At 49.0% G+C, this 121,896-nt stretch overlaps 1 protein-coding gene across 2 annotated transcripts; it reads right to left on the bottom strand.

Annotated features, from left to right (window-relative positions):
* Positions 1 to 420: 420 nt before the first annotated feature.
* FAT2 (FAT atypical cadherin 2) lies at positions 421 to 84,581 on the bottom strand. Of its 2 annotated transcripts, none has more exons than XM_047850082.1 (24): positions 84,453 to 84,581; positions 59,746 to 63,028; positions 57,144 to 57,458; positions 52,077 to 52,135; positions 50,392 to 50,703; positions 49,172 to 49,382; positions 47,203 to 47,342; positions 46,323 to 46,604; positions 44,787 to 44,997; positions 36,713 to 40,771; positions 35,067 to 35,263; positions 32,551 to 32,704; positions 30,282 to 30,515; positions 27,432 to 27,815; positions 25,384 to 25,598; positions 24,252 to 24,389; positions 23,504 to 23,647; positions 20,701 to 20,898; positions 16,381 to 17,191; positions 11,893 to 12,038; positions 7,495 to 7,936; positions 5,459 to 5,612; positions 3,345 to 3,802; positions 421 to 2,263 (listed from the first exon to the last, which is right to left on the bottom strand). In XM_047850082.1, the coding sequence occupies exons 2-24, from the start codon at positions 63,005 to 63,007 to the stop codon at positions 1,731 to 1,733; spliced, it is 13,059 nt and encodes a 4,352-aa protein (XP_047706038.1). In that variant the 5' UTR covers positions 63,008 to 63,028; positions 84,453 to 84,581; the 3' UTR covers positions 421 to 1,730. The 2 variants fall into 2 exon arrangements, with proteins under 2 accessions (XP_047706038.1, XP_047706031.1); XM_047850075.1 differs by lacking the exon at positions 84,453 to 84,581 and adding an exon at positions 65,045 to 65,110.
* Between the last annotated feature and the right edge of the window lie 37,315 nt (positions 84,582 to 121,896).

Here is a 121,896-nt window from a genome sequence, read left to right as displayed (position 1 = left end):
CTCTCGCCAACCAGTGCTGTGAGGTGCAGAGAGTGTTGGCCGGGGGTCAGCAGCCCTCCAGTCTCGTCCTGGGCCTTTCCCCGACCTGCTGACTGGTGGACTTGTTCCCTCACTGCAGGCAGTGTTGGAATTGGAGGCGTTTTTCCCAAGTGTTCGGGGCCCCGCCGCCAGAGGTTTTGATTTTGTTTGGGTTGGGGGCTCACAAATCTACATTTTAGCCATTTCGCTAGGTTTGGGAATCACGGTGCTCGATGACCTCTGGGGTCCCTCCTAGCCCCCAAATTCCATGAACCTCAGCTCAGAAGGGCCCGTAGACCCTTGGCCCTTCCCCTGACCCAGCCCCAAACAGGATAAGTGACACAGAAAAATAACAGTAAAAAAGATACTTTATTGTTAAAAAACAACAAATGACCAATGTAAACCAGTCATCCCGTCACACACACCATCACGCACAGCTATGAACCAGTCACGCAAATACACCCTTACCCACACAGTTCCCTCTCACTATCAGCAGCAACCCGGTGGGTGAGAGTCTCTATTGCTCTTCCTTTTGACTTTTGTCTCCAGAAACAACATGCATGAAAAGGCAGTGGACCGGAGAAAGGGATTGGCAGGGGAGAGAGTGGCACGGCCACCCCGGTCACTGCCGCTCCTGGCTACATACACTCTACACGTGCCCACACTGACCCTCCATGCATAGGGTTGAGTCACTGCAGGTAACACTTCAATTGGCAGGCATCTGAGCTGGCAGGGAGAGGCAGGGAAAGGCAGAGCATCCGGCTCCGTGCCTCCCCCCTGCCCTGATGCCCTGAGTGGGAGTTCTGAGTTCCTTGTGTCTAGGGAAGGAAAATCCCTTTGGCAACTCATCCAGACAGCAAGGTTGAAAAGTGCCTAAGAATTTTAAAAATGAAGAATTATGCCCTTCTTGCCTTTGGCCCAAAGTGCTTGAGAAACTTGGGGTGAAGAACCCAGAGTTCCATGAGGTCTGAATTCCTTAACAAAGAAGGCGCAGGGCTGCACGAATCCTGACCGGCCCTGGCTGGAGGAAGGTCATGGGACTTGACAGAGGCAGAGCAAGTTCCTTGCAATCTGGATTCGAGTGGAACCCCAGGAGACTGAGCCAAGCGACGCTCCTCGGGAACCCTTGTCGCCCTCATTCACATCGTGCCCCAGGCCTAGCACAGTACCCGACATGGAGCAGATGCTGGAGTAATGTACGAATGAGGCAGGGTGCACGGCCGGCTTGGTCCCTGCTTGCGTACTGCTTACCTCTCAGCCCCTAGAGAGGGGCCTGGGCCCCGTCTTTGTGGCGTGTCAGGCACGGACCTGCCTCTGCCTCCAGAATGGGGCTGTGAGTAGGTGTAAGGGTGCACCCTGGCAGAGCGGACTCAGTAGTTCAGGCCCTGCCTCCCTGGGGACTGAGAGGTGGCAGGCAGCCAGACAGACTGCCTCTTGTCCATCCCAGGAATCAGTGTGTCCTGTTTCTCCAGGGTCAACTGCTCTGCGCAGCCCCTTGCTGCGGGGGGGCCCTGGTGCTATTTCTGGAGCTCTTCCCTCAGCTTCCCTCCATCCTCAGGGGCTAGCCGGGGGTCTGGGAGAGCACGTTTCAAGGCATGGCGGCCTGGACTGGGGGCTTCCCTCCCCTTTTCCAGCCACGCTCATCTCACTCGTACAAGACGGAAGGAAGATGCCAAGTCCATGGCCTCTCACCTGCCTCCCTCTGAGGACAGCTAGAACATGACCTCCTCACAGCTCCCATAATCACTCTCCACCATGTCAGAGCCCTCATAGTTGGGGGGAGCCTGGGGCTGGCCCCGCCCTGTGGGATGCCCACCCCCAACCTCACAGTCGGCATAAGAGGGCCCAGCCCGGCTGAGGCGCATACTTACCCCTTTGTAGCCCCCCTCTGCCAGGCAGGGCCCTCCCCCTCCCTGCCGGAACTGTGAGTGGTAGTAGCTGATGGCCGTGTACTCATTGAGACAGGGGGCCAGCAGGTGTTCCCGGGGACTGGGGGGCCGTGGGGGCATCAGATCTTCCAGGTTCTGGTTGCTGTAACGGGGTGGGAGAGGTGCCCGCTTGTTTTCCAGCTCCAGTGGGAAGGGGAAGCCCCCATAGAGGCCAGTGGGGTCTGGCATCACGGGTGGGGTCTGGTGGCGGTGAGGCGATGGTGGCAGAGGGCCAGGGGTCACTTCAGAGTGGGGGTATTCCCAGCGTTCCTTCCTGGAGTAAGTAGGGGGCCAGACCGTAGCTCCAGCTGGGCACACTGAAAGAAAATGGAAAGTTAGGGTGAGCTCTGAGTTTCCCTGGTAAAGGTTTCCGCAGGCCTTAAAGGTACTATACATGATTCAGCATGTGGTAGAAATGGGCAAAAGAGTGGGGGGGGGGGGGGCGCGGAGCGGGTAATGTGGCTTTCTACGTCGTGTTGTCTCTGGCAGCTTAGGTTGATATCTAGAATTCAATACGGCCGACTTCACGGCCAAAGGTTTAACCCAAAGCCAGCTCCTCTTGCAAATATGTGCCGATGATCCAAGAGTCAGTGAATAAGGGAAGAATATGGACAACTCCACACGGCCCACACCCCGCTGCTGGGGCCAGCGACTCCATCCCAGCTCCTACCGGTAACTTACATCTCCTTGACTGAAGGAAACAGACACACGGTTTGGGGGGTGTGATGGCATCTATCACAGAGCATGATTAAATAAGATATGGCTTGGAAGATTGGAGACCAGGCATCCTTGGTCCTTGCTCTGTCCTTGCTACTAAATAGTTGGGTGAGTTAGAACAAGTTACTGTGTTTTTCTGAGCCCCAAATTACCCTATCAGCAAAAAGTTTATGAAAATACCTGTTTCGACTATTGGTGAATAAACCAGAAAATATACAGCACTTTACGAATTCACCTCCTAGTGAGCCAAAAGTGAGAGGTCCCTCCTGTAAGTCAGCCAGGTCTGGCCCAAGGCTGCTGTACCTCCAGACTGGATGGCCAGAAGTTGGGACTACTGCTCTTTCCTTTTTCAAAAAAAGCCTAAAGGTACAGAAGCCCCGCCCCCCCTTCACCCCCAGGATCCCATTCACCCCTATCCAGGGTCTACAGGCTTCTGCCATAGATATCAGTCCTCTGGAATGAGTTGAAATGTGGATGAGGGGATCATGGTGCAATGGAATGAGCCACAGAGTCTGAGGCCAGAGACCTGGCATCTGGTCCAGCCCACTGTGACCTTGAACACATCCCTTCATATCCCATCCCAAAGGGATAGACTGGATGGTGGCGTCACGTAATGGAGTGTTCAAGTCTACGACTGTATTCCATCAATACCAGAGGCTAAGGGCCTCTGGCTATACTGACCCATCTCCTCGCCTGACCATGTCCTCTTTATGATGGACTCATTGTCAGAGTGGGAAGAGACTGCAGCTGGTGGGAGTCTGGGAGGCACACTGCAGACCACTGGCCGTTGCTTAGAGCTGGGTCCAAAAGTGACAAGTTCATTTGGACCTGAGGTCTTGCTGGGCTCCAGTTGGTTCAGGTTGTTGCAGGAGCTGGCGCTCAGGGGGTTGAGCTCGATGGCAGGCATAGTTTGGGTGTCTACACCAACACTCCTGGCCAGGAGGTCTGGGTCCTCCATGGCCACGGGCTTGTGGGACTTGCAACGGCGGCAGTAGAAGAGGAGCCCAACTGTGCTTAAAACGATAAACAGTAGGGCCGCTATGATGATTAGAATCTCCTGCTGTCCCCAGTCCCCCCTTGTGATCTCAGGGGTGACTAGGCAGTGACCTTCGGAGCAGCCCCTTGCTTCCATTTCACACCTGCAGAGACAGAGAAGTAGTTGGGGGGTTGAGTCACTACACTTCCCTTTCCGTGTCCCCTCTCACAAAGATTTATGGACTCCTACACTCAAGCCCACCTTCTCCGATTTTCAACCAAAAAAAAAAAAAAAAAAAAGAAAGGGGTTGGTAATGGTCACACGTATCAAGTTTAGAACTTTCCACCCTCCACCAGTAGGGTGTGGGAGTCAGTTACATGTTCATTCATGACCTAGATTTGGAATCTAGGCTCTAGGCCCATCCATTATTTCCCACTCATGAGATCTAGGTTTTGGATATACTCTCCATCATTAAGGTGAGACTTCCAATCGTATACTGTGGTCGAGGCAACCAACATACCCAGCTGTCCTCAGCAATAATGTCAGAGTCCCAGCTACAAGTCAGCAGTCACCCAGCCATGGCAACAGGGTGCCAGTGTTACCCACTGTTCTTCAGGAGGTCACAGAAACCCAACGTGACCCTGCACAGACCTTACATTGGACAACTTGTTCAGAGAGAGTACTTGGAATTGTATGACATCTCTGATCACCGTCAGCTTGGCATTTCATGGAGCAAGGCTCATAGGAGGGAGGCTTCTGTGGCCAGTTTTGTCCACTTTTGAGGGATATTGGGAAAGGCTTCTTCCAACCTGCTTGAGTCCCAGTGTCTAAAACTTCACCACCAACAGTTTGTCCTTTGGGGTTAGACATTGTCCTCCCCAGTTCCTCTTGTAAAATGCAGACCCCACTTTCAGGCAGGAAGTACCCTGTGGCACATGTGCTGAAGAGAGGTGCGCTGTGAGGCCAGAAATGCCAGGTGCTGAGAGAAAGGACTTGGGTCATAAACACATGGAGGGATTTGGACCAGCCCTTTCCTTCTCTGGGCCTCAGTTTCCTATCTGTAAAGTGAGTGGGTGAACTACATCAGTGGCTATCTTAGGCACACACTGACAGCAAGGGGATCCCTTGGAAGCTTGTTCTAATTAGAATCCCAGGCCTCACTCCTTGGATATTCTGATATAGTAGGCCCAGAAATCTGTATTTTCCACAAGTATCCCTGATGATTTTTTAAAGGCTCCCAAGCTGGGGAGCCATAAACCTAGATAATTGCCAGGCCTCTTTACCTCTAGGATTCTAGGGATCTGAGGATTCTTGGACTCCCCCAGGCCAACATAATACAAGGCACAGGTAGCTTACAGTGGGGTTCGAGACCCACAACAGTGCGTCATTGTCCTAGTGGACAATGTGGAGTCATTTGTCTAGAGGAGTCATTGTCCCCGGGCCACTTTCTGAGAAGTCGCAGTCCAGAGCAAGAGAGTAAGAACTTTAGCCATGTTCAGACTTCGGCAAAGATTAGAAAAGCCTGAGGAGCTGATTAGAAGTGCAGATTCGTGAACCCCCACCTAGTGAGTCTGATGCAGTGGGTTCAGAATAAGGCTTGAGAAATCTTAATAAGAACTCTCCTCTGAGTGCTCTGATGCAGGTGGTTGGAGGGAGAAGCCTCACCCATGGAAAAGACCAAGAAGCCAGGTCGCTGGAGCACTCCACTCCTGGTCTCCCATTGGCTTCTCCGGAGGTCAGAGTGCAGACGTCATTCATTCCCTCATGGGGCCAAACCCAGGGTGAGGAGCCAATGGCAGGTGGCCTCCCCTATGCTTACCTGTCTCCCATGTAAGGGTGAGGGCAGTTACAGGAGGCTCCTTCAGGGGAGGGGATGCAAGTGCCACCTTCCAGGCACGGTGTCACAGTGCAGTTTTCCCTTCTTTGTTCACAGTGCCTCCCAGAGAACTGTGGGGGACACCTGCAGACATACCCTGGGAGGGAGGGAGGAGAGGGGGGACAGTCAGGCAGCTGCAGGCTGAGAGGCCCTCCGGGACAGAGGGGAGGCCTCGGCATGTTTGCAGACCCACGTGTTCACGTTTAGTTATTGAATGCCTCCTTCTGTGACGAGCACCGTGTGCTGCCCTGCTGGGCAAGAAGACATGATTCCCTGCCCTCACACAACTTATAGTCTTCGGAGGACCGGCATCTGAAGAATAGGGGTGGATATCCTTCTCATCGTCCCCGACAACGCTTATTCAGTGCTGGTCACCGTTCTAAGAATCTTCAAGTGTTAGCCCATTTGAGCCTCATAACAACTCTGAAGCTGGTTATGTCATCCTCAACAGGTACAGGTTGATGGCGGGTGAGGAAATGAGGCACAGAGAACATATGACGCTTGTTCGCGCTCACACAGGAGGTAAATGGCAAATTTGGGACTCCGACCTATTGAACCAGTTGTGTAGAATATCGGTATATTAGTCATCACCATTGAACAACAGAGCTTAGGGAGCCAAGGGACAGTGGGAGCTGCAGGGCCAGGGAGGTGGGAGGGGCCAGAGCACCGCCAAGAGCCTGATGCAGGAATTAGGAGTTAGGACTCCATCTTAACAGCAAGGGGAAGCCACTGCAAGGTTCCAAGCAGGAAACGGATGCACTCAGACCTGCTTTGTATAAAGATCCCTCTGGAGCCCTGCTGGAAAACGAAGGTGGGGGCAGAGAAATGAGAGAGCAGGAGGCAGCTGGCACAAGGGTGAAAGATAACGGCTGCCTGGTAGTGCGGCTAGACAGGAGGGCTGGCCTCCTTCGATATTTCGCAGATGGAAACGACAGTCCTATCACCCGAGCAAACATGAGAAAACGGGAGGATGTCGAGTGTTGACAGAGATATAGGAGCCTCATGCCCTGCTGGCGAAAGTGTGGGCTGTGTGGCCATGCTGAAGAGCGATTTGGCCCTATTGAGTCAAAATGATGATCTGCATTCTCTGGGCATGCGAATCCCATCCCTGGGCGTGATGTGTGTGCGCGTGTTGGAGGAAGTTCTCCTGCAGGTTCCCAAGAAGATACGTGTGAGGATATTCATGCAGCATTGTTGATGGAGATGGGATGTTGAAGGCACCAGGGTGCTCGCCGCTAGCTGAGTGGAGAGAGAATGAGGGCGCGTGGGCATGCTGGGGTACTGTGGCAATGGACACGAACTGTGGCAGCGTGGATGGACCAGTGTAAAAGGTTACGTATCACTTACATAATCAGAAATTCAAGCATGTGCAAAACCAATAATGTACAGTTTGCAAGAACTCATTTAAAAACTTTAAATCCTTGCCTATGGGCTTGGGGAAGGGGAAAGGCAGCTGAGTGTAGATTAAAAGGCAATAAAAAAGAGAAACTTGGTACCGACCAATGTTAACCCTTCGGTGTATGATGAACTCAACCTGTGGCACCAGAGGTCCCTGTTCGTGCCTGTCTTATCCAAACAAGTCAGTCCTTGTTGAGGAAGAACAAAGACTCCTGCCTCCCCGTGGTGTAAACCTAGCAGATCCCAACCCGTTACTCAAGAGATAGTAAGGGGAGGAGAGAGACGTTTGGAATCAGAGGGCAGGAGTGCTCTACTGGGATCTACACCCCAAACATGCCTCTCTCCCCTGACAGCCATGTGCCTTTCACCAATCTGGGTATCCCTTACACAACCCAGCAGTTTCCTGTGCTGTAAAGTGGAGCCATTGGTGACTTTGTTCCAACGCCCTCTCTCCCTCATGGCGCTGTGCTGAAGGAACATACTTTGTAAACTCTTCAGTGATATATGATTGCTAGGTCAACAGGCTAGGGTCTTCTGAAGAGCCTCCTGGGATAAGCCTTGGAGTCATTTCCAGCCCTTACCTGCCCCACGGGTCTGTGAGCACCTTCCGCCATTGAGACATGGGTTTTGGCTGCAGTCATCACTGTGCACGCAGCACTGGGTGAGGGCCTGCCTTTCCAGCAAGCCTGATGCCTTCTTGCCATGGACCAGCAGCTCCAGTGCCTCTCCGTTGACCACAACTGCATCCAGGCAGCCTTCGAAGCCCTGGGACACATTTGGGGAAGAACTCAAGAGAACAAGGCCACCCAGAAAGAGGTCCCCTTCAGGCCTGAGACCCCGGCAGTTCTTTGGGAGCATGAGGGAGGTGTCGCTGGATCTGTCAACCAAGAGGCGAAGGGAAGTGTCTGTCTCCTCCACCACAACGGAGTGCCACTCTTGGTCATTCACATGGAGCCAGGAGGAAAGATTGCCATAGAAACCACCTGGGCAACGGTATTCCAGCTGGAGCACTCCATCCACCAGCTGCAAAGAAAGCCCAGATGCCATCAGCAAAGCCAAGAAGTCCTTGGAAGAGCACTGCTAACAAGCTGCCCGGGCAAAGAATGTCGGTTGTGTCTTCATGGGTCAGGGAGGTAGTGTTTGGTGACTTTTAAGGCTGTTTTAGACATTGTCTTTGTGGAGTATAAAAGCCCTCAAAGTACTCTTCTGTCTATGGTCTCATTTGGCCCTTACCACACTCCATGGATGATCTGGGTAGGGATGGCATCTCCTTTCACAGATGAGGAAACTGAGGCCCAGAGATACCTTGCTGGCTGAGACCGTGTCTTTTGGATTCTTCTTTGCAGGCCTTTGTAGTACATTCCTCAACATTGGCCTTCAGGGACACCAAAAACCTCCCTCACCCCCCCCCCCCCTTCTTCAACAGTTCCACTGTAATCAACGTAGGTCTCTAAGACCTTTCAAGAGGATCCACAGAGGGAGACCATTTTTATAATAATCCTAAGACATTATTTGCCTTTTCTCCTCTCATTCTCTCACGAATATACGGTGGAGACTTCCAGACATGTGCTACCACAACTGATGAACACAGAGGTACATCTAAAAATCCAGCTGCCTACTGTTGAGCCATACATGTGTAAGAGAGATATGCAAAATGTAAAACAATGCCACTCTCTTCTTTTTTCTTAATTTTGGAAATGTAATTATTATTCACAAAAATATGGTATTTGTGTTAACATGTAATAAGTTTCTTGTTATTTTTATTTTTTTTAAGTTTATTTATTTTTCAGAGAGAGGGCAGGGGAGGGGCAGAGAGAGGGAGACAGAGAATCCCAAGCAGGCTCCACAGTGTTAGCACAGAGCCTGATGTGAGGCTTGAACTCACGAACAGTGAGATCATGACCTGAGCTGAAACTGAGAGTCAGACGCTTAACTGACTAAGCCACCCAGGCGCCCCTCTTTTTAAATGAATTAATAAATAAAGATTTTAACATTTCTCAGTTTTAATTTCTAATACTGAAAATAGTGATAGCTGTAACCCACATAAACAAAACTTCCCTAGGATCTTCAATTATTTTTAAGAGTGTGAAAAGTCCTGAAATCAAGAAATCTGAGAAAACACTAGGTTAAATCATTTTAGTTTACCTCAGCCCAAGAAATAGGACTACTGTGGCCAAGAGATAGAACTTCTGCTTACTCGGCTGTGTAGAGCTTTTTCTGGGTGAAATTTGAAAATCCAATCCAGTGTTTTATAGAAAGTAGCTGCTTGTTTGTACCCCACTTTCCCAATTTTTGCCCTGCTTGAATACTACCTATACCGTTATATACTTAAAAAGGAAACTTACTACAGAATGTAGACTCAAAACATTGTCCTTAAATCACTCCTTTCACTTGGTTAGGACCACAAATCTACTGGTCCCATCATCTTTCCATTGTCTCTCAACCTCTGTAAGGGCCTCACTTGGCTCCTTATCCAGTTTAAATTCCATAGCCAAGTTCCTGTCCTCTCTTTCTTGGTAGAAGTCACTTGTCAAACCCACAAATCTGGTAAAGTCCAACCGTCCCCCAACTGTATGTGAGCATCATGGAGGTAAACATGGCTGGAGAAAAACATTCAGGCTTGCTTATTGACCTCTAATTTCATGACCGTGAGTCTCAAATGAGCCCTTTATGGTGCGTAATTATGGTGCTATCTTCCATAGTCGGTTTACTCTCCCAGATGACTATTCTCACGACTTCTCCCTCCTGAGACTTCTGATTCTCCCCTCCCCATCCTTGCTCTTAGCAACCAGGTTGGGACTTATCGGCACTCTTACCATCACATCTCCCCACCTTGGTGGAGGCCAGTCTCTCCATTCATGCACTAGATCACAACCCCCTTACCTTCTCAAGGGTGAGTTTCCATCAACTTTCTTTTTTTCTACATCACAAATTGTTCATTCCCTACTGTACCATTCCAGTCATCACAAAAATGCTGTTATTGCTCTAATCTTAAAAAAAAAATGTCTTGAACCCACTTCTCCCATGAGATATCACTTTCTTTGCTCCCTCTTTGTAGCAAAATTCCACCCACCATCCACCATGATACAGAAACCACTGGTTTCAGGGTATTCAGTGACCTCTGTGTTGTCAAATCCAATGATTAATATCACTTCCCATCTCATTTAACCTCTCAGAGCAGCACATTACCAGCTGGTCCCTCCTTCCTTCATGATACGTGTTCTTCATTCAGCTTCCTGGATACGATACTCTTGGTTTCCCCCCCACATCACTGGCTGCACCTTTTCAGTCTCCTTTGTTGGATCCTCCTCTTCCCCCAGGCCTCTCGATGTTGAAGTGTCACAAGGATGAATCCTTGGTCTAATCTTTTTTCCAATCTACACTCCTTGGTGATCTCACTCAGTTTCATGGCTTTCGATACTAAGTATATGCCGAATGCTCCCAGATCTTCATCTCTACCCCAGACCTTTCTCACAGACACTATACTTGTTTATCCAGCTCCACTTAGAAGTTCAATAGGCATCTCAGACTTACACCTCCAAATCTGAGCTATCAATCTTCCCCAAACCTGTTCTACCCATAGCCTTCCCAGGGTCTGTTGGCAGCCACTCCATTCCTTCTAGTTACTCAGGCTGAAACTTACTCCTTGCTTTCTCTCCCAGCCCTCATTCAATTCGTCAGGAAATCCTGTTGGCTTTACCTTCAAAAATCTACCCGATTCTGAACCCTTCCTCCCACTGCACTGTCATTACCCTGATCTAGACCACCACCATCTCTCACCTGAATTATTGCAATAGGCTCTTGGCTGGTTCCCTCTGCTTTTATCCTTGTTTCTCTAAAGTTGCTTATCAACCGGAGCCATGGCGGCCCTTTTGAATATGTCACATCATGTCAATTTTCTGCTCAAACCTTCTTATGCCCTCCATTTTGCTTGGAATAAAAGCTGAAGCCCCTAAGTGGCCTATGAGAACTTTATAGGGATTCCCTCATCCCATTATATATCTGACTTCGACTCCTACTACTAATGTCTGGGATGTTCCTTAAACATGCTAAGCATTCTCCTACCAAAAGGTTTTTGCATTGCTATTCCCTCTCCCTAGAACGCTGTTCCTCCAGATGTCTACCCTCACCCCCTTCACATTATGGTTCACTTATCAACTCAGTGAAGCCTTCCCTGATCACCTTACTTAAAACTGCAACCCCCCCCCCCACCCTCCTGATCCCCCTTATCCTTTTTTTTTTTTAAGTCAATGCACTTATCACATTTGGACAAACTATACTTTTCTGAGCCATTATATTTATATTTATTGTCCGTCTTCCCCTTGTAGGGTGAAAACTCTGAGAGAGATTTTTGTCTTATTCACCAATGAGACCCAAGCATCTAGAACAGTGCCTGTCACTAGGTAGATGGTCACTAAATATTTATGGCATAATAATTTCTAACTAGCTGCCAACGTCTTTTTCTTTGTCAACCTGGGAGATTGGCTTGAGTGTTGGAGGCAGGCAAACTGAGATGTCCTATGAGATGTAATCAGAGGGACTGAAAGAATTCACTTTTCTTCCTTGTGAGTCCATGTAACTTAATGTTGGGTTTGTAGCCTTGAGCACCTGGGTGTAGCCAGCCTCCCACCCATCTTGGGAAACACTTGTCTGTTACGCAGCAAAAGTGACAAAAACAAACAGACAAAAAACCACCCTGGCTAGGTGGCCTCATCCATTTCTCCCTCTATCTTCAGAGGCTCCCTCTCCTCCCACAGAGCAGTCTGACCTCTGGTTGTCCTTGGATGTAGATCTCCAGGTTGGGGGCTTTGGCCTTCACAAGTGGAAGGCCTTGCATCTTAACTCAGTAGTCACACTATCATCCCTGAAAACCATGCAGGATTTTCTTTGCCAGAAATTGGGCTTCTTGGCTCTTCCCCCTGCTGCCCCCCAACAGCCTGGCACACCCACGTGAAATCCCTCAGGCTGTAGTGCCTTACCTTCAGGGAGATACACACTGTCTCATTGCTGAACAGGAGAACAGCCTGTGATTGGAGTGTTTTCAGACGGAACCGGATGTGCCAGTTCTGAGCCTCTGGAAGACGGTACCGTCCAAAGCTTTGACCGCTGAACCTTGTGGCGGTACCTGGAGAAGCAACCAGAGGTGTCAACTCCTTATGAAGAGGTCCCCTTGGAGTCCCCGAGCTGACTTTTGTCTCATTCAACGCTTGGGTGACATTGCTCACATTTTATAGATGAAAGAATGAGGCTTCTTGGGGGTGGGGGGTTACTTGTCCAGGGCCATGCAGCTAGACACGGGCCATCACCTTGCACGCTTTCTTTTGGCCCCAGAAACTCTTGCCTTGGGTCCCAGCTTGAGGGAGGAACTGTGAGCCCAAACCAGTAAGAAAGCAAGAATCAAGCTGGAAATGTAACCAATGAAATGTGTGGACATGAAAATTTCTACCCTACGTAGTTTCTGTGTTATTTTTGACATCACTGGGGGAAGAAGGAGGTAGAATTGGAGACGATTCTGCATATATATGTGATTTCAGGAATACCACAAAGGTCATTTGCCTCAGGATGTCTCCTTCACCATTAGGAAGGTAACCATTTGAGTAAGCTCTTAACCATTTGAAGCACTGTGAGAGGTGGAGAAGACCCTTCGATAAGGGAAGGGGCCCAAACTTCTGTAAAGTCCTGCACGCACGTTGCCCTGTAGCAATTGGTAACACACAGTTGCAGAGTAAGGAGTCTTCACTTAAACTTGAGTTTCTCCTGCTTGTTTGACCAGGGGACCCTCTTATGTGGACCACTTATTCAAAGCCCTTGGAAATAGCGTTGTGTGGGCCTGCCTTGGGAAATGCTACATTATACAGATTACTACCTTCCCCAGAAGTGAGTTCAGTTGTTGAATCCCTAAAACCTCAGTGTGGATAAGCTTATCAGTTGTCCAGCAAGGGGAGAAGCTGTATAGGCCCCAGATCTCCCAGATTGTTGAAGAGAGAGAATAAAAGCCAAGAGGAGAAGGAAGAACCAGAAAGCCTGAGGCACATGGCATTTCAAGATCCTAAGAGTCTGTTGTACTCTAAGTCTAAGACTCTCTGATGCTGGCAATTCCGTTGTAGTAGGTCATTACTCGATGGGATATTGAAGATGATGGAGATCAGGAATTCTCAGACCTGGCTGAATATCAGGACCAGCTGGAGAGAGTTTTAAAATACAGAATGCCATGCTCTACCCTCAGAGAGTATGACTCAGTAGTTCTGGAGGAACAAGAGAATCTGCATTTTGTTTATTTATTTATAAAGTGTATTTTTTAATTTTGATTGAGACAGAGGCAGAGTGAGGGGGGAGAGGGGCAGAAAGAGAGGGAAAGAGAGAATAACAAGCAGGCTCCGCGCTGTCAGCACAGAAAGGGGCGAAGCAGGGCTCGATCTCACAAAACCGCAAGATCGTGACCTGAGCCGAAACCAACAGTTGGACGTTTAACGGACTGAGCCACCCAGGCACCCCGAGAGTCTGCATTTAAAAAAACCTCCCCACGATGGGTGTAGCGACTGGCAGGGAGACAAGGGAGGTTCCCGAGAAGTGATCCTTGATACACGTGCTAGTTACCCGGATGTGTTTGGTTTGTGAAAATTACTTGGGCTGTACAAGGGGTCCATGGATCCTTCTGTGTGCCGCATTTCACCAAAATGTTTTAAGAAGTAACAACACAACCCTAATTGATTCTGGTGATGGGTGAGCCAGCCTCTCTAATATTTCTCCAAGTGTAGACCTTGGACCACCTGCTTCAGAACTACCTGAGATGCTGTTTAAAAATGCCAATTCCAAGGAAAAAGAGAGAGAGGATGAGAGAGACCGACAGACAAACCAAGAAACAGACTTTAAACTGTAGTGAACAAACTGAAGTTTACCAGGGGGGAAGTGGGGGGAGGGATGGGAGAAATAGGGGGATGGCATTAAGAATACATTTATCATGACGAGCACTGAGTAATGTATAGAATTACTGAATCACTCTATTGTACACCTGAAACTAATGTAACACATAAAGTATGTCAACTGTACTGGAATTAAAATAAAAACTTTATTTATTTATTTATTTTTAACATTTATTTATTTATTTATTTATTTATTTTTCAATATATGAAATTTGTTGTCCAATTGGTTTCCATACAACACCCAGTGCTCATCCCAAAAGGTGCCCTCCTCAATACCCATCACCCACCCTCCCCTCCCTCCCACCCCCCATCAACCCTCAGCTTAACATTTATTTATTTTTGAGACAGAGAGAGACAGAGCATGAATGGGGGAGGGTCAGAGAAAGAGGGAGACACAGAATCTGAAACAGGCTCCAGGCTCTGAGCTGTCAGCACAGAGCCCGACGCGGGGCTCGAACCCACGGACCGCGAGATTGTGACCTGAGCCGAAGTCGGCCGCTCAACCGACTGAGCCACCCAGGCGCCCCTAAAAACTTTATTTAAAAAATGCCAATTCTAGGCCTCACCCAAGATTTTCTGAATAACAGACTCTGGAGGTGATACGCAGGAGCAGTTCTCTTTAAAAACACACTCCTCAGATGATTCTGAATAAGCATGAATTTTAGAACCTCCTCTGTCTGGTGCCAGGTGACCGCATGAGAACCTTCGGCCAGCACAGCGTTCCCTGCAGGCAACCCTGGGGCAAGAGACACAGAAGGGAAACCCTTCCCTCCCCCACCCACCCAGAGTAGCTCACCCAGCCTGAACACAGTGGGACCTAGAAAAAGCCCACAAATCTTTGGAGAAAGAATTTCCCTAATGCAAACTGGGGAGACCCATAAAGGTAGGCCAGGCCAGGCAGGGGGCGATGGTGAAGGGGAGGCGATGCCGTTTTCCCTTTGCCAACATCCCTAAGCGGGTCCAGAACACTGATTCTTGACGCCAGGGGTGCTGGAGTTGAGTCTAATCAGAAAACTAACTTCCTGTGGGTTGCGGTAAAGAGCTCAAGCTTTAGATTAGGACACATGGCTATTTAATTAACCAGCCCTTCGTTGGAGGCTGTGCAGTGTCCAGCAAACCAACACAATCCCCATCCCTCAGTTTCCACTGTAGTTGGATCTGGTGACCCTGCTTCTCAGGGTGTTGGTGACAGTCAGTTCAGGTAACGTAGACACAGTGCCTGGCGCACAGCAGAGTCCTTCTAGCAACCACCGCCACCGTGTGAATGGCAACCATCACTGACGGGGTGCTTATGATGGGCCCGGCAAAGGCTAAGTGCTTTTATATCCATTAAATAATTTACTCCCCAAACCTACTCCAGAAGGCAGATGGCAATATTTTCATTACCTTATAGTTGAGAAACTACAGTTCAGAGGATTTGGCAACCCACCTAAGGTCACACAGCTAGCAAGAGGTGGAGCTGGGGTTTGAACCTGAGCTGTCTAGTCTAAATCTTGAGATTATAAGCACCACGCTGTAGTAGTAATAACAGTAGAAGAAGTAGCAGTAACTTGTGTTTACTGACCACTGTCTGTATGTCAGGCACTTTTTTTTTAATGTTTATTTTTGAGAGAGAGAGAGAGAGAGAGAGACAGAGCATGAGCATGAGCAGGGGAGGGGCAGAGAGAGAGGGAGACACAGAATCTGAAACAGGCTCCAGGCTCTGGGCTGTCAGCACAGAGCCCGACGCGGGGCTCGAACCCACAAACCGTGAGGTCACGACCTGAGCCAAAGTCGGAGGCTTAACCAACTGAGCCACCCAGGCGCCCCTATCAGGCACTTTTCTAAGCAAGCCCTTGATACTTATTTGTTATTTTTATTTTATTTTATTTTTTAATATTATTTATTTTTGAGACAGAGAGAGACAGAGCATGAACAGGGGAGGGGCAGAGAGAGAGGGAGACACAGAATCTGAAACAGGCTCCAGGCTCTGAGCTGTCAGCACAGAGCCCGATGCGGGGCTCGAACTCACGGACCATGAGATCATGACCCGAGCCGAAGTCGGGCGCTTAACCGACCAAGCCACCCAGGTGCCCCTTATTTGTTATTTTTATTTTATTTTATTTTTTCATTTCTATTTGGTTCTTTTTTTTTTTTTTTTAGCAAGCCCTTGACATTTAACACTCATTTAATTCCTCTAACCGCCCAAAGGCAAGGAGAGGCTAGATCATTTTCCTAAGGTTAGGTGGCGAGCAAGGGGCAGAGCTGGGATTCAAACCCAGGCAGTCTGATGTCAGAGTCTGCTCTTAGCCATCATGCTACTTACTTGCCTCTTGATTCCTGTTATTTTCAAAACTCCAAAAAGTGGCCGGGAATGGGGTGCTGTTCCATGACTAGATTTGGGGAGGCTGCCACCTGTCTCGCGGTGGCCTGTGGACTGTGGACTTTAGCCCTGTTAAAACCCCCCTCTCACTACCCCCCGGGGCCTCCCTGGGATCTCCACCCCCAGAGCCAGTCTGGCTGAGCCCTGCAGTGCTGGGTGTCTTGGAGAAGCCCGTCACTCACCATTGCAAGAGCAGCTCCTTTCCAGGCGGTGCCGCGGGGTCAGGATGCTGAGCCTGGCTGTGCTGTAGGTGGGTCCCACCCTGGGGTCCAGGTGCACCGTCTCTTGGCACCTTTGACCCTGGCAGCGCGGGCCCTGGCAGGGCACCACGGGCATGGCTGACCTCATCTGAATTCCCACCGACTGCTCCATCTCCTCGGCCGAGCGAGTGATGATGGATGCCAGCTCCTGGAGCTTGTAGAATGTTCCGGAATGCCCCTCAAAGACCAAGAGCACGTCCACCCCAGCCGTGGTGTCTGCAGGCTGAAGGCTGGCCAGGTGGATGTTAGCTCGTCTGATGTCCAGTTTGTTGCTGAGGAACCTCTGCAGGTTCCTCCAGTGGTCACTTACCAGCTCCTCCGGGGTGAGCTGGTGGAAGCCCATCCACAGGGCCTGCTGCAGAGCTTCCCGCCCTACGTGCCACACGTGGACGTGGACCCCCGCAGTGGTGGCGAAGGTCCCGTCATCGACGGTGACGTTGAAAGCATAGCGGCCGCGAGACAGGCCCTGGGTGGCGATAATCTTGCCATCAGTTGCGCCCACTGAGAAGTGCCTGCCCAGGGTCTCCTCTCCTGCCAGGCTGTAGGTCAGCGTGTCCTGAGGGTCTCGGTCCGTGGCGTGGATTTTGCCCACCATGCCCCCCTGGAACTCCTCCTCCCCGACGGTGATGAAGATCTCCAGTGGCAGGGCCGAGGGTGGGTAGTGGCTCTGCTCCGTGATGTGGACTCTGACGGACGTCGAGGACGAGAGGGGAGGGATGCCGCTGTCTGACACCTGTGGACAGAACGGGCACTGCCGTCACCATGGGCTGCAGCTGTCGGTGGCCCAGACCAGGCCGGGCCTCCTTGGGCAGCCTGGTCTCTCCGCTCAGGGGGCAGGCTCAACGCGCTGTCAGAGGTGAAAAAGAAAACAAGGGCTCCAAACGCACCGGAGGTTTTGTGGAGGGAGTTCCATCCCCTACCACATGGTAAAGCTGAGCTCCCTTTCCTCATTTGACATCTCTCCGAGCCTCTTCCTAAATCTCTCTGGCCACTCGAACGCGAGCCTCCTTCCTCTCCAACGTCCCTCGTTCTGTCTCCTTCCTTTTTTAAAAATTTTTAACGTTTATTTATTATTGAGAGACAGAGCGCCAGCAGGGAAGGGCAGAGGAAGAGGGAGACAGAATCGGAAGCAGGCTCCAGGCTCCAAGCTGTCAGCACAGAGCCCAATGCGGGGCTCGAACTCACGAACCGCGAGATCATGACCTGAGCCGAAGTCGGATGCTTAACCGACTGAGCCACCCAGGTGCCCCCTGTCTCCTTCCTTAAGCGACGCATCACATGTCTCTTCGTGATTCCTATGTGCATCCTTCGTGGTCCCTATCAGCCTAAGGAGGTTCTCCTTGGACACCCCTTTACTATGTGATTGGGGTTGGAGTGGGCCTTTGTCCCTCAGCTAACAGATACTCGCTGAGTCCTTTCCACAGGCCAGAGACAATAGATACATCACTAAATACACAAGGGAATGTCAGACTCGGAGGAAGTACCGTGAAGGAAATCACCGGAGCATGGGGCAGAGATGTGAAGAGTGAAAGGGACCTAACCCAGATCAGGTGGGAGGGGAGGCATCTCTGAGGAGCTGAGTCCTGAGGGGTGAGGAGAGGTGAGAAGAGCAGGTGACACAGGGAACAGCAAGCGTCAAGCCCTCGGGTGGAAAGAGCGTGATGAGCTCGACCAAGCAGAAAGGGGCCCCGGCTGCTGGGGCGAGTGGGCAGGGCTGAGGGCAGAGGAGGGCTCGAGGGAGGCCGCCCGGTCACTTACGGGCTGAGGAGCACAAGGTCAGGTTTTATGTCAGAGTCATGAAAAGCCACGAAGGTTTTAACAAGGCCATGCCGTGACCTCAGTCAAGCAAGGAAGAGAATGTAAATAAAAAATGCCTTTTTCCTTTCACGTTTTGCCAAGCATCCCTGCAACTTTGTGTCCAGATTAGCAAGAACGAAGTATCCTTCCTCTCCTCAGGGACGTTATCATTTTCACAGCTGTCAGCCCAGGGCCTCCACAACTTTCTCTAGAGTCGTATCTTATTCCCGTGCTTTGAATGGGGGGAGAAGGTTGTGAAATGACACCTACTACTGGGATTTGTGCATAACACAGATGAGGTCATCAATAGCAACGAGAGTAGTTAAGACCACTGCTAAGTATAACATACACCTGGCATCACTGTGAGCAAAACTGTGTGCCGCTTTTAAATGCTTCCGATGCATATATGAGATAGCATATCAGCACTAACCCAAACCCTCGCCTTTCTTACGAGATAGATGCCACGAAATCTCCCATTTTACAGCAGGTATAACTGAGGCTCAGAGAGGTCAAGTAACTCGCCCAAAGTCACACAGCAGGTTAAGTCCCGAGCAGAATCTGAACTCCTACCTGGGTCCATAGCCCGTTTTTTTGCTGGCCTCTAGTACCTCCCAGTGAAGGAAAGTGGAAATACAGGACAAATGCAGGAGATGGTGATGTTGATAGTTACCAAGCGATTGTCTGGGTCAAGAAACAGAGTTCAGGAAGCTGATTGTCTGGGTCAAGAAACAGAGTTCAGGAAGCTGTTCTCTTTCATCTCTCCCTAGGCAGTCATGTCCATGCCCTGAGCTTTGAGAACCCTCTACATTAGCCCACACCTGTGTGCTGAGCTGCAGCTTCTCATTCCCAACGACCTGCTGGACACTTAGATGTCTCGTGGGCACCTGAAAGGTGACCGGTGCAAAACAGGATCCTCACTTTACCCCATAAACCTGTTCTTCCCCCACCCCACCATCTTTCCAGCCTCATAAGTGGCCCCACCACCCAGTCTTCACTGGAGCCAGGAACCTGGGAGTCACCCCTGATTCTTCTCTCCCCCCCCCCCCCCCCCGTTTCCAATCTATCACCAACTGCTGTTTATTTCCATGCAGAGCTTGTCCCTAATCTATCCACTCCCTGCGTCTTCATTATCAGCTCAAGGTTTCAGCACCATTGGCTCCAGCTGGGATTGGAAGTAGTAATAAAAGTAATACCAAGGCTTATAGTTAGGATTGGCTGTACTTTCTGGTTTGCCCCGGTCAGTCTTGATTTTCACTAATTGATCCTGTTGTGGCTCAATGATCGCCAATGAATGTTTTTAGTGCCTCTCTCCCTCTCAAGAGCGTCGCAGTTTGGACCTCACGTATATGGTCACCCAAGCTATGAGACCTCCATGACCCAGCCACCCCATGTCTTCAGCTTATTCCCATTATAGATCACCACGCCGACCACATTAGCTCCATCTGAGGCCACTTCAAGCGCTTGTTCCAGAGCTTGAACTCTTGGCTTGAGACATTGGCTCATCTTGTTCCTGCCTGTGACACTTTCCGGCCCATTTTCACACAGCTCACTTCTCAGGTCCCAGCTGAAAGGTCCCCTCCTCATGAGGGCAGCCATCCTCTGAATATGTCTCCCCTGTGCCCTATGAGCCTCTCATCACTTTCTTTCTTCATCTGTTTATTGTTTATCCCCATGATTGGAATCAAAAGCCCATGAGGACCATCCCCTTCTTTCCCCCTGCTACATTATTAGCAGCAAGCATAGGGGCTGACACGTGATGGGTGCTCAATAGTTGTTCAAAGACTCAGTGAATGGCTGACCGGCTGGCTGGATGAATGGATGGATCCATCATCCTGATCCCAGGGAAGAAGTTCACAGCACAGTAGGATCCACTGTGACTTGAGATTTAAGAAAGGGATTTTGAGGGAATTAAATGAAGAAGAAACGTTTAGCCACCATCTTGACAACTTTACTTTGGCTGTTCTCGGGCTGCCCTTTGCAACATCACCGTAATCCCCTTCACACGTATATATGTTCTCCAGTTTGGACCCCACACCAATTTCTGTGAGGTTCAGAGAGCTGTTCTGGCTCAGGGAGTTAGAGCCAGAGTGAGGGTATGGTTCTGCCTGGAGGCAGTGTAGGAATTAAGAGCTTAGGCTCTAGGGTCAGAGTGTTTGGTCTGGAGCAACCCACCTCTGCCGCTTATTAGCAGTATTGCTTTAAGCCAGGCGCTCAAGCTCCCTGTGCCTCAGTTGCTACATCTGTAAAGCGGGGGTGGTAATTGTACCTGCCCTAAAGCCCATTGAGAGGATTTAATGCAATGAGACCCGTGGAGCACTTAACCCAGGGCCCAGCACCTAGTGAGAGCTCTGTACACTTCCCCCTAATAATAGGAGCACTGACAGTGCTTTTGCCAGCACATTACTGTCCCCATGGTCACCACCAGTGGCCCAACACAGCTCTCACCTTGATCTGAAGCTGATACCACTCCTGGACTCTCTTTCTCAGGCCCATGGTGGTCACCAGCCATCCATCAGGGGTCACTCGGAAGGCAGAGCCATCATTCCCCTTGGTGATTCGGAATGAGTAGGGGGGGCCGTTCTCGGGGGAGTCTGGGTCACTCAGGATCAACTGCAGGACTTTGCTGCCAATGGGTGAGTTCTCCTGAGACAGAGAGTGACAGGAAATCAAAGAGCAAAATGAATTCCAGTCCTTCCTTTTGCATCTTTCTGGGTCCCCTCCTCTGGGCTGAGTCCTCAGCACTCTGGCTGCTCTCAGGCCATGCCTGGACCTCGAGCTGTCATTCATTCATTCATTCATTCATTCATTCATTCATTCTGCCAGCCTCTGAATTAGTTGTTGGCTCCGCCAATCTTGACCAAGAGCTTCCTGAGGGCGGTGCTGGGTCTTAGAAACAAAGCCCTTTGAGGCCAGAAGGGTCCCTAGAGTCCCCTTATCCTACAGGAGGTGACTTGTGCAAGTTCACACAGCTGGCGATTCATGTATATAAATTCGTAAGCGCCTGGGATCCACGTGGAAATTTTGGGATTCGTAGGGTCAATTGAACACTTATAAATGGTTTCCTGTTTAGAAGACCAATGGAACAGCCACTCAATGAGAACAGTTAAAAACGAGTAGGAATTCAGAATTCAGCTAAAAAATAGATTTCCTGGGTACTGTTCCAGTCTTTGCTCCATAACATGGGAATTCAGTATCTATAACACAGTGGTGGTTCACTGTCTTTTTGCAACAAAATCCTATCTATGAACAGAAATCCGATGGACAGAAACTAATGGTTGCCTATCCAATAGACATTCCTTCTTCCTTTCTTACAAAACCTGACTTTTGTTCAGGTGTGGGGTGGCCGTATCTCAGAAAAGTTGTGTCCTTATTAAGAAGAGATGGACCAACTGATGAATGGATAAAGAAATTGTGGTTTATATACACAATGGAATACTACGTGGCAATGAGAAAAAATGAAATATGGCCTTTTGTAGCAACGTGGATGGAACTGGAGAGTGTGATGCTAAGTGAAATAAGCCATACAGAGAAAGACAGATACCATTTGCTTTCACTCTTATGTGGATCCTGACAAACTTAACAGGAACCCATGGGGGAGGGGAAGGAAAAAAAAAAAAAAAAGAGGTTAGAGTGGGAGAGAGCCAAAGCATAAGAGACTGTTAAAAACTGAGAACAAACTGAGGGTTGATGGGGGGTGGGAGGGAGGAGAGGGTGGGTGATGGGTATTGAGGAGGGCACCTTTTGGGATGAGCACTGGGTGTTGTATGGAAACCAATTTGTCAATAAATTTCATATATTAAAAAAAAAAAAAGAAGAGATGGACTATGATTGGTCTAAGTCAGTTATAAAATCTGATTTCAAGTGCCAGTTTTTGGTTTAATGTTGATCATGTAATCTGATTCTGATCATTGGAGAAGTCAACCAGATGAGGGTTTTAAGAAGTTTTCTTCTTTGCCAAAAACAGAGTGGGGGGAAGTCCCCTTCTGTTTGCCTTTGAAGATGGTTAGACAAGGATGTGATGCTGGAGCTGCAGCAGCCATTTTGTAACCATGAGAAAGAAGGTGAGGGAATTTCAAAGAAGCTAGCTCAAAGCTGTGATACTGTTTTTCTGGTGAAATAACCAATTCTGGAATAGAACTTCCCACCATCATACCTTTTGTTACATGAAATAAATCTTTATTATTTAACAAGGTTTTAGTCAGATAATCTGTTATTGGCAGTCAAAGCATCCTACCTAATACTCATAATACACAAACAAGTGAATGACTCTGGCTGATACATAGCAGGACCCATGATTCTGCCGTCTTATCCTCGTCCTCACCTCCCTCACTTCTTATGGTCACAATTCCCCGGTGAATCCCTAGGCCCTCTTCAAATCCCATTTGTAAACCATCAGTATGATGAAAATAGCATGAGATCTGGAAAATCTCCTGCGTTTAAATCCCAGATTTGCCACATTCTAACAATGGCACATTTCTGCACCTCCATTTTAAAAACCTGTAAAGTGGACAGAGTAGGCCTCCTTATCCTTGGTGATATGTTCTAACATCCCCAGTGGATGCCAAAAACCATGGATAGTAACCACACCTTGTATATACTGGGATTTTTTTCTATACATACATACCTATGATAAAGTTTCATTTATAAATGAGGCACAGTAAGAGATTAACAACAATAACTAATGATAAAATAGAAAATTATAACAATATACTCTAATAAAAGTTATGTGAGTGTGGTCTCTCTCTCTCTAAGTATCGGTATTCACCCTTCTTCTTGTGACCGTGTGAGGATAGTAAGGTGCCTATATGATGAAGTGACGTAAGATGAACGACATAAGCACACAGCCTGTGTGATGTACATTAAGCTACTACTGACCTTCTGATGATATGTCAGAAGGGGATCACCAGCTTCTGGACCGTGACTGACTAGGGGTCAGCCTGGCTGAAACCACAGAGAGCAAAACCACGAATAAGGGGGCGGGGGGCAGTGGTTACCGTATTACCTGTTTCATGCAGCTATGCAGGTCCCAAATGAGGTAATGGATGTGCAAGTGCCTAGCACATTGCCCGATTATTTGTCAATGCTGTAATTCATAGTCCCCTTTTGCAGGCTGTGTTGCCATTAGGGATATCAGTTGGCAAGGTCACAGCCCATGTTTGGGTGAACTGATATCAGTGGTGAGCACCCTCCACTAGGAGGGAGATGAAGGCAGGAAGGCTTCAAGATGTCTTTGGAAGCTCAAGCGTACCTGGATGGAGGTGCTGTAGTTGAGCTGGAAGAACCTCGGCGGGTTATCATTGACATCAACCACTTGGATAGCGATATCTGTGTCCCCATGCAGTGGGGGCCGCCCGCTGTCTGTGGCTCGGAGCCTCAGGGAATAGCTAGAAGTCTGTATAGCAAGATGCCAGTAGAGAGTTAGCAACAAGACCCCTCAGTTCTGCCCCATGACTCATCACTAATGTTTTCCCCAAAATGAGATGGAGACGCTCCGCTATGCCTGCCTCCATTGCCCTTACATACTATTTTAGGGTCCAGGTTTTGGAGTCAGGAAGAAATAGGTTTGATCTCCAGTTGAACCATTTCCTAGCTGAGAGACATGGAGAAGGTGACTAAACATCTGTGAGATTATTGGGACCCACGCCCTAGGATTATTTTAAGGACCAAATGTATGTAAAGCACTTAGCAAAGTTCCTGGCACAGAGCAGGTGCTCAGTAAACAAGAATTTATTATTGATTTATTACTATTGATTTATTATCTAATGGCTCCTTGTCAATAGTAAGAAGCTAGCCTGAGCTCCTCTAAAGGAGGTTAAGGGTCACTTAGTCCCTCTCCTGCCTCTGGCCTCATAGGCCACAGAGACCACACAGAGAAAACAAGTGAGGGCAGGTCTGGAGAAGTCAGCATGGGGTGCTGAGCACAGTTCTCTGGACCTGCACTGGGACCATACCTCTGCTCTGATGAGCTCGGGTCGGGCCCCTCCCACATGACTCACCTGTTCCCAATCCAGGGCCTTGGCCACCTGCAGCTCCCCCTTCTTGGGGTGGATGGTGAAGTGCCCGAGCTGGTTCCCTCCTACCAGGCTGTACGTGATGGCACTATTTACAGGTCCGTCTTCATCAGTTGCTGACACCTGCAGCAGTGGGAGGGTAGTTGTGAATGGAGGTCAAGAGGGACCTGAGGGAATATTGGCCCCTGAGAGTGTAAAGGGAACAGATGAGTGTCCCCTCCAATGATTGCCATCGGAGTGGCAGTCCCATGGGCCACAGTCATACCTACCAAAGGAATCTCTTCATTTTATATCGTAGTATAGATTTCAGCATGCCATGGTTCATTCATGTACTCATTCACTCATACCGACAGGATGCTAGGTCCGGAACTAGGAGGTGAGGGGCATGCCAAAATGAATATGCCCACCGGGAAGTTTAATGTCTAATGTTATGGGTCATTCTGATTTGAGGAAAAGTGTGATCAGCTTTATGAGAGCACAGAGAACACAGTGGTAAATTCTACCTGGGGAGATTAGCAAAGCATTCATGAGTCCCAGAAGGATAAGAAGGGCTTCTGGGAGTGGAGCCAGCATTCCAGACATGAGCCCAGAATGTATGAAAGTGCAGAGGCTGTTTGGGGAAAGGCACATCTTCTTTGGTGGTTGGAGCATAGGATACATGTCAGAGAGTAGACGGAGATAAGACCAGAAGGCAGAATAAGGAGAGGTCATGGTCAACTTTGAATATGGGCATACAGTTTGTTTTCACTCTATATAGTAGGGAGCAATTACATGTTTAAATGCAAAGAAGTGTTATTTGGTGCCCCTCCCCCCACACTGAGTCTCCACATCACACACTGTGACCAGGTCCTTCCCAGACCTGGGCGCCTCTGGACAGAGACCCCCTCTAAGGCCTCTCCCATGCCCCGCTCTATCAATACATGATCTAGACCTTATCAAACATGGCCCTGAGACCCTCTGTCACGAGAAACAGTTTGGCCAAGTGGCTGCAAGTCAGAATCAAGTCTATAGTATACAAACTGATTAACTAAGCCATGCTCATAGACATCTGGGGGAGGAGGAGATAAGAACCCACCCAAGTCCATGCCTCCCAAAGGGCAAAGTTGCAGATCCTTACTGTGAGCACGACATCACCCACGGCAGCGTTCTCCAAGACCCTTGTGGTGTACAGATCCTGGGGGAATCTGGGCCGGTGTTCGTTGACATCAGTGATGTTGACCACGATTGTAGTCATGTCACTGAGGGAGGAAGAGCCTTTCCGGCTGCACTCTACGGATAGGAAGAACTTGGGGCTTGTCTCAAAGTCCAGATTCCTGTTGACATACAGGATCCCTGAAGAAACAAGAGATAATGGGAGCAATGAAGCATTTGGGACCACAAAGGCAGAGGGCTGAGGGGTCTTGAGCTGAACCCCACGAGAGGCAGCTCAACAGGGTTGGGAGAAACAGATCTCCTCCTTCCTGTCCTCCATCATCTCTTCCTTCCTCTCTTACATCACCATCTTTGTTTTCTATTTCCCCATTACCCTGCTTTCCTCTTCCCTTTCATCTCCTCTCACTTCCCTTACTGTCATTTTCAACAGCACTGTTTCCCTCACTTATCTTTGTAATACTTCACTGAAATTTCACTTAAATCTGTAATACTGAATCTCTCTCATGTAGATCTGTAATCACTCTGTAGAGCAGGAAGAACTTGTCGTTCCCATTTTCTAGGTGAGCCAACTGATGCCCTCGAGGTAAATGAGCTGCCCAAGTTCGCCCGGCTAATAAATGACAGAACTTAGTTTTCAAAGACTTTTATAATACTCCAAGGTGCTCAACGAACTGCTAGGATGTAGATTTATTTCTCTGACAGTTGGAAAAGAAGAAGGATGTATCCGGCTGTTCCTGGATAACCAAATATTTAATGGTAGAAAAATCTTCTTTATAAAGAATTCTAGTTAGTAAATGAATGAGGAATGATAAGATTAGAAGGCTGCCCCTTTTCTGCCCCTAATGAAATCATGTATCTAGGAAATAATCACCAACGTTTGCTAAAACCATTAGAAGGATCCATCTATAATGGATGGGTCAGGTTCACAACATGCAAGCTCATTGTCAGTCTTAACCTCAGAAAAAACCCATCAGTTATCATATGCCTCCCACCATAGTGCAAAGGACAGCACAGCCTCATCTCTGAAGCACTGTTGCCACAAAATTGAGCTTGAACCTGATCAAGGTCTTTCATTCAAATGTGATTTATAAAGAATATGAGGGCTAGAGAGATATATGACATCATAAAGATACAGCTACTAGTCAACCCAAATTGAAAAGTTCTGCCTGACACTGACCCATGTTTCATTAGTTAGACCACACGGCAAATAAAGAAGGAGAGGAAAATGTTAGAGATTAAAATAACTAACCAAATGCAATATGTGTGCATGGGGGTGGTGGTGAAGGGTAAAGATGAAATCAGACTGGCCTATGTTGACAATTACTGAAGCTAGGTGATGGGAACATGGGGTTCATTACGCTGTTCTATTTTTTATATAGTACAGCCATTAAAAAATACTGCTCAACAACAGATGCTCAAGGCAGCTGATTTTGGAGGTAGAGAGTATCATTGCAGGGGTGCTGTGGAAAGGGATCTGACCTGGGCAGCCTCTGAGGCCCCTCCACGAGGTTCTGTGCGTCTGACTTAGACTTTTCTGTGGCCAGGAGGAAAGAAGAGACTATTCCCCAGTTCTCTCCTCATAAGAATAAGGGGAGAGGGGGTAGTGCTGGGATATTTGGGGAGGGCTAGAGGTGGGAAGCAGGTGGCCCTGCCCTGGGCTGCTTATGCCCCAGATTCCAGCAAGTGCTTCATGCCTCTGCAGCCGAGGACAGAGAGTGGCCTCAGCCTCCAGAAGGTGGCCCGGAGCTGGGAGCATGAAGCTACAAACTGTGAGAGAAGACTGGGTCGCCAAGGGTCCTGGGTGGGGATGCGGAAGAATAAAGGGGGTCCCCAGATAGGCTGGCCCCAGGTTAAAGGAAGGAACATGGGACCTGGAGAGATGCACAGAGCCAAAGGAGTTCTGCCCTGGGAGGGTCTGCAGGGGGCACCCCCCATATGTGAAGCTAGTGCTCCCCAAGACCCTGTGTGTGTAAGTGCAGGTAGGGGATGAGGCTGCCTCAGGTGCTGGCTCACCTGTGCCGGCATCCAGGCGGAACCTCCCCTGCTCGTTCCCACTGACCACACGGTAGCCGGTCTTCTCGGCGCCGGGGCGAGTGAGGGTGGCCAGCTGCAGCACCTCCGTGCCAAGCTGAGCATCCTCGGGCACCTGCACGCTGTGCTCAGTGCTCAGGAACACAGGCAGGTAATCATCGAGGCCTACCACTGACACGGTGACCGTGCCCAGTGTGGACAGCGGTATCGGGGAGCCCAGGTCAGAGGCACGGACGGTGAGCTCCAGTGCTTCCTGTGGCTTGACCCGTAGCGGCTTCTCCAGCCGAATCACACCCGTGGTGGCCTCGATGGAAAAATGGCCTTCGGCAGAGTCCGTCAGAGAGTAAACCACTTGGGCGTTGGCACCTGTTGGGGAGACCAAGGGCATGGTTCCTTCTGGCCCTGCTTGCAGTGAAATTTCTAGCCACAGGAGGGCCTGGGGAGGAGGGTCCCCATAAGGGCTAACATGCTCAGGCTGTGTTAACAGTGAGAACCTCTCTATTGGGGCACCTGGGTGGCTCAGTTGGTTAAGCAGACGTCTGACTTCAGCTCGGGTCATGATCTCGTGGTTCACGAATTCGAGCCCTGCATCGGGGCTGTGTGCTGACAGCTCAGAGCCTGGGGCCTGCTTTCGATTCTGTGTCTCCCTCATTCTCTCTGTCCCTCCCCCACTCATGCTCTGTCTCTCTGTCTCTGTCTCTGTCTCTCTCTCAGAAATGAATAGAAACATTTAAAAAAAAAAAAAAGAGTGAGACCCTCTCTGTAGGGGATTCTTCACCAGGGGCTTCAAGTCCTCATAGAAAGGTTCTGGAGGGTAGGACATCTGCAAACCCGTGAAATTATCTGAAAATGTTTATGTGGGGTTAGAGTCTAACATCAGCTCATAAAGTGAAAATTGTACAAGGTCAAAACCATCTATGTTGAGTTGCTCGGTTGTGATAGAACAATTCAGTATCCTGGTTATGGTGGTGGTTACATGAAACTATATGTGGAATAATATGGAATAGAACCATACACACAAAAACTTGTGCTCACATGCACACATTCAAATGAGTGCGTATAGAAACTGGTAAAATCTGAATAAGGAGTAAAGTCCAGTTACCAGTAATGTCCCAGCCCCAATTTCCTGCTACAGCTAAAATCCCACCACTGGGGGAAGTTGGGGGAACCGTGCAGGGACCTCCCAGTACTATTTTTGCAGCTTCCTAGGTGTCTATAATTATGTCAAAATAAAACACTAAGGAGACACACATCTCCATGGGTATGGAAAGTTCTTAGTAAATCAAAACACACAATGTTTCTCCAGCTTTGGCTCAGATTCTGTTATTTTCTTTGGTCGTGTACGAGCTGAAGCAGTTGGCTTGTGTAGGGGCTGACGTGCAGGAAGAAGAGTGAAGACTCAGCTACAAGATCCTCACTCAATGGGAGGAGTGCATCCCTGAGCCTGAGGGTCTCACATCTCACACACATATGGGGACACACACCCTTTCGGTTGAATGGCGGCAGAAACTGCCTATTAGAATAGTTGGATTTACATAAATTAAATGTGCATGCCATGGAACTCCCCCATATATACCTTTTTCTAGAGAGAGCGAGCTTCTGGTCAGGCCACATTTGGAATATCTGGGTGGAATATTTGGATTAGAATAATAACAGTTTTGAAGGGTTAATGGTAAACTAGTATAACGCCACGGGATGTATCCTAGAAAGAAGGCGTGATCGGAAGCATGTAATTGAAGGAACTAGGTCTCCTTCACCCAGGAAGGAAAGCTTGGGGCTGGAGCAGGTAATCACCACCTCCCGGCCTCAGAAAGGCTGTCGTGGGCGAGGGTCTAGGAGATCTGTGTGGCTACAGAGGGCAGGTGTCAACTCAAAATAGGTAGCACTTGATAATTATCTGAGGTACCATGGAAGGTCAGTAGGTAGCTGCTAGGAAGTAGGGAGGTACCTTGAAAGGCAGGCGAGTAGTTGCCTAGGAAGTAGGGAGCTTCCTGTCCCAGGAAGTGTCCAAGTACTAGGTAATTGAGCACTGTGTAGGGCCTGGTAGCCATTAGATGACTTTGCTCTATTTGCCCTCTCTTGAACTCCTAGATCCCCTTAAAATCTTCCATCTCCTTCAATGCCTGTCTAAAACTTAAGAAAATTGGGCATATGCACTGTGTGTATACATGTATATATATATATATATGTGTGTGTGTGTGTGTGTGTGTGTGTGTGTGTATACATATATACATACACACACATGCACACACACTACTTCATGATGGCAGAAGTTATAATTGGTACAATATGGAACAAATACTCATGCATGAATCAAACTTGCCTTGTAAATTAAAAAAAAAAAAGAATTAACCCTAATGCAAATAATGTCATTAAAGTTAAGATGTAAAATACTGAAAATGATTTCGCTTTATCATATAGAAAATTGATCAAAGAATTTAATAGGCTTAATAGAGTTTATGCCCCAAATTCCTTTCTTGTGGCAAATTCATTGGAGTTGAATAATTCCAATTTGTGTATTTCAGATTAGATGTTTGTATTTAAAGTGTCCTTGAGGTTAAATGGCAGCATTGAAAGGGCTCAGGTCTAAGTGCCAGTGACAAACAATGAAGCCGAAATGCCCTGTACTGGCCTCAACACATTGCCCAAATCTTTTGTCACATAGCACTTAGGTTTGCGGTGTTGTGGACATTTTCCTCTTGTAAGTGTTTGCAGACTCAGCAAGGAGGCAGAGTCCTTGCTGAGCCCCAGAGCAACACACAGAGAGCCAAACCCTCATCCCATCCCAGGTGACCCCATGAGCAAAGGGCCTCCAATCATTCTCCTCCTCACCTTGGTCGGGATCCCGGGCCAATACCACAGCCACGGGGGTCTTTACCGTGGTGTTGTCGAAGACAGCCACAGCACAGTGGCTGGGGAAGAAACGGGGGGCATTGTCATTCACATCCTCCACGTAGAGGGTCACATCTGCCTGGCACGACTGGCCGCCTCCATCCGTCGCCTTGGCAACAAGGCTGTACGTGTCCTTCTTCTCTCGGTCTAGGGCTGTAAGGGTGGTCAGCTCCCCTGGCCAGAGAAACGACAGCCAGTGAGCTTTCTCTGGGGGACATGCCTCCAGCACATGCCTTCTAGGTATCTACACAAGGCAACCACAGGGACATAGAGTTTTGTCACTCTGTGACAAAAAGGGGTCAGAGAAAAGGGAGTATATACAGTTAGGAAAGAAGCTCAGCCCCACACCTGCCTGCTTCCCTAATTCTCCCAAACACATCACCAATTTCAGATTCTCACCAATGAGCTACAAAGAGGCACAACATTTTTAAAAGGCGACTAGACAATTTCTAACAACACATAAAATGTGTTTATCCTTTGGTGCGCCTGGGTGGCTCAGCCAGTAAAGCGTCCGACTTCGGCTCAGGTCATGATCTCACAGATCTGACAGATGGTGAGTTCAAGCCCCCTCGGTGCTGACAGCTCAGAGCCTGGAGCCTGCTTCGGATTCTGTGTCTCCCCCTCTCTCTGCCCCTTTCCCTGCTCATGCTGTTTCTGTCTCTCAAAAATAAAATAAACATTAAAAAAAATGTATCCTTTGGCCCACGATTTCACATCTAAGAATATATCCTATGGAATAATCAACCCAAGGATAAAAATGTATGTATAAAGATGTTCTCTGTAGCACTGTTTATAATAGCAACATACTGAAAATATCCTGTATGTCTTTCAAAAAGGGACTGGTTATATATATTACGAATTAGCCATACAGTAAAATACTGTGCGACCCAAAAGGAATTATGATAGAGTTTTATGTAATGCCTTGTTAATACCTCCAAGATGTTGCTATGTGAAAAAAAGCAAGTCACAAAATAGTATTCTAGAGTGCTTCTCTTTGGGGAGGGGCTGATTATTATACAGACTTTCCAGTTTCTGCATAATACACGCCCACGGTGTTTGGATTTTTGTACAATGAGCATGTATTATTTCCATATTTAGAAAAACCACCCCGTTTTTTTAAGACCCCACCAATCATCCTACAGCTGAACAAACAGCCCCAGAGAGAGATTAGGTAACCTGCCTGGGGTGACTCAGCACGCCCATGCTGGAATGAGAAAGGACAAGGTTGTCTCCTATTTATCCAGACAGCTTCCTGGGACACCACTCTCACCTGCCACCTCCCTGCTCAGGAATCTCCAAGCCATCCTTTGAGCTCTTGGTTCCAAGCCAAGTGTCAGCAGCTGGCCGTCTGTGGCCTGGGCCTTCTGTGCTGCCCATGCCCACACCTTCCCCCATCGCAGCTGGATGGGGATCCCACTGTGCGGCTGTTTTTCCAAAGAAAGCAGACCCCATCCTGTCTTCTCCATCAGACTCTCACAGCCCATCCTCTCCCAGGCATTGGTGGTCTACCCTGCAGGGCTCTCTGCTTCCAGCTCTGGGCTTTGTCCTCTAATAATAACGACAATGTCAACTGCATCCACTGAACTCGTACTACGTGCCTGACCTGGGCTAGACTTCTATAGACTTTCTCTCTTGGGATTTTCTACAATAATGTTTTGAGGTCTGCAACATACACGTCTTGAGATCATGTCCTTGACCATGAAGCTCACCTGCCTAAATCCTCTGATGGCTCTAAAGGTGGAGTTTGTGCCCCCCCCCACCCCTACCCTTGGCCTATCTCCTCCCCTCTGTGCACTAGTTTCTGGCCTTGCATCAGGACCTCAGATGAATGTGCTCTCTCCTAAAACAAGGCTCTTGTATAAATTCTCCTTGAGTGTCCATCCCTCTGACTCCCTTAACTCTGCCCCCAGGGCTCTCTCCCTGCTCCTGTCAAACCTTCCCTTAGCATCTTGCATCTTTTCTTAACTCAGCACGTTCAAACCACTGATCTGATGACTGCTTTTCCCATAAGACCCAGAGCCCGTCCGTCTATTGATTATGTCCCGCCATCTAGTGCAATACTTGGCACATAGTACCAATGTGTTTGCTGAGTGAATGGATGGATGGACAAGTGAATTCTCGCTTCTTCTCCAAGGAGCCTAGCATGGCACTTGTCACTGGTATTCACTAAGTAAGTTCTTGGCTGGATCCCGCAGCTCAGGAAACCCACCTGTATGAGGATCCAGCTTAAATTCATCTGCTCCAGGCCCATGCAGAGAATATGTGATCTGAGCGTTGGTTTCGGAGTCCAAGTCTGTTGCAGAGACTTTCAAAATGAAGTGTCCTGGAGATATATCTTCACTGACTTTGCCAGTATAGAGAAGCTGGAGATGGAACACAAAGAGGAAGATTGTGGGAGATACGCCTGACTGAGAGAGAGGCAGAATGACAGAGAGGGAGAGAGAAGCAGAGAGAGAGAGGTCAGAGAGCAAGATGGGGAGAGGGGAAGAGAGGGAAGCAGGGCGTGATTAAAAGAGAATAAGAAGAAACTGCAAGGAAAACGGAGATTGCAAACAAGGAGCACGATGGCAAGAGGACTAGTCGGAAAAGAAAGAGAATGAATGGGGAACGAGAGAGAAGATCCACCATCAAAAGCCCACACTCAGAGCTAGAAGGACCTGCTTCCACCTACTCCACACGGGTCCTTTGAGGCTTCTGGAGGAGGTTGGTGAGATGAGCCTGATGTGAGGCGTTCTGGAAGGTGTCAGGTCAAGCCACTCCCTCCAGGCCAGGCATCCTGGTCTCTGTGGTGAGGCCATGCTGTCAGGCTCACCTGCCTATACCCCAAGACAGACCCTTGGCTGTTTGAGTCAGGTCTGGACCCTGAGAGCCCCCAGGGTCTGCCCCCATCCTCCCTTCACTACAGGTACCTTCATAGCAGGGGATATGGCACAGGGGAGAGGCTGGAGCTCCCCAGGAGCGCAATGTTCCTCTACCTGCTGGCTCTGGGCACAGGTTCCAAGCAAATGGTTTCCCCCACTGCAGGGTGTGGGTGAGCGTGACATCCTGCTCTGGGTGGAGGCTTTGGGTCTGGGTGGGCTGTACAGAGATGGCCACCCAGACCTCTTTTCTCTGACTCTAGTGATGCAGTTGACCACCTCTGGGAAGGCCAGGGCGAGCTTGGTCCTGGCCTCTCCCAGCATGGGGAGGATGCAGGCTGGTTGCAAGGATAGTTAAGGGGAAAGAGGAAGAAAGTATGGCCACCATCCTCCCCAAGAAAGGCTGCCCTTCTGAGACCCAAAAGGTGGTCATCTTGGATCCCACAAAGGCATTTTCCATGCACCTGATAATATAGGTTTTCTTTTTCTACGATGATTTTCTGGAGTTGGTGTGTAGAAGACAGAGGAAGAAAAGGTGATGGGATATATGTATTTTTTGTGTTATAAGGTATGTGTTGCATCAATGTGTGCAAATAAGTGAAGTGCATATATATATGCAATGCACATGTAAGTATGTTTGTGTGAGTTATATATGTGTATTTCCACATCTGGATGGGTATACAGATGGATGAATGTTGTGTGTATGCAGGTATATGCTTATGTATCTGTGTGCATATATGTATGGGTATTTGCATGTATATGTAGAGTTGTAGACGATCCTTTGTGTGTGTGTACATGAGTGAGTATGTGTAAGTTTGTATTTATGTGTATATACTGAATGGCTGGATTTTATGTAAATTTGAATTACTGTAACTTGAAATGTTATAACAGTAAAATGTTCTATCTGAAAACTTTGAGGCAATGCAAATCACCAAAGTTAAGAATTATTTACTGTATTTTAAAAGACATGTTTAGGGGCACTTGGGTGGCTCAGTCGGTTGAGCGTCCGACTCCGGCTCAGGTCATGATCTCCCAGTCCGTGGGTTCGAGCCCCGCGTCGGGCTCTGTGCTGACAGCCCGGAGCCTGGAGCCTGCTTTGGATTCTGTGCCTCCCTCTCTCTCTCTGCCCCTCCCCCTCTTGTGCTTTGTCTCTTTCTGTCTCCCAAAAATAAAGAAATGTAAAAAATATGTTTCAACACAAAGCTACATGGCAATGATTACTCGCTTAGTTCCTCTAAGAACACAGTTCTCTTCCGAACATACACACACATGCACACACACACACACCACCACCACCACCACGATTCAACGTTTGTTTTCAAGAGTAATTTAGGGTTGAATTAAGTGAAGTCCTCAGCAAAAATGCAACTGCCCTGCCTGCATGTTTGTGTATACTTACAACCTCGAGGAGGGCATCTAAGGTCTGTATTATCCATGTAGGTGTGGGGATATGTATATATGGGCATGAAAGTAGTGTGGGGTGTCTCTGGGGGCAGGTCTCTTTGGATGTAATGAGCCAAGCTAACAAGCTGAGTGGAAGAGGGGTTTCCCCCCTGGGCACAGCAGATTGTGCTTGGAGAATAAAGAAGTTACTTTACTTCTGGATGTATTTTTCAGGGAAGTAGACCTTTGTAGGGAGTATAGGGGGAAAAGTATGGACCAGGGGTTCTAGAGAACTTGGTGACATCCCTATGGCAGCAGTCGAGGGAAGGAATTGCCTAGAATGAACCCTGCCTAGGGCACTAGTCTGAGGCCAGCTGGGGAGAAGCAAGAGCTGGTCAGTGATGCCAGCCTCAGAGATAGTCCCCCGAGTCCTTCTCCTTCCTCTTCTGCCTCCACTGCCACCTCACCCTTACCCGGCCCTTACCTGTGAGCACTGCGGGCTGTTATCATTGATGTCCAGAACAAAGATCTCCACGAGGACCGAAGCCTGGAACTTGCCGTCGGAAGCTGTGATTCTGAGCAAGTACTTGGCCGTGTGCTCACGGTCCAGGGTCTTCCTTGAGAAAATCCTCCACTCATCTCCAACTTGGCTGATGCCAAACTGGCCCAGGGGGTCTCCCTCTAAAAAGATGGAACAGAGCTTCCAGGAGCTGAGGAAAAGGAATAAACCAGGCTTTGTGCCATAGGTGGCTGCCCATGTGACACTTTTTCCAGGATTTCTAGGAAAGACAAAATTTTCCTCCCTGGATAAGGGACCCATATTTCTATTGAGTCAGTTATTTGGTTCTGGCTTCAAAGGCCTCCTATGAAGTGGAATTATCACCGTGAGAAGCACCACTCTAAAATATGTGGCTGAGGGGCAAATTTCCTATTTTTTGTGCTTTGGAAGGCATTGTGGGGAAGTTAAAGGGAAGTAAATTTCAATTCTATACAAGAAATAAAGAAATACCATTTTGGGGCACCTGGGTGGCTTAGTCGGTTAAGCATCTGACTTCAGCTCAGGTCATGATCTCACAATCTGTGAGTTTGAACCCCGTGTCAGCTCTGTGCTGACAGCTCAGAGCCTGGAGCCTGCTTTGGATTCTGTGTCTCCTCTCTCTCTTCCCCTATCCCACTCAGCTCTGTCTCTCTCTTTCTCTAAAAAATAAATAAACATTAAAAAATTAGGGGCGCCCGGGTGGCGCAGTCGGTTAAGCATCCGACTTCAGCCAGGTCACGATCTCGCGGTCCGGGAGTTCGAGCCCCGCGTCAGGCTCTGGGCTGATGGCTCAGAGCCTGGAGCCTGTTTCCGATTCTGTGTCTCCCTCTCTCTCTGCCCTTCCCCCGTTCATGCTCTGTCTCTCTCTGTCCCCAAAATAAATAAACGTTGAAAAAAAAAATTAAAAAAAAAAATTAAAAACAAAAGCTCCTTTATGGCCACTGGCTAGCTGGTTCAGTCACTGTACAGGGATTGGGGTAGTTTAAGTCTGCAATAGGTATCTATTGCTAGGGAAAGCAGCTCGTAGAGTGTGGTTTTAATGCCAGATCTGACTCAGGCTTGGAGTGCGACCTTGGTTGAGTTTCTGCCCCTATCTGGGCTTTGGTTTTCCTGTGTGTGAAATGAGGGGACTGAGCTGGAATCATATCTATGAGTGTTTTCACTCCAACACTTAGGTCCTATGATTGACTTAAGGATCTTTCTGGTATCCACAACTTGCTCTAGGCAGAATACACTGCACAAGGACAGTCATCTGACAGAGTTTTCAGGGATCATAAGACTACTGATGCCTTCTCCATCCTCTAGAAGCTGAGAACAGTTACAAGTATCTCCCTTCTATTCTTTCTACTTCACCTAAAGTAATAAGAGATCTTCTCTGCAAAACACTTTCCAATTTACAGGGGGCTGTCTGAGCGTTCTCAAATTAGATCTTACCAGCATCCTTGTGAAGTGAATGAGAATAGGCATGCCAAGTCTATAAATGGAATCTAATAAGCCACAGAGCCAGGACTTAAACCCATGTCTTAGGGCACCTCTTACTAGACTTTTTTCAATGTACCCCAGTGCTGCCATTCCAAGACAAGTATTCTTACCTGTAATGTAACAGGTGACCTGTCTGTTCTGCTCAGAGACATCAGCATCCAAGGTTTTAAGAGTGGCCACGAGTTCACCAGGTTCACTGTTCTCAACCACAGATCCTCTATAGTCTTCAGAAGCAAATCGGGGAGCATTGTCATTCTCATCTGTAATGGAGACTTCAACCAGGACCTGAGAGGAGAGCTGGATGGTCCTTCCATGGTCATGGGCCACCACATAAAAGCGGTAGGTCTGGCGTGTCTCACAGTCAAGCTCCTGGAGTGTGGTGATCCAGCCAGTCTCACTGTCAATGGCAAAGAGCTCATGGATATTGCTACCAGGATCCACTGGCAGCCTGTAGCTCACCTGGCCATCATTCCCAGTGTCCTGGTCATTGGCAGTCACCTGAATGACTGAGGTCCCCACTGGCATATTCTCAGTGAGAACAGCCTTATAGGGATCGGCCTCAAAGATAGGCCTATTGTCATTGACATCCTTCACTTGGATATTGACAGAGACCAAGGAGACCAAGGGAGTGTCATTATGGGGACAATGTGCCATCAAATCAATCTGGTACCATTTGGTGGACTCATAGTCCATGGCCTTTCTCACCTTTAGAACTCCTGTGTTTCGCTCCAAGGAGAAGACACCATCCTTGTTGCTCTCTGGTGTGGTGCCCTGCACTAGACTATAGATGACTGGATCTTGAGCTGCCACTGCTTTAACAGAACCAATTTCAGACCCTTCTGGAAGATCTTCAGATGCAGAGAAAGTATACAAAGGTTCAGAAAACTTGGGCAAGGATACTTCATTAGGAACCACCTGAAGTCGTAACAGCACCAGAGAGTTCCAGTGAGGAGGCCCCCCGTCCTGGGCTTTGATTTTTAAGTCAAAGGCTCGGTTTTCCAATCCCACCAGGCTCTCTTTCACCTTGACAACACCAGTAGTTGGGTTGACTTCAATGACCTCTTCATCCAAGTCCTCCACTGAGTCCACTGAGTAGGTGACATCTGCATTCCGACCTTCATCTGCATCATAGGCCAACACCTGGATAACTGGGGAGTCTTTACTGACATTGGATTGAATGGACACTGTGTACTCAGATGCTTTAAATTGTGGAGGGTTGTCATTTTCATCCGTGAGGATGATCTTCACGGTGCAGAAGGCCACTCTTCCTCCTCCATCCTGAGCCATGACTTTAATGGCAATAACTCTTTCTGTTGAATTTTCCCGATCCAGTTTCTGCAGAGTGGTGATCTGGCCATTGGGGTTTATGGAGAACTTCTCACCTGCTAGTTTATTGATGATGGTATAATCTACAGTGCCGTAGGGACCACTATCTTTGTCTATGGCTAGCAACTCAATCACCTTGGTTCCCACCTTTGCATTTTCTGCCAATTCTGCCTCATAAACATGCTGCTGGAACTCTGGGCTGTACTTGTTGGCATTTGTAGTGTTGATATACACAGGCACAGTTGCTCGGAAGACCCCATCAGAAGCACCTACCCTCAAATTGTAAGAAGAGTCCAGGTGCTTTTTGCAAAGGTTGAACATAGAAATTATTCCTGATGAGCTGTTGATGGAGAAGTGCCTGTCCTGGTTGCCAGAAAGAATCAGGTACTCCAGGCGGGAGGTATCCCTGCTGTCAGGGTCGAGAGCTTGCACTTTAAGAACCAGGTGTCCACATGTTGCCAGCTCACTGACATTGGCTTCATACTGAGGTTGCCTGAACTCTGGGGGGTTATCATTGATGTCCGATACATTAACCACCACAAGGGTTTCACCAGTGAGTGGGGGATCTCCTCTATCCATGGCCCTGACCTTCACATGAAAGTGTTGTTGAGTTTCATAATCCAACTCTTGAACGGTGGACATCTCCCCTGTGCTCCCATTGATCTGGAAGAATTTGGAAATATCTGAGCCATCCTCTACAATCTGATAGGAGACATCACGGTTCTGCCCTGAATCCTGGTCAGAAGCCAACAGTTGGATCACAGGGGTCTGGGCAGGCAAGCCTTCCGATACTGAAGTCGTGTAGACCAATTGAGAGAAAGTGGGAGGGTTATCATTGACATCCTCCACCAGGACTTCCACTGTGGCTTCAGAAAATGACCCCAGAGCTGTGTCTGTGGCTCTAACTGTGAACACGTGTTTGGTCTTAGACTCATAGTCCAAAGGGCCTGTTACTGTTAGAACACCAGTCTTGAAGTCAGTGGTGAACAGCATCAAGGGCTCTTCCTCCACGATGTTGTAGATGAGTCGGAGTCCCTCTGGACTTCGGGCCTGGGTGTGGAGAATTGGGGTATAGAGTGTGATATTTTCAGGCACTCTCACTTTGTAGTAAGGAGTCTGAAACAGTGGGTTGGATTTATTTCTCACAGTGACAAGTACCTCTTCCTCAGTCTGGAGGGTTGGGGTGCCTCCATCCCGAGCAATGACTTTGAGGTGATACTTATTTAAAGCTTGATAATCAAAGGGTTTCTTCAGTGATATGTCCCCAAGATAGGGGTCAATTCGAAAATATGCATAATCTTCTGCAAATGCATATGTGACAGCACCATTTACCCCCAAGTCCTGATCAGTGGCAGATACCTGACAGAGAACGTCCCCTGGTTCTGTGCCATCTTGGATAACTGTGTAATAAGGTGCATGCTTAAATTCAGGGTGATTGTCATTGACATCCTCAATAGAGACCCTGACCAGAGCCTGAGCCACCCGCTGAGGCGTCCTGTTGTCCCTCAATTCCACCGCTACTGCATAAGTGTCCTGCTGTTCTCGGTCAAATGCCACACCTCTTGTCTGCAACACACCTGCTGACCTGACCATCCGAAACATATCTGTGCCATTCAGTAGGAAGTAGGAAAGCGTGTCATTCAAATGATTGCCCTGGGCACCAAGAATCACCAGTGCCTTTCTATCCTGTAAATTCTCCTTCACTGTTGCCTTATAGACGACCTGATCAAACTGCAAGCTTGTGTTAAGAGCCTGTGCCAAAGAAATTTTTACCAGTGCAGTATCTTGATATAGGCCATCAGAAGCCCTGATGGTGAGCTCCCGAGAGACTCCCAGGAAAGCAGGGTTCAACACAGATATACGGCCTGTGATGGGATGGATGGCAACAGCTTCGTCAGCATTGCCAGTTTTGATGCCGTAAGTGACTTCTGAGTCATCATCGTTGGCCTGCACGATTAGGAGCTCCATACCTCGATGGATAGGCTTCACTACCGCTACTTCATATACCTGATCTGAGAACCTGGGAGGGGAGTCATTTACATCTTTGACATTGATGGTGACCTGGACAGGCCTGGGTGCAAATAAGATGGGGTTTCCTTGGTCATGGACGTAGACGCTGAATTGGAAAGAGGGCATGCTCTCGTAATCCATCTCTGATATGATGATCAGCGTTCCCATGCTGGGATCAATTTTGAAAAACTTCAAAGCCTCTGGCTCCAGAATTTCATAGACCAATAAGGAATTAGCTTCTTCATCACGGTCAGAGGCACGAATCACAAGGGGGTTGTTGTTTTCGTCCACGATCATGCTGTACAATGGAGCTGCCTCACTAATTTGGCCCACAAACACGGACTTGAAGAACATGGGAGCATTGTCATTTTCGTCAATGATGTACACAAGAGCCATGACATCAGTAAATGCTCCTGCCATATTGATGCCTCGGATTTTCAGCTGGTAAGATGAAATTTTCTCATGGTCCAGGTTCTTTTGGGTGGAAATGAGGCCAGAATATGAATTCATGGAGAACACACCATCCTTGTTTCCCTCTCTTAACTCATAGGTAACTTCCGAGGAGCTTGTAGCTGACACTAGGAGGACTGGGGAACCAACAGGGATTGATTCAGGGATCTCGACAAAGTACTCGGCTTTGGAAAAGATAGGGGCACTGCTATCTGATGGGTAAACATTAATGATCACTGTAGCCAGGTCATGCCACTGTGGGGAGCCTTGATCTTCTGCCTTGACTGTCAGGCTATACCGGGCATGATTTGCCTCATCGAGTTTCTGGGCCAGAGTGATGATGCCTAGCAGGGCATTTAGGTTGAAGAAACCCTCGCTGTTCCCTGAAACAAAAAACAAGACAAACTGAAATTTACCGCATGTTCAAGAGATACCAAGTAGGCTTTCTAGATCAGTAAAGAGGCTATCGCACAAAACGTGGACAGGACAAAATCCACATCCTGTGCTATCCTGGATTTAGTTATGAAATGGTATATAGGGAAGACACCTATTTTATAAAATACCTTACACAAGGCACATAGTAGCTACTCCATAAATGGCAGCTTCAATGATCACTCAGTCTTTGGGTCACAACTTCAGCTACAAACCAAAGCTGTAGAAGGTCTTGAAAGCGAAGAAAGAAACTTACGCTTTGTAGGAAAAGAACACTCCACTCTGTATTTCGGCGGCGACTTTTATAGGAGAGACTTTTAAAAACCACCCTATCTACTCCCCACATAGTCTATGGTGGGAAGGTCCTTGTTGGGCTTGGAGGTTGGGTGGGGAGAGACTGAACCCAGACCTTGAGGCTCCTGATCAAATACCCTTTCCACCACACCTGGATTTTCTAAATGTCAAGCATTCTCACATTGCCTTTATAGTTTTTTCAATATCCAGCCACCACCTTCGCAATTTTATACCATTATTGAGTGCATATTTTCCTTTAAACGGATTTGTTTTTTTTAACTTAAAATAGCTTAAAAATAATTTTTTTAATGCTCATTCATTTTGGGGAGAGACAGAGAGAGACAGAGTACAAGCAGGGGAAGGGCAGAAAGAGAGAGAGAGACACACACACAGAATCTGAAGCAAGCTCCAGGCTCTGAGCTGTCAGAACAGAGCCTGATGTGAGCCCCAAACTCATGAACCATGAGATCCTGACCTGAGCCAAAGTCAGATGCTTAACTGACTAAGCCGCCCAGGTGCCCCTAAATTTAAAATAACTTAATAGGCAACTTTTGTATCACTACTTTAAAAAAGAAAATCCTTATTGCTTGCCATACATCAGAGGCTACCACAAAAACAAGTCAGTGGAAAAAAACATTTGGATAAAATACCTGGGTAAAATCTGGATAAAACCTATTGCTTGCTAAAGGATGTGAGCCTGAGATCTATTCTCTTTCTTTTGTAAAACCAAGAGTAGCAAGTGTTAGAGAAGAATGAGAGATTCGAGTACCCAGTGAAGCCTTCGTCCTTGACTAACCAGGAAGCCCCCGCGAAAATCAAGGGGAAGTATTTTCTCCATATCTGATTGCCTATCTTTTATAGGCCTTTTAAAATTTGATATGTAGGGGCTTCTGGGTGGCTCAATTAAGCATCTGACTTCAGCTCAGGTCATGATCTCGCGGTCCGTGAGTTTGAGCCCCGCTTTGGGCTCTGTGCTGACAGCTCAGAGCCTGGAGCCTGTTTCGGATTCTGTGTCTCCCTCTCTGCCCCTCCCCCACTTGTGCTCTGTCTCTCTTCCTCTCTCTCAAAAATAAACATTAAAAAATTGTAAAAAAAAACAATAAAATTTAATATTTATTTTGATAAAGGCATAATAACATTTCAAATTTAAGTTTTGAGGAAAGTTCTGATTATACAACATTATGATTCTCAAAAAATAATGTTGAAAATATAATTAATTATATTTCCCCCCAAAATAGTGTCTCAAAGTTATTGCAGTTTTTAAAATCTGACTTTATTTAGACAACAACCCCTTCCTCCCTCCCTCCTGCTTGCTCTTTCTTTCTTTCTTTCTTTCTTTCGTTTATGGTAAGAACAGATAACATGAGATCTACCTCTTAGCAAATGTTTAAGGGTATATAGCACAGTATTGTTAACTAAAAGCACAATGTCACATAGCAGATCTCCAGAATTTCAACTTGCATAACGGATACTTCCCTCTCCCTAGTTTTATTGAGATGTAATCGACATATAATGTTGTACTGATTTAAGGTATACAACATAATGATTTGATGTACCTTTATATTGCAAAAGGATTGCCAGAATAAGTTTAGCTAACATCTATCATCTCACACAGTCACAATTTTTTTCTTGTGATGAGAAGATTGCCTATTTAATGCCATCACTGAGTAACACCTGAATAATTTTGCTCACCCCCAGGGGTATAGGTCTTCACTCAGGGAAGACCTATACTTTACTATTCTTGTTCTGTTTATCACACAGGTGCATATTTTATTATTTCAATAGTAACCAAATAGCCAGGCTTCATCACAAAACATTCCATCTGATTCTCCCACTCATGGAAGCTATTCTCCAGCTGACTAGTGAGGTGATTTCCCAATTTGCCCTGTGATACAGACCCTGTTTCATCAAAAACAGTTTTGATAAGTAGACTGCAGTTGAAAAGTAATTCTATTAAAAGTAGCCAAGTAAGGGGCGCCTGGGTGGTGCAGTTGGTTAAGCGTCCGACTTCAGCCAGGTCACGATCTCGCGGCCCGTGAGTTTGAGCCCTGCGTCAGGCTCTGGGCTGCTGGCTCAGAGCCTGGAGCCTGTTTCCGATTCTGTGTCTCCCTCTCTCTCTGCCCCTCCCCCGTTCATGCTCTGTCTCTCTCTGTCCCAAAATAAATAAAAAACGTTGAAAAAAAATTAAAAAAAAAAAAGTAGCCAAGTAAACTACCTGGGCATAATTATACTTTTTTATGTTATGCTGCTGAAAGAAAAAACTGGGGCACAAAATTGTATATTCACTTCAATCTTTGCTTTTAAATGTTTATTTTTGAGAAAGAGAGAGAGAGTCCACATGCATGCACACACCAGGGAAGGGGGAGAGAGAGGAAGACAGAGAATCCCAAGCAGGCTCCGCACTGTCAGCGCAGAGGCAGAGATGGGGTTCGAACTCACAAACCATGAGATCATGACCTGAGCCAAAATCAAAAGTAGACACTTATCTGACTGAGCCATCCAAGGTACCCCCCCCCCACCCAATCTTACTACTGCAAAAATATGCATAGGAAAAGATAAGAGGGAAATACACAAAATTATTTTGTCTGGTGAAAACTATGGCAGAGTGCTATTTTCTTCTTTCTTCCTGCTTCTCCCATGTTTTAAAAAATGAGCATGTGTGACTTCTATCATCAGAAGGATATTTTAGAACAAGTCTTAATTTATCTATAAAATAAAATTAGTACCTCCATCAATGGGGTTGTGAAAGAGATAAAATGAGCTAAAGATGTGATTATGCTTCATAAATCACAAAAAGTAAGCAATTAATGGTTAGAATTTGTATTATCATTCTTCAGTGATGTATATATAGACTTCTGCCACCTGGCAAGGTAAAAGAGTTTCTGTTTCTTAAAAAAAAAATGTAAAAGCTCTGATTTCTAGAAAGTATATAGGCAGTAAATGAACATTATGCTCTATGAGTCCCTTTGCAACATCTAGCTCGGTGAGTTTTACTTTTATTAAAGATCATTAAGAATTATCAAACATTAAAAATTATCATTAATGATCATATTTGGATACTAGATATTATCATTTTTCTTTCTTTAATTATTTATAATTAACATGTATCAATGATAGCAATAACCCCTGGCATTTGTATAATATGTGACAGTTTACAATATGTATTAATGCACATTTTCTCTTTTTCTCTTTACAAAGACTTTCTGGTACAGGGGACATCATTCCCAATGTTGAGAGGAAGAAAACCATATAATAGATATGAAACAATGATACGGCCTTAACAGAAAATGTTACTCCTAAATGTAACTCCTAAAACTGTGCCATACATATTACAAAGTATTTATAGGTCACTTCTATTGTAAAGGCACAAAGATATTACAAAGATGTTACACAGACTCCATAAGCATCCTTTATATATACATTGTTGCTGAATTTATATAATATGTCTATAAATTCTCCCGTAACTTAAGTAGGCCCTTTGTTATTACTCTTACCATCTCTGAAAGTGGATTAATTTAGGTTATTATAATCCCAGAGAATGCTCTAGAAATGGTATTTGCCAAAGCTTAGAGAGCCTGGCGTCTGATTCACTTGCAAATTCATGCCTCCGGTGGTTTTTCTTATTGCCAAAGACTCTTCCCTCATGCTCTGGACTCATGGCCAGCCTCTCACCTTTCAGGAAGGAGTAGCGGACCTCGGCATTGGCTCCCCGGTCACCATCCATGGCTCGGACCTGGAGCAGCTCTGTGCCAGGGGCCGTGGTGTCAGGAACACTCGCCTCATAGTAGAGCTGGGTGAAGTGGGGTGGGTGGAGGTTTCCAGCCTCCACGTGAATAGACACCCACACAAAGTTCCTCTTGATGGGCATCTCCTGGTCTCGGACCTACGGGCCCAAGGGGAGAATGTCGTGAGCAGCAAACGGAATGGGAGGCAGCAGGGTTACATGAAGGTCAATGAAATACAATGCCAGTGAAAGATACACCCAACTGTAACTCTGTGTTGCTTTAAATTTTGCTCTCTTTTATGCTCTTTTTTCTTCAAAAAAAATTGTTTTAATGCTTATTTTTATTTTTGAGAGAGAGAGACAGACACAGAGAGACAGAGTGTGAGTGGGGGAGGGGCAGAGAGAGAGGGAGACACAGAATCGGAAGCAGGCTCCAGGCTCGGAGCTGTCAGCACAGAGCCTGACACGGGGCTTGAACCCACCAACTATGAAATCATGACCTGAGCTGAAGTCGGACACTTAACTGACTGAGCCACCCAGGTGCCCCTGCTCTTTTTTCTTTTTAAATTAACTTATAAATTAGTGATTATTAGGCTTAGCTGTATTCATGGACTATCCCATTTTAGGAGAAAGACAGAAAGAAGTACAGAAACCGTATTTTCCAACTGAGGTCTCAGAGGATATTTCCTCAAGATGTTAACATGTTACTCAGGGGGGAAAATTCTATGGTCAACTAAATTTAGGGGGCGCTGAATTAAATGATGTTAAGGTTTTCTTTGCTGCAGGACTTTGCAGAGCCTTTAATATATATTAATGTGTCCAGAGGATGATAACCTAACATATAAAATCCTGCTCCTTGAGTCAGGAAGGCTGGATTTGATTCTGGTTCCATCATAAAGAACTGTATGATGGTGAGTAAGCCCCTGTGGGCCTGTGGTGTAAGAGGAGAGAAATGGGTAGGATCCGGGCTGGGACTAGAGTGTGGCACTTGAGGCATGTAGGGCATAGATTTAAGGAGGCTCACTCTCAGGGTCATAAGGTGCGGGCACAGAACCCTGAAAGTGAGTCCTTCTTACTTTTTTGTGCCCTGCCAACGCCTCTCTTGCTCACCCTAGTGCTTGCTCTAGGCGGGAGGGTCTCTGGGTCCTCCCCAGCTCTGACACTGTGTCAGTCTGCATTGTGGCCATGCGGTCATGGAGCAGGGAGAGAGCTGTTGGGGGGATGTGTGGACTGAGCCCAGAGAAAGCCCAGGTTGTAGGAGTTTCCTTGGCAGCTCTGTAATCTCTTTCTTTACTCTCAGGCACCCCTTATGGAAGGTGCCTCTGGCAGGCTGGGAAGTGTCACATCTCATGTCATGCATCGTCATGAGCATTGGCGTACCTGTCTAATCAGGGAAGAGGGGACCTTCAGCGTGCCTCCAAGGGTGCCCACCCCCACATATCCACATGCAAGTGCATCTTCCCCTGGTTTTTTGGCTTACTCACCATAACTGTCAGCGTGTGCTGGGAGGGGCCCAAGCCAAGGTCCAACTTCCCCACGGTTACCAGGACACCACTGCTTGGGTCCAGCTGGAAGAGGCTGGCACTTGCTGGGTCTTGGCTGCCATGTATGGTGTAGATGAGGCCTTTGCCCTTGTCTGGATCCGTGGCCTGAACTCGGAGGAGCTCCACCCCAGGCAGTGTGTCCTGGGGAACTCTGACCTCATAATGAGCCTCCAGGAACTGGGGCCGATGGTGGTTGACATTGGCAATCATGAAGATGTAGACCTAGGGAGAATGAGAGGGAAAGGTAGCCTGTAAGCTCTAGGGGGTCCGTGACCTTGTCTGTCTGGTTCTTCGCCATACCATCGGTGCCTAGAACAGTGCCTGGCACACAGCAGCCACTCAATTAATATTTGTTGAATGAACGATACGATTTCAAAATCACAAGGCTTTGAAATAACGTGCAGTCCAGTGGTTTTCAAAAACAAAATTTCGGTTAAAAGGACCTTTTCTTCAAGTGAATTTTTTAATGAAATTCCAATATATGAGGCAGGTAAAACTCTGGCTGAAACCACCGTAGAAATCGAGAGCCCCCACTGACCAGCATGCCTCATACCCCTGGCAGCCTCTATGGAACTCTATCCTTAACGGAAAACTGTTCATTGAGACAAAGCCCTTCGTTACACAGCGGGAACAAGAATTCTCCCAAGAGCACAGAAGTAGAAAATCTATCAGATAAGACTGGAAGGCAGAACCTTAATTCCAAAATCGGCGTCTTCTGAAGTATACACCACATCCACTGAAAGCCTTGTGTAGCTTCTTCCCAATGAAGGAAGCCTCCCATCCCCTCTCAGCTCAGGGGGTCCCCAGTCAAGCCTCTAACCTGAGTGGCAATGGTGTGGGACCCATCGGTCACCTCCACGGTCAGGTTATAGCTCGACCTCCTCCTTGTGTCGAGAGGCTTAGCGATGACAATGCTTCCTGTGGTCTTCTCAATGTCAAAGTCCATGTCCTGGTCACCACCTGGAGTGGGGGTGGGGAAGGGGAGGAGCACACACAGCCTCAGTGATGGAGACAGTAGGAGAGCAATGGGATCTGTCTGGCACGTTTAGAGGAAGGGGCCGTAGATCCTGTCAAGTTCTTGTCAAATTATTATCAAGATCTGAGCGGTGATACAGAAAAAGGTAAACTTATAAGGCCTGAAGAGTGGCGGAGGAAGACCAACGTTTGCCATAGAACGTGTTCTGCTACCAGGATGGTAAACACAGGAGTAATGGAGCTCTACCCCGTGGCCTACATGACAGTTTGCATAGCCTAAAGGTACCTATGTGCAGGAGAAAAATGAAAATAACTCTGTTCAGGGTGCCTGGGTGGCTCAGTCGTTTAAGCACCCAACTTTGGCTCAGGTCATGATCTCACGGTTCATAGGTTAGAGCCCTGGGTCGGGCTCTGTGCTGACAGCTCAGAGCCGGGAGCCTGCTTCAGATTCTGTGTCTCCCTCTCGCTCTCTGCCCCTCCCCTGCTCACACTCTGTCTCTCTGTCTCTCTCTCTCTCTCTCAAAAATAAATAAACATTAAACAAATTAAAAAAAAAAGAAAACTCTGTTCAAGAGGAAATTGATGCAATAAACTGTAAAAATCTAAAATGTAGAATTAGCATGCAGCTATTTAATTGTTTACTCAACAGAAATCTGTTTAGTGGCATGGAAATATGTTCACGTTATATTTTAAAAGGTTATAAAACAACATTTTAATATAACCCTAAGTGTGTGTGTGTGTGTGTGTGTGTGTGTGTGTGTAAAGAAAAACCACTAAAAGGAAAGACAGCAACATTTTAACAGTGGATTATCTTCTGATTGGTGGGGGCTTTGGTGATTTTATCATCCTCTCTGCATTTATTTGTGTCCTCTAAATGTTCTACAGAGTACATGTGTTAATTTGTGCCAAAGAAAAAGAAAAGCCAAACAAGAGGAACAGTTAGTCAGAATTGAAAGCCAATCCAGGAAGTCAAAAATCTTGGGACAGGTGTGCATCCAATCTCTGAACTAGGCTGAGAATCTCTCTAATTGGACCCCAAAGTTCATGTGGTACTGAAACTCTTAGATATTCTTAACCTGGAATCCCTGGCTGCATTTCAAGGGATCTATAAGTCGCTATATTTGTACTCTCGTGTGTGTGTGTGTGTGTGTGTGTGTGTGTGTGCACGCACGTGCACATGTGCACACCTTTCTGGGAAGAGAGCCTAAGCATTCATTAGATTCCCAAAGGATTCATCAGATTCTCAGAGGGGTCTATGCTCCCCTCCCCCCAGATATTTTAACAAAATCTTGGTTTAGAGACAAAATAAATTTCAGAGAAGACCATGAGAGCTTGGACCCAAGTGTCTCCTACAAAGAGAATGGACCCTTTCCCCTGATCATGAGGACGGAACCTGGGATTAGAACATGAAGCATGGCCCCAGGGACAGCGGTCCTCAAGCCATGGTCAATGATATCAGCTCTGCAGGGATCTCACACTGAGGCACAAGAGGAAACACAAAATTTGTGCTTTCTCCTCTGAATCTCCTAGGCACTTGGAGTAACTGGGGGACTGTCCCACTCTGGCTGGGGTACCAGTGAGGCCATGGAGGCTCGACCTGAGATCACAGCTGGTGCGGAAGGAAAGATTGGCAAGAGTGGTGCTTCTCCTCACCAGCTGCCCCAGAGAACAAGGGCAGAGACAGTCACCACTCACAGCCAAAGGAGGGGCTTCCAGGGAGCGTGACCTGAGTGAGCACGCTCAGAAGGACCGTGCTGTGAAGACCGGGCCTGGGCTGTAAGGATGGAAGGGGCTGACCCTCCTAGGGTCCTCACCGGAGATGTTGAACCAGAAGAGACCGGGTCGGCCCTCCACACTGATGACCCCCACCATGTGGTTCACGGGGTCCGTCTCCATGACTGTAAAGCTGTAGTGGGCCTCGTCAAAGGCCAGTGGTATGGAGGAGGGCCGGGGCTGGGGGATCCACTCGATGTGCAGCCGGACACTGGCTGAGAGTGGTGGCTGTCCACTGTCTGTTGCTTTGATCTGAAAAGAAGCCAAAACTGAAATTGAGGCCTTGTCTGCAGGGCTGGGCAAGAAATAAGAAGACCCAGGTGGTCAGGCGAGAGGCAGAGCATCCTGTGACTGCTGGAGCCGGCCTCCTGTCCACTCGTCCATTCATTCCACACACACAGCAGGAAGCCCTGATGTCAACAGGCACCATGCTGGTTGCTGCAGGTGCAGTGGGCACGAAACAGGTGACCTGCTCGAGAACTTCACGCGTAGTGAAAAAATAATCAAAGCCACTCTTAACGGAAGGCTTACTGTGTGCTAGTTCTAGAGCTGGGCTTGGCACACACGGGCCCTTCTTAACAACCAAAACCATAAATTAGACGAGACTTTACGGAGCTCTCACTAGGATCAGGCCCTGCTCTGAGTGCAATATCTGATTTAATCCTCATGACAGCCCTGAGAGAGGTCCTGTTACATCTCCCTTTGCAGGAGCAAATGGGCTCAGCATGGGGAACTCGGCTGCCCCGGATCTTCTGCCTCACCAGCAATGAGGTTGCTGGGGTTTGGAGTCAGGCTGTCGGACAGGAGAGGCCATATCCCAACCGCTTGCTATATTGGCTCCCTACAAGGAAACTGTTCTTATCCGCATTTTATAGATGCTAAAACAAAGGCTCAGAGAGGTTAAGTGGCTTGGCTTTGGGCAGGTGTAAAATGGCAGGGCTAGAATTGGAACCTAGGCTTACTTTGATTCCAAAGCCTGTGCTACTCTCACCAAAATCCTTATCTCTAAGAACAGATCAGTTTTCCCAGGCAAGGACCCTATTGCCTTCAAAAAGAAAGGCCCAGAATTCTGATCCTTTGGCTGACGCTGGGGCTCCCATTTCTCTGGGAGAAAGCCAGGGAAGGGAATAGCACCTCCACCATGCCTGAGGGCTGTCTCCCTTCTCTTGTATCCTCAAAGAAAATCCCTAACCAGTTATGACACTCCTCCCACTGCGGCCTCCACCCCCCCCCCCCCCACACACACACACACACCACTCACTGTTAGGATGTTGTACTCTCTGGCTGTGAAGGTGTTGCTGGATGACACCATGCCTGTGGCTGGGTCGATGCTGAAGCTCCCCTCATCACTCTCCTCGATACTGTAGGTGACCCTGCCATTGAGACCCTCATCAGGGTCTGAAGCCACCAGCCTGTACACAGGCCCAGGGGTTGCTGGGCTCAGCCTCTCTGGAAGGCGGACATTGAAGAGTTTGTGGGAGAACACGGGGGGGTTGTCATTGACATCTAAGATGTGGACCACCACCCTGGAGGTGGACTTTAAGGAGGGCTCCCCGTTGTCCAGCACAGTCACCTGGGTACAGAATGGAGTATGAATTGCCAAGTGCAAAGCAGTGAATATGCATCACCACCCACTGCAACCCTTCTGCTATCCCTGCCTTGCACAGCCTGGAAACATGAGCCAGGCTGTGTTTTGGTATATACTTGTGATTTTCATTATCATAACTTCACCTACTTGGAACCCAGCTCTCTGGTGACCTCGCCCATGGGAAAGCCAGCAAGAACAGAGAAGCCGGAAAGAATTGGAAGAAAACAAAGCCACAGAGGCTCTAGAGAAAAGCTCATGTTCTTTACTCAGGAGGCCCATGGGCCATTTCTCGGAGACCATTTACTTTTTATTTGCTTGTAATTCTCATAAGCTTTGTTCTCTGGTTTCCTTAAGCTACTGGAGGTTAGAAAAAAAACAAATGGGAAGATGTTTATGAAGGAGTGGGTGGTACCTTTTGAGTCAGACATGCCGACCGATGCATGAAATAAAATCCAGGGCAAGAGAAAAGGCACTAACTACTAAAACAACTTCAGAATCAAGGGCTATTTCATGTAGGGGCAAATCGTCCCACGCATCAAGGGCCCCGAGGGCATCATACAAGATAGGACATTTCCACTCTAAGTGGTTCTGAATTTTTAAAATATTTTGGTGTTTGAAGAGAAATACCTCTGCTGACCTAGGGAGAATGCTTGGTCCCTAGAAGGCCGTTTAGCAACTGCTTACTAATAATACCTGTCTCTTTCAAAGGGGAGGTGCAGAGCCTGAAAGCATAGAAGGCCAGTTTATTTCAATTCTGCTGAAGGAATGTGTGTCCCTCCCACCTGATGTCTTTAAGACTGGAAGAGATGCCCGTTCATCAGTTATGGATAGCTCCAGAGGGGGCATAAGTAGATTCCTTCTGATTTACTCCATTCTGGGTCAAGACTGATTCCTCTTGTTGGAACGGGCACCAGGGATGTTTACGTGATTTTACAAACATCCTAGAGCCCACAGATCTAGAGAACAAAGGTCTGGGCTTTCATCTGGGTCTGTACTGACCTAGTGCTTGACCTTGGGCATAGGGATGGGCTGGAAACCAGACTCAACAAGTACACAGCATGTGTGTACCACTCCCTATTCCTGCACTCACCACAGACATTACTAATCAATCAGCGCTTCCTGCCCAGCCCAGACACGGTTTCAGATTCCTTCCCTTCCCAGTGCTGGAGAGCCAGGAAAGACCCTGAGAGTCTTCACCACCAACCACAGCAAGACTCAGCTTAAGAAACTCCTCCGCCCTGAGCCTCAGTCACATTACTTGGAGATGCGCGTGTGGCCCCAAGGCCTGGCTCAGCTTCTGCTTGGCCTCCTTCAGGAGGTTTTTGAATCCAGTGAATGAGTTCACCACCATTACTCACCTCCAGGATGTGTTCATCCTTGTTCTCTCTGTCCAGCTGCCGGGCTGTGGATAGGAGACCTGGGGGAGAAGTGGAAGGAGGGACACCTGAGCAAAGGGCTCTCAGGGCCACTTTATTGAGAGTGTGTTCATGGATACATTTAAATCCTAGGGCAGAATTTTTCTGGTCTTTGGAGAGCAAAGGCATTAAGGGGAAATGGGGCCCTGAAGGAGGAGAAGGGGAAGTGAGGAAGGAGAGTACAGCAGAGACCATGGGATCCGCAGGTGTTCCCACCTACGTCCAGCTTTCACCATTAGAAAGGATGCTGTGGGGGCACCTGGGTGGCTCAATTGGTTAAGCATCTGACTCGATTTTGGCTCAGGTCATGATCTCATGGCTTGTGAGTTCGAACCCCACATTGGGCTCTTCGCTGACAGTGCAGAGCCTGCTTGGGATTCTGTCTCTCTGTCTCTCTCTCTGCCCCTGCCCCACTCGCTCTCTCTGTCTCTCTCTCAAAATAAATAAATAAACTTAAAAAAAAGAAATAGTAAAAAAAAAAGGGGGGGGGAGGGATCTGTGTGCAATGTATTATTGGGGGCTTGGGGGCGGGGAGGCAGCTTGTGTCCCCTGGCTCCTCTCAGCTTGCCTGTAAGTTGAGGAAGGTGGATTTGGGTATCTGTGAATCTAGTTTTGATTTCCTGTGGCACTATGGCTACAAACTGCAGGCATCTGAGGCCAGAGAGGAGAGAAAATGCCAGCTGTCTACGGCCATCAGGAAAGTCAAGATGGAGGTGATGCTACAGGTGATGCATCAGCACTGGGTAGGAAAGGTCTCTTGAATGAAAGCAGAGCAGGCAGGGGTCAGTGGGTCATCTGAAACTTTCAGCAAGTTTTTTTTTTAATCTTGTTTAGGCAATTAAATGATGGAGTCATGGAATGAAGTGTGAGGAAGGGGGCTCAGTGAGGGGAGAGGGGATCTGGTACTGGGTGGAGACTCCCGGTGCTGGAAATGGGAGCATGTGTGAGGAGTGGCCTCTGTTAGAGAAGTGTTACTGCCTTGTGAGGTAGAACCAAGTCACCCTGACTTCTTCTTCCCTGGCTGAGGGCAGGCATGGGGGGGGGGGGGGTGGAGCAGAGAAGGTTCCTGGAAAGCCCCACAGCTAAAGGCCCTTCCAGTCAGGGAAGAAAGACACACTTCTCTGGGCCAGTGTGAATATTGTCCCAGGTCACTGCACTCAGCTCATCCCCAAGCTGAGGGGCCTGACGGGGAAGGGCCCAGGATCCCGGGCCCCCCAGGAAGAGTGCAGGGACGAAAGGGCCTCAGCTAGTAAACCTTCCTTCTGGCTCAGTCCTGGCTTTCCTCCTGCTTCTCTCTCTCCATCCCCTCTTGTCCCTTTCTCTCCTCTCCTCTCTCTCTCTCTCTCTCATTTATCCCTCACCGTCCTCCTTCTCTCTTCCTTACCCCTCTCTTCCTCTCTTCCCTCCCCTTATTTACCTCTCTGAATATCCGACATTGTCTGTCTCTGGTTTTTCTTCTCTCTCTCTCTCTCCCTTGTCTCACCACCGCATCCCCAGACCTTCTAAGGGCCAGTGTCCCTGGAATTGCTGCCTATGGCTTCCTGGATCATTGCCTCTGCCGTCAGCCTCATCCTTCTCTCTGAGGTCAGCGTCAGGATTCCCAGGGAGTGCCTTGTAGAATGGGGACATGGCAAAGCCGCCCCCATGGGTCCTGTGTGAGGATCCTTCCTGGCATGAGGTGGACCCTCGTCATTTCTCCTCCCCAAACAAATGTTTCCCATCACCCATCTCAGGCCCATCTTTGACTTTCCTCTCCCTCATCCAGTGATTCTCCAACACCTGTTGATTCCACCTCTAATGGATTCCAGATCCTTCTACTCCATTCACCCTGCCCTACCACAGTCTAGATCTTACTCCAACCACCTTTGCAGCTCCCTCTCCTTCAGGGTCCCAACAGCCAACACTCCTCCGTGTCCAGCTCTGTATAGATCTATATTGATTAACTCACTTAATCTTTACGATTACACAGGAGGTAGCTATCATCATGTCCATTTTACTGGTGGGAAAAGTCAGGCATAAAGCAGCTGAGTAACTTTACCTACCTCTTGCAGTTACTACGTGAGGGAAATTGGGGCATATTGGTGGCCCAGAGGGTTAAACATCTGCCTGACCCTTGATTTTTGGCTCAGGTCATGATCTCATGGTTCATGAGATCAAGCCCTGCATCAGGCTCTGTGCTGACAGTGTGGAGCCTGCTTGGGATTCTCTCTCTCTCTCTCTCTCTCTCTCTCTCTCTCTCTCTCAAAAATAAATAAATAAACAAACATTTTTTAAATTAAAAAAATAAGTAGGAGGAATGGGATCTGCATTTAGACAATTGCCCTACTTGCTGTCCCTTCCTCCCTGCTGGCTATTGCTCCAGTCGCTCTCCTTGCCCAGGTGTCCTTGCAGACTGCTGTCAGTCCTTCTCACCCTTCAGCTCAGCATGGCCACCCCTGCTCCATGAAGCTGTGGCTACTGCACCACACTGAGCAACTCTCCCTCTCCTCTGGGTGGCTGTGGCACCGCATCTACACATATCTTACGATGGGCTCGTTCGCACTGGCTCTCTAGTTTTTTATACCCAGATCTTCATGCTCTTGATGGGTTGAATTCCTCAAGGCCCCAAACTGTGTTTAATTATCTTCACATCTCAACACAGCACACAGTTTAAATGCTTCATGAGGGCAGACACCTTTAAACATTTGTTGAACAAAGGAATGAAGCTTGGGCTTCACTAGAGATGGCCGATGCTGGCAGAGATTCATTCATTAATGACTCTCTTATTTCTTGAGGTCCTACTGTGTGCTAGGCACTGAAGATATTAAAGAAGGAAAAAACAATCAAGGTTCCTTTTCTAGAAAGCCTTTGAAGTTTAGTGGAGGACATAGATAATTAATGGAATAATCACACACATGAATATAATGTTCTATGATAAGTGTTTAAAAAAGAAAGGAGTAAGGGCCCCTGGGTGGCTCAGTCAGTTGAGCGTCCAACTTCGGCTCAGGTCATGATCTCATGGCTGATGAGTTCGAGCCCCGTGTCAGGCCCTGTGCTGACAACTCAGAGCCTGGAGCCTGCCTCAGATTCTGTCTCTGTCTTTCTCTGCCCCTCCTCTGCTCACGCACTGTCTCTCTCTCTCTAATACAAATGAACATTAAAAAAAATGTTTTTTAAAAAAGTAGACTGAGCTGGGAGATGTATTATAGTGTCAGGAAAAACTGTAAAGAAAGAATGGCTGGGCTGGGATCTGAAAGAGGAGTGGGAGTTAGCCAGACTAAAGGAAAGGAAAAGGAACTTCTGGAAGAAAGAACAGTGTATGCAAAGGCCATGTGTCAGGAGAGGGCACGGACTGAAACAGGCCATGTCGTCGGAACCAGAGTGGTAGGAGAAGAAAGGCAGGATGAGCCCGAAAGGTCCACAGAGACAATGTCAGACGCAGTGTGGGAGACATGGCAGGATCTGGCTTTATCTTAAGGATGTGGGGGAACCATTCAAAGTATCCAGGCAGGGAAATGGGATGATGTAATGGTGGTGATAAGAAAGGGTGGCTGGGGCCTCCACTCCTGACTTATTATTTTATTTTTAAATGTTCGTGCTGGTTAAAATGTCTTCTCCTCAACTGCAGGAAGACTAAGGACATCTCTGTTCTCTGGGGCATTTTGCCAGACCCTGTGTCAGGGAACTGTTGACAGTAAACAGGATGGGGATTTGGAAGACATTGAGAAGCCAATGCCTTCGGTGAGAGACCTCTTCTCTCTTCTGCAAGGTCGGGGGGGTGGGGGTGGGGGACAGGATGGGCCCAGTGAGAGCCAGCTTAGGCCTGTTTTCCAGGGTGAAAGGATCCTTCTTAAAGGACTAATCCATTCCTTGAGATCAAAGGTTAACAGGAAAGGCTCCAAACAAATGTCCCTGTGCAAATAGATACTTGCGTCCTCCACCCACCGTCTGTCCCAGGACTTCCAGCCTCTTGCTCCTCCTCATTTCCTTCTGTCTTAAGGATGGGGAGCTAGTTTCTCCCTTTCCACCTCCTCCAATCTCGCCAGGGTTCTGTCCTTCCAAGAATGAATTATTGGAGCCAGAGAATAGGATCTTGGGTTCGGAGGAGATAGCGTCTGCCCTCTCTGCTATCATATCGCTGTCCATCCTCTAAGAGAAAGATGTGGCTTTGGAGACATATCAACAGCAGCGGGAGCTGGCTCTCAAATTCCAACAGCGACAGGAGCCAGGCAGGTAGCCTCAGTTCGAGAAGCAGGCTGAGGGTAGCACAAGAGGGAGGAGGGGCCCATGGGGACCAGAGGACAGGCACCTGCTCTGCATGGAGAGCTGCTGTTGGCTTCAGGTAGTTGAGGCCCTGTGCAAATGTGAGCTCAGTGTGGCCAGATCTCCTAGTTCTTTACGATCCACCGGAAATCTGGAGTGTTTTATGGAGTTTTCTAATTTTTAAACGCTGGCAACAACTTGAAAAATCATTGTTTAAGACTTGCACAAGCCAAACAAAACACCTTTGTGGTCTATGAACCACCCACCGTCTTGCCCCAGATGGCCTTGGGCCAAGGATAGATGTTTGTGAGATGGTTGACTCTACTGGAGTGGATCTCCACTGCCACCGCTCTGTGGGCAGGCTTGAGATCGGTTTAGAACTAGGGTTAAGAGATTGGATCTGTGGCTGTGACTCGGGGGAGGGGTCAGTTTGGGAGCACTCAGAGATCTGAAATAGTCCCAGCGTGTCCACCCAGGCATCCTGCTTAGCTTTCCTAGGCCCCAAGGAAAGAAAGCCAATATATTCTTGTTTTCCCAGAGAGATAGACTGCACGGCAGTGGTTCTCAAACTTAGCACCCCTGAGAATCCCCCGGATATTTTGTTAAATAAAAGATGGGTTTCTAGGCCCCGGCCTGTGGTAAGGTGGGGCCTGAGAATTTGAATTGCTAACACGTGGGCAGGTGATGCTGAGGATGCTGGTCCAAGACCAAACTGTGGAAAGCACTGTGGTAGAGACTCCTATTCAGCCAGATTCCTGAGGTCCTTACCTGTGAGCGGGTGAAGAACAAAGAATCCCATATTGTTCCCACCGGTGATGTTGAAGGTCAGCTTCCCTTTGGAGCTGGAGTCCGGGTCCCAGGCATCCAGCTGAAGCACAGAGGTGTGCAGGGGGGCATCCTCCTGGACGGAGGGGTAGAACACCGGCCTGGACATCCGGGGTGGGTTGTCGTTGACATCCGTAACCTCAATGTAGACTTCGGTTACGGAAGAGAGAGGTATGGAACCTCTGTCCACTGCCAGTACTGTCAGCCAGTAGCAGGACACAGATTCTCGGTCCAGGGGTGCCAGAGTCTGGATCATACCTAGGGACAGTCGAGCACCAAACCCCAAATCTTTTAGAGCTCACAGTAGCTTTCAGAATCACTTTACCTAACGGTCCCCAGGCGATACTGTGGAAACAGGAGTGTTCCACAGGAAAAGGGACCTGCTGTCGATGTGGTGTGGGAGCTGCTGAGTTAAACGCATGCAAGTCGTAGCCTTGCTGTAGAGCCTCTCAGAACCGTTCTCTGCTAAGATAAGCCCGTGACAGTTGTCCTTAAACTGGTTCCTTCAAGTTTCAAATAGTATAGATACCCATTTAAAGGTTAGGGATCTGATGACTAAATTGCTGTTCCCCTTTCCAGCATCCTTATGATTCTAGAGACCTCACTTCATGCCTCAGTTTGCTCGCTCCACAGATTGCTTACTATGGGCCAGCACTGTTCTAGAAGTCGAGAGTCCGACAGTGAGCACAAGAGGGGTGCACCCTAAGTTCTCATGGGTCACACTCAGCCGGAAGGACTTGTGCCAGAGGACAAGACCCATGCTCACAGCTGTCATGGGGCAGAGCGGAAGGAATCTCACTGTTTTGTCAGCTGGAGGGACGAAGGTCCAGAGAGAGAACATGATTTGATCAACATCGTGTAGCAAGTGGGCCTGAAGAGCAGAGTCTCTTTTAACTGACTCTCAGTCTAATGCTCTTTCTACCACATCACCCTGCCCTTCACCCTGGAAATAAATCACCCATCAGATTGTAAGCTCTTTGAGGACAGTGACCTACCTTTATTCACCTGGGACCTCCCCCAAGGTGTCACTCTCAGAATCTCACAAGCAGAAGGTGCTTGTGAGTGTTTGGTGAATTGCACTTATTTTCTATGAAGCTTTAAAAGGAATAAATAGGGAAGTTCAGTCAGTTAAGCATCCAGTTCTTGATTTCAGCTTGGGTCATGATCTCTCGGTTCGTGAGTTTGAGCCCTGGGTTGGGCTCTGTACTTACAGTGCGGAGCCTGCTTGGGATTCATTCTCTCTCTCTCTCTCTCTCTCTCTCCCAAAATAAATAAATAAACTTGGGGTGCCTGGTTGGCTCATTTGGTAAAGTGTCTGACTTCAGCTCAGGTCATGATCTCATGGTTCATGAGTTTGAGCCCCGAGTCGGGCTCTGTGCTGACAGCTCAGAGCCTGAAGTCTACTTCGGATTCTGTGTCTCCCTCACTCTTTGCTCTTCCCCTGCTTGTTCTGTCTCTGTCTCTCAAAAAGAAATAAACGTTAAAAATTTTTTTCTAAATAAATAAATAAACTTTAAAAAAGGGAGTAAATAAGCTGGTGCCAACTTTTTGGAGGGTAATATGGAAATTATGTATTAACATTGAAAATATGCATTATCCTTTGACCCAGCAACTGCATTTTTAAGAGTTTTCCCTATAGAGACTCATGCATATGAGTAAAAGTATATGATCAAGGATGTTACAGCTAGATGATAGAATAAAATGCAGCCATTAAAAAAGAAGGAAAAATATAGGTACTGATACATAAGAGATCCTGGTGTTATGTTATGTGAAAAACAAAGTGTTGCAGAATTAGTGTCTTTTGTATGATTTTCTCATATAATAAAATGAACAGTGATAAAATGTCAGACACAAAGAAGAAAAATTTACAAGATTATAGACCAAATTGTTAATAAGGATTATATCTAGGGAGATGGGACACACACAAAAAAAAACATTCATATTTAGGGGCATCTGGATGGTTCACTCAGTTGAACGCCCAGCTCTTGATTTCAGCTCAGGTCATGATCCCAGGCTTGTGGAATCGAGCCCTGCATTGGGCTCTGCACTGAGCCTGGAGACAGATTGAGATTTTCTCTCCCTCCCCCTTTGCCCCTCTCCCCCACTCTCTCTCTCTCTCAAAAAATTTTTTTAAACATTCATTTTTAAATTATATATAAAAATTTATAGCCATGATGCATTACTTTTATAAGCATATGCATATACTGTATGTTTATGTGTGTGTATAAGTATACACACAAATGCTAGTGAGATGGTTGATTTGACTTCAATGGATACACACACACACACACACACACACAGACACATGCGTGCGTGCGCACATATACACACACACACACACACACACACACACATATATATATATATATATCTCCAATATGATAAAGATTAATTTAAAATAAAATAAAAGGGACAAGAAGGAGAGTCCCTATTTATTGCCTTTTCTCTTTAGCCTGGAGCCTGTCTTCTTTCAGGACAGCCCCTGATCCCCTTAGGCCCATCCTCTCCAAGCACCTGGCACTCCCATCCACCCCACTCCCAGTACCTGTGTCTTTGTTGATGCTAAAGGCTGCAAGACTGGTGCCAGCCCTCAGGAAGTACTGGAGCTCCCCATCCAAGCCACCATCATCATCGTGGGCGGCCACTACCATCACCTGCGTTCCCGAGGGACTGTTCTCCTGCACCTGGCCCTGGTGCACAAAGGAGGCAAAGCGGGGAGGGTGGAGATTCTCATTCACATCCAAGACTATCACTTCCACGTGGCAGAGGGTCCTGCGGGCCAGGGGCCGCCCACTGTCACTGGCCCACAGGCTCAGATTGTATCCAGCCCGCCTCTCAAAGTCCAGCTCTCTCTCCAGACTGAGCGCGCCAGTCATCGGGTCCACCTGGAAGGTCCCGTGGGCATCATCCAACAGGACATAACGCACTTCTCCCGCAGGGCCCACGTCAGGATCGGAGGCATCCAGAAACGTTAGAACAGTCCCAGGGGGCAGATCCTCTGGGACTTTCAGGCTGCTGAGTTCCGTGATACACTGAGGAGAGTTGTCATTGGCATCTTCCAATGTGATTTTCAGGTCAGTGACAGAGAAGAGCTGGTGGCCCTTCCTGGGCTGATCCCTGGCTTCCACCTTGAGTATATATTGTGGCTCTGATTCCCGGTCCAGGTGTCCTGTGACAGCCAGCTCCCCAGTGAGGGGATGGAGGGAGAACTTCTCTGTGGGGCTTAGCAGAGTGTAGCGAACCCTCCCATTGTCATCGGAATCGGCGTCTTTTGCTTTCAACTCGGCAATTGTGGTTCCAACTTCTGTGTTCTCCGAGACGGTTATCTGGTACCCACCAGGAGGAAATCTGGGGGCATTGTCATTCCAGTCTTTCACATTCACTGTCAGCAGCTTCCAGGATGACTTCTGGGGAGTGCCCAAGTCATACACTGTTACATTGAGGATGTAGAAACGGGTGGCTTCATAGTCCAAAGGGGCAGCTACCGTGAGCAGCCCTGTCTCCAGCTCAATGTCAAAGCAGCCCTCGTCGTTGCCGTCTGCAATCACATAGACCAGTTTGCCATTAAATCCAGTATCAGGGTCAGTGGCTGCCAGGCGGGCCAGGGAGGTGTTGACAGGAACACGTTCAAGGATGTCAATGGACTGTGGGAAGTGGTCCTCAAACTGGGGCGTGTGATGATTGATCTGATATGCACTTAAGGAAATGAAGTCCTCATCACTGGAGTCCTGGTTCTGAAACCCAACAGAATGGAGGATGGCCTTTGTGAAATGTGTCAATACTCCTGTTTTATCACATGTTACAGGGACCTCAAAACGAGGATCTTTCACTACAGTAACATTCAAAGTTGTGGGTGAGGCATAGTGTTTCCCATCTGAGGCTGTAATTTTCAGGGAGTAGTTGATGGGTTGACCAGTAGTAGTATGATTCATAAAAGAGCGCTTGAGGGATATCACTCCAGAGAAATGGTTTAGATCAAAATACCCTAGTTCATTGCCTGACACAAACTCGTATTTTAGGTTCTGCAGCTCGTCCACATCTATAGCGGACACAGTCATTAGTGATTTTCCTACCGGCCAGTCTTCGTGGATAGACCCAGTGCAGTTGACTTGCTCAAACATAGGCTTGTTGTCATTCAAGTTCTTGAGCCTCAGAGAAATAGACACTTCCTTTTCCTGGCGAAATGGGGACCCCCAGTCTGATGCCCGCACCCGGAAGGTATAAATTCTTTTCATGAGCTCATAGTCCATGGGTTTGGAGGTGGAGATAATCCCCAGGTAAGGGTCAATAGAGAAGGGCACAGCTTTCGGACGAGTGATGGAATAGGTGATATATCCGTTCTCCCCATGATCCCGGTCTGTGGCAGTAACTGTCAGAATGCTGGTGCCTGGAGGGATGTTCTCATCAAAGGTGCCATCATAGGAGGACCTGTTGAAGATGGGGGCATGGTTGTTACAGTCCACTATATCAATGACCACGGTGGTGGAGGCCAGCCCCGGTGAGGTTCTGATGTGTAGCTGGTAGTGGGCTCGGTCATGGAAGTCCCTGAGCTTCGTGGTGGTGATGAGCCCAGTGCGAGCATTAAGTTTGAACCCTGCACTCTCTGGGGACGGCTTTAGAACATACTGCAGGTTGGGGAAGGCTCGGGTTACTTTCACCATCACCACGCGGCTGCCAGGCGGGGAAAACTCACTGAGCCGCACTCTGTAAACAGCCCTCTCAAATTTGAGGGAGGCCAGTTTGGAAGGGGGTAGGTGGAAGCCCCTGATCTGGGAATGAGAAGAAGGCCCGCTCCCACTCCTGGCCTGCAGGCTGAGGTTGAATCCATGAAGGTGCTCCAGCCAGTTGATGTCTTTGACAGACACCAAACTGAACTCACTGCTGCGGGCGTAAGACTTGATGGCTTTGAAGTACTTTCCAGGGTCACCCCCAACTATCTCTAGCGAGTCCACTTCGGCGCCGGAGCTATTTGCGTCTACCATGACGGTGGCGTAGGTGGCACCCTCCTTGCTGTCCAGTGGAGCCACCACCACCGAGGTGATGGCCGGGGGCTTCCTGAGGGCAGGCTCCACATGGATGACCAGGGCAGCCAGATTGCCAAACCCGTTGCCCTCTGAGATTTTCCGCATGCGGTCCACAGCCAGCACCTGGAGCTCGTACCTCCCTCGCCAGGTGACGTTGAGCTTCCCAGCCAAGGTGACCACGCCGCTGGTGGGATGGATGGCGAACGTCTCCGACCTTGTGTTGAAGGCATAGTAGAACTTGGCATTCTGGCCCAGATCCGCATCTGTGGCGGTCACCTTGCAGATGGGGCTCTTGAGGGGCATGTCCTCAGAGATGGTGACTCGGTATGAAGGTGGGGAGAAGAGGGGCTTTAGGTCATTCTGGTCCAGGATGTGGACCACCACCCGGGTCAACGCTTCTAACTCCAAGGTCTTCTCCGTGGCTTGGATGATGAGGGTGTAGCTGTCTCGCACCTCCCTGTTCAGAAGGGCCGTGTTACTGCTCTTTGTTCTTATTCTCAGAAAGCAGAAGTCACCCACCACGTACTCCTCTGTTTTAAACACATTGGCCATGTCCCCGGAGATGATCCGGTACCGCACTGCCCACTGGGGCTCGGCGAGGTAAATGCCCATTTTCACGGAGCTCTCCACGTAGGTCTTGGGGGCAGAGTTTTCGTAGATGGTCGCATTATAAAGAGAGTGTGTGAAGCGCCAGGCGGAGGAGGAGGGGATCCCTTCTCGGGGCTTCTCACAGGTTGTACAGCGGAGCAAGAAAATGACAAAGCCCAAGAAGGCAATAATCATGATGGAAAAACTCCTGAAGCCCTACGCACAAAAAAAAAAAAAAAAAAAAAAAAAGTATGAGTTAGTAAAGAAATGGTTCCTACTGCGATGGTTCTTAGCTGGGATGATTTTGCCCCACAGGGGACACTTGGCAATGTCTGAAGACACCGTTAGCCATCCCAGCTTGTTGGGGAGGATGCTACTGGCATCTGTGGATCGAGGCTGGGGTGCTTCTAAACACCCTGCAACACACAGGACAGCCCCCCAACAACAACTAATGATCCAGCCCCAAATGTCAATAGTGCTCAGTTTGAGATACCTGTTAGTGTATCTAAACACTAACAGACTAATTTAAATGCTTTCTCAGGGGTAACTAGAAGATACAACGTAGTCCTGACCACTTGACTCCTTTTCCCAAAGAACCTTCAATGGCTCCCCAGTGATGGTGGGATAATTTCAACCAGGTACCCAAGTTTAGCAATCTGTCTCTAAGTACGTCCTACAAGACCCCATCCATCAAGGTGGAGCTCCAGCCAAAGTGAGTTGCGTCTGCATGTGCAGGGGCTGCAGAAAAAAACAAAGTGACCGAGATCACAAGGCTGGCCTCCGGTTGGTTGGCCATCAGCCCTGGTTCCACTGCTTCCCAGCTGGGTGATTTTCTGCTCGGGTTATTTGACCTCTGTGAGCCTCGGTTTCCTCTTCTGTAGAATGGGGGTAAGGATATTATCTACCTCATTGTATTGGTGTGGAAATTAAGTGAAACAACAAAGGTAAATGACCCAGTGGGGGTGCCTGGGACATAGAAATTGTAACATAATATTGGCTATTATCGGTAATAGGCAACTCAGTTTCATCAAGGGAAGGGAGCCACCCAGGGCCTTATGAGTAGATAGAGGCAAAGCAAGAATTTGACCTGGGGCTCCTTGCATTAAAGGCCAGGACTGCTTCTTCCACCCCAGACTCACCTGCCCCTGTCCCACTGCTAGTCCCTTTGGACAGAGCCCGATTCTGACTCATCTTGTAACTCCCAACCCCCTGGAATGTCAGAGCTATAATGGGCTTTGAGACACAGAGTTCTGACCCCACTCCTCGTGCATAGATGGGGAAGCAGAGTCCCAGAGGGGGGACGTGTCTTGCCCCCTTTCACATAGTGGGGGGCCTGGAAAGAACTAGTCCCTAATAATTGTTGAACTGGCCACGAACGAGTGCTTCGCCCCTCTAAGACCTGCCGCGTTTCCCATTGTGTCCTGTGCCGTTTCCCGCACGACTTGTCCCTGAACTCCAGCCTGAGTTCAAAGTGGAGGCTCATCAGGATTGAGAGGGAGAAGGGGGAAGGGGAGTAAGGGAAGGCAGAGGTTCATTGCCAAAGTGCCTTCCAGAAGCAAAGTGCGAGGCTGGACACAGCAGGCTGGTGCCGGGCCTGCCTGCCCGTGAGAGTCTTGACTCCCGGGAGCTTCTTGGCTGCCAGCCAGATGTGCAGAGCATTCCTGGAGGAAACAGGCAAGACTCGTTTTTCCAGTTGCCTTGCTCTTCAAAGACAAGGAAGAGTTAAACTCCGGGGGCAAGAGGGGAAAGGAGAGGCTTGCATCCATGCCTTTCCAGAGTCCTGAGGGAGCTGAATGGAGCTTCTTTAAGACCTGGCAGGTAGCATCCCAACATGGGAGGGAGGGTGGAAAAGTCTGCCTAACTTGGGATCCGCAAGCCTGTGACAGAAAAGAATTTGAATATGCCCCGTCCTTGCAGCCTCCCTACCACCCACCATCCTTCCCCTGAAATCCTGTTGGTGGCACCCCAGGCCCAGCTCCTCAGAGGAGAGGGGCGGGAATGGAGGCAGATTTCTACACCTGGGGTGTCTATTCCCATCCTTCCTGCCCCTCTACTCTTCCCCTTGGCATCCCCTGCACCCACAGTAGAGCTGGCCCCGGGCAAAAGCCATATTCACCCCATTCCACTCACGCATCCCTGACACAGCAAGAGGAGAGGGACCCCTGAGTCATGTGGGCCCCAAGCCCCCAGGGTGGCGTTGCTTTGGAGCCCCAAGGGAAAGGGAGTCCTTACCCCAGTCCCAGGTCCGCTCCCTCTGCAGCCCAGCGAGCCCAGGGTGCACCCAGCCTCCCGGCTCGGCCTGCCCTGTTTTGCGGAACGCTTCCTGTTCACCAGGTCAGCACCCGTGGAGGGCAGGCCCCAACAAGACACGCTGCTCAGCAGCTCTGCAGGCGTCTTGCAGAGATGAGCTTAGGGAAGGGAGCAGGGGCAGGGTCTCCCTGGAAGAGATAAGGCACAAAGAACATGCACCATTGGGTGGGTGGTGGGGGGGCCCAGGGCTGTGTTCAAGTTATAGGACCCACAGACCTGGTGTGCGGTTTGCTGAGGAAGGACCTCAGCAAATGTGTCTGGACATTTGCTTCCTGGCACTATTCCTGGGCAAGTGAACGGGCTTGCGGGGTGCACAGGCACGTTGGGCTCCCTGGGCTGCCCTCCCAGCCCACAGCACCTAGGACCACTGTTTCGAAATATCTTGTGAAAACACAAGTCAATTCATATCACTTCCCTTCTTAAAATTTTCCAGTGGCTTCCCATAGCATTCAGATTAAAATCTAAACTCCTTGCTATGACCTACAAGGCCCCGCACCGTGTGGACCCTGCCTGCTTTTCCAGTGATACCTCCCAGCACTCATTTTTCACCAAGCTGCAACCACATGGGCCTCCTTTCTCCTCCACAAACATACCAAACTAGAGTCTGCCTCAGGGCCTTTGCACTTGCTATTCCCCTTTACTGAAGATTCTCACATGGCTGGTTTCTTCTTGTTATCTTTCTTCTTGGCTCAGCCCAACCCATCCCTCATCCTAAGTCCCAGTTTGATGTAGCCTCCTTCTTAGCACCCTTCTTTATCACACACCCCCCCCCCCCATTTTCTTCATGGCACTTATCACTGTGCAATATGTTCTTGCTAATTTGTTTAATGACTGTCTCCTACACTAGCCACCGGGCTCCATGAAGACAGGGGCTTTGTGTATCTTATTCATGCATGAATTCTCAGTGCCTGGTACATAACTGCCAGGTACGTAACCCTACTCAATAGTTGAAAAAATGGTAGGATCCGGACTTAGGAAAAGCAATGACAGAATGACAGCTGAAAGCACCTTTAGTGATGATCTCTTCCTTTCTGAAGCTGTAAAATGAAGTCCCCCCAAAAGAAAGGGACTTGCCCAAAGTCACTGGGTAAGGACGGTAAGGACCAGAGTCAGGTTCTTTCCTCTCAACCACCTTGCCAGAAAGAGGAACCATGGCTACCTGTGAATCTGACGGTTTGGGTTCAAGTTCAAGCCCCACTGCATGCTAACTACATAACCCTGGGTAAGCTAACCTCCCCCAAACCTCTGTTTTCTCATCTAGAAGATGGGGCTGTTAAGAGAACTGCTTTCCTGGGGTTTTTATAAAGACTAAAGAAATAAGACCATGCACGTTGTTGTACTTAGCACAGTGCCTGGCCCATAGAAAAGCACTCAATAAATATTAGTTATTACTAGTTTTCAAAGCCAAGGCAGAATCAAAGCCTGAGGTTGGGGTGAGGGTGGGGTCCACTGAATCCTCTGGAGAAGGTCCAGCCTGTGCCCCAACGGAGCAGGAAGCCACGGGTCTCTGGTCGAGTCTAAGCTTGCTGGCCCAGCCACAGGCTATTCTGGTAAGCTGCGAGCAGGCGCTTGTCTGGGGTGGGGCCTCTCGTTCTTGGCTCCCCAGACTCAGAAAAAAATCTGCATGTGGGTGAATGTGCACATTTGCAAGAGAACACGCATACATACTTAGGAGGCACTTTTTGAATAGCTGTATGGGTGCATTGATTGTATGTGCCTGCTTGACAGAATGAATATGATAGGAGCAAATAAATTGGTAGCTAGGGGCTTGTGTGTGCACAGGTGTGAACAAGTGCAGGTGTGAGGTTCACGAATGGACCCTTTTAGGATATGTGTCTGAATCAAATCTTCCTCCTTGTAACTCCCAGCCCCATTTCATAGGTGGGGAAAGCGGCAGAAAGTGGTTTCCAACACACAGTTTCTGGCTGTGTGACCTTGGGCAAGTGGCTTACCTTCTCTGATTTTCATTTCTCTACTTCGTAATATCATGTTGAGAATGGACTTAGTTAATGTGCATAAATACTGAGTACAGTATGTGGCCGTTTCAACAAATATTACCCAGTACTATGACTTTTAGCAGCCAGCTCATACTATTGACGGCTGAGTTTATAGGTAATGAAAACTCTCAGATGCATTATCACACCATCCCCAATCTGTTCTTGCACAGGCTGACTTTCTCCAACTAAATGCTGTAGGGCTTTAATGAGACTACGATGCATTTCACCCTGTGCTTTAGCTCACTGCTCCGGCTTCTGAGAATCTGGATTCTAACATTCAGAAACTTGGTGGTTGTGACATCCGCGTCTTTATCCAAATCACTGGTGAAAGTCTAAGCACAAATGGGAGGAACGGTGCTCTGAGATCTTTCCTCAATTTTTTGGTTAGTGACCTCGAGTGCAATTCCGGAATGAGTCGTCTCAGAATACAGAGCTCCCTGTCACTGGGGAGTCCAGGCAGAGTCTGGGTGGCCACGTGTGAAAGATGTGCTATGCTAGAGGAATATGTGCCCTCAGGGGAGACGAGAAAAGCTCGAAAGTCCCTTCCAACTCTTACAGGTATGATTCTTTGGCCTGGACAGGCCTGTGGTCTCTATTAGACCCTAAATGAGCCCGCGAAGGCAGTGAAGGGATTTCCTCTGGCTGTGGCTGAGGCTTGCACCCTCACCGATGCTTGCTCAGTGGTCCGTGTAGCAAGTCAACCTGGTTCTTGGGAGACCTGGATCTAAAGTCATTTCTTCCCTGTGTGTCCTTGGTCAAGTCAGTCACCTGAGCCCTGTGGACCTCTTTCTTCCTCTGTAAATGATGTGCTGTGTGTTGGGTGAAGGGCTGGAGTGGATCCATGATTTCAACCCCCTCTATGGCTTTCAGGGGTGGAATCTCCTTTTTCCTAATGAAATTGTACCTGGAAACCTACCTGTAAATAGAGAAAAGCAGAGCTTCACTGTTAAGAGTGGGGATGGAGGGCTAGAAGCTGCCCACAGGTTTGTCCCTCACCCCCCTGGGGAGCACAGGCTTGAAAAACTGGATAGATGGCCTCTAGGAGCCCCTCCAGATCTGACAAGCTGGACTCTGCTATTGTCCTGTCATAAAATGTCCTAAGACACATAGCTGGAGGTGCTATGATTCTTTTTTTAATTGTTTTTTTAAAAGTTTTTTTAATGTTCACTTATTTTTGAGAGAGAGAGAGAAGTGCAAATGGGGGAAGGGGCAGAGAGAGAGGGAGACACAGAATCTGAAGCAGGCTCCAGGATCTGAGCTGTCAACACAGAGCCCGATGCGGGGCTCGAACCCGCGAACCGTGAGATGATGACCCGAGCTGAAGTCAGATGCTTCACCGACTGAGCCACCCAGGCACCCCTGGTTGTGCTGACTCTGATGCACTATGATCAATATTTGTAATGGTCGATGTGCAGTGACTCTAGTCTTTAGTTCTAGAAGCCTATGACTCTGTGACTAATTCTGTCCCCTCTTTGGGGAAGCAGATGTACTCGGAGGAATTCATAGCCAAACCACTCACTAAAGAAGCTTTTACCAAATTTCTTCAAACTGTCAGGCTTTGTTTCTGACAATGGACCAGTGATGACATCCTCCCTCATGGCCCAACACCTTCTCTTCTCTTAGACATGATCCAGATGTTCACCAGTGGCCCACATAACACTCCTAAGAAACACATCTACCCTTTCACTCCCGCTTCTCAGATACAGGAAACAGATTTGCACAGCACACCCAAGGCCACCCAGAAAGGTGGTGGCTGAACTGAAAATAGACAGCCAGACTTCCCAAACCTGACTACTCAGAATTTCCTAGGCTCCAGGAAGAAGCAAGGAGATAAGATGTTTAAAGTTTGGAGAGCCTTTCATATATATATATTTTAATATATATATATTTTTTAAATGTTTATTTATTTCTGAGACAGAGAGAGACAGAACATGAGCAGGGGAGGGGCAGAGAGAGAGGGAGACACAGAATCCGAAACAGGCTCCAGGCTCTGAGCTGTCAGCACAGAGCTGGACGTGGGGCTCGAACTCACAGACCGTGAGATCATGACCCGAGCCGAAGTCGGTCGCTCAACCGACTGAGCCACCCAGGCGCCCCGGAGAGCCTTTCTTGAAAGAAAGAGTCACTGGATTCGTTCCTCTGGATTGGAGAATGTCCACACTCCCTCCAGAATCCAAATATAAAATTACCGTGGATTTGGGTGCCCTTGGGAAGTATTTTCTGACCCCATTCCCCTCCCCTCCACTGTGTCTGCCTCAGGCATCAGTGTTAGGACTGGCCCTTGTGGCTCTTAAGAAAGAACTCTCCAAGTACGTTCTATTTGTGACAATAGCTTAAATGTGGGGAGGGACAGAGGGATTGTGCCTTTGAATCAGAATTAAAATCATAAGTGAAAGAATATGGATATTCCAGATGCCTGCTAGTCATGAAGTCTTTAGCTGCTGAAGTTATTTTTTCTCTTAGTAGGAGGGAGCCATCGAAGGCTTTTGAGAAGAGGCAGGACCAGAAGAGAACTACATGCTGAGAAGAGTAATCTCATATCAGATCAAAAGGGAGATTTTTCCGTTCAAGACTCCCACTCTGGTGTGGACTGGGCTTGAACACTGGCTCCGTTCGGGTGAGCCAACTGGAACTCCCTGTGGGTAGAGAAGCTTGATTTATTTCTCAGAAACTTGGATGAACCCTTGAGTCATTTGCTAGTTTGTAGTCAGCCACTGCCAGGTTCTCGTGTAACAGAACAAGTCAAAGAACTGGACGCCAGCAGGAAAGGAGCTGGTGTCTTGGGCCCTTGATGGGTTGTGTGACCTTGGGAAGGCCACAGAACCTCTTCTGAGCCTCAATTTATCTGTCTGTAAAATGCAGATAATAATAGCTACTCCTACCTACTTCCCAGGGCTGCAGGGGAGACAGATAATATGAGAGGTGAAAGCACAGGGAGGAAGGACGCAGAGTAACACCTTATTAGGACCCATAATGGCTTGGTAAAGGGCAGCCCACACCACCAGTGGACCAAGCGGCTTTTAGGAGAGCTGTAAAAGGCCAGGCCTGCCCAAGCCTGAAATTAGAAGGCAAAGAGGACGGAAAAAGGAAGTCCTCACCTACGACATGGATGGAAGGGAGCTGGGACGGGGGTGCCCCTTCTTTATTACTATTCTGATATTATTATTGATGACAAATACTCATGTCTATGTGTAATCCATAAGTTAAAAAAAAACCTGCATGCGTTATCTCACATGGTTTTGAGGGAAGGGGTGCAGTACTGGATAGAATTAATAGTTAAAAAAGTGGGCTCTGGAGTCAGATAGACCAGGTTTCAAATCCCAGCTCTACTACTCACCAGCTGTGTGGCCTTGGGCAGTTACATCGCCTCTCTGGTCCCAGTACAAGGGATATGGGATAAGTACCTATCTTGTGGAGTTGTTGAGAAGGCTGAATGACTCAACATATGGCAGATGCCCAGCTCTGGAATCCACTCAGTACGAGTTAATCATTGTACGGAGATCACCACTCTTCTGACAGTTATTATGACCCTTGTTTTCTAAATGAGAAACTGAGGGCTAGATAATGGGAAAGCTCCGCCCAAGTTCATCCACCTAATAGGTGGTGGACTTTAGTGCCAGCCAAGGATTGGAATCCACATTCTAAAAAGAGAGACTCGGAGAGGGCTGATGTAGCTGCAGCTAATTCTCTAGAGCAACACTCTCCAGCGGAACTTTCTACAAGGATGGGAATGTTCTGTATCTGAGATGTCCAGTATGGGAGCCACTAGGCCCATGTGGCTATCAAGCCTTTGACATGTGGCTGGTACAACTGAGGAACTGAGTTTGTAATTTTATTTAGTTTAAATTTAAATAGCCACATTTGCCCAGGGGCTCCCGTATTGGCCGGCTTGGCTCCAGAGAGCATGGTGCAGGAGCCAGGAACCGAGGGTGCGTGGGGCTCAGAGGAGGAGGCAGGGCCCCCCTATCTGGTAGGCACAGTGGGCACACCCAGGGCCCGTGGTACTTTTAGGGACCCATGAAAATGTTTTAATTTCTATTAAATCCAGAAGAAAGCAAGCAAACTTTTAGGCTGAAGAAAATGTTACCATTTCTAAAAACATATTTATCTTTATACAAATATTGCCATAAGATACAATTTCTAATTTAATGCCTAAGACCCTTGAAAGTCATAAGGTGGCCCAGGGGAGATGGATATTTGAAGGAAACAAAGGGCTTCCAGGCACCTGGGTTCTAAGGAGGAAAAGGGACAGAGTGGGGAAGGATGAGAAAGTGTTTTGTTATTGGGTCTCTTCTGCCCAAGCCACTCATTCAGTGCTTATTTACAGAGGTCCTGCCCTATGAGGGCATTCAAGACAAGACAGAGGAGGTCCTTGCTCTTGTGGGGGTTCTATTCTAGTAGCAGAGAGAAAGAGATGACAGGTTCGGGTGGTCAGGGGAGCCGTCCATGACAAGGTGACATTTGAGCAGGGGGAGGGCCACAAAGCCTTCTTGAGAAGGAGCCTCCGGCAGAAAACACAGGCAGTGCAAAGGCCCCAAGGCAGGAGCAAGGCGGTCATGCAGGCTGACTAGAGGGCACAAGCCCTCTCCAGAGTCATCGCCCCACCCCCGCCACCCCCAGCCTCCCAGACACGGAGGCTGTTTCAGCCACAGTTCATCACCAAGGTCAGCTTCCTAATGGAAGAGAAACCCATTCGTGCCCACATCTCCATCCAAACTGTGAGGACAAGGGAGTCCAGGAGGGCCCTGCTTCACCCCTCGGTGCTGTTCCCTGCTGGCTGCAGGCATTCTAGCTTGCAGACCCCGACACTCGGTGAGGCCCAGAGGGCGCAAGAGGCCTCTTCGTCTTACATGGATCTGTAGGCTTTCCATGTGGGGCTGAAATCTCCTTAAGCCAGAAGCGTCCCCAGGATCAGTGGGCTCGGGGGTAGAGAAAGGAGGGAAGGCGCCCTGCCCCACTTCTTGTGGGGCCCTCTGGCCAGAGTGGTTTGTAAGGTGAAAACCCGCTCCAGTTCAGTAGGGCATGGAATGATATTTATCAGTTAGAAGCTTGGGAGACAAGCAGGGGAACAGAGCATCCCCTCTGGGTTCTACATCTGTGCCTTGGGACAGATCAGGACACAAGTGTGAACTCAGCCTTGTGGGAAGGCCACTGGGAACCTTTGATTCTTCCTCCTGGGCGGGAAGGTACTAGGAGGCCCCTGTATGGGAGAAGCAGGGGAGAAGGGCTGTCCTGAAGATCTGGGTTCAGGGTGGCTCTCTGGGAGCGAGGAAGGTTGTATTCTGAAGTCAGGAGATACTCTCCTAGAAGACTGAAAAACTTCTTTCAGAGAGTAGAACAAATTGCAGAGACCAGAACATCCCTGCTACGTAGCCTTGTCTAGCAGGTGCTTCCTGCAACTCTGATCCAAAGGGATCCTTTGCAAAAGGGTGAGTTTTCAGGCGTAGAGACACCAAGTTCCAAATTGGGTGACCTTTGGAGAACTAACTTAACCTCTGTGACTCTGTTTTTCCTCATCTTCAAAAGACAGATACTAAGTGAACCTACCTCAGATGGTTGTTCTGAAGGTTTGACTAACTACATCGTTCCTATTAAATGTTTAACACAGTGCACGGCACCTGGCAATCACTAAATAAATGCTTAGCTGTCGTTATTTTATGTTTTTTATTTAAAAAACATTTTCTTTAATGTTTATTCATTTTTGAGAGACAGGGCACGAGCAGGGGAGGGGCAGAGAGAGAGGGAGACACAGAATCTGAAGCAGGCTCCAGGCTCCGAGCTGTCGGCACCCAGCCTGACACGGGGCTTGAACCCACGAACTGTGAGATCATGACCTGAGCCAAAGTCAGACACTTAACCGACTGAGCCACCCAGGGGCCCCTAGGTGTTGTTATTTTAAAACCATCATTATTATTATGTGAAATGGATTAAACAGAGCTGGCGCTGTGATATCTGTGAGTTGGGGGTATAGGGCCCCGTCTCCCATTTGTTGCCGCCTCTACCTTCTCAGGCATGTCTGTGAAATTCCCAAGCCGCCTCAGGGCACCGCCTGAAACCTATGAGGAGTCTCATCTATTTATAAAGATGGGACAACTATGACCAGAGCGGGGAACACATTGTATTAAACCATGTGTGACGGTGGTGGTGCACCTGGAACTAGAACCCAGCGTCCCTGCCCAAGTTGCTCCCCTCAACCCAGCTTTCCTCCCAGCTTGGAGGCTCCTTGGGAACCCACAAAGTCACCGTCCTCCTACTCACCAGCCAGGAGGAGGCCACAGGGGGAAGGAGCCAGGCCTTGGGGTCAGACCCGGCCTCAATCCTGCCTCGGCTTGCATCGAGGGGCGTGGCTTTGTCCGTCTGAGCCTCAGTTTCCCTACTTGTGACATGGAGATATAGCAGTGCTAACTTCATGGAGGATTTAATGGGCTTCCGCATGGAAAACATATAGCACAGTGCCAGGCACCCGGAAAATAGCTAATGTTATTACTATTACTAATTATTACCATTGTAAAAGTACACTAATGCTTTTACCATTACATTAGGTGTTCAAAAAGCACGTGTGGAACGAAGCAGTTATTCTCTGTATGTGTACTGATCCCTACCTGTGTCTTGGGAGCTCCTTGCCAAAGCACACTTCACACGGAAACACACACACACACACACACACACACACACACACACACCTGTGGGTTTTTGTGACATCCCTTCTCTCCTCACAATGGTCTGTCGCAAAGCTCCAACAGCAGCTTAAACAGCCTCAAAATAGTAAGAATAACTTCTATTCCTGTCACCCTTTTTCCCCGTAACAGGTGCAGAGAGCTAATAGATGCGATGTCATTCAGAGGCGGAGGGGGGCAGTAGGGTGGGTGTGAGGTGGCAGTGAAGACAGGAGGTAGAGAATGCAGTGGACACACCACAACAACGTGAACTTCGACCTTTTTCGTTCTGCCGCTGACATGCGGGGGTGGCCTCTCTGGGCCCCATCCTATGTGATCTGGGTAGGGAGGCCATGCGGCATTGCCCCCCTCTCTGTCCAGGACACAACGAGCTACCTTCCCAGGAAATAGCAGGCCCTGTAGCCACTGGCGACGTGAGTCCCGTTCCCCTTAGCTGGTTCTGAGATGCTGCTGGGATAGAAGCTTCTTGTGGTGCCTTGTGCGTGTTACTCTCAGCCACCTGTGGCCGCTCCCAGCCAGGTCTACCTCTAACTCAGGACCCCAGGGGTGGGAAGGCTGTTGTCAGGGCCACATAACCTGGCGGTCATGGGCTCAGGCTCTGGCCTGAGGCAGCCCGCTTTTGAGTCCTGCCTGGGCCCATTGCTGGCTCTGTGACCTAGAGTAAACTACTGAACCTGACTGAGTTTCAGTGTCTTCACTTAGAAATTGGAGAAGGTGATCAGCAGGCTGTAGAGGAGGCTCAGTTAAGAAGAAGTGCCTTTGGTGCCTGAGACAACCCACAGGGCACCCCGCTCATGGGCCCCCACCTGCAGACCCTGTGGGGAAGATGAGTCCCCACGCCTTGGTGTCAAGAGTCTTTGGTAACCTGTCAGAGGCCCAAGCATGGGTCCCAGTGGAGCCCCTGAGAAAATGCCCTCATTTATGGGACCTCCGCTCGTCCATCTGGGAATGGGGACTGGTCCCTGCTCTCCTGCCTTAGCAGCTAACCCTCCACTGAGCCACTGTCAAACAATCCCCCTTGGGTGGTGACGTGTGGGGAGTAGGAAATGTTTACAGAGGCACAGACACCGGTCCCAGCTGATGTTTACTGAACATTTACTCTGTGGTGAGGCCCCGCCCTAAGCACTTGGCATGCGTTGTCACTTTTAAACTCGCTCACAGTAGCCCTAGAATTATCCTCATTTTGTACACGAGGTAAATGAGACTCAGAGAGGTTACTCAATTCACACAGCAAGACTGTGGCCGAGGCAGGATTAAAACTCAGATCACCTGTGTGTCTAACAGTCCCCTGGCCTGCCTCCCCATTCCCCGGGGCGGGGGGGGGGGGGGGGGGGTTGGAAATAGCACTTGCGCTTGGAAATAGCACTTGCGAGAAGGGAGGGATCATATAACCACGGATCCTCGCAGCCTAGCCAACACAGATTCTCGGCAAAGGCTCTGTCTCCAGCCTTCTCTCTCCATCCCATTCCCTCGGGCCTGGCCTCGCCTAGCCATGCTGTCTGTTCAGCCCAGTCCAAATCCCACTGAGCAGAACTGCCTAGAACAAAGCCGGCAGGCAGGCAGGCCTCAGCAGGCAGGGAGCGGCACTCTAGCAGTGGGACACGACAGGCAGTTCCGCTGTCCGGGCCCCCCCCCCCACCCCCGCCCCTGTCAGTGCAGTGGAGCTGGCTGAACCTGACTGTGGCGGTGGGGGGGTAGGGGCACCAAAGGGTTAGGGATATGTGTGAGCATCAAGGTGCGTGCTGAGATGCTAAGCAGCCTCTGCTGGCAGGCTCCTGGCCAAGCTTTGGAGTTCCCCACTCCAGCCCCCTGGGCTCCGTCCACACCGATTCCACTTTCCCCTCTTCCCTGTGACTCGAGCTCCACTCAGCCATGGCAGACACGGAACAGAGTCACCGGGCCCACTGTCTTCTCACAGGACAGGACTGGCCATTGAATTGAACCAGTGGTTCCCACCATTGGAAATTCCCTAAGGGGGTGGAGGTGGGGGTTACGTATTCCCAGCCCCACCCCAGATCTACTAAACAAAATCATTAGGGGTGGGGCCCAGGAATAGATGTTTAACGAGTTCCCGGGGTGATTTTGGTGAGACTGGTGTTTGAGATCTGCTGAACAAGGTCACCTCTTCTTTTAGGATCTTATGTTTTACCACGCCTCCTTTCAAAGTGGATAGCCCATAGGTGGCCCTCTCCTAGGCCCCAGTGGAGAGGGGTGGGGAAGAGAGGAAAAGACTGCAAGCTCATAAGAAGTGCTTTGCAACTGCCAGTGTGTGAAAAATCACAGCCACATCTCAAGGAGTCTGATTTAGTAGGGCTGAGGTGGGCTGGGGGTACACGCTTTCCCCTGTAGGTGGTCTGCTGACCACACTGAGGGGAAGACTGGCCCTCAGGCAAAGCAGACACAAAGCCAACTCTAGAGTCAAATACAAGAGCAGACCGGGGAGGGAAAGCAACAGGTCTGATTCCCGTGTCGGACTTTCACCTGAGAGCCTCTGAATCTGCAAACCTGTCTGTGCCCCCAGCACCTCAGACCCTGGAGGCACATATTTATCATCCTGTGGTCAGGTCTATCCATCTCTTGAGTAGAGACTCAATCCCTCAACCCCATGAACCATGTTCTACTTGCAGTAAATTGAGCTAAGCTTCAAAATAAAAGGGTTCGAGGGGCCCCTGGGTGGCTCAGTCGGTTAAGCCACCGACTTCGGCTCAGGTCATGATCTCACGGTTCATGGGTTCGAGTCCCATATTGGGCTCTGTGCTGACATCTCAGAGCCTAGAGCCTGCTTCGGATTCTGTGTCTCCCTCTCTCTGTCCCCCCCCCGCCCCATTTGTGCTCTGTCTCTCTCTCTCAAAAATAAATAAACATTAAAAAAACCTAAAAAATAAATAACAGGGTTCGATCCACATACATATACCTCATGACCCAGCAATCTTCTTAGGGGACACAACGGAAGTATATTCACCAAAAGGCTCAGGCAGATTGCTCCGAGAAGCACCATTATAATAGCCCTACATTAGAAATAACCTGAATGTCCATCAAGAGCAGAATGGATAAGTAAACTGTAGAATGGTCATATAAGGGAATACTATGTATCAGGGGAAACGAAGTATTGTTCTGGGCAACAATACAGATGAATCCCACTCACATACTGTGGACCGAAAGCAGCCATATGCAAAAGAGTCCATACTGTACTCTTCCAACTATATAACGTTTAAAAACAGGCAAACTTATCTGTGGATTAGAGTAAGATAAAGTTTCCCCTGTGAGGGGGTTAGTGACTGGAAGGGGCACAAAAGAGGTTTCTGGAATGGTGGTAATGTTCTGTTTCTTCATCTGGGAACCGGTTAGTTTCTGGAAAATTCATTGGGCCATACGCTTAGGATTTGTGCATTTCTCGTATGCCTATGACACTTCATTAAACAGTGTTCTAAAAATGCCAGTAAAGGGCTTCAAAGAGCTTTTAATAAAAGGGAAGACATTGAAATAATAAAAGCATTCTGGCTATGGCACATTGAACGGGATTTCATCGCTATGGGATCTTGGGTTCTTCCTGCCCCAGAAGCCAGGAAGGAGACAGTTGTCAGAAACCAAGAAGCACGGGAGCTGTGCCAGGGCATACCAGGACTGTGGAACACCAAGGTCTCAGCAGCTCCCTCTCCCACCCCCACCTGGCCCGCCCTCCGCTAACCGCAAGGGCAAGGCAAGACCGCTTTCCACTGGGTTCCCAGGCTCAGCTGAGTCCCCATTCATTGGAGTTTACTTCACTCAGCATTTTTCTGTCCTCAGCGCAGTTTTCCGATCCCTTCTCTTGTTTGATCCCCTCAAAGACCCTATGAGGGAAGTCGAGACCCAGAGAGGGGGGGTCAAAAGATTTGGCCAAGGTCATACTGCCAGCAAGTGGCCCAGTCAGGACGCAAACACATGGCTTCAGATACCAAATCCAATATTCCTTTGGCTACACCACAGAGGGGCTCTTCCCAGTAATAGCCCTGCTGACTATGTCTTCCCTTAGTGAACATGCGCCTGTCAGAGCCCGTCAACAACCCAACAGTATAAGTCCTATCATTGCGTCTCCATCTGATAAGTGAAAAACCTGAGGGTCAGAAAGTCTGAGAGCCTTGTCCAAGGTCAATGTCCAGTAAGATGGAACATGGATTGGAAAAATAGCCTCTCCAAGTTGAGTCCGAGCTCTGAAACACTAGTTGAGTGGTTCCCAAAGCCAGCTGGACCTCACCGAGAGCTTGTAAAAACACAGATTCCCTGGTCTCACACCAGATCCCACATTCTGGTGCTAGACTCAGGATGGGGCTGCAGAATCTGTGTTTTTAAAAGCAGGCCTAGGCATTTTGGGAGCTCAGCCCTAAACGAGGCTGCCACTGAAGTATGACAGTAGAAACAAAACAACTTAAAGGTAAAGTTTAATCGACAACTTCCAAATTAACTCACCGAGCCTCTCTAATAATTAGGGCTCTCCTAATGATGATACACACTCCACAAGAAGGTATTTGACAACAGCCCAGCTGGCTGGATAATCACTACGTTTGTGTGTGTGAGGGGGTGGGTGTAGGGACTGGTGAGGAGCATCAGGAGGGCTCTGGGGGACGGCGGGGGAGGGGTGCACGGGTCGTGTCTGCTTTTGCTCTGGTTGCTGGTTATCACTGGTGTGAGCACTTTGTAAAATTCGTCAAGTTGTAACTTACAATGGTTGATGCACCTTGCTCTTGAATGTTTACGAAAAGAAAAAAAAAAGAGTACAGAGACACTGTGTAGAGAATCTTCACAGAGTAGAAACTCATGCTAGGGATCTAATAGGGCTCTTCTAATTATATGCCTCCAAGAGTTTGAGATTCTAGGATTTGAATTTTCCAAAATGCTATGATGCTGCTGAATCGATTCTCCAGACTTCAGGAGACTCCAAATCTGTAATAGTAGCTAATGTTTAGTGAGCTTTTCATATGTCCTGGCTACTATGCTAAGAAGAGGCAGCAGCCCTACGAGGTAGATGGCATTATACACCCCTGCACCCTCAGAGAGGTGACGTTATGTGCCCAAGATCAGAGGCATAGACAGCGGTACAGGCTGAAGTGGAGGGAGAGCACCCTGGCTCCAGAGCTCATGCACCCAACCACGGTGCAGTGCTGATACCAAGCTCTGCCTCTTCCCCAGGCTAAGCTCCTGGGCATCTAAAACGATGCATTTTGTGCCACGTAGTCTTGCGTTTGCTGAGAGGACCCAGAGAGAGAAGGGTGCCGCAGGTACAGACAGCAGCTCTGACCTGGGACACGTGAGCACACGCACATGAACGTTGCCCCACTGCTGGCATGCACAGTCCTGCTCAGCTTGCACCCAGACCAACTGCTGTGGGTGCCGGATCTGGCAAATGGAGAGTTCTCCATTGTGGGCTCCCAATTTTCCCAGCCAGGGGACGGGCAGGTGCCTCACAGGGGCCACTCCAGTCTCTGGGATGGAACAAGACTCAGGAGTGGGAGAAGGGGAGGGATTTCTCTCTTCCCCAGGCTCTAAACTGGAACAGGTTTAAGGCATCACCTCTTCCAGAAGGAGATGAGTTTTAGGAGATGCTTTGTTAATCAGCGGGAATATCGGGCATGTGCTTGCCCGAGGGGGAGACAACAAAATACTCCAATCCCCTTCCTCAAATTCCTGCTTTTCCCCACAGCCAAGGCACCCTTCAACTTAACCTCCCTCAACATAGTCCTCCAATATTTACAAAATAAAAGCCATGCTGCTCTGATGATTTTCTGAAGTCCTTCTGTTTTAAACAAACATACGAAAATATTTTCAGATGCAATTATATATCTGGAATCTGCTTCTAAATAATCTGATGGGGGAAGAGTTGGAGGAAACACAATTCTTGAAGCTGGGTGATGGTTTGTTTTTTTTTTTAATTTTTTAAAATGTTTATTTTTGAGAGAGAGAGAGATTGAGAGAGAGAGAGATTGAGAGAGAGAGAGAGAGAGAGAACAAGTGGGGGAGGGGCAGAGACAGAGGGAGACACAGAATCCAAAGCAGGCTGTCAGCACAGAGCCTGATGTGGGGCTCGAACTCACGGACTGTGAGATCATGACCTGAGCCGGAGTCAGACGCCCAACCGCCTGAGCCACCCAGTCATCCCAGTTTTTTTTTTTAATCTTCTTTTGTATGTTTCTAGTTCCTCATTAAAAAAAAAATCATGTATAGGGGCACCTGGGTGGCTCAGTCAGTTAAGCGGCTGATTTCGGCTCAGGTCATGATCTCACAGTCCGTGGGTTTGAGTCCCACATTGGGCTCTGTGCTGACAGCTCAGAGCCTGGAGCCTGCTTCGGCTTCTGTCTCCCTCTCTCTCTGCCCCTTCCCCACTCACTCTCTGTCTCAAATATAAACGTTGAAAAAAATGTTTTAAAAATCATGTATAAACTACATTGAAAAAAAAAGCCATACTCCTTGGCCTGTCACATAAGGCCTTTGATGACCTGGCCCCATCCTACCTCTCACTGCAGGTCTCCAAATGTTCTCCACCCAGCTGCACACCCCGGCCACACCTTGACACATGCTGCTTTCTCTTTCTGAATTGCCTTTCCTACTTTTGGTTCCTTATTTAAGCCTTATTCAGACTGATGTGCAGTGCCACCTCCTCCAAGAAGGCTTCCTTCATTGGCTCTGTAACTAGGCTGACTACCGCTCCTCTGAGCCCTCATTCCAGTCTGAGTTTGCCTCTATTTTGCTACCCACCTCAAACTATTAAACCGTCCATTTATGGGCCTGCTGCCACCAATGGTGAATCTCTGGGGACCTAGCACATCGTAAGTGCCCATTAAGTGTACTGAACTAGGTGCGGAGGGAAAAGGAGCCGTGTGACTGAAAGGAAGTGGCTTAGCTTTCCTGAGTGTCTCTTGTCTCCACACCCAGAACACAACACTAGCAACAATAAGGGAAGCACAGCAGACTAGAGGGTGCACGTGACAACCTGGAGACAGGCGCGTGGAGGGGTCAGTCAATGAGAGCTCTCTTCTCCATGCTTAAATCCCATGTTCAGAAATGACTCCCCGTTGGGGCGCCTGGGCGGCTCAGTCAGTTGAGCCTCCGACTTCGGTTCAGGTCATGAGTTCGAGCCCCTCATCGGGTTCTCTGCTGTCAGCGTGGAGCCCACTTTGTATCCTCTGTCTCCCCTCTCTCTCTGCCCCTCCCCGCCTCAAAAATAAAACATAAGAAAGAAAGAAAGAAAGAAAGAAAGAAAGGGATCCGTTTCAGCTGCCCAATGACCCAGGACACCATTAAGACTGGTGACTTTAGGTGAATATTCAGAATCAATGGTTCCCTCTGTAAAATGGGACCACCGATTCTTGGAGACTTCAGGGAACTCCTCAGGACCCTTCTAGTTGTACAGTCACAGGCACCTGCCAGCTCGTTGGCGATAGTGACAGAGCGGTGTGCGGGCAGGAACGTGCGCATGTGCGTGTGGGGTGTGTGTGCTGGTGGGTGATGGGAAAGGGGTCTGACTGATGAGGTTTATGTCCCCTGTCCCCTGAAAGGCAACTCGCAGTCTAGCGGCCAACCTGGTTGTTGACCCCAAATTGCCTTCTGGGGACGTGGGGATGTTTCACCGGCCTCCTAGACTGACGACCCGCATGGGAAGCAATACCTTCTGAACCGGACTCGGCAGAGAGGCAGAGGAGAGTGAAAAGGCCTGTGTCGTAGTCCTGCCTTCCCCGCTCGCTTGCTGTGTGACGTCAGCCAAGTTCTCAGCCTTCTCCGGTGAGGCTGCAGGGGCTCCATCTGTCTGATTCGATCCTCTCTAGGGATCTTTCCGCTCCTTACTCTTAGTTATCTGTGGCTGGGTCCGGCTAATCCTCCGTCCCTCTAACTGACCGTTCTCCTCTATGAATTAGAAATGAAGATTCACTAGCTCTCTCAGCAGATATGTGATGAGCTTCTCGGATTGGCCAGGCACCGTGCTAGACGCGGATGCCAGAGCAGTGAGCAACCCTTAGTAGGAGCCAGGAGCAGGAGACAAAAACACAAATAACTAATAACCGCAACAGTGACTTGTCTTACGAAGGAATACTTCAGGGTCCTGTGAGATGGTGTCCGCCCAAGGGAAGCACAGGGAGCTGAGTAATTGATGACCACGAACGTAACCAATAAGGCCCTGTGCACTACACGCGTGACCTCATTCAAATGTCACCTCAATCGCTGAGGAAAGGACTATCATTTGCCCTATTTTTCAAATAAGGAGACTGAGGTTTAGAGGAGTTGAGGCCCCAGGTCACACAACTAAAAATACCCAGGATTTGGACCCAGGCTTTTCTTTGTAAGCCTGTCTAGAGACCCCCATTATAAACACAAGCATTAGGACCATTAGCCATAGAAACAGTAGCATTGAGATTGTGGGCCAGCTCAGCAGGTGCTGGGGACCCAGGAAGCATGGGAAACTTCCTGAGGCTCTGTCCCATCCAATTTGGAAGAAGCCCAAAGGGCAGGGCCCATCCAGGGGGTACAAACGTCCCTAATTGTGCCAACACCATTGCCTGGTTTTCTTTCTTTTTTTTTTTAAATTTTTTAATGTTTATTTATTTCTGAGACAGAGACAGAGCATGAGTGGGGGAGGAGCAGAGGCAGAGAGAGGGAGACACAGAATGTGAAGCAGGCTCCAGGCTCTAAGCTGTCAGCACAGACCCCCATGTGGGGCTCGAACTCACAGACCGCGAGATCGTGAACTGAGCCGAAGTCGGCCGCGCATCCGACCGAGCCACCCAGGTGCCCCTGCCCAGTTTCCTTTAAGATGCGGCCCTTGCCCCGCATTCTCTCCTACCTACCTGGCCTCACCTGGCCACCAGCAATGCCAGCACCACAGCCTATCATGGGGCAGCTGGAAGGAGAACTTGTAGACCCGGGTGAGTTCATTTGTACCCAGGGAAGAAGGTGCAGGGAGCAGAGTACAGCGGCCCAACTCCCAGAGGACCGGTGTAGAGGGAGCCCGCCAACCCCTCCCCAGAGAAAGTACAGCCACAGCTGACATGTAGGGGTTGGAGAATGTCCGTGTCCTTCTGGGTCTGGTCCCCTGAGTCCTTAAGGAGACCACCAAGCGTCATAGAATCAGAGGGGGGTTCCAGGGAGAACTTGACTCTCTCTAGCTCCTCTTCCATTTTACAGATGAGAAAACTGAAGCCTGGGGAGCCCCTGGCAGGGGGGGGGGGTGTCACTGTTGCACTCTATCAGGCTAGCCAGCGTCATGCACATAGCATGTCCCTGCCACAGTGTAACCCATGCTCCGTGGAGAGCCCTGGAGGAAACCTGAGCTTGCCCCCGCTTCCCCACCTGCAAAATAGCCAGTCCTTCCTGCTCTGCATGACCAACACACTTCCTGGGGTGAATCAGTTAAGAATGGGTCATACACTAATCTAGCCACCTTTATTTTATGTGGAGGGAAATGGGCCCAGAGAGGTGTGGAACTGCCTCAGGCCACACAGCCTGCTGAGTTACAGAAATTCGAATAGTGAAATTCTCTTTCCATCTTCCCTGCTTCAAACGCCCACAATCTTCAAATGACCGTGCACACTCAGCCCAGTCCCTGAACACAGGAAGCACCCAGCAAACATCAACAGTAACAATGACTGAGAGTAGTGTTCCGCGTGCAGGGCACTGCTATTCTGCCCAGGCTCAGCTCCCCATCTGTAAAAGGAGCCCTGTGCCTGCTTCTCGAGCCCCCTCCTGTCTCCTGAGCCCAGGCGACCAGCTCCAGAGCGTGGCTGGCGACAGAGGCAGCCCTCCTGAGCCCTCGGCAAACCCCAGAATACTCTGCTGTTCCCCGCATCCGGGCACAGCACACCCTCTCTCCAGTGGAGGGCTGAACCCTGGCCTGGCATCTCTGTTCAGCGTTCCACTCGAGCTGTCCTGCCTCCAAAGATAGGCGTCGGATTCCTGCTTCCCCCCAGACAGGGGAACAGAGCTGCCCCCACTCACCCCACCCCACCCCCGTGCTGCCTCTGGTGCCTCTTAGACCCACAGCCTTTCGCAGCCCCTGGAGATGGGGAGCACCCTCATTTTACAGCCAGGAGAGCTGAGGTCTCGTCAGAGTGCCTCAAGAGTCACACAAAGGCCACGGCTGGCCAGGTTATCTGACCGTCCCTTAGATCCTCCCTCCCTCCTCCACACCAGGTGGCTTTGTCCATAATGGGACCCCTCTGCCTCCCTGGACACACACAAGAAGCCAGCACCTCTTGGCCCCCTGGCCCCAGCACTTCCCCCTAAAACCACAGAGGAAAATGTCCCCACATGCCCCCTGAAGGCTCATCCCCTGAAAGCCCAAGCACAGACTTCCCATTCTTCCAAGGACATGAGTCCAACTTCCTAAGCCTGCAAATGTGACCTTGCTCCTCCATGAGATCAAAGTCCTAGCCTTGCCCGTTCCCCGGCCCCAATCCCCAGCCCCAAGGCTCGGGCTGGCTACATCTCTGGCTTGGATTCATTCAGTGTACCTAGGTGCCCCTGTCCTACCCCCACCGTGCCTGCCCCAGCCATCTCCTGGTCCCGTCTCACCTTCAAAGAGCCCCCAACCGTGCCCCCCCCCCCCCCCGCCCCCTGCTCTGGGACAGGGCACAAGAATGGATTCGCTTTGCAACCCCCTCCCCCAGCCTCCCACCCTCCAGCAGGCCTTACCTATGCCCTTCAGGCAGGGGAGGGTGCCCCGGGCTGGGCTGCTGGGCTGGAGCCCTTTCCCCAAGCACCAAGCTGACAGGCTTCGGAGGGAGGTGCAGAGACTCCGAGCAGGAAAGCCCGCACGCACTCCCAAAGAGGCTGCTGAGAAAGTTGGAGTAGGTGTGTCCCAGCCCAGGAGGAGGAGGAGGAAAAAGGAGGTGGGAGAATTGAGGCGGATCATCCCCTCCTGCCAGCTCCCTGTCTCACGGAGAGGGAGGGAGGAAGCCAACTGGTTTGTGGCCCAGAACTCACAGTGGGGAATCGAGTCATGGAAAATGAGGGCTGGAAAGTTGCTGAGAAATCAGGCCCATTTCCACCTCCCTCCTCCGGCTTCCAGAAGGATAAACTGAGGCCCTAGGCAGGTAGTAGTCACGCAAGGACACACAGAGACCGTGAGGGGCCTGGGGAAGCTCTCAGCCAGTGTTCCCCACAGTCCTCCCTGACACGCAGCCCTGAGATCCCCCCAGCCTCCCAGGCCTGGTTCAAAACGCTAGCACTGCCACCCACGAGCTCAGTAACCTTGGGTGAGTTACTGAGTCTGAGCCTCAGTTTCCTTTTTTGAAAAGATGGGGATAATAATAACTCCTATCTCACGGGCTTGTTATGAGGATCAAAAAAAAGATAAAGGTTAAATGGATGTCACTTAGCAGGAAAGTCTCCCATAAAAGGTAATTCTTCTTCTCACTGTGATTAGCTGTGAGTTTTTCCAGAAGCGACTTAACCTCCCCAAGCTCCAGTTGCTCCATCTGTGAAATGGGGGTAAGAATAAACACCGGCTTCATAAGGTCGTGCAGATTCACGGGACGGATCATGCATGGAAAGTGCCAAGCCCAGTGTCTGCCTCTCGCTAGGAGGCAAGACAGCTTAGCCTCTGTACGATTTATGGGGCGCCTCTCTGCCCTGGCTCCCCAGGTGTCTCTGCCCTGGCTCCCCAGGTGTCTCGAATGTGCTCCCTGGGTTGAGAACCAGTGTTTTAAGGGAAGGGAAGAAAAGCCAGACAGGAATCAGCTCTCCCTCCATCCTCTCTCGCCGCCGTGCTTTTTAGTTACAGAATGTAATCATTTGCTTGTTTTGTGTGAGGCCCCATACTTAACACGTTTCCGGGGGCTGCACCTGGTGCTGAGGACAGAGGGGTAAATGAAATAGTTCCTGCCCCCGCCCCCAGAGCTCAAAACGGCTCTGCAACCGTCTAACCCAACCCTCCCCACCCAGGGATGTGCATCCCCTCTGCAGCTTCCCTGGCGAAGAAGTGAGTCTTTGCTTGCACACCTCTAATTACAGGGAGCTCATTACCTCCCTCCACAGTCAGTTCTGACTCTTAGTGTCTCTGCCTGATGCTCCGCTGAGCCTCGACCCTTGAACCTGGTTAATAAGCAAGAATGCTACGTATTGTTACTGCTATTGTTCTAAGCTCTGTGACCCAAGGCAGACGACTTAAATGAGCTAAGTCTGTTTCCTCAACTCCTGGGGCTGCTCAGAACAGAGCTATTTTCTCTGCCATGTGACCACAACCGAGGCCTAGTTCTGTGGCTAGGACGTGCTTTTCTTAGAAGTTCTGGCTGGACCCTAAGGATAAGTGGAATCATTAAGGTTCTGGTCTTGGTGCTTATGAGGGAGTAATGAGGCTCTTGGCTCCTTTCCCAGCTCTCGGAAGGTATTCATTCATGGAGCTGCTGCAGCCACTGTGAGCCACACCCTTGGGGACCTGTCACCAGCATTATGGATGACCACAGTGCCAAGCAGGCTGCTGTGGTATGTTGCCCAAGACCTCCAGAGGAGCTCCCCGGCCGGGGAGGGGAGTCTCCCAGGCCTCTCTCTCCTACCAGCTGCCTCAGCCCTGGAGGAGACGCCTGGGGGTGTGCAGGGTGAGGGGAGCTCCAGTGGGCAGACTAACCTGGGCGGTTATCCACTTGACTGATTGCTGCCCAGGTCTCGGAGTCTGGGCTGATGAGGCATTAACCAGAAGGAGGGTGGTGGGGTGGCCCCTGAGCCCTTTGACTAGTCATGTGTGGAGCGGCAGGCGGCTGTCTTCCCTCGGGCCCCTCTCTGGGCCAAGGCTGGCCTCCAGCGTGTCCACCGCAGCGACAGCCTGCAGCCCCGGGGTGGGGGGAAGGGAGGAAGGGACGGGGATTGGGATGGACTGCTGAACCGCATCATGACGCTGCCGTTCTTCCCCTCCGCACTTCCCCCGCCACTCCCGACCCGGGCTCGGGTCCTTCTTCCTTCTGGCCCCAGGACCCGACCAGGGGACCTGCTGGCCTCCACTGCCCCATGCACCATGGAAACCGGACTCCTCAGTGTCCCCCCAAGCATGCTTGGAAACTTCTCGTTCCTGAGCTCCTGCTTACAGCTTCCTGGACATCAAAGACTGTTCCCATCCATCTTGGTACAGCCCATATGGCACCTTCCCTCCGTGAACTCCCCGACCATGCCCCTGACCTGAGCAAGAAGTAATAATAATAACAACAATGGCTAATCTTTATGTCAGCACTCAGCTCAGCAGGGATTATCTCATTTCTCTGTACACCACCCTGGTGGATTAGGCACTTTTATCATACTCTATTTTTCAGATGAAGAAACTGAAGCTCAGAAAAGCCTTAATTACTTGCCCAAGGTCACAGGCCTAGACTAAGCTAAGTTTCAAGCTCCCATCTGTCTGAACTCCTTAACCACTGGGCTGCACTGCCCCGCGTCTGTCCCTCCTCCCTGTAGTCCTCTGGCTGAAACTCCCGTGTGACCCTCTGCTTTGTGTTCTGCCTCCGTGTGTACCTCTCTTCACTTCAGCCCCTGACCCACTCCATTTTAAATCTCCTCGGGGACAGATCTCTGTCTGACTCGATGGTTCTCAGCCAAGGCTGCACATTGGCATCACCTGGGAAGCTTTTGCCAATCCTGATGCCCAGGCCCCATCCCAGAGCAAGCACATTCTACTCTCTGGGGCTGGACCCAGGGCACCCATGTTTCCTACACGGTACCAGGCATGTTGTAGAATTAAAAGGAATTATGTCTGGGGCACTTGGGTGGCTCAGTCGGTTATGCACCCGACTCTTGGTTTCGGTTCAGGTCATGATCTCACGGTTTCGTGAGTTTGAGTTCCACATCCGGCTCTGCTCTGGCAACCGGGAGCCTGCTTGGGATTGTCTCTCTTCCTCTCTCTCTCTCTGCCCCTTCCCCACTTGCGCTGTCTTTGTCTCTCTCAAAATAAATAAAATAAAAAAGCTTTTAAAAAAATCCTTAAAAAAATAAACAAAAGGAATCACATCTGATTCTGAACCCTCTTTAGGGACCTCAGTTTCTCTACCTCAACAAAGCAGGTGTTGAACTCTGATCTTTAACTTCTACCTCTGACGTTCTAAAATTCTAATGTTCTTTTTTTTTTAATGTTTTTAACCGTTTTTGTTCGTTTTTGACAAACAGAGTGTGAGTGGAGGAGGGGCAGAGAGAGAGGGAAACACAGAATCCGAAGCAGGCTCCAGGCTCTGAGCTGTCAGCACAGAGCCCCATGCGGGGCTTGAACTCACGAACTGCAAGATCATGACCTGAGCTGAAGTCTGACGCTTAACCGACTGAGCCACTCAGGCGCCCCTAAATTTCTAATATTCTTTACAAGGATACTGTAGGCTTCCAAAGAGACACCTAGCAAATAGTCTCTGTCCACTGCCTTTACCTGCCCGAGGAAAGCTGTATTGCCTTTGTGGACTGGGTGAGCTCTTTCTCCTCCCTCCTAGGTTTTCCTTTCTGGAGCAATCCGTCCACATTCGCTGTGGGGCAGAGAGTATAAGTGGGGTACCTGAACAGTAATAAAATCTCTGACTAGGTGGCAAACTCCAGGGCACCTATAAAGTCTGAGAGCACAGATCATATTATCTTCATGTTTAACAGACGGAACGAACCCTTTTGGCTCCTTTTGGGGTGTCCTAAAGTCTCAGGTTTCTTCAGCACAAACCATAGACGCAAATCATCTGAGACAGACAGCACATCACAGATGTGTGTGCAGGGTCAGCTGACCAACATGTGGGTTGGCCCAGGGCCGAGGGGTTCCCAGGGACTAGGACTTTCGGTGCTATGACCAGGACAGTCCTGGGGAAACAGGAATGGCGGTCACCCAGTGGAGGGAAACGTGGCGTCACCACATCACCCACAGGTGTCGCATACCCAGAGCAGGTCCCTAGTGAGTAGGGTCCACCTTGGAAGACCAGTCTTCTTGAGAGAAGATTCAGCTCACGGGGGACAGTTGGCTGACGGACTGGCTCCTTTAAGACAACACTTCGATGAACTTGAAATGCAAACTGGCATTTCCACGGCTGGGGGCCCTTCCATCACACTGCCTTCTCTCTGGAGAGGGTCGCACAGCAGGATGGGAATGAGGCAGGGAGACAAGTACAGAATGGAGATCGTGAAGTCTGGCCTATGGACCTGTGGACAGGAAAGGCTCCAGAGGCCTGGCTATCAAAGGGACACGATGCCTTTAAGGAGGATGAAGTCATCGGGGGCCCAGGCCACCTGGCTCTGTGAGGGCTGCAGCCTGCCGCCGAGAGGGAGAAGCAGAAGGTGGAAGGCAGGTGGGCCGTGGGGGCTGAGCCTGGGATGTCAGCTCTGTAGCGGACAGACGGGACCCAGCAGGAGTTGGAACAGCCAGCCCTGGCGTTGCCTGGGGTGCTCGGGAATGTAATCAAACACTCAGCAGACCTGCTGGCCACGGGCATCTGGGCACCACCGGGTTCTCCAGCTCATCCTGACCCCCAGCTGGCAGTTCTGACAGGCTCCTGCCAGGAGAAGCGTCCGGCCTTGTTGGCCAGGCCGGTGAGCATGAGCAGCTCACCTGCTGCTCATCCAGCCCGCGGTCGGCCCGCCCCAGGCTGGCGCGGGCAGGTGGGGCTCTGACTCTGAGAGCTACTGGAGCCAGGCTGGCTGGTTCCGTGGCCTTGTTTAGGTCACCCCAACAGGAAGCTGGGATGGGGCGGGGGGAGTCACTCTGAGGTCTTGAAACACAACCTCTGATGTTATCCCCAACCTCACCTGCCCCCAGACTTGGGGCCCGGATGTGGCCCTGACCAGGGAACCAGTACAGCTCCCATGTCCCCCTTTCCACAACCATGAACCACATTTCCAGCCTCATCCCCCATTTCTCCCTCTTGTGTAGTGACAACAGCAATAATCATAACTGCGATAATAATAACTGGCGTGTGTTATAATTTATTAAGTGCTCGGCCAAGCATCATCTCCTTTGCTCCTCAAATAAATCTTCCTGATGCGATACTATTATTTCCATTCTCATTTTGCAGAGGAAGGAACTGAGACTCAGAGAGTTTAAAGTGACTTGTCCACGGTCGTCCTGCCCTTAAAGGGCAGAGGGGAGATTTGAACTAAGTTAATCTAGTGCTTCTAGCCTCCACCCTGAGGTTATGCTCCAACCAAATCACGGGATTTGCATCCCTGGGCTTGCCACCCGCATTTAGGAAGGACTCGATTCAGTGCTCCGGCTGTCTCTGTCTTGGAAACCTCAATAGCTTGGAATGAGGTTCTGCTCAGCATCCTTTTGCCCTAGGCCCTGTAGGGAATGCGTCAGCCAGCCCACTCTTCCTCAGCCCCAGCCCCGCACCCTCTGTTTGCTCTTGCCTGGCCTCTGTCCAGACTGCCATCCATCACGCATCTACTGGTCCATCACAAGGCTGCCTGCTCAGGGACATCTCTTAATCTCCCCCAGCGGGCCTCCCCACAAACTGCTAAAGGGTTTCCGGGCCCTTGTGGAGCAGGCTGTCCTGTTCTGGTCTCACCATGAGGTCAGGGCAGGATATCGTGTGGTCCTCACCCCACCCCGCCCCCACCTCTGCTGTATTTGTCGGGGGGAGTGGAGCACACAGTGAGGTTTGGATTTGAAATTAGACAGTAGATTCCAACCCAGCTCTGCCATCGCATGTGTGCAGTTGTGTGGCCCTGGACAAGTTACTTCACCTCTCTGGGTAGCAATCTCCTCATCTGTCATCTGGAGGTGGTAATGGTTCTTATCTTGTAAGGGTTGTTGGGACTCAATTAGGGATGAATCGGTAAAACACTATGCAGCGTGCCGGAGGCAAAAAAATGGTAGTTTTCTAGATCGGTTTGGTGTCTAATTCATCTGTGAGTTTCCCATAGCTCTTCGCACCGCGCTAATGAAACGTGATAGGTGCGGAGGATGAATAGATGCCAACTCCTTTGGAAGGGCCGCGAAGCCCTGCACGTAGAGAAGTAGGATGTGGTTTTACAGATGAAGAAACTGAGGCCTGATGAGACTTGCTGGCCGGCTCTGGGCCTCACAGCCCTCCCTCACTCCACTGTCAGTGTATGCGTCCTGCCAGGTCACTTCAAGGCCAGCAGGGCAGAGGCCCTCCTGAATTCCAGAGGCAGGGCTGGCAGCCGACCAGCCCTGTCTCCCCCCTCCCCCGCCAGCCACATTCCAGACATTCCACCCAGGTAAGGAAGAGGCCGGCCCAAGGGAGGGAACCCCGGAACAGAGGCCCAGAGGCCGAGGGGCCTAGACAGGCGGCAGGGAGAGAGGCCAGGGTCTCCTGGGAGTGGGGATTGCTGGCCACTCTGGGTTCCTCAGCACCCCAGGCCCTTCTCACAGGCCAGGCCTTAGGCCCGCCTGAGGCTCAAGATGCAGAGAAGTTTGCTCAGGGAAAAGAGACTAGTAACACAGTGGTTTTCTAACTTCAGATTTGTCGGAATCATCTGGCCTGAGTGGGGGTGGGGTGTTAAAAATGCACATTCCAGGGGGCACCTGGGTGGCTCAGTTGGTTAATCAGTTAAGTGGTTAAGCCAACTTGAGCTCAGGTCATGATCCCACAGTTTGTGAGATCAAGCCCCACATTGGGCTCTGTGCTGATGGTGCAGAGCCTGCTTGTATTCTCTCTCCCTCTCTCTCAGCCTCTCTCTTTCTCTCTCTCTCAAAAATAAATAAGTAAACTTAAAAAAAAAAAAAAAAAGCACATCCCAGGCCCCACCCCCCATTACGGAGGGGCCCAGGATTCTGCTTCTTAAATGAGCCTCCAGGAGGGTGCACAGCCAGGTTTAAGAGCCACTGATTCAGTCCACTACATAGGTGATAGATGAGGAAGCTGAGGTCAGGAGACAGAAGGGATTGCCTACACTTACCAGCACCAAGGCTGTCCTCACAGGAGCCACTGCTCCTTCTGGAAATAGGCAGGGCTCAGATGCAAATCCAAACCACACGGGGACAAGGGAATGCAGAGGGGTGAAAGGCTGGAACAGTGAATCTCAAAGAAAAGTTAGAAAGATGGACAATGTTTGCCCTTCTGGCCCCACCACTGTCCTTTGTGTCCCCTCCCCCACAGAGGCTGCCAACTGGCCTAACTCAGAGGTGCACAGATCCCCAGCCCCTTCCACTTTGCTCTGGAAATACATTCACGCTGCCTCCATATCCAGTTCCCCAGTGGTTTCCTTTTCTGGTCACTGTGTATAAGAGAGAGCACCACCTTGGGTAAAACATCCCAGGGTCAGATATCAACTCAGTCGCTGCCGTGCTGTGTGGAGTTAGGCAAGTTCCTTACCCTCTCTGACTCCCACGTGACTCATTTGTACAATGGTGGGCTAGACTAGCTTTCCTCAAAATGTAATTCATGGATCAGCTCCACAGAAGCCCCCAGAAACTTTGCTGAAATGCAGATCCTCGCACTTCCAACCAGATAAAATGGGCAAACGAATTTGGAGACATCTTATTTAAATTTTGCATTTACATAAGTAATACATGGTAATTTTCCTTGTGAAATAATAAAACATTACATGGAAGGTTAAAGCCCTCTTTGTTACTACCACAAATACCTACTGCAAAGGCGACCAGTATAATCATCTAGGTGTGTGACCTTTGTAGATATTTATATCCATACATAGATATTCCAGAAGGAAATATATAGCATTTGGGGCCTTTTATTTGTCTGGGGAAGGAGAGTGGTTGTGAAAATCGCATCTTGTGTGTCATTCCACGACTTACTCAGCAGTTTGTCGTGGGGTCTTTTCGTGGAGTTCACACAGATCCACCCATGCTTGGAGCTCTCCAGGTCATTCTGGGGCTCACTCGAGTTTGAGAACCACTGAGCTAGATAAACACTGACATCATACCTTATGAGTCTGATTGTAACGTAGAGAAGGGGCAGAGTTAGCAGGATATTTCCCAGGGATGAGGGGAAGTGTAGCCTGACTGGAGAGTCTTGGGGCTGGACTCCACTGCTCAGGTAGGGCCCCCCACTTTCCCTTCCCTTCCTCCTAGGTCCCCTCCACTTCCCTTCCAGGGCCTGTACTTTCGGGCCACGCCCCCCCTTCCCTTGCCAGCCCCCGGTCACCCTGATGTCATCTGTGCAGGCAGGGACTGACTCAGGCTCTTCTACCCCCCAGAAGGCAGCTCCCTGTGGCTCGTGATGAAGCCAGACTGGTTTGACCCGGTAAGGTAGATCGTGCTTTCCCAGTACCTCCGCTCTGGGGAACTTCAAGCACACACCATGTGGCTCTGTGGGGAATTCAGGAGCTGTCTAGGTCTAGAGTAGTGGCAATCTCTTCACTGTCCTCAAGGCTCTGCCATAGCTGTGGGACCTTGAGCAAGCCCCTGTCCTCAGAGCTTCCCCCTCCCCAACTGTAAAATAATCAGTAATCTCTATGCCTGACAAGCACATCTTTCAAGCAAAGCTATGCGAGTTTTGTTGAATGAATACAAGTTGAAAAGTCCTTTCCAACTCCCAAGGACTATGAATTTAGGGCCACCATTATGAATAAAATTCTTACCGCGTGCGTAGCTCTAGACTGGGAATGGATATGGAACCCTGGAAAAGAATTGATGCAAACATCTCAGCTAGGAGTCCAGTCATCCAGTCAATCAATATTTGCCTAGAGTCTAGCATAGGACAGGAATGGAAGAACCAGGTGAAAGCAGTCAAGAAAGGTGTGTAAGCAGTCAAGATTGTGTGTAAGAAGGGGGGTACCTGGGTGGCTCAGCTGGTTAAGCATCCAACTCTTGGTTTCGGCTCATGATCTCATGGTTCATGAGTTTGAGCCCCATGTCGGGTTCCATGCTTGCCGCGCAGAGCCTGCTTGGGATCCTCTCTCTCCTTCTCTCTCTGCCTCTCCCCTGCTCGTGCTCTCTCTCTCTCTCTCTCTCTCTCTCAAAATAAATAAATAAACTTAAAAAAAAAAGAAGAAAGGACAAGGGGTCCACTCACAAGCATGGGGGTCAGGAGAGAGGCAAGTGGAGATTGCGTTCACACAGAGTATGGATCCTGCAGAAAGGTCAGAGGAGAAAAGCATTCAGTGGGAAGATGAAGTCTACTGAGAGTGGAAGCAACAGATACAATACGTACAATATGGAGAGTGTAACAGACTCTGAATAAATGTTTGCTAAACTGAATAGAGAGATTGTTACAGAGACCAACTCATGATAAATGGATACATAGAAATAGATGAGTTTATTAAATAGATAAGGGAAATAAGCAGATGAAAGTAAGTTAGCAAAGCATGGATGGACGGACACAGAGATGGATGGGTAGATGGATGGATGGATGGATGGATGGATGAGTGGTTGGATGATGGATGAATGGATGGGCAAGAAGAGAGGTAGATAATCTTGGTCCAGGATTATTGGATTTTGAATCACATGTCTATGTTTAGATTTGGGCCCCTCTGTTTATTGACTCCTACTGGCCATGTAACCAATGAGGGGGTTGTACTAAAAACAGAGATCATCAGTCCAGTGTGCCACCTTCCCCAGGAAATTATGAGAACTGCCTGAAAGACTAGCTGAGACAAAGCCTTGCCTAAAACCGCATGCAGGGGCGCCTGGGTGGCTCAGCCGGTTAAGCGTCCGACTTCGGCTTAGGTCATAATCTTGCTGTCCGGGAGTTTGAGCCCCGAGTCGGGCTCTGTGCTGCCAGCTCGCAGCCTGGAGCCTGCTTCAGGTCCTGTGTCTCCCTCTCTCTCTGTTCCTCCCTGTGCAGGCAAGGACTGCCTTCAGCATAGGGAATAGAGCCAACGATACCGTAACATTATCTGACAGTGGCAGATGGTGGCTATACCAGCGGTAAGCATGGAATAATGCGTAGAGAAGTTGAATCACTATGTTGTACCCCTTGGAACTAATGTAAGATTGTGTGTCAGCCATACTCAGATTTTAAAAATTAAAAAAAAAAAAAAAAAAAAAGAGTGACTGATAGAGGAATCGATGTAGGACCCGGAATTTATATGACATACTGTAGATCCTACTCCTCCGAGTGAGTTGAGTAAACCGAGGGCCTGGTGTGTCGGGGCAGCCTGAGGCCTGTGTCTGGGCCACACGCTTCTGCCGCGCCATCCAAAGCATGCCATCCTCCCTGACACAGCCCCTCTACTGTGATGCTCAGCTCTGCTTCCCTCTTCAGAATCACCCTGATAATCCAGCCTCCAGGGCAGCGTCCAGAGCCCAGCAAGAGCAGAATCACCTGGGTGCCTACTGACAAGCGTGGCTTGTGGGTCCCCTCCCCTGTCCCCTGAATCAGAGGACTTTGATGTGCCCAGGTTAAGGAGAGCCGGCTGGGCGCCTTGCACACAGCGACTGGTCGATAAATAACCTCTTCATTTTGCAGCTGCTTTGCTCGTCCAGATTCATTGGTTCGAGTATGGTGGGGTTGAGGCTTGAACACAGCTCTCCCGCTGCCTATTCCGGGGCCCCTGCCAGTGCCTCCCTCCCCCCCCGCCCCCACCACCCGAGGCAAGGAAATGGCCCAAATGGCCTCTCGATGGCCCTCGGCTCTAAGATTTCAGACCCCTCAACAACTGCCTGACCCAGGCTGCGGATTTCAAGCTAAGCCCACTGGCTTTCTCCAGGCTGCTGCTGGGATCCTTGAAAACCCAGGGATAAGGGAGGCCTAAGGGAGATAAGTGGTTCTTGTTCCTCCTCCCATTTGGCTGCCACCCAGATGAAGGCCACTCTGATGCTTCTAGTAAAGTCCCAGGCATGGAGCCATGGGGCCTTGCAGGAGAAGTACTTGTAGAAACACCAAGGTTGTTTCCCACAGTTGTTCTTGGCCCTAGCTGTTCATTGCAATCACCTGGGGGGGGGGGGGGTGCAGCTTTACAAAATATTGCTCCCTGGGCCCACCCCAGAGATTCTGAATTCATTGGGATGAGGTGCAAGCCTGGGCATCCGACTCTTCAGACTCCCTAGGTGGTGCCAGTGTGGAGCCAGGATTAGGAAGCAGGGCTCAGAGGCATCCCCTCTCCAGGGATTTGCTGTGCTTTCCAGCTGGAGTGCTAAGCATTGAATCCGCATTTTCCAGATGGGGAAAAGGAGACTCAGGAACCTTGGGCAACATGTCCCAGAGCACATAGTGGGCTCCTTAAAAGGTGGGGAAACCAACCCCGCCTACCTGGTGCAGAAGGGGAATTTAATGCGCGGGTACGAGCCCAGAGACCAAGAAGGCAGGGGTGACTGTCAGACCGCCCCCAGAGAGAAGAACCAGGAATGAGGGGACAGTCCACTCAGGCTGTCTCCCCCTCCCCCCGGAAGGACGCCCCTCCTCTCAAGATCCAGATTGCTTACGGGGGTGGGGTTGGCTGAACTTGGGTCCCTTGCAGGGCTGGGATGAGGGGAGGCTGACCCTGTGCTTGTCTGACCCTGAGAGTGAGTGCATCCTTAAATTTTGCCCCCTAGGTGACTTAGACCTTTGGTGCCCGTCACCCTAGCGCTAGGCCAGGCCTGTACTTAGAGGGCACTCGGAGTGACTGCCCACTGAGACCACATCAAATGCGTACTGGATGCCTCCCCAAAGGACATGTGGATACTGTTAGTGAGAGGAGGGAAATAGATGCTGGGCAGGTGAAAATACCTGTGCTCATGCCCAGGCTTTGGAGTAGAGCAGTCAAAAACATGACTCTGGAGTTGGCGGATGCTGGGTTTAAATCCAGGGCCTCCCCTTAATATTTACCCGTATCAGTCAAATCGGCTTGCTCTCAGAGTTTCGATGTGGTTATCTGCACAATGATGCTAGCAATGGTACCATTGGGTGACCTCCGTCTTCTGCCTCTTCATGTCCTTACCCCTGTACCAACAATGTTCTCAAATTTTCCAGTGAGGTCACCTAACTGCAAGGGAGAGTGGTCTTGGGTCCCTGGTGGCCTGGGGATAGAGTCTGAAACCACTCACAGCAAGTACTACCTTCTCTGAGACACACATCAGCCACGCCACCGGCAGGTCCACTGGGGGCCTGTACCCCAGGAAGCCAGGGTCTGTGTCCACAAAAGAGACGCATGCAGGAACGGTCATGGCGATGTCACTCAGAAGATCCAAAAACTGGACACAAGCCAAATGTTGGTCGCAAAATAGGTAAACGGAGCAGTACGCACGACCGTGGAAAACAGGGAACCGGTGTGCGCAAATGACATAGATGAATCTCAGACCACATGTGAAGGGAAGGAAGCCAGAGCCCAAACAGCACAGGCTCTATAACATGCGGAGCTCAGGAACAGGCAAAACTAATTCTCTGAGCTATACTACAAAAATCAGTGAGCTTCGTTGTATGTAATGCCGACTAAAAAAAAATTTTTTTTTAAATTTAGGGGCACCTGGGTGGCTCAGTCGGTTGAGCATCCGGACTTTGGCTCAGGTCATGATCTCATGGTCCTTGGGTTCGAGCCCCGCGTCCGGCTCTGTGCTGACCTGTTGGAGCCTGGAGCCTGCTTTGGATTCTGTGGCTCCTTCTCTCTCTGCCCCTCCCCTGGTCTCACTCTGTCTCTCTTTCCCTCAAAATAAATAAACATTTAAAACAATTTTTTTAATTTAAAAAAAGGAAAACTATGTGATTTTTGCAATCTACCCAAATATGTTTGTACTTACTTTAACAGCGATTTCCCCTGAAACGTCTCCTGGAACATAGGCCTTGTGTTTTGGGTGTATTTCAGTCGCCCCTTCCCAGGGCCCACCTGCCCTTGCAGGCACACTCCCAAGTTAAGAAGCTCCCCTCCACCCCCCGCCCCACCCCCACTCCAATTTGCATCATCTCCATAAACCTCCAGAGCCAAGAGTCACAAAGTAGCGGCTGTGAGCCACAGTCACCCCTCCTCACGTTCTATTTGACTCACGCTTTGTTTTTTTAATTCTTAATTTCAAAAACAAAACAAAACAAAAAACACCAGCTTTACTTCCTTGCCAACTTCTAAAAATTGGGAATTTTTACAGAAAAAGGCAGGCTTATCTTGAAATTCCGTATGATTTAAAAAGGGGGGCTTGTTGGCCGCAAAGTGCTGGAGCTCAGATGCTGCGGGTTATGGATGGGACACGAGTGCATTGACCCCAGCCCCACCAGGCCTGCCTCTCTCATTCTCGTGGCTTCCCTGGCCTCTGCTAGCGTTTCTCACCTCTGTCTCAAACCTCCGCTGCTCCCCCATCCAAGTCCTTCCCCGGCTTCCATGTCCCTCCTTCAGGAAGCTTCCCAGATAGGCCACCCTTCTAGTTGAGGGGCCCGTAAACTACAGCCCGAGGGCCAGTCCCCCACCACCTGCTTTTGCACTGCCTATCACCTGAGAATGGTGCCACATTTTTAAACGATTGAATACATCAAATCCAGTGTAATATTTTGTAACGCGTGAAGTTGAACTCTCTGGGTCCATAGTTTTATTGGAAACCAAGCACGATTGTTCATTACGTGTTGCCTGTGACTGCTTTCATGGCACACTGGCAGAGGTAAGTAGCTGCAACAGAGACAGTGTGGCCCAAAAAGCGTAAAATACTTGCCATCTGGCTTTTTACAGAAAAGGTGTGCCGACCTCTGCTGCGGCTCTAGCCTTCCATGGGATTGTTGCTCTATCACCTTAACACACTTTGCTGTGCGGATGATGAGATAATTTTCTGTCTTATATTCTTTAATGAGGTTGTGTCACATGCCTCCTTTGTACCACTCCCTCCATGGTCTTAACTGTGGTGGAGCAGATTGTTCTCTGCCTTAGGGCTTGGGAGAGCCGGAACAGCCTGAACCCCTGAAGTGGATTTGGAAAGAGTCTGAGGACGATGTCCAACCTAAAATGCCAAAGGAGACACACACTTGAATACGTACTTCCTCTTTCATTGTCGCTGCTTACAGGAACCCTGGAACTCCAAGTCACTAGCCCTGGAAGGAACTTCAGAGTGCCTTCCATGTATCCATCCACCCATCCATCCATCCATCCATCCAGTTGTTCATTCATTCATTCACTCACCCAACACTATTAGTTACTCCTGTATGTCCGGTATTGTGCTGGCTTAGACTGTAGGCTAAAACTTGGTTTCTGCCTCCAAGGAACATAGAGCTTCGTGAGTGAGACGGATGTCTCAAGGCCAAGTCAGTCATATTTCTGCGTGAAAATCCTTCAAGGGAGATGTGAGCACACAGCCAAAAGAGATGCTAACTCTAACTCTTTACCTCTGCAATTGAAGAACGTGAGCTTAACCAGAGAAGGCAAGAAGCTTGACCAATGTCTCACTGCAAGTTAGTGACAGACCTGGAATGAGAGTCCTTTCCCCACGTCCGCTTGTTGGCACCTGACTTCTTCACTTCTTCTTTCGGTCACTCAGGCAACAAATATTGCACAGTCCCTCCCAAATGCCAAGCGCCACGCTGGGTGCTGGGCATGCAGTAGTGAGCAAGACAGACACACTTCCTGCCCGCCAGCGCTTCCATAGGGGGCTGGAGACAGAAAACAAGCACATCAGCAATAGATCAGTCGGAAGATTGTCTCGAACTGTGCACTCTGAAGAGAATAAGCAGAGGCAGGGCTAGAGCAGCTCAGGGCTGCTCCGGTACCATGGCCAGGGAAGGCCGCTCTGGCCAGATGACCTGGGAGGGGCCCCGGGGCCACCAGGAGCCAGCCGCACAGACAAGACAGGTGCCAGTCCCGGCAGAAGGAGCAGCACCAGCCAGGCCCTGTCGTGTGCGACCTGCAGGATCCAACCCCTTACTCTGCTTTGAACAAAGAACCGAAAACTGGAAGATGTCTTGAGGTGATTGATCTTTTTGGGGTTTGGCTCCAGTTTTTTGCTTGTTTGGGGTCTGACTGCTCGTACTAGATGGAAGCCACACAGAAGGAGCTGCTCGATCACCACTTTGTCCCCAGGGCCCAATGGGGGGTGTTGAGGTGGAAAGTCAGCAGGTATATGTCTAAATGCTCCTCCACTGATGGTAAGTGAGGCTCTGTAGGGTGCCAGTTGGTTACCAAAAAGTAACAAAGCCTCCTTCTCCCCTCCCATAATTGCCCCACTTAGTTCATTAAAGGATTATCCCTGAGACTGGGTGGGGGGGGGGGGGCAACCTGGGAGTTCTGGCAGCAGCACAACCTCTCTAAGGCCTGGGGGCCCCCAACGGGGGCAGCAAACAACTGGGTTGGGATCAGGGAGCCCTGGGTCTAATCCTAGCTCTGCCCCTGAGTGACTGTGTGACCTTGGGCGGGTATCCTCCCCTTTCTGGGCCTCAGTTCTCTCATCTACGCAATGAATAAGGTTGGGGTGAGAAGAGTGGCTTCAAACTATGCTTCAAGAAGTCCTAGAGTCCCAAAGAAGGGCTCCTAGGGGTTGCCTTGCAGGGAGAAGCAGAAGATAGGACACATAGAAGTGGGACCCCCCCACCCCACTCTTTTCAACCGGAACAACCCTACTGTAATCTGTTTCTCATTCTGGGTTTCTTCATAAGGAGGTGATATATGCAGTGGTAATGAAAGCAAACATTGGGGTTCCTGGGTGGCCCCGTTGGGTGAGTGTCTGACTCTTGATTTTGGCTCAGGTCATGATCCCAGGGCCATGGGATCAAGCCCCTCATCAGGCTCCATGCTGAGTGTGGAGCCTCCTTAAGACTCTTCCTCTCTTTCTCTCTCCCTCTGTCCCTCCCTCCCCGCACCCACCATCACGCTCTCTCTCTCTCTAAAAAAAAATACTAAGAAATTAAAAAATGTTTAAAAAGAAAGCAAACATTGAGCCCTCACACCTTGTCGGCTGCATGTCATGCAATAATGTGTGCAAAGTGCTTAGCGCAGTAATCCTGCACAGCATTTGTATCACGAGGATGCACATTTCCAGGAAACTGAGGCCATTCAATATCCTACTGTCCAGGAGCTCAGCTAGGATGCAAACACTTGGAATCAGGCCCCTTTCAACTGCCCCTTGATCAAGAGTACAGATGTTTTGTATAAGACTGATAAGCTCTTGAGGGTTCTGCCAGTTACTAACGCTGTGGCCTTGAGTACCTGGAAGGTTCCTGAAGGAGATGATACGTGTGAGATGCTTAACATCACACTTGGCTTATGGGGAAGGCTCAGGAATCATTAGCTGTTATTATGATTATTAGTATTTTAATTTCATGTGAAGACTGATTCCATTCCTAAAGTGTGCTTGGAAAGGCCTGGAGTAAATGATCCCTAAAGCTCTTCCAGTCCTGGCAGTCTCCTTCTCAGAGGGGGGGATGATGCCGTGGGTGGGCAGTGCCCCACTGCCCTGAGGGGTGGCGGGGGGTGGGAAGGTGCTGGCCAGTAAAGAAGCTTTCACTGGTTTTTACAAAATGAGAAAAACAAAGGACGAGCCAGTGAGATTTTCATAAAGTTCACTTTGTTTTATGGAAAGGACTATCTTTGAATCAGAGGCGAAGGCCCATCTAACAACAAAAATATCTGGTGATTTTTTTTTAAGGAATTCTTTTTAAGTTTACATATTTATTTTGAGAGAGAGAGAGAGACTGGGGGAGGCACAGGGCGAGAGGGAGACAGAGAATCCCAAGCAGGTTCCATGCTGTCAGTGCAGAGCCCCAATGTGAGGCTCGAACTCACGAACCGTGAGATCATGACCTGAGCTGAAGTTGGACACTTAACCCGCTGAGCCACTTGGGTGCCCATGTCTGGTGCTTTTTGAGCACTCACTGTGTCGCCTTCCACAGAGGCTCTTGCTTGATACTCCCAAGATCCCCCACGTTGTTGAGGAAATGGAGGTTTAGCAAAGTCACTAATTTGCCCGAGGTCCCACAGCCGAAAAGCAGCAGAGTGGAGACTCACACTGAAGCCCTTGGAACAGCACAGCTCTGTTCTCTTCCCTAATATGCTGTCCACCCTGGGGCCTGCTTTCATGTTGAACAGCTGTCCTGAGATACAATTTATATGCCATCAGATTCACCTGGTTAGGAGGGTGCAAGTCAAAGGCTCTCAATTATTTATCGAGTTATGCAACGATCACCACCATCTAATGTTTGCACATTTTTATCACCCCAAAAGGAAATCTCATCTCCAGCCCCTGCCAACCACTAATCTACTTTCTGTCTCTGTAGATTTGCCTACAGATGGACGTTGCGAATAAATGGAATCATACTGTAGGTGTTCTTTTGTTCCTGGCTTATTTCACTGAGCACGTTTTTGATGCACCCCTGTGGCTCATCCACGCGGTACCATGTATCATTACCTCATTTCCTTCTATGGCATAATAAAACTCCTTTGCGTGGGTATAGCCCACTTTGTTCATCCACTCATCAGTTGATGGACAGCGGGACTTTTTCTGCTTTTTAGCTATTAGAAGCCATGCTGCCATGAACATTTGTGTATGAGGTGTTTTTTTGTGTGTGTTTTTTTTTTTGTTTTTGCGGGGGTGGAGGGGTTGTTAATGGTTTTTTTTCGTGGACAGGTGTTTTCATTTCTCTTGGGTAGATATGTAAGAATAGAATGGCTAGGTCATATGGTAATGCTATCCTTAGCATTTTTAAGAACTGCCACACTGTTTCTCAAAGCAGCCATTTTCACTCCGGCCAGCAGGATATAAGGGTCCAATTCCTCTACGTCCATGTCAACACTTGTTAATACCAGCCTTCTTGGTCATTGCCATGCTAGTACATGTCAAATGGGATCTCACTGCGGTTTGGATCTGCATTTCCCCAGCGACTAAAGACATTGAGCATCTTTTCATACGCTCATTGACCTTTGGTGTATCTTCTCTGGAGATATGTCTATTCAAATCCTTTGCCCATTTTTTAGTTAGGTTTTTTTTTATCATGATGTCGTTGAGCTGTAAGAGTTCTTTATTCTGGATGCAAGTCCCTCATCAGATATACAATTTGCGAATATTTTCCCCATCCTGTGGCTTGTCTTTCTCTCTTCTCAACTGTGTCGTTTACAACACAAAAGTTTTCATTTTGATGATGCTCATTTTATCCATTTTTTTCCTTTTATTGCTTATGCTTTAGGGGTCATATCTAGGAATTCATTACAATCGCAAAGATTTACCACTATATTTTCTAAGAACTTTTGGCTCCTTAATTTAGGTCAACTGTTCATATTGAACTACAGTTTGTGTTTATAAGATATAGGCATCCAAATTCATTCTTTTATATTTGCAAATCCAATTGCCCTGGCACCATGTGTTGAAAAGTCTATTCTTTCCACATGGAATTGTCTTGATATCCTTGTCCGAATCAATTGACGATAGACATAAGGGTTTATTTCTCAACCCTAGATTTTCTTCCATTGACCCAGATGCCTGTTCTTAGCCAATACCACACTGCCTTGATTACTATAGCTTTGTAGTAAGTTTTAAAATCGGAAAGTGTGAGTCCTTTACCTTTGCTCTCCTTTTTTAAGATTGTTTTCTGGGCTCCTTGCATTTCTATATGAATTTTAGAATTAGCTTATCAAACCCTGCCAAAAAAAAAAAAATAGTCCCCACCTTTAAAAGTGTTCTTTCTTGGGGTGCCTGGGTGGCTCAGTCGGTTAAGCGTCCAACTTCAGCTCAGGTCACGATCCCACAGTTCGTGATTTTGAACCCTGCGTCGGGCTCTGGGCTGATGGCTCAGAGCCTGGAGCCTGCTTCCGATTCTGTGTCTCCCTCTCTCTCTGCCTCTCCCCCGTTCATGCTCTGTCTCTCTCTGTCTCAAAAATAAATAAACGTTAAAAAAATAAATAAATAAAAATAAATAAATAAATAAAAAGTGTTCTTTCTCTTATGAAATACGGTGATAGGAGATAGTAATTTTTTTTTTTTTGTAATTTTAGGGACCCCTGGGTGGCTCAGTTGGTTGGGCATCTGAATCTTGGTTTTGGCTCTGGTCATGATCTCAACAGTTTGTGAGTTCAAGCCCCGCATCGGGCTCTGTGCTGGTGGTGTGGAGCCTGCTTGCAATTATCTCCGCCCCACCCCCACCCCGCACTCTTCTCCTCCCCTGCTTGTGCTCTTTCTCTCAAAATAAAATAAATAAACTTAAAAAAATGTTTAAAAAAATTTAGTGACCCTATTATTTGCAAAAACAAGCAAACAACTAGAGAAAACAATCCTGTGTTGGGTCCTCAAAATTGTGGGGGAATTTTACCAATCTGTGGAATCCAAAAGTGACTTAGAAAGTCCTAGAGTATGGGTCAGAGTTTGAAGTAGGGCAGAGTGTGTACTGATGAGGAGGAGGAGGAAGAAGAAGGAAAACAGAGATGACATCCAGCGGGGCCCAGAGGGGTCCCTGGGCCCCTGTTGTAACATAGATCTGGCAGTGCCCTAAGGACAAGAGGTGGGACATGGAAGGCCCTGTTTGCATAAAAGTCCCACGAGACTCCTGGGGAAAAAGTCACTGTCAGCAAAGGGAACCTGAAGTTGGCCCTAAGACCAGCACCGCTTGTCCAGGTGAGGGAACGCAGTGATATGGCATACCGCCTGATGTCCGAAGTTCAGGCATGGCTAACACAGACTGCGTGCTGCCTCTGAACTACACACTTTATACGCAGCATCTCATTTAACGCTGGCCACAATCCTGTGAGTTTACATCGTAGTTGCTCATTTAATTGCCTGACACAGCCCTGTCGAACAGAGAGACCATGAGAAGCACATATGTGATTTTAAGTTTCCAGGGGCCACATTTAGAAAGGAGAAAGAGGGGTGCCTGGGTGGCTCAGTCGGTTGGGTGTCCGACTTTGGCTCAGGTCATGATCCCACAGTCTGTGAGTTCGAGCCCCGCGTTGGGCTCTGTGCTGACAGCTCAGAGGCCGGAGCCTGTTTCGGATTCTATGTCTCCCTCTCTCTGACCCTCCCCCGTTCATGCTCTGTCTCTCTCTGTCTCAAAAATAAATAAACGTTAATAAAAAAAAATTTAAAAAAAAAAGGAAAAATAAATAGATGAAATTCATTTTGGTCATTATTTTTATTGAACTCTATGTATATCCAAAATGGTTATTTCCAACAGGTCATCAATATTGAAACATTTATTAGAGGAATCTTTTTCATTCCTACTTCTTACTAACACTCTGAAATCCAATGTGTTTTTATACATGTCCAGCGCATCATGACTTAGATGCGAAATATTTGATCTGTATTTAGTTTTCACAAAATTTACAGTTGAAAAGCGGCTTCACATTCCCGTTATTTCAAGCATACTTACAAGAGAACCGGGTATCTGCTTTTATTTATTTATTTTTAATTTTTTTAATGTTTATTTATTTTTGAAGGAGAGACAGAGCGTGAGCAGGGGAGGGGCAGAGAGAGAGGGAGACACGGAATCCGAAGCAGGCTCCGGGCTCTGAGCTGTCAGCACAGAACCCGATGTGGGGCTTGAACTCACAAGCTGTGAGATCATGACCTGAGCTGAAGTCGGATGCTCAACCGACTGAGCCACCCTGGTGCTCTCAAGTATCTGTTTTTAAATTTAAATTAATAAAAAGTAAATAAAATTGAAATTTTTCCTTGGTCACACCAGCCAGATTTCAAATGCTCCATAGCCGAGTGTTGGTGGCTCTGCCATTGAACCCACAGGCTAGCAGTGTTGTGGATCATGAAGGCAGTGACAAAGTCAGCTTGTGGAACACCGGGTCCCTTGCATTGTGTGGGCACACAGTAGGCATTCTTAAACATTTATCAAATAATACATAAGCGGATGGATCAGTAAGCAAATTGAGCTAGTGAGCCAATGAAATAACGAGTAAAAACCAAGCAAACTAGGCCAAATGCCCTGCCACAAGTAAGTGGCAAGGAGGGAATTCACAGCCAGGTCTGACTCATTCCAAAATCTATTGGCCGCAAGAAACATATGCGGACATAGGAAAGGAAAGCGGAAGCCTAGGCCATTGAGCCAAGGATCCTCAGGGTGTCCTTAGTGCCCTGCCAACCTGCCATAGACCCCCTGTCATCCACCCACCCTCCCCAACCTGCTGTGCCGCCTTTGTCCCGGCCAAGCTCTAGGGATGCTCCGGGAGCCCAGAGGATGAAAGGCTGGCAAGGGGCAGGTGACGCCATGAACATGGTGACAGCAGGCTGCACCACACACAAGGGCAGGGCTCTGGGCACAGGAAATGCGCACCAGCTGCATAGACAGAGCCCTCGGTTGTCCTGAAATCTACAAGACTGACCTCATCGCTGGTCACAAGTCCTGGCGCTGAGCCAAAACTGGAATGAGAAGCCCAGGGAGACTTTAGTTTCAGTCACAGGACTTCAGAGCTGGAAAGACTTGGAGACATCAGCTCATGCAAACATTTATTCTGTAGGCCCGGGAAAGGCAGAGTCCCATGCACGGTTACCCAGTGGTCTCTTTAAAAGGAAAGGCCAGCGGCGCCTGGGTGGCTCAGTCAGTTGAGCGTCCAGCTTCTGCTCAGGTCATGATCTCGCAGTTCGTGGGTTCGAGCCCCACGTCGGGCTCTGGGCCGATGGCTCAGAGCCTGGAGCCTGCTTCCGATTCTGTGTCTCCCTCTCTCTCTGCCCCTCCCCCGTTCATGCTCTGTCTCTCTCTCTGTCTCAAAAATAAATAAACGTTAAAAAAAAAAAAATTAAAAGGAAAGGCCAGCAGCGCCTGGGTGGCTCAGTCGGTTGAGCGTCCGGCTTCTGCTCAGGTCATGATCTCGCAGTTCGTGGGTTCGAGCCCCACATCGGGCTCGGTGCTGACAGCTTGGAGCCTGGAGCCTGCTTCGGATTCAGTGTCTCCCTCTCTCCCTACCCCTCACCCACTCACACTGTGTGTCTCTCTCTCTCTCTCAAAATAATAAATAAACGTTAAAAAAAAAAAAAAAGGAAAAGCCACATCTTACTTTTGCTGTTGCTATGGTACCATTACTTCCTTTCTCTCTAATGATACCATTTCCGGGTTCTCTTCCAGCCCCTGGCAGTCCTTCTGCTCCCCCCATGTTGCTGCACCCCACTGTTCTTCAGGGAGTAGCCACAACGCCAGAAATCTTAGCCGGTTCTGCTTTGAGCTTTTGCTGATTATTTCCTCTGCCTGAAATGCCTTTCCTGCCTTACTCTTTACTACTCCAGCCCTCGCGGTCTCTGCCTGGCTACCTAGCACCTACATTCAAGGTCAGGCTCAAATGTCATGGCTTTGATGAAGCTTCCTCTGTCCCACTGAACTAGCTACTGCATCACCTCCTGCCCTTACTCCATCAGGCTCTCCATGGCAGCTATTGGACAATGGAGAAAACCAGGTGGTTTTACCTCTGTGTTCCGGGAGGGTGTCCGTGGCTGAGATCCCAAGGTTGAGAGGAAGTTGTGGAAATTAAAATTGGAAAAAAAGGGTGGGGCCAGGTGGGAGAGTGGGGCAGGTTGTGAACAGCGGAGAAGGGGGGCTCTGGGGACCCTGCTGTGAATGCCTGGAGTGGAGTTCTGGACATCTGGTCCTATGACGGGGACATTCTCGGGGGGACCTCACTTGATCCCACGTTGACAAAAAAACGGAAAACAACAGCGTTGAAGACGTGATCCCTGGCCTCCTGAGCTTCAACTGCTGTAGAGGAGTCTCACGTATTCATTCCTCCATTTAACAAGGGCTAACTGAGAGTTTGCTTTGTGCCAGCCACTGTCCTAGGCACTGAGAGCAAAAGTAGGTTTGTGCGTGTGTGCGTGTGCGTGGGTGGGTGTGTGTGTTTGCGGAGGGAAAAGGATAAACACGTAGCTATTAATTCTTTCAATGGGTTAAGCACTGTTCTACATGCGAGGGATACAACTGTGGATGAGGCAAGTATGTTCCTGCCTCGGGAAGTTCCTGTTCTGGTGAAAGAAGACAGATATTGAAGAAGCCATGACAAGTTTAACAAGTTCAGTGCATTTTATGAAAGGAGCATAAAGAGCAGGATGGGAACACGCAGCAGGGGATCCCATCTTGATCCAGCGCCCCCAAGATGAGGCGACATTTCGCCTGCCCCTCAGAGATGAAAAACAAAGATTTCACAGATGTATGTGAAATATAAAGTTCAGGGTGCCGTGGGGGTACATCTGGAGGGCACAAAGCTTCGACAGGGCTGAAAGGAAGGCCCCTTGGAGGAAGTGGCATCCAGTGATTGCCTACGTAGATCTAATTATAGATGGAATTAGACACAAGGAGCAATGAAACCCGGTAACAGCAGATCTGAGCTTTCCTGAGGAAGTGACACTTGACGTAAGATGTGAGACATGCATGGCAGTTAAATGGGTGAGAAGGGAAAGACAGTGAAAGTGTTCCCGGCAGTGGGCCTGGCATGTGCAACAGCCCTGAGGTTGAGGGAGTGTCGTTCTCTGGGCCCCATTTCTCTCTCCAAGCGCTTCGATGAAGATATGCAGGTCCAGACCGTTAGTGAGAGCAGAGGGCTGCTCTCAGTACCCAGAGAATACCCAGTGCTTCACTCTGTCCTTGGGGCTTTCCAGGCACTGAGAGGCATCTCCCTCGGACCTAATCCTAGACCGAGTGTCCAAAGAAACTTTAAAGATCATTGAATTTAGCATCATCCCTCCCTTTCCTGAAAGGGAATTGAGACTCAGAAAAAGCAAGGGTCTTACCAAGATTAGAGGTCATCATGCTAATTAATCACTAACTAGGTACCGGCCATTGTGCTAAGCCCTTTACTATTCAACACGAGGTAGAGACAATTAGTGGTGTCATTTGACCAAAGAGGAAACTGAGGTTCAGAGAGGACATCTTGTCTGACATCACACAGCTAGACATTCCCAGAACCCTGAAACCCAGGTAGCTGACCCCAGAGCCTGTGCTCCTATCCAATGGGACTCTTTGGTGGGAGCTGGCCAGAGCCCAGATTCTCTGACATTCAGCCTCATGCTTTTGCCACGGAGGCCTCCACATCCCTGCACCAGGACTGACTGACTTCAGGTGGGTCCACCCCTAATTTTGCCGGGTACTAAGCAAGGGTGCACATGGAGAGCCCCGTGGCTTCAGCCTTCCCTTCCTCCTTCCCTTTCCACAAAGAAGGTGCTTACACCTGCCAGCCCAAGCTCCACCCACTCACCACCCTTACTCCTGGCCAGGAAACAGCACCAATTTGGCCCCCCTCCCACCCTTCAGGGGTGCGCAGCCTGCCTTGGGTGGCAGGTGCCCAGCAGAGGCCCGCTGCACAGGCCTAGGAAACTAGTTGGGGGTTTCTGAACAGGACAACCAGATCCTGGGTGCCCAGAATGTGATCCGGAAGTGGAAATCCTAAGCTTGGGGTGAACCAGCCCACTGGCTCTATATACTCTGACCCCATGGGGAGAATGCAGCTGTAGGAGGGGCAGGGCAGGGCCCAGGAGCTCTGGGGTGAGGGGAATCCGAACTACAGACAATCCTGGGGTTACTCCTGGGTCCCCCCTTTGCTTCCATAAGGCAACTTCCCAGCAGGACTGAATGGTACATATTCCTTGTGCCCCTACAAGACACACAGCCCATACCCATCCTGCTTCCTGGGCCCTTACCTAACAGTGACCCCCGCCCCGCACCGAAATCACCCCATCCCCACCTTGGGTCATGCCCCAGCTTGTGCAAACCACAGTCCTCATACTGTGCTAAGGCAGGATGAGTCAGGGGCAGAACTCAAGGTGCTGAGCCCTGGGAGGCTGCTCTGAGCAGAGAAGAGGAAGCTCTGAGGCCCAGAGAGAGAAGTGAATCAGGCAGGGTTCAGATCTGGGTTCTGGCCTCCCGACTCAGCAAATACCTGTAGCAGCAAGGGGTGTGGGGGAGGGACCTGGGCACACCTGGTTTGGGGTCAGGCACTGTTGAGGAAGTATTTTACCAGAGAAGTATGTAGCTGTCATCTCCAATGTTGCTAAAACTGCAATTTGTTTAAGGTTGGGGGGGATGCAGGGGGGCTCTGTGTGTGTGTGCACATGTGCATGCCTTTGTGAGTATATATATATATATATATATATATGCATGTGTCTGTGTGTGTTATGTGTGTGTGTGTCTCTGATGTGGGCACATGGCTATGCATACAGCTATATGTTTGTGTCTGTGGGTGAACGTGTGGACCACTCTACCTATGCCTGTGTGGCTCTGTGTGGCCGGTGTAACTTAGGTTGTGTCTAAGTGCAGCAAGCAAGGGGCCCCCCAAACTTGGTGCCTGGCGAACGACACCAGAACCTATCATCTCAGCCACTAGGACAGCCAGCACGTATGATCTCTCTCACTATTATGAGGACCTATTGGATACCAAATACATATTTGTTGAATTGAGAGCAGAGAGGCCCCACCTTGTTCAGCTGCCTGGGAAGCCCCGGAAGTCCCAAGGAGGAGGCCCAGGGTGGGAGAGGAGCTTCAGCCAGGCTGTTCCCAGTCCTCGCTCAGAACACAAGTCTCAGAGGACCTCTCCGGCCCTGGGACTTTGATTTGGTGTTCCCCTGTGCCCTGGTCAAAAGTCAGGAAACAGGGCTCTGAGCTCTGCGATAACCTTGTTGTGGGAACTTGAGTAAGTCCCTTCCCATCTCTGGACCTCGGTTTCCTTATCTATTAACAGGGCAGGTTGGATTACAGACGTCAACGGCCACCTCCAGTCTCTCAGCGTGGTGTAGGTTTCACCTTCCGGCCCTTTGTCCAGAGGCCCCTGCCCATCTAGACACTGGAACCATTTAATTGCCTCTGAGCCTTCTGCTCCTTGTACAGCCTCCGGGTCCCAGCTCAGGCAGCAGGTGGGGGTGCTAACGAGTGCTGCTCTTCAAGTCTTCACGCTGTTTCTGGGTTCTCTGCCATGACTGCCCCGAGGTAACCCCCAGGCATTGTAAATTAAGATCACCTTTGCTAGAAACACACTTACTGACCTACAGGCTTGGGGAAATGGTGATGGAAAATGCAGTCCTCTAACACCTTGGCCTCTGGGCCTCTAGAGGAGGAAGCATTCTGTGAGCTGATTTTTCCAGAAAGTTGGGGTGGGGTGGGGAGAAGCAGGAAGTACTGCGGATTAAAATGCTAAAATTTTCTTTTGTTTGAAATATTTCAAGTAGGAACCTTCCCAGATGTACTACCTGCTCCCTGCCTTCTCAAACAAGAGGCAAAGCATAATTTCAGCTTTACTTGATGACTCAGGGCCATTATAAAACATTAATGATGGAATTGAGTTTTAATACAGTGGTGTCCTCGGGGCTTTGAAGGTATGCTAGGCTATTTTCGCCTACACTGAAAGAGTCAGGCTTTTCTTTTTTCGTATTTTATAATTGCTCATTGACAGAGTGTCAGCTGTCACTAAATCAGGGGCGCTTCTGTCTCTATTTTTTTTTACAAACAGTAAAACAGTAAAAACATGCCTGCACTGTTTACAAAATGAGTATATGATCTCTGGGCAAGGGGCTTTTTTTTAATGAATGAAGTACCTGGTAGAATCCATTGTAGCTACCCAGAAGCCTTTTTGTCTCCAGGATTTATTAGCCAAGTGACCCCCAAAAATATCTTTCTGTGGCTCAGTTTTCTGATCTAATAATAGTAACTGCCCATAAGGTTATTGCAGCTAAAGCACTTAACACACTTCCTGGCAAGAGTAACTACTCCAAAAATGTTATTTTGTTTTATTCTTTTTTTGCCCCTAGGGAGAGAAAACAGGTTGAGTTGTTTTATTCTTAACTAGTATCTTTGTCCAGGTTTTGGGTCAATGACATTGCTAGATAGCTACTTGAGTTCTACATGAGTGAAATGATTCATTCCTAAAGAATGCTTTGAGCTGCAAATAATAGAAAATCCAACTAACAAATAGGTGTTTGTTTTTATTCTATCACAAGAAGCATATAGGCAGACAGCTGTTGGCATTAGTATACTGGCTTAATGTTGTGAGGACAGGTACCTTTGCAATTCTTTTGGCCTCTGCTTCATGGTCACAATGTTGCTGCTGCAATTCCAGTCATCACATCCTTTTCCAAGGCAGGAAGAAGGAGACAGGGTGATGCTGGCTGTCTACTTTCCCAGACACCTACTTTCCCCAGCAGATTTCTCCTTGTCTTATAGTCTATAATTGGGTCACATGGCCACTGTTAATGCAAGGGCTCTGAAAAACAAGAAACAGGGGTGTCATGATTAGATTAGGCCAAACATCTCATCTCTCCTGGGACTTACCTGCTACCATCCAGGGTTCTATTAATGAGGAAGAAAGGGAAATGGAAATTGGGTCAACAGCTAACATTGTTTATTCCAGTAACTATCATAATTATTTTCCGTTAAAAATAATAATAACAATTCTTTCATTGTCTTAATTAGGGATTTTTGATTGCAAGTGACAGAAAGTCAAATAAGACTGACTTAAGCAAAGATAAATAAGGAAAGAAAGAAGGAAAGGAAATCATGTTTTATTATTAAATATTATTATATATATTTTATATTATTACATATAAATAAATTGACTCATATTTCTGGGAAGTCCAGGAATAGTTTGGCTTTAGCTAAGTCTAGGACCAAATGTGCAAACAACTCTGGCAGAAGATTGCCCCTCTCTGCCTTCTGTCTGTTTTGCTTTGTATTTGCTTAAGGATCAGGTAGATTCTCCTCACACCTGATGGTGCCTGGGAGCTCCAAATTCTCATTCTCCCAGGCTCTTGTCCAGCAGAAAAAAGAGTGAGTCACTTCTCCCTATCACTATAAGCCAAAGTTCCAGGCTAAATGTTAGTTGGCTGTGATCGGGTCACAGGCCCGTCCCTGAGCCAATCACAGTGACCATAGGGAATTCAGGGCTCTGATGGGCAAGGCGGGTCTCAGACCCAACACTGGAGCAGAGGTTGGGTCAGCTGCCCCAGACCACTGGTCAAAACTGAAAGTCAGAATGGGCTGGATGTCTCATGGAAATCAGGTATGGAACCAGAGGAAGGGGGGGGGTGGGGGGGGGGTGGACACAGGACCAGCCAGAGAGCTTTGCAGTTTCCAACACAGACCTGTGAATTAGGAAAACCAGGGTTTCTGGCCCCTTTTTGCAATGGGAAAAACTGTCCTAGAAAGGCAACATGACATGCCCAGAGCCATTTAGTTCATGGGTGGTTAGGATGAATCCTGGTTCATCTGGGCTCCCGGTGTTTCCCCAAGCCAAATCCTGAGCTGACCAACAACTGGTCAACCCAGGGATTGTTCAGGAGCCACGGGGCGTGGGACAAACGAGTCAGAGAGACCACCAGGAGAGATCGCTGGTTCCACATAGTCTTTTTTGAAGCTCCTTTACCTCCGTTGTCTTATCAGCTTCACACTACCCTTTGAGGAGGGCAGGCCCAGAGACAGGTCCGTTCTACTGAAGGAGAAGACAAGACGATGAGGGGACACCAAGACAGAGGAGTGCTGGTAAGCTCTATCATTTTTCTAGCACTTACGTTGTGCCTGGCCCTGCATTATCTCAGGCATCTCTTCACAACACTGTGAAGAAGTTACTGTTGGCACTGACAGGTAGCTCAGGCTCGGAAAAGTTAAGCAACTTGCCCAAGATCACACAGCTAATAAGAAGAGAGGCTAGGGGCACGTGGGTAGCTCAGTCAGTTGAGCATCTGGCTTCAGCTCCGGTCATGATCTCAGGTTCACGGGTTCTGCTTCAGATCTGTATCTCCCTCTCTCTCTGCCCCCTTCCCTCTTGCGCTCTCTCTCTTTCAAAAATAAATAAACATTAAAAGGAAGGAAGGAAGGAAGGAAGGAAGGAAGGAAGGAAGGAAGGAAGGAAGAAATGAGACTGGGGCTTGAAGCAAGTCTGTTTACAACTAAATGAATGAGCCTCCATTCAAGCTGGGTTCTTAGCAAAAGCAGACCTGCCTACTGTGAGCTGAAAAGCAAAGTGGTAGACATTTGGGGTGCCTGGACAGCCTGGCAAAGGCAGGATGAGTGTCAGGAAGGCAGCCCCAAAAAAGCATCAACAAAGAGTCAGTCCTTTTTTCCTTCCTCATGACCCCTAGAATCATGCCCCCTCTACTTTCCTTCTGTGTCCCCCCTCCCACCACATTATCTATTCATGACAGCTTCAGCCCAAAAGACTGTCCCCCAAACTCCTGGGATCAACCCAGGAGAAAGGATTTGGCCTGGGAACCTCAGAACCTGCATTTGAGTCTAACCCTAACTCACTGGGCGAACCTAAGGAAAGCCCCCTCTCTGAATCTCAGTTTCCCACCTGCAAAAAGAGCTAATTGGACTCAGTCATCTCCAAAGTCACTTCTGGCTCCAGCCAGAATCATTGTCTCAGGATCCAAGATTTCTCCACCCCTTGCCACAGCTTCAGATTTCTTGCCTGGGGGAAGAACCCAGGCAAGTTGCTACAATTCAGCTCTCTAGCAGCAGAGAGGCAGAGAGGCATGGCTCCCAGCCCAGCAAGGAGGTTTACCTAACCTCACCAAACTGAGCAAATCCCTGAGAACAAAACGGGGAGAGGACCTGAAGAGGGAGGGGATCCAGTGAGTCTATTCCTGCCTTGCTGAGCCAACTTTAACCCTTTCCACTCTCCCCCAGCAACAGGAAGGGGAGCAGAGATTCAGGGCGGGGCTTCAGGTCAGGGCATGCTTGGGCTTCTAGCAAGTGCTCTGCCCCAAAGCCAACTTTCCCTAAGGGAGGCCTCCAAGGAGCAGCTGCTGCCGGGAGATAACTTTTGTCCTTCATAGACCCAGCTGAAAGAGCTGGGAGGAGCCCCCACTCCTTCATTTGCAAGTCAAGAGGCTGAGGCCCAAAGACAGGAGTAACTTGCTCCACTCACAGGGAGGAGCCCAGACCAGCACAGTGCCAAACATGTAGATTAATAAGATTCGTTGAATGGCAGGGACTTAGGCCTCCTTGACTATATACCATATTGCCTTTTAGAATTCTTAAATCAAAGTTTCCATCCCCAAATTAGAAGCAGATTGTTGAGGCCTGTCCATAAATTCCTCACTTGAACCTGCAGTGACTAATTCACCCATGAGTGTGGGATCAAACCCACCGTGGCTATTAAAAATTTAATACAAAGCCCCAGTGCCTTGGGGCTGTGATTTCTTATTAGCCCTGGAACAGGGCGAAGCCTGCATAATCAGTCAGGCTGAGCCAAGAATGCAAAGAGTCCCTTCCCTGAGAAGCTCTCTGGGGGAGCACTCTTCCCCTCTGGGGGAGCATTCTTCCCCGCTGGAGGCATCCTGGAGAAGACCTTCCTGAAAAAGGAATATCTTTTTTCTGTATCAGCCTTTAATCACAGGCCGAGTGGGGAGCTCCCCAGCTGAGAAAAGTATGGATTAATACAGATCACACCCCCTCCCCAAACCCCTGCCCCTAACATCTCCTCCGTACAACTGACATTTCACCCTTAATGTAAGGCCGACTCCTGGGTCTCCCCAAAGCCTGTGTGTGACCCACAGGGGAAGAAGTGGTTGGGGGCCCAGACTATTGGTGAATTGTAAGCAGGGGACATATTTTTGAGCTGGGAAAGCAGCCAGACTGCATCGAAATTGGGCTCCTGGGCTCCTAGCGCCAGTGAGGGGGTGCAGACAGGAGGGGGCTCTGGGTGACCTGAAGATGGCAAGGGGCGATGCAGCGTAGCTGCCTTACCTGCTCGGACTGGCGACACATGGGGCTGATAGGACCATAGAGAGCAGGTGGCTTGTGAGCCCTGGGCCGCCTTCCTGGCCCAGCCTCCCTGGGAGGTCCTTGGGAGACATACAAGCTCTGTGCCTGGCATTGTGCTAGGCATCAGGGGTAAAGTAACAAAAGCCACACGGTGCCTGTCCTCAAGGACAATGACAAGTAGGAAATACAAAGGTCATTTCAGTTGTGCTCAAACCCCAATGCTGAGCTCTTTGGCAAACCAGCCTCCCACAGGGATCGCTGAGCCATGTCTGTTATTCACCAGACACATATTAGCTGCATCCCTGTCTCACGAGCACATCCAATCTAGCAGTGAGCGCTCTCGGCTCTACCTCCAAAACGTACACCCGGAATTCCACCAGCCCCTCTGCCCTTGACCCAGATGCCATCTTCTCTCCCGTGAACGGCTGTTTCCTGCCTCCTCTCTTGTCTCCCTTCAGTCTAAGAAGCAGCCAGAATGACTTTTTTCTAAGATGTTAAGTCACTCTCCTCCCCAAACCCACCATGAACAGCCCATCGCCCCAAACATGAAATCCACACTCTGTACCATGGCCCCGGACGAGACCTTCATCCCCTACATCCTGCCCACCAGACACCCTCCCTCTCTGCACAGGCCTTCTTTCTCCTCTTTGAAGATAACACACTCGTTTCTTTCTCTGGGCTCCTACCCTTGCTGTTCCTCCCTGGAATCTTTGTCTCAGATCACCATCACTCAGGTCTCCACTGAAAAGTCACCTCCTCAAAGAGGCTCCCCTTGACTACTCTAACCAAAACCCCTGCCATGGCTCACTCTCCATCAAGTTCCCTTATTTTTATTGTTACCGTACTTACCAGTCACTGAAATTATCTTATTTGTTTCTATGTTTATTGTCTGTCAATCTCCACCCACTAGAAAGTCTGCCCCTTTGGGGCAGGATTTCTACCTTTATTTTTTTCATCACTATTTACATAGCCTCTAGAACCCAGGGCCCAGTAGGGTCTGCAAAAAATGTTGTGACCTCATTAAATGACTTGTGTGATTCTCAGACATACGTTTTGGAAAGGAACGTGGAACTTAAACCCATCTACCTATTTATTGGTTGGGGAAATGGCAATACAGAGAGAGACCAGGATTTGCCCAAAGTCATACGATCCATTCAGTCATTCATATAAACTAATACATGGATAAGAGGAGGCAGCCATGAGGATATGAGAGGAACAGTGAGTGCCAATGTCCTGAGGCAGGACCGGTATAGGAAAGCAGGTAGGAGATGAGCGAGGAGGAGAGACCTGTGAGGTGAGGTGGCCAGGCAGTCAAAAGCCAGGCCGTGTAGATGCAGCTTGGGTTTTAGTCCCCCTGAAGCGGGAGAGGGGGAGTTATTCCACCCACTTGGGTAGGGTGCTGACAAAGCACGGAATTTGGGAGACCAATCAGGCACCCCCGAGAAGCCCAGAGTGAAGATCCCGGGGCTGGGCAAGTCCCCATGGTGTGTTTGCAGGGCGCCGCCCATCTGAGCTCCACTTCGGCATGAGGCTGCACCCAGAACTCAGCTAGTGTGAAGGCAGCGATCCCTGCTCAACCCCATCACCACTACTATGCCCCACGTGCCAAATTGCCGCATGGCTGGTTACTCATACCACAGGCTTTGGACCAATTAAGTGAGCAAAGAGGGTGGTTAACAAGGAGTAAACAATCTAAATGCCCATAATTACACCCAGGCTTTGCCGTAATACGTCGAAGCCGAGAGGTGGGAGGGGAGCCAAAGGGAAACAGGGGGTCTCCTCTCCTTTGTTCTGTATGGTCCGCCCCACTGAAATTTCTTGCCCCCAGCCCACCCCGTCTCACACTCTGATATGGCAGTCTGCGATTTTCTTGTCTCTTCACTTTTTTTTTTTTTATTCTGGTGGAAGAGGGTGTGCATGCTAGGTCCCAAGCACTGGGATCACAACAGAACACAGCAAAGCGCCCGCCCTTGTGGAACCGCCACTGTAGTCAGACCATCGACAGGCACACAAATAACTAGGGAATGCATACGTGCTGCAAAGAACACCGATGTGGTGTAAGAGAAATAGGAGGGCTGCTGGGGGTTGGATGTTAACTCATACAGTGTGCTCAGAGAAGGCCTTCTGATAAGGTGACATGTGGACAGAGATGGGAAGGAAATCAGGGCTCGGCCATGTCGTCACCCAAGGGAAGAGCATTCCGCGCAAAGGGTGTGAAAGTAACAAAGACGCTGAGACACGCCTGCACCCGGAGGCCAGCATGGCTGCAGCAAGAGAAGCCACGTTGTAGGACCATTTGGGGTTACACATTTATGGGAGGGGGGGTGAGGGCAGAGTGGGTTCCAGGTAGGCAGAACTGCACGTGGGAATCGCTCGGGAGAAAAATGCCTTCTGTTTTTCAAAGGACTTACCTTGTTTGATCCCTAGAACACAACCGTAGGGCTAAGAGGGGTAGATTTCATTTTCCATTTCACAGCTGAAGACCTGAAGCTCTAGAATGTCTACCCGTTCAGCCAGGATCCCTACCTTTCAGGTCAGATCTGCAGCTCGTTCCTTTTGACACGATGCCATTGTGAGCTGGCTCTCAGGCAAGCCTCTGATTGGGTTACAAAGTTCAAAGCAGAGTGAGGTGAACCAGGCTGCCAAGCAAGATACAGAAGGCTCCGTGGGGTTTCTATATAGAGTATTAACACATCCTGTAAGGCCATAGTCATCCACCCAACACGGCTGAAAAACCTAGCTCTTGTCTTTTGAAGGAACCTTTATAGAAACACTGAAAGTTAGGGGCCCCCTGGGTGGCTCAGTTGGTAAAGGATTAAGTGTCGGACTTCGGCTCAGGTCATGATCTCGTAGTTTGTGAGTTCGAGCCCTGCATCGGGCTCTGCACTGACAGTGTGGAGCCTGCTTGGGATTCTCTCTGTCTCCCCCTCTCCCTCTCTGCCCCTTCCCCGCCTGTGCACACACACACTCTCTCTCTCAAAATAAATAAATACAGTTGAAAAAAAGAAGCATTAAAATTAAAAAGAAAGAAAAAAGAAACACTGAAAGTTAGAATCATGTTCATGTCAGATCCTAACAATATTTCTGGAATGAAATTCTTCTCAAGCATATTTATCCTTTGGAATCTCTCCAAGAAGCTTCGTGCAGAGTTCCAGATAAAGAGAGCAATCTAAAAAGTGATATGAAAGATTAAATTAAGATTGCCACCCAGAAGACCAGATTCTCCTGCAAGAGACACACACACAGATTTCATGAACATTTCCACAAAATTTTCTCTAGATTTGCCATTATTTGGCATTTGCCTCTGTGCCATCGATGTTTACTGAATTTCTAATATGACTGTTACTGTCATTTTCATTATTCAGTTTCTATTTGTCACCATATCAAGTGAAAATAAGTAGATGGGCTGTCACAAAATTTGGCAGGAGTGTTTATAAGCATCTTGTATAAAATATAGGCTGTGTAGGAAACAAATTTTTTTTTTTTGCAGGGCTCAGATGGGATGCATCTCAAAGAGCAGGGGAGTCATCTTAGACACTACCAGGGTTGCTGATCAAGACAGACAAGCCACAGGGGGTGCCCGAAGCCTGCTTGGGATTCTCTCTCCCCCTCTCTCTGTCCCTTCTCCACTTGTACTCTCTCTCTCTCTCTCTCTCTCTCTCTCTCTCAAAGTAAATAAATAATCTTTTAAAAAGAGCAATAGAGAGAGAGAGGCCACAACCCTTAGGAAACTGTAGAAAGAAACACAAGGAGGGATTTACAATTTAAGTCCCATATTGCAAGTCACAAGAGCAGACGCTCTGAATCACAGGCGTTGATTCATGATAGGGCTGGTTATCCCATGGGCCACTCCGTGTAGCATGATCCAGGTATCTATTTCTTTCTTTTTTTTTTTTTTAACGTTTATTTATTTTTGAGACAGAGAGAGAGCATGAATGGAGGAGGGTCAGAGAGAGAGGGAGACACAGAATCTGAAACAGGCTCCAGGCTCTGAGCTGTCAGCACAAAGCCCGACGCGGGGCTCGAACCCACGAACTGTGAGATCGTGACCTGAGCTGAAGTCAGACGCTTAGCCAGCTGAGCCACCCAGGCGCCCCTCTTAATAATATTAATGATACTGACAAGCAGCACAGGGACCACACACCCCCAGTGGGCCTCCCTTGGAGCATTATACCCACGTTACGATGACTGGGGAGCATTTCTGTTTAGTGCTGAACAGTGAGTGATTCTCAAGCTTTGTGGTGAATGACTGCTTTACACTCTTACCTTGTTAAAACCGAGAAGAACATTCTAAGTATTTACCTGGCGATTTATTTATTTATTTATTTTAATGTTCATTTATTTTTGAGACAGAGAGACAGAGACAGAGTGCAGTGGGGTAGGGGCAGACACAGGATTCAAAGCAGGCTCCAGGCTCTGAGCTGTCAGCACAGAACCTGACGCGGGGCTCGAACTCATGGGCCGTGAGACCATGACCCTGAACCAAAGTCAGACGCCTAACCGACTGAGCCCCCCAGGCGCCCCTACAGGGCTATTTATTTTAAAAAGTCACAATAAACTCATCACATTATCATAGAAGTGTCCTTCAGAAAATATTTCCAAAATTAAAAAATAGCGAGAAGAAGAGTGGCATTGCTGTACATTTTTTTTTTTGAATGGCTGCAAGAGACACCTGGATTCTCCTCTCTACTTGCTATGATATCACAAGTCATGTAGCTTCTGGAAATTTCAACTGTGTACTCATGAGAAAATGAGAGGAAAAAAGGCAAGCAAGTTCTTAGTAATAATGAAATTTATTTCGACCTTGTGGATCATGTTCAATTGTCTCTGGGATCCCAGGGGTCCTTAGACCACTCCATGAGAGCCTCTGGTGTAGTGGTTGGAACCAGACTGCTGGGACTTTGGGGGAGGCATTTAACCTCCCTGTGCCTCAGGGCGCCTGAGGGGGCTCAGTCGGGTAAGCATCCAACTCGATTTCGGCTCGGGTCATGATCTCTCGGTTAGTGAGTTCCAGCCCCACGTTGGGCTCGGTGCTGACAGTGTGGAGCCTGCTTGGGATACTCTCCTCTCTCTCTGTGTCTCTCTCAAAATAAATAAACATTAGGGGCACCTGGGTGGCTCAGTCAGTTAAGCGTCCAACTCTTGATCTTGCACTCAGGTCGTGATCTCACACTTCATGAGTTCGAGCCCTGCATCGGGCTCTGTGCTGACAGTGCGGAACCTGCTTGAGATTCACTCTCCCTCTCTTTCTGCCTCCCCCGCTCTTCTCTCTCTCAAAAATATAAATAAATAAACATTTTATTAGAATGCAAACTGGTGCAGCCACTCTGGAAAACTGTATGGAGGTTCCTCAAAAAACTAAAAAGAGAACTACCCTACGACCCAGCAATTGCACTACGAGGCATTTATCCACGGGATACAGTTGTGCTGTTTCAAAGCAACACATGCACCCCCATGTTTATAGCAGCACGACCAACAATAGCCAAAGTATGGAAAGAGCCCAAATGTCCATTGATGGATGAATGGATAAGGAAGATGTGGTATATATATATATGTATACAATGGAGTATTACTCAGCAATCAAAAAGAACGAAACCTTGCCATTTGCAACTACGTGGATGGAACTGGAGGGTATTATGCCAAGTGAAATTAGTCAGAGAAAGACAAAAATCATATGACTTCACTCATATGAGGACTTTAAGAGACAAAACCAACGAACAAAAGGGAAGGGAAACAAAAATAATATAAAAACAAGGAGGGCTACAAAACAGAAGAGACTCATAAGTATGGAGAACCAACAGAGGGTTACTGGAGGGGGCGTGGGAGGAGGGATGGGCTAAATGGGTAAGGGGCACGAAGGAATCTACTCCAAAAATCATTGTCGCACTATATGCTAACTAATCCGGATGTAAATTAAAAAAAATAAAAATAAATAAATTTTTTTTAAAAAGCTTTAAAAAATAAATAAACATTTTCTAAAAAAAACACAAAATTAAAGACATAGAGTCTCAAGAGTTAGGTGTTTTCTGCCCAGAGTCTGGCTCTTCTTAGCTTTTAAAGAAACAACGACAATAATTGCAAGAATGGCTGGCAGGTATGGAGAGCCTGCTGTGTGCCCGAACCATGCTAAGCCCTCTGCACGTATGGTCCCGCTCACAGCAGCCCCCTCTGCAGATAATGATGTTATTTCCACTCCACACACGGGGAAGCTGAGTGCTTGAATGGCTCTCTGACATCCCACAGCCAGTGAGTGGCAGAGCATCACAGTGGTGTGGCTCTCAAGGCCTAGGGAGTAGAATGCCGACCGGAGCGGGGGAAAAGGAGGCTGGGGAGAGAGGGCAGCAGTTTGGGGCACTGGGCAGCAGAGGAGGGCCAAATGCAGGTGCTAGAAGTTCAACGTCCCTGGGGCTGCACACAGGTGAGCCAAAGGAAAAGGCTGCTGACTTCTTTTCTTTTTTTTCTAAGTGTTTGTATTTATTTTTGAGAGACAGAGTGAGCATGAGCGGGGGAGGGGCAGAGACAGAGGGAGACACAGAATCTGAAGCAGGCTCCAGGCTCTGAGCGGTCAGCACAGAGCCCGAGATAGGGCTCGAACTTGTGAACCGCGAGATCATGACCTGAGCTGAAGTTGGACGCTCAACCGACCGAGCTACCCAGGTGCCCCAAATGCTACTGACTTCTTAATTCTGGGACTCGACACTGACTCAGGGCACCAGGTG

Source organism: Prionailurus viverrinus, chromosome A1 (genome assembly GCF_022837055.1).
Source record: "Prionailurus viverrinus isolate Anna chromosome A1, UM_Priviv_1.0, whole genome shotgun sequence".
In the NCBI taxonomy this organism is placed as follows: domain Eukaryota; kingdom Metazoa; phylum Chordata; class Mammalia; order Carnivora; family Felidae; genus Prionailurus; species Prionailurus viverrinus.
This window is presented reverse-complemented; position numbering and strand designations above follow the sequence as displayed.

Coding starts and splice junctions, on each gene's coding strand:
- FAT2 (XM_047850082.1), bottom strand. CDS start 63,007: ATGATTATTGCCTTCTTGGGCTTTGTCATTTTCTTGCTCCGCTGTACA. Junction 50,704..52,076: donor AGGATGAACACATCCTGGAG/GTGAGTAATGGT, acceptor TTCTGTACCCAG/GTGACTGTGCTGGACAACGG. Junction 25,599..27,431: donor CCGCCTGGATGCCGGCACAG/GTGAGCCAGCAC, acceptor TTGTTTCTTCAG/GGATCCTGTATGTCAACAGG.